The sequence below is a fragment of the Schistocerca cancellata genome, chromosome 8 (genome assembly GCF_023864275.1).
Source record: "Schistocerca cancellata isolate TAMUIC-IGC-003103 chromosome 8, iqSchCanc2.1, whole genome shotgun sequence".
Classification (NCBI taxonomy): domain Eukaryota; kingdom Metazoa; phylum Arthropoda; class Insecta; order Orthoptera; family Acrididae; genus Schistocerca; species Schistocerca cancellata.
In genome coordinates, this window is record NC_064633.1 from 70,568,922 (window position 1) to 70,713,100 (window position 144,179).

Genomic DNA, 144,179 nt, shown 5'->3' on the forward strand with positions numbered 1-144,179 from the left:
GTTGAAGGTATACGAAGTCATAAACACTGAAATGCGTGAAAAATGTCTCATTATATATAAAGTTTTAATACATTCGGTCTCTACTGCTAAGCCACTCCTTCAGTCGAGTCAGATTAAGGAAATCCCTGACACTTGGAAGAACTTTTGACAGGTTTCAACTGCAAAGTGCAAATGGCTGTAGACGAAAACAGTAATTGTCTACAGAGTTATGAAGAGGCGTTGCAATACAGAGTGTAGATAAAGTTCAGGAACACTTTCAATTATTTATTGCACAAGAACCAAACATTGTACAGATATCATACATATGTCATTTTGAAGAGAAACCCTGAAAGTCTTTTTAAATATATACTGTCACAGCGTAATTTGTTAATTTGCTGATAATCAGCGCTAGTCGCAAACATGGCGAGTGCAGGTGACGTGCTTCATGAAATGGCCTCCCCCATCCTTAGGTCTCACTCCATGTGACTTTTTTCTGTGGGGACGCATTAAAGATCTGATATATGTACCGCCTCTACCACGTGGTGTAGCAGAGCTCCGGTATAGAATACGGGAAGCGACTACCACAGTCGACGATGCCATGCTGGGACGGGTATGGCAAGAATTCTATTACCGTATTGACGTGTGCCGGGTCACTCATGGTTCGCATATCGAATGATTGCAAAAAATGTTTTCAGAGTTTCTCTTCAAAATGCAAAATGTATGACATCTGTACAATGTTTAGTTCTTGTGCAATAAATAATTGAAAGTATTCGTGAACTTTATGTACACCCTGTAGAAACGTCTACTAAAGCGTGCCAGTTCACGCAATTGATGATGTTGTCTCCATACCCGTACACGTCTATCCGTCCGATACAATTTGAAACGAGACTCATCCGACCAGGCAACATATTTCCAGTCATCAACAGTCCAATGTCGCTGTTGACGGGCTCAGGTGAGGCGTAAAGCTTTACGTCGTGCAGTCATCAAGGGTACACGATTGGGTCTTCGGCTCCGAAAGCCCATATCTTTGATGTTTCGTTGAATGGTTCGCACGCTGACACTTGTTGATGGCCCAGCATTGATATCTACAGTAATTTGCAGCATCTTTTTCCGGCCGCTAGGATGTCGGAAATTTGGTGTTTTACCGGATTCCTAATACTCACAGTACACTCGTGAAATGGTCGTACGGGAGAATCCACACTCCATCACTACCTTGGAGACGCTGTGTCCCATCGCTCGTGAGCCGACCAAAACACTATGTTCAAACACAATTAAAACTTGATAACCTGTTATCGTGGTCTCGCGGTAGCGTTCTCGCTTCCCGAGCACAGGGTTCCGGGTTCGATTCCCGGCGTCGTCAGGGATGTTTCTTGCATCGAGATGACTGGGTGTTGTTGTGTCGTCTTCATCATCAGCATTCATCCTCATTACGGTCGGAGGAAGGCAATGGCATACCACCTCCACTAGGACCTTGCCTAGTAAGGTGGCGCGGGTCTCCCGCGTCGCTCCCCTACGCTCTGTAAAGAACTTTGGGACTCATCATCATCAACAACCTGTTATTGTAGCAGCAGTAACTGATCTAACAACTGCGCCAGAGACTTGTCTTATATATGCGTTGCTGACCGCAGCGCCGTATTCTGCATATTTACATATCTCTGTATTTGAATATGCGTGCCTACACCAGTTTCTTTGGTGATTCAGTGTATCTTTACGGTGGCTCTCTTCAGCCTCCGTGCCGAGTGTCAATTAGTTTCAACGAATAGTACACACGTAAAGCAGATGCATCCATTGTACAAAAATAAAACAGTACAGAGAATTTGTATTTTGCATGCTATGGTTCTTAACCCTTTCACGGATAAAATTCATTTTTTACAGATTTTTAAAATATTAAGGTGATAACGGTTTCTTTTCATTCCCATTATTATATTTTCACCACCAAAATATTTATTAAGTTCTCCATTTTTTCACAACAGGAAGTGGGACACATATGTCCCATGAACCATGAAGAGCTGATAATAGCCAGATCAAGAAAGAAATAGAATAGTCGATGCCACCATTTTATGGATCGTCTGCCTACCATATATCTTTCACGTAGCAGATCAAATCGGTCAACGCCGCCCATTGTGTTATTGTAATGACTTACTACTTCAGGACAGGATACAGTTACCTTAGAGCCATCTTTCAGTTTTCTTTCAATAAATTTGACATCTTTTGGATTGTTGTATGTGGAAAGAAGGCAAACTGCTTTGTTGTCCTGCCATTTCACAGCAGCTACACCACACTTTACTGCAAACTGAAACTCTCCACGTTTGAGATCACTTTTTTTGTTTTCTAATATTCCTGGTAGTGCTTTCCTCTTTCCTCTTACAGTTCCACAACTATAGAGGCCTTTGTTCCTCAGTCCTTTCATCAACTTGTAAGTTGTGAAGAAATTATCGAAAACAATGATTCTGCCTGTGTAAAAAAATGGTTGACACAGTTCCAGAACTAATCGTTCACACATCTGATAATTCTTGAAGTCTTGTATTGGGGTGCTGTATTTACCAGTGTACACTTCAAAATTTGAAACAAAACCGTTTTTCGAGTCTGCAAGACGCCAAATTTTGTAGCCCCTCTTTGTTGTCTTCATGCGCATATACTGTTTGAGAGACGTACGTCCCTTGAAACCCACCATTGATTCGTCTACAGCTAATGTAGAGGTGGCTCATATACTGCAAAACAGTTTTTGTTTAGTGCTGCAATAATGGGTCTAATTTTATGAAGTTTGTCATAGTTTGGATCTGTTTTTGGAGGAAGAATAACACTGTTGTCATTGCAGTGCAGTCCCGATTTTTTCTCAGGTTCAGTACAGTCGTCCCTAGATGGCAGCACCATGCAGAGCTGGGTGACATGTATCCCGACACTCGAACTGGCGCTCAAAGTTAATGGGACATATATGACCCATCAACTACGAAAGGGTTAAGTTGGATACTGTACTTACACATTTGTACGTTATGCTTATTTCTTTGTATGACTGTTTCATAATTTCAAATACGGTTTCACGAAAACATGACAATGAAATTTTTTAGGTACTACACTACAAACGTAGCACAATTTTTGTTTTCGTTTCCAATAGAAAATTGACAAAATGAATACCTGGGCAATGCCGTATGTGTCAGCTAGTATTAAATAAATGAAAGGGGAATAAGCCTTTAGGATTAAGACGTACCCTACAAAAGAACGATGTTCAGTGTTGAATTCATTCAAATTAAAAGAAACTAGTTACGTGAAATCGTAGTCTAGGTAATCCTGATAATACACGAATCAGTGAGATAAGATCTGAAGCAGAATAGCGAGCAGAGCATACACAGACAACATTTACTCTGTGCCAGCAGCATTGTCCAGTTCGTTAATCTGAGCAAATTCCCACACCAAACCAGATGACTGGAACTTGCTTAATAATTGAATCTTAACACTTAAGTTCAGTACAGCTACTCATACTAACTCACTATAAGACACTGTAAGTAGACTGTTTAGATTTTTATGTTGGTAACGTCACGTAGCGCTCTGTATGAAAATCACTGGCTGCGCTGTGTGCAGTCTGTGGCTGGTTGGCATTGTTGGAATATTCGTTATTGTAGTGTTAGGCGGTTGGAGGTGAGCCACCAGCAGTGGTGGATGTGGGGAGTGAGATGGCGGAGTTTTGAGAGCGGATGATCTGGACGTGTGTCCATCAGAGAGAGTAAATTTGTAAGACTGGATGTCATGAACTGATGTATATATATTATAATTTTTGAACACTATTGAGGTAAATAAATTGTTTGTTCTCTATTAAAATCTTTCATTTGCTAACTATGCGTATCAGTGGTTAGTGCCTTCAGTAGTTAGAATCTTTTATTTAACTGGCATCATTGGCGCTCGCTGTATTGCAGTAGTTAGAGTAACGAAGATTTTTGTGAGGTAAGTGATTCATGAAAGGTATAGGTTACTGTTAGTCAGGGCCATTCTTTTGTAGGGATTATTGAAAGTCAGATTGCGTTGCGCTACAAATATTGTGTCAGTTTAGTGATGATCAGAATCAGTAAAGAGAGAAATGTCTGAGTACGTTCAGTTTTGCTCAGCTGTTTGAAAATCAAATAACGTAAGGGGTTTACCAACACAGTAATTCATTAATTTTTGTAAGGTGACGTTTCAACACACTTCCAGAAGCGCGAACCGTTCCAGTGAAATAACTGCGTCTAACTTCCTGTGCAGCGTGTTGTTATAAAACGCCCCGTAGGCCATTCAGAATCTTAGCCACCTGAAGGAGATCAGACGAAAAAAAGTCCCCCAAACCTGCTCTGCCCTCCATGCTCAACTATTACGTGTGACTACTGCTGCAGTTAACTTCTATGTCTCCATTGTGATTTACAAGATATAAACATACGTCATGTTAAAGACACAATATACTGTTCGATAATTCGTTTACAGTCCATTAATGCACAGATTAAATTTACATAAAGCTTTAATTATGTGTTTTAGATAACTACACTAGTGTCCAAAATATATAAAAAAAAAGAAATTTTGCAAGGTTGCGTTTCCTTTGCCACAAAAAAGTGTAAACAGGTGATAGTTAGGTAGAAACAATGTAAAGAACACAGAACGTAAACAACTGCAACATCCAAAACGGAAGACAAAAATATTCTTCTTTTTTCCAGCTTGGATTTGCATACAAAATCCGACAACTGGTTAATGTGCTCACTATGGGGTGTGACGACCTCTGTCAGCAATACAAGCCCGACAACAACGAGGCATGCTGTGAGTGATGTCATCAGTCTCATGTTGAGGTGATAACGCCCGTTCTTACCGCGAAGTTGCTCCCAGTTTTGGAGAGTGGTTGGTGGACGCTGACGTGATGCAGCCCGTCTCTCTGGCGCATCCCAGACGTGCTCTATGGGGTTCAAATCGGGAAAGCGAGCCGGCCACGCCAAAAAACGTCAACCGTCCGTGCTCTATGAGGGCGAGCGTTATCGTTCATCAATACGAAGTCTGGGCCAACAGCGCCTCGCAACAACCGCAGATGAGGCTCCAAGATCTCGTCACGATACCTGACAGCAGTTAAAAGTTGCCGATCCACCCCGAAAAAGTTCATGAAGCGGGATTCGTGTGGTCAACATAATCCCTCCCTCTACCGTTAAGGATCCTCCCCGATGTCAGTTCCTTTTCACGTTGTTTCGGTCCTGCAATCTTATTCCACGTTCCCTACATATGCGAATCCATCGAGAATCCCTTCCCAGACGAAATCGGGACTCCTCTGTGAAGACGTTCGACCACCCACGTGGCATGCTGATGACTCCACTCTAGACGTTCCCTTCTGTGAGGATGTGCAGCAGGTCTCCCACAATGAAGGCAGACATTCATACTGTGATTTAAGTGTTTCATGTGTGTGTGTGCTAAGCACAAAGACAGGTACCTGCGCAGGTTCTCTCTACATAAGAAAATTTGCTGTGATCCCTTCAACCGCCATAAACGATGTTTCATCTAGATTGCGTGAAATTGGTTTAAAAAAGGCAAAGAGCTTCAAAAAGAGAGGCTTTAGCCTACCTGTATCGAACTTATTAATAAAAAACAAGCAAGTGACGACTCGTCACCAGACTATATAAACGACAGTAAGATGAAGGTGCAGACTCCTGAAAAATCTGTGCTCAGTACTAGCTTAACTAGCTTAGCAGTATCTCCTGCAAAGCTGCACTCAGTTGCTCGGCATAGTCGGTATGCTGCAGCCAAACGAGAATTGGAATCAGCAGCTGGGGCTCTGAAAACTAAAATTTCACATACGTATCAAGTTGAGCTGACTATTGATGCAAGCACTATCCCTGACAATAATTTAACAGAACTGGAAGAAAAGGCAAAACATCATGATGAACTCATGGACAAAATCGAACAGGAAACTGAATATGCAAATAATCGTGAAAAAATTCAGTTACTTGCTCTTGTGCCGCCAACTTGGTCTCGGCAGAAAGTCAGGTTTCTGAATATCTGGTACGTCAAGCAAGAGCTCTTTTAATGGAGAAAGATGTTTTATAGATGGCTGAGCAGAGAAGAGGAAAGACAGTGCCACATGATACAGTACAAGAAGTAAAGAGTTTTTATCTGGACGACGAAAACAAAGAGTAATACCTGGGATAAAAGACAAAGTGAGCACCAGCAAAAATACCTATGAACAAAAGCGTCTTGTTTTAAGTAATTTAACTGAACAGTATTCTCTCTATAAAAAAGTGTCCTGAAGACAAAGTAGGACTCTCAAAATTTGCTTCTCTTCGACCAAAACAGTGTATACATGCAGGATCATCAGGAACACAAACCGTATGAGTGCGCATATACCACCAAAAAATTAAATTACTTCTAAATTCCATTTCTATTAAAGAAACATACCAAGATCTAATTAAAATAATAACATGTGATATAAATAACCGAGCCTGTATGCTTCGTCTGTGTGAAAAATGCCCCACCACTTCATTGCTTCAAACCTACTATTTCATTTTCTGAAACAGAGAACTATGATCCTGATGAGATGATTCAGTACAGTCAATGGGTATCAACTGATTGAATGACTAACTGTTCAAATCACTTCTCTATCAGAATTCTGTGACACACTAAGAAAATTAAAAAACTTATTCCACACTCTTATTTCTCAGTCACAATCAGATTTTCTGAAAATGAAGAATGAAACACTTGATGAAGGATAAGTGCTAATTTTAATGGATTTCAGTGAAAATCTCAATTTTGTTTTCAAGATGAAGTACAGGGGTACCATTGGAACAACGGCAGTAGCACACTTCACACTGTCCATATACGTATATTACAAAAAGGACAAACAGTTGCATGCAGAAAATATTTGTATTGTTTCTGATGATCTAGAACATGATGTTGCCTTGGTGTACCAGACTCGGAAGACTGTACTGAATTTTTTTAAGTATGAGTTTCCAGTAATTCATCTTGATTATGATGAATATTTCACTGATGGTTGTACTGCACATTATAAAAATTGTAAGAATTTCAGAAATATCTGCTACCATGAACACGACTTCAACAAAAAGTGTAGCTGGTCCTTTTCGCTACCAGCCATGGCAAATCTCCCTGTGATGGTATTTGTGGCGCTTTTAAAAGACTTGCCACAAAAACAAGATTGCAAAGAATTTATAAAGATCAAATACTTACCGCTTCACAGGTATTTGAATTCTGTCGCGAGAACCTGCAAGGCATTTCAGTTCTCTCTGTTTCAAAAGATGAAATGGTACAAGTCAGACATTATCTTTCTCAACGCTTCACAAGTGCAAAAACAATTCCTGGAACACGACCTATGCATCACATTGTATCAACATCACCAACCAACATTACAGCAAAAAGGTTGAGCTGTGATATGGATTTTAGTATCGTGCATGATTTCTCAGATGCACTTCCGCCACTAATGGCAGAATGCGCTGTGTAGCCCAACTGCTATGCTGCATGTGCATATGATTCTTTTTAGTATTTGGGAATTTTTGAGAAGGTGAAATGTGTAGAAACAGATGTTACAATAACGTCCATGCATCCTCATGGACCCATTCCTGGCCTGATAATGATGTTTGTGATGTTTCTTTCTTTCATATGCTGTGTGAAGTTGATATAACCACAGCAACAGGCCGTACTTATTCTCCGAGCAAAGAGTTTTCAAAGTTGGTGGAAGGAAAGTGGTTCTCATGCAAAAAAATATTATCTAAGCATCAAAGTGTCTCGTCACATGTGTAGTTCCGAATCAGCTTGAATGTAGATTGCAGTACAAGCATTTTGTGCAATCTTGACAGTATTGACTTTTGACAAAATGCTTAAATATTATAAACAAAATGCTATGTATTTTTACATTGAGTTAATTTGGTTAATGCACAGATAAGAAAATGTTCATATGTCATGAAATGTACAAGTTGCCCTATATTTTATAATGTGTAATTTTGTTTCATATACTGCAATTTTTTTCAGTTTGGATATTATTAAGTGTACGTATGTTGTTAATGTCTCAAAACTGATTTTTTGTGTGATGAAACTTTATTATTTGTAGATCACTTTCTAATTTTTTCAGTGTGTTCCAGAGGGGTGCAATTGTCCAAAATATTTTTTCTGATTTAACAATAAAATTAAATAAAATTAATTCAAGCAGTACACGAAATCTCAGCTCACAACTAGATAATGAGTGTCATGTCCTGGATGACTTGACTTGGAATGACCCAGTACCATTAGCCTGTCAAAGCGCAAATAGTGCCTGTGGCAGTTCTATAGTGCACAGCATCTTCGTTGTGGTAATTAGTGTGGGCTGTATTTATAGGATTTCAGCATACGAGTAAAAGTGTCTAAATTGTGATCTGTACAGACGATATTTCCAATACAGAAGTTTACGCCTGCTGGTTATCTTAGACATAGTCTTACCTGTGAAGTCGAGTGATGTACTTACACGATAGAGCTAACATAACAGATTCTTGAGTACAACTGAGAGAAACTAAGGTGTTGATTTCCGCCGTGCGGCGTTGCTCTCCCCTTACGTGTCACTGTGCCCCCGTAGTGTCTAATCGTTTTGTTATTTGTAGGAGGGTAGCGCAGTGTAACTAGTTAATTACAATTATTAGCTCTCCAGTGGTGTGTTACATACAAAATAAGTACAAAATTTTTTGTTTTTTACCGTACAAAGACAATTTTAGAGCTCAAAGTGTTATTGGAAAAGAAGTCATATGACTATGCACCAGTTAATTATTAAAACTCCAAGAGTATTTTATATAAAAATGAGTGGAGAGTCTTTTGCTTTAGACACTATTATTACAATCTAGGGAAGACCTAGCTTGGTTTTCCACAGTCACCCGGTATTCTTCTTCCGATTCCTCATTTTCTTCATTTGCTGCTTCAAAGTCTGGGTCTACATTACTGTCATTTGCACACACAAATTATCTTCTGCAAAAAAATTTTCCTCTTCCCTAAATTATCTATTACCTGTGTCTCTATCAGCTCCTTAAAGCAAATCACCCACTATGTTAGTGTCAAAATCAATCTCACCTGCATCCATATGGTGCCAACATCAGTAGCAAAAGATGAGGTTAGCATTGAAGCGGGCCTGTAACAATAACAACTGTACCTATGAAAATTTTTTTCTTCATGAATTTAGATAAAATTTTCTTTCTGAATTTATGTAAAGTAAAATAAGTAATGTTGTGAATTTCTTTTTCTTTTCGTGTCATGTTAAAGAAACTGTAAACAACTTTTGAAATGAATGTTATTCTTTATGTTAGATTTCAAGCAATTTGATAACCAAAGGGAAATGTATGTAATGTTAAAACTATTGTATGATGTGAAAATTGTAATTTATACACTTGGTCCATACGTAGGTAATGCATTAGGATATGTGTAGTAGAAAACCTGTGGTGAATACCCTATCTGTAGGGGAGCGGGAAAAGGTGGATGCAGGTGAGCGCGGGAAAACGCACACTGGCGCGGTTCGGCACAACGGGCTCAGTAACGCAGTCGGAGTTGGGCATCGGTCAGAGGAACATGTACTGTACTGAGGAGGCTATCTAGGAAAGGTGGATTCCATTGAACCTCGGATGGGCCGATTCCGACGACTACTCGGCATGGCTATATCCTTAGGCACAAAATTGGAAAGATTACGACGCTAAGAAGAAGGAAAGTGCCGATGCAGTGAGAGCCTTAGCCGTGCTTGTATGTGTGCTGTGCTGCCCGCTATCTCGCTGCCCGCCACCCGCCGTACCGACGTGCACAGGTCAAACATTTATTTCATCTTTAGAAGTGTATCTGTGTGGACCAGTGTCGAAACTGTGCTAACTGTTCAATAATAACGTGACTTTTACCAGAATTGCCTTAGCCATCACTTATCCTTATCATTGACCTAGATAGGGTCCTTACCACAAATTGTGCAACCCGAGTATCCCGAATTGAAAGTTTAAAGATAGTATTAAATTATCTGCAGACCAATCTGTGCTATAAAGAAATTCAAAGTTAGGTGTGTTAATGCAAATGTTAGTAAGGAACAACAGTGTAATTAAATTGAAAGATAAATTCTGAATTGAGCTAGCGATGTTATTTAAGTAATGTGTGACAGAAATAATGACAATTAATTAATTCAGATATAAAAGACAAAAGAGTAGTTATCCACAGATTGATAATTTTGAGTGTTATTTTATCTTCAGGACTTACTAGTTTCAGTATAACGACCATAACAGTTTCAGGCCCCCCCCCCCTTTCTCTTGCCCATTCTTGCACAGTTTGAAGTGTGCTGATCAGATTTGAACAGTAAAGTTAATTTCTATATCAAACCTAAGTGTATTAGTGTTTTTCCAATTTCAATAGTGACATTGTATGTATGCTTTCAAAATTGCTAATTCTAGGGTAATCTATGCCCGATTTCAGTCTGATCAATACACAAAATGCAGTTCGTAGTAATCATTGCTGTGTGGTGTTGTGTATTTATAGCTCGTCCAATCTAGTACAAAAAGGAAAGAACTTTAGTTCAGTGGATTTTGCCTACCTAAGACGCCGCACTAAGATAAGTTGTAAGTGGTAAAACAAATATGCAGGCTATTAGAGACCAAACACAATTAATTCAGCCATTAGCAGCAAGACTGTTTACCATGAAGGTACTCATGTGCATGTGTCGCTTATGAGTCCAGAGGCGTCGGAACCCCGAAGAGATACCAAATGCGATCGTAACTTTCACGACGGTTTAGTACTCTAGGATTAATTACAAACATACTTGAAACAGGACTGCGAGCAGTTTACTCAAGTGACAGTTCATTTACTCCGTGGCCGAGAGATTACGTTTTGACTTTAGTGAATTTTTCGTGTACTCCAGTTGTTACGAATTTTTCCCTCGACCTCTTCTGATTAATGAGATTTCAGTGATACAACTGATGGCTTATTAATGATTAGTAGAACCGCAGTAATTATGCCGACATCTACTAAAGCTACGTATTTTGTGGCTTCTCGGTGACACGGTACTACACCTAGAAATACTCGGGTTTCCTCAGGACAGTCGGTTGATGGAAAAGCTGCACCCATGGAACAAGAGCTTGTAGGAGAACCGCCACAGGATCGAAAACTGTACTAAAGAGTTTAGTATGGTCCGAGATGAAGCAGAAGAAGGAGCTAAGTTGGAAACGAAAATAACCGAGCAAAGCAGGGCGCGAAGATGAATGAAGAAAGAAGATTTTAAAAGGTCGGAAGCAGGGGAGCTGCGGTAAGGCGAGGAATACCACTGCTACGCGGCGGATAGCGGCATCTCGGGAAACAGAGAAACCCGGCGTGCTGAGCGCCGCCTGGGAAAGGAGACGCCGAGCAGAAAAGTGGGCGCTCAGCGCTTACAAGACATCCCCGCTATCAGTCGCACGCACTGCTTGGCAGAGTCGGCCAACACCAGAGGTGGCGCACGTGTAGCCGTCATAACGTAAACCGAAGGCCGGTTGCGTGTAAACTAGTTGTTGTCGATAGCAAAGGCCTCGGGCGGAACCTGACTGTCCTTGCAGAAGAGTTACAATTTCGTCGCAGTATAGAAACGACCTCGCTGTGTCGCGAGACTTTTCAACGAGGAAAGCATACAGTATTAATACTGGGTCAGGAAACATCAGTTTGTAACTGAGCGTGTAGAAAATTAAATGTTAAATGAGTCTCTTCTTCATGAAACTCGATCCAAGATGGTGAACATCGCTGAAGAATTCCGCAAAGTTGCAAAAAACTGTATTTCGTAAATAAGTAGAAGACTATACTCCAATCAAAAAATGTGAAATGAGAAAATTGTAGGGCTTTAAAAGATCTATTAATTGCCTTTTTATACGTATCGATTGCTTTCTTACAGTTCGGCATATATACAAAATAACGTTAAAAATCGGGTTCTCTATAACTCGTTTACATTCAAATTCTCACACTTGCTATTCAGAGTAAGTGTAGCTAATAGTAAGTACAAAAAAAAACTTGTTTGAAAAATTTTAAAAAATTATTTATTTTTATAGATGTGAAAATTTTTTGTAAAGAGTGCCTATTTTCTTCGCAAAGATTTGTGCTACCATGCTGTTAAATAATTTTTACGGCTTTGTTAACTGTAAGCGTCAAAAAATACCTGTTTTTGTTCGGCGTGTTTTTTAACTAACTATCTCAATTTCTATCTGATGAAAATAACTTCTAAAGAAAGATATAGCTAACATCGTCTCACCATTTTCTTAAAAAAAGGAATAACAAGAAAATCAATCAGAAGACTCTCTACGAAATAAAACAAGGATTACATTCCACAAATAATTTTATCAATATAGCACACGTGTATTACCTACTTTTCATCATAATGATTTTATACACATTTTATAGAAAGTTGTACTATGACATATTTGTGTAGATAAATAAAATTCCTTAAACGTATCCTGATATGTTACATTTATTTAATTTTGTATGAAAAATAATTAAGTGATGAAGTAAGCGTTAAAGAAACCAGCAACAGTTGTAACGGAAGTATCATTAATTAAACAAAACAATTAAGGTATGACATGAAAAATACTGTCGCAGTAATTCATAATTATAAAATGACGATTAACGTAAACAAAATGTTAGTCAAATGAAAATTAAATGTTTCAGGCGCTGTTTTGCTTCCAAAACGGAAATGACTATAACATTCGTGTTTGTCACGTCAAGCAACCCCCGAGTAAGCACAAAGTGCAAGTTTTTCGAAGTCATTTTTTGACCATCACAATTAACAAAATCGTAAAAATTATTTAATGGCGTTGTAGCACAGCTGTTCAAGAATAAAATAAGCTGAAAACCGTCACTGTGGCGCCATCCGCTGACAAGATCTAGCGTTATCGAGAGCGCCTTTTTTTGCAAAAAATCGCAATATCTTGAAAGACAGTTAATATTTTTTTCAATTTTCCAAACAAGCTATATATACAATAATAGAAAGTGTGGGAACGTGGATGTTAACAAGTTACAGAGAACCCGATTTTTAACGTTTTTTTTTTCATATAGTCTATCTCGAAACTTTAGAAAGCAATCAACACTTATAAAAAAACAATCGATCATTTTTTAAGCCCTACAACTTACTTATGTCAAATTTTTCGATCGGAGCTATACTTTTTACTTGTTTATGAAAAAACGTGTTCTGCAACTTCGCGTTTTTTTGTTTTTTGTTTTTTAGATGTGCGCTATCTTCAATCGAGTTTCATCAAAAAGAAACTGTATTCAGAACTGAATTTCCTATATGCTTATATTTTTTGTTTTTAGGTAATAATTTTTGCAACCATTTCTCCATAATACTTGGACCACTTTCTCAATGTCGCACTTGGCAATAGCACTTAGAAACCAGTGAGCAACCAGTTTATAAATAGTTCAAGTGAGACGACATTCTGTTCTTCGGTTCCGAGATATCAAGTGCGTTTTTGCGATATCGTGTGAGCAACTTTGGAAAACAAAATTCTACTACGCCATTCCAAGCCAAGTTCAATCGAATTTTTTCCTTTTCTTTACCTGTATAATATTAAAAGTAGGTATCATACACACTATACGTTAATATCGATTGCTAAAGCGCGAAATATTACTCCATTACTATTCCTTCCAGAGAAACCGATCATAGTAAATAATCCATCGAAATCATAATATACCATTAACGTAGTAGAGTTCTATGATTATGTTTCGAGTGTGTTGCACTACTACTACTACTACTACTTTCTCAGTTCCGTAATTGATCAAAATCTTAGGCAACATTTTTCTAGTCCCCTCAGTTTTGATGCGGACTTATTCTTTCACTAGGGCAATAACCAAAATATTTTTGTGCTCTCCGTTGCAGTGGACTGAATACTGGTTTCCCCTAGAGCAACGTACTAACAAGGTGAAAGACATGTGCACACCGCAGCCAATTATTTGTATACGAAGTACTTTGCACTAGTTTATACCATTGGGTCTTAGCAGTGTAGTTAAATTTAACAGCTTTCTTTGTTCGGAACATGAAAGGTTTACTTATTTCCTACATGTTTGTAAATTAACTCAACACTTTCTTACTTCAGTTTGATTAACGTCACTTCTCGGAGGTAAAGCGTTCTCTCACGTTCACACTACTCTGTGTCATGACGGGAAAACTCAGCTGTACTAAATTACTGGAACATCCTTGAGTTTCTCCCGGCGTATTTGATAATCAAAATATCCACGGGTGTGCTGCCGGTCTATAGTGTCCAACGGGCACAATATTTCGGCGATCATACATGTCGCCATCATCAGGTGAACTGACGGACTGAGCTCCTGTGAACGTGCCGGCACGGAGATCCGTACGCTATGGCTGCTCAGAGGGAACTGGGTTCGGTCGCGGCGGCGGCAGATTTAAATACCCTCCGCCCGCGGCGCGCTCCCTCCGCCGTCCGCGCCCCGCGCCACGGTCGCGCGGTGGAACAGATTGCGACGGCGTCTGAGATGACGTCGGTGTGATGGCTCTGTCCGCCGTGGTCGTCACAACTATACGTTTGCTAGATTTACTCTTGATTAACCCAATCGCTGGTTCCAAGCCTTGCTAAGATTATAGCCACAGTCACGGTTTATGAGGTCGTCATTGGTGCGAATTTCGATGGCCTCTCTAACAACGCTGTCCCAGTATCTTGACGTCTGTACCAGAATCCTCGTGCGGTCATACTCCATGGCGTGATTTTGCGACAAACAATGTTCAGCGACCGCCGACTTGCTCGGATACATCAGTCGAGTGTGCCTCTGGTGTTCACGGCATCGATCCTCGACGGTACGCATCGTCTGACCAATATACGACTTGCCATATTGACACGGAATCTGGTACACGCCGGCCTTCCTCAAACCGAGGTCATCTTTGGCGCTCCCCACCAGTGCACGAGTTTTATTTGGAGGACAAAACACAGTTCCGACCTGGTGTTTCTTCAGAATGCGGTCGATTTTCCCCGAGAGTGCGCCTGTGTATGGAATAAATGCAGTTCCTACCTCCTCCCTCGTGACTTCATCCATCTCAACAGGTTGTGCTGCAGTGGTTGGGCGGAGAGCACGTTGAATCTGCCACTCTGAGTACCCATTTTCTAAGAGAATCAAGAAACGAGCCAGCCTCGCATTGATACGTGAGAGAGTGCAATTCACCCGCCGGAGCCTTGAGTTTATCTCACAGGAATTACTCAAACTACATTTGCAACTGGCTAGTAAGTTCACTTCTTTTTCCTGGGATTGGATTGATGGTGTCACCTGGGTGTCAGCTGATTCCGCCCATAAGAAGGCTACGGGACGTCAAACAGCTAAGTTCTCACGTCTCCTTGACAAACCATCTCTGCAGGTTCCGTGCAAGACTGTCATCAATTTGAGTGGCATGGTGTTGAGTGATGATGCGGTCTCGGTTTTGCAGAAAGGTATCAACTTCGCTCCCACCCCCAAGTTCACTCCGGTCGCAGAAATTGTTAGTGCTGTTGAAGAGGTTGCAGCTCGACTTCCGCCAGAATCAGCCGAGGAAATACGTCGTGAAACTTGTCGTGCGTTGACGAAATCCAAGCCGATGAAGTCAAATATCAGCAGTAAAGAGAGGGCGGCCATTCGTGATCTGAGGGAGTGTTCTGAAATTGTTGTCTTACCGGCTGACAAAGGCAATGCTACAGTTGTTGTCTCCCATAAGGACTACACTGATAAGATGCAGAGCCTGCTAAATGACGATTCCTACCGGAAGATCAGCGTTGACCCTACAAAGAAGGTGGAGAACAAGACGAGGGCGCTTCTCAAGGACGCAGATTTACCGGAGGGTGACGCTAAGAAATTGTTACCCCAAGGTCCGGTACCGCCTAGACTATATGGACTCCCGAAGGTTCACAAAGAGAGGGTACCATTACGCCCTATTGTCAGCAACATCAGGGCACCTACATATTTGTTGGCCAAATACCTGACGGGAATATTAAGTCCTTATGTGGGTAAATGCCCTCATCACATCCGTAATTCCGTGGATTTTGTTAAACGCCTTGATAGCTTCAGGTTGGATGAGTCAGATATCATGGTGAGTTTTGACGTCGTTTCATTGTTCATCGTTTAGTTAATCTAGAATATGCTATAGATTTCGAATTCATCTGTTGCACCTCCTTCTCTGCTACAAATAGCCGGTTGTTTGTTACTTGGACGTGAGGGTGCAGCTCAAATAGTCCTGACGTTTTCATACGTGTTCGTCCGAGCTTGAATCTTCGCTCTGGATTCCGTAAAACGCTCATTTCGCCCGTGACTGGGGTCTCCCGTGGGGTCGCGTGAAATCACACCTGCAGCAACGGTTAGATTCTACTCCCTGTCAGCGATTAGTGTGGTTTCGTAGATTTACTCAGAAACGTTTACTGGTGGGTTCGGGTTAACTCTGAACACTGCCACACTTGACAAATCAGCATAAATAGGGGTCGACAACCTGCGTATGACCCGCGAGGTGGGTTAGACTTCCCACTGCTCCAATATTAACCACTAAACCTTGTAACTACACGGTGTATGTTTCACAGAGCCTGCAGCGTAGTGTAAGTCATCAAGTGACAAACTTATAAAGAGTGTCCAGACTCGCTGCTGTGTGATATCAGTTTTCATTTCTTTCACTTTTCCTACAGATATGTTTCGTATAACATTGCGATTATCGACTGGCCTGCGGCACAATATGAGTGACATTATTTTCATTATATTAGGTCTTCAACTTTGCTTCAGCCGTTTTGCAATAGACGGCAGTAGCGGCAAACGCGGTTCAGGTGGTTGGTCATAGGTGTAATACAATAAGCTTAGGCATCTGTAAACATAATGCCAAACGATTTGTGATTGCATCATAATGTTATTTTCGATTAAGTACGTCAACTTACGTACCCATTTCTCGCCATTTGCTGGATGTTTTAATTTTCTGCTTTAACGTGAAGATATCTGCGGCTGTGGCTCTTAAAATGCTGGGTAAGACCAATGGTGAGCGAACTATTACTGGAAGAGCGTGCAGAGAATGTTTTCAACGCCTTAAGAACTGTGATTTTGATGTCGCAGACCGTCATGGCGGTGGAAGACTGAACGTTTTCGCAGCTACTGAAACAGAGGAAGACAATCACAGGACATCATTATCGAAAGAAATTGATGCCTTCGAGCCCAGCACTGAAACACAAACGGCTACAATACAGCGATAGACACGCAAAAGGTTATTTTGCAGCAGGTCAGTGCTCGACCCCATGTCGCAAAACCCGTCAAAATATACATGTAAACGTTGAAATGAGAAGTCCCATCCCTCCCACAGTATTCTCCATACGTTTCTCTCTCTGACTACCACCTTTTCCGATCAGTCGCATACAGTCTGGCTGACTTCCGATCATATGAACAAGTGCAAAATTGGATACATTCATGGATCCCCACAAAAGACGCCCAGTTATTCATCACGGGATTCGTATGCTATCCGGAAGATGGGAGAATGTAGTGGATAGCGATGGGCGATACTATGAATCACAATTTTTTTGTAAATCTCACAATAAAGCATCGAACTTCGAGAAAAGCCGGAGGAAGCAAAGTTGTAGACCTAGCACGTATTTATGTTGTGGCAGAAATTAAGCATGGACTGCTCCTTACTTGTATATTGTTTAGATGAATCAACATAGATATAACATCGATGGTAACTGTGTTTTGAATGTCGTTCTATATTTGTTGAATTAAGTCAATAGTTAATTTGGTCTGAAACGGATCTGACTGTTTTGGAACTGTGATGTCATACGTTTTCAAAGTATAAGCGCCGCTATACAGGTGATACATGCATTATCTGGTTCCGCGTATGTCACTGGTTGCTGTATGTTTGTAGTAGTCTCATGTGGTTTGAAGAACACATGCGAATTAGCGATAACAACGAATCAAATTTTTGTATCTACCTGAAAGATCGTCAACACACGTAGATACAACTGTACACGCATTGCAGGTACTTCATAAAATTCCGAAATGCCCTATCATGAACATTCTCCAAGAAACTGAAATTTATTTACAAATAAGAAAACCACCAACAAGACATATTGCACGTACAAACGTATCTTAAACATCAGTACTATTTAAAAATTTTATTGAAATACTCGAAAAAGAATATGGATAAATTCGAAGAACAGTGCACAGCCAGCGATGATGCACACCAAAATAAAAGCTTGACATCGTTGCTCATACACATACTCTTTAAGCATATGCCAGATCGTCAGTACAGTACGTACGAGAGTGTCATGATTTACGAAAAATTATCGAAAATAGAAGTTAACATAAGCACACACGTCAGAGAAGAACACCTACTGCATAAACACCTGTAAAATAATGGTATCTACGATCCTTATAAATGTAAACTACTACGAACATACTGGAACCATAGATATACGGGCAAACAAATAATGTATATATCTTATGTATAACAGTGCTTATATTTTGTAAAAGTTGGTTGTAGTTGTTGGTTCAACACTGTTAAATTAGTGTCATAACAAATTAACTGCTAGTTTAATTCAACAAGTATAGAACGACAGTCAAAATAGAGTTGCCAATGACGTTATATGTATGTCGATTCATCTAGACAATAGAAACGTAAGAAGCAATCCATCTCAATGTTCTACCATAACATACACTACTGGCCATTAAAATTGCTACACCACGAAGATGACGTGCTACAGACGCGAAATTTAACTGACAGGAATAAGATGCTGTGATATGCAAATGATTAGCTTTTCAGAGCATTCACACAAGGTTGGCGCCGGTGGCGACACCTACAACGTGCTGACATGAGGAAAGTTTCCAACTGATTTCTCATACACTAACAGCAGTTGACCGGCGTTGCCTGGTGAAACGTTGTTGTGATGTCTCGTGTAAGGAGGAGAAAAGCGTACCATCACGTTTCCAACTTTGATAAAGGTCGGATTGTAGCCCATCGCGATTGCGGTTTATCGTATCGCGACATTGCTGGTCGCGTTGGTCGAGATCCAATGACTGTTAGCAGAATATGGAATCGGTGGGCTCACGAGGGTAATACGGAACGCCGTGCTGGATCCCAACGGCCTCTATCACTAGCACTCGAGATGACAGGCATCTTATCCACATGGCTGTAAGGGATCGTGCAGCCACGTCTCGATACCTGAGTCAACAGATGGGGATGTTTGCAAGACAACAACCACCTGCACGAACAGTTCGACGATGTTTGCAGCAGCATGGACTATCAGCTCGGAGATCATGGCTGCGGTTACCCTTGACGCTGCATCACAGACAGGAGCGCCTGGGATGGTGTACTCAACGACGAACCTGGGTACACGAATGGCACAATGTCTTTTCGTCGGATGAATCCGGTTTGGCGACATCGCGGTGAACGCACATTGGAAGCGTGTATTCGTCATCGCCATACTGGCGTATAACCCGGCGTGATGGTATGGGGTGCCATTGGTTATACGCTCGGTCACCTCTTGTTCGCATTGACGGCACTTTGAACAGTGGACGTTACACTTCAGATGTGTTACGACCCGTGGCTCTACCCTTCATTCGATCCCTGCGAAACCCTACATTTCAGCAGGATAATGCACGACCGCATGTTGCAGGTCCTGTACGGGCCTTTCTGGATACAGAAAATGTTCGACTGCTGCCCTGGCCAGCACATTCTCCAGATCTCTCATCAACTGAAAACGTCTGGTCAATGGTGGCCAAGCAACTGGCTCGTCACAATACGCCAGTCACTACTCTTGATGAACTGTGGTATCGTGTTGAAGCTGCATGGGCAGCCGTGCCTGTACACACCATCCAAGCTCTGTTTGACTCAATGCCAAGGCGTATCTAGGCCGTTATTACGGCCAGAGGTGGTTGTTCTGGGTACTGATTTCTCAGGCTCTATGCACCCAAATTGCGTGAAAATGTAATCACATGTCAGTTCTAGTATAATATATTTGTCCAATGAATACCCGTTTATCATCTGCATTTCTTCTTGGTGTAGCAATTTTAATGGCCAGTAGTGTATATATGTAGGGCCTGTAATGAAAATGATGTCACCCACATCGCACCTCATGTCATTCGACGATGGTAATATTAGCCGAAACGGATCTGTAGTGAAAGTGAAAGAAATAAAACCTAAGATAGCAGCGAGTCTGGTCACTTCTTATAAATCTCTACGTTACTGCTTTCGTGAAAATACCGAGATATGGCCACTGTGCTGGGATATACACACAGTTGACGGTTCACACACTGCCCCCGCCTGGTTCGCAGTGGCTCCACAGCAAAAAAAGTCCAAAATATAGCTTAAAGTCAACAGGAAAAAAGTCGCATATAAACATCATATTCAGATTTCCAGACGAAGCGAGGTGGCGCAGTGGTTAACACACCGGACTCGCAGTCGAGAGGATGACGGTTCAGATACGCGTCCGGCCATCCTGATTTAGGTTTTCCGTGATTTCCCTAAATCACTCCAGGCAAATGCCGGGATGGTTCCTTCAAAAGGACGCGGCCGATTTCCTTCCCCATCCTTCCCTTATCCGCTGGGACTGATGATTCGCTGCTTGGTCCCCTCCTCCCCCAAATCAACCAACCAAATTTTCACAAGAGCGGGTGGCATATATTGGCTTTAATTAAACCTCACCAAGTGCGTCATCCTCATCCGACACCACCACTTCCGAAAACGGCAACCACGTTAAAACCCAAACTCCGCCTCGGAAGGCCCACAGCTTGTCACCCCGACCCCACGACGGCCGTAGGCTGAACCCTCGAGTTTCACGAATTCCAACTGCTCCACGAATTAATAACATTTAGGCCTTGCAGTGAATGAGAAACAAGAACAAAATATATTTCCGTATTTCCTGCTTCCGCTTATAGCGATTCTGCAAGGTACGACTTCCTGCCAGGACTTTAGGAAGTTTTTCTGCAACGAGTGTTGGCAAGAGACGGCCGGCTTGGGTAAATTACTCGCCCTTTAAATCATCCTAGCCAATACCAGTCATCACCCATTTAGTCCTCCTAAACGGACTAGGGAAAGTCCAGCCGGTCATCTTCATGCCGGCTAAGAAAAGAAGTTCCTTCTGTAACAGAAAACTGGCCCTTGCAACCACGGTAGGGAACAGGACCTTCACACCGAGTGTAATAAAAAGCTGCTCGAGCGTAATTACAAGCAGTGTTCTCTGACCTCCAAGTTAGCAAGCGTCAGTTACAGTTTGCGTCTCTTCTTTTCGGATCAACGGTATCGTTTAAAAGTATTTTGTAGTTCAACTAGTAGGTTGGCAGGCGTGTTTATCAATATACGGTATATACGGAATCAAAACAAACCGGTTGTTCAGAAAAAATTCTGCCTGACCTCGCCACAGTGACTGCCGAGCGCGGGTAGGCATGGACTTTAGCCGTAAACAGTTTTTCCAAGGGGTTCGTAAGTATTTTGTAGACTGGGAAGACTGCAAAAAACCTTAACTATATAAAGCAAATCTATTTCTAATATTTTTATGTACTTACAATAATGCTTGAAACTGAAGAATAGTCAATAGATTTCAGACAAACTTTCTTAAAAAGCAATGATTCAAGGCCAAATTTAGTCCTCGCAGCTTGTGAGTGTCAGGTCCTGGCTTCAGAAAAACAGAGCGACAATACAGAACAATTCACGATTTGATCGGGCAAAAAACACCCAAAATTAAGATAGGGTCATCCAAAGGCAGTCTATGGCTGATCCCGAAAAATAAGCCCGAGCAGTAAGTGCTGATCTACAGGTAACACGCGAAATGCCCATGTTTCGACAGTTAAACGTCTGAATGGCAGACGACTTTCTCGAGAACCTGTGATAAGTGCGAAAAATAGGAAAGTCACACTACAGTTTGCTAAGAAATACGAGTCGTTGACCGCTGAAGATTGGTCAAAAATTCTAGGGACTGACGAAAGCAACTTTAATCTCTTCTCCTCACATTGGATACACGTACGGCAGACGAAAAAGAAGAGGAATGACAGAAAATACCAAGTAGCCACTATGAACCATCGAGGAGGAAGTACTAAGGTGTGGTGGTGTTTCTCACGAAGTAGTGTAGGTCCTCTCTTCGGAATTCACGGGTTAATGGATAGTCTGATGCATGTGGAATATTAACAGAGCTTATGACGTCTCTCGGAAGAAGTAATACTCCTCGTAATTGGCAATTCCAGCATGACAACGTTCTGAAGCACACTTCTGGCCATGTGAAGACAATTTTAAAGCAGTTCAAAGTAAAGGTATTCGAATGGGCAAGCCAGAGTCCAGGCTTAAACTGCATAGAACGTCTTTGGGGCGAGCGGAATGGACGTGTCCGCCTGCAAAACTGCACCAACAAGGAGGCTTTCTACAAAGAATTGTGTTAGCAATGGAAGAAGATTCATCAGGCGCGATCGTCCAATCGTGTGGATTGTCTACCATCCAGGCGGGCTGCAGTGATACACGCAAAGGGCTACGCAACAAAGTATTAAGCCAGTAACGTCGTGGGCCAATACTTAATTATTGTCTTTCTTCTGTTTAGGTTTAACAAAATACTTTTGCGTCTGTGTAATTTGCTAATTTATGTTTTATTAATTATTCAAAGTTTAGAATTGTACAATATTTGTCAAAAATAAATAAATTACACATTGTAAAAATTTGGTAATTAGGTTCTTGCATTTAAATCTTCTGCCAAGGAAATTGTTTTCCGAATTTATTATCTCAACAAAATACTTTTGAGCGATACTGTACGTTGCCATCCAGTCGGTGTAGAGCTCAAAGATTTCGATCACCCACTAGTTCCGTTCCCTTTTAGTGGCTCTGTGTGCAGACCGCCTGCCAGGTAATACCGCTATGCGTTACAATAATTTATTGTTAACATTGTATCACATGGAGTTTAGTTGGCTGTCGACGGTAATCAGACGAAAGCAGGCGAAATGTGTCAGAGCTGCGCGCGTTCGTAGCGGCTCATTGTGGGCATAGCTGGCCCGCCGGTGTGGCCGAGCGGTTCTAGGCGCTTTATCTCGGAACCGCGCTGCTGCTACGGTCGCAGGTTCGAATCCTGCCTCGGGCATGGATGTGTGTGATGTCCTTAGGTTAGTTAGGTTTAAATAGTTCTAAGTTCTAGGGGACTGATGGCTGCAGATATTGAGTCCCATATTGCTCAGACCCATATGAACCATTTTTTGGGCAGAGCTGCCGTGTACGTGAGTGACAGAATTGCTACGATACTCGACTTGATGATTCGATTAATGTACGAAATAGAACGGTACTGACTAATGGATGGTAAAATGAAGCTTTGCAACCGCGTCGAGCTGCAATTTCAGTGTGAAAACTCTTAACAGTACCTCGTGGCGCATCGTCTGTTGAGCTTTATTGAGAATCTTTTTGGGGCGTGTAAAAAAAGACGAATTATTTGAATTACGTCAATGATCCTAGACGTCAGTTATTTTAGTAGAATTATCACTGTGCAAGTCATTATGGGACAGTCACTGACTTGACGCAAAGCAGTAGGAGGAGAAAAACTGGGAACTGCAAGAAACATCTCAAGTTAGTGTAAGCTGTACGACGGCTGGCCTAAATGGAACAACGCGTACAGTGCTGCCTGTCCCTGGAATTTTAGTAAACTGAAGGCCTTACAAACGATTATTGATGTGGGAGGCATGTAATGTAGCTATGAAGTGTTTTTGTGTTGTTGAAGAAACGTTACAGATTGATTAACACTCTTGTTACTGTTAAGCCCTGAAGCGAGCATCCCGTTTGTGGTAAAATCATTGACAGTGTAAATCAACTTCATAAAAGCACATTTGACTATACGCAGTTCGCTACTACATTTCTGGGCGAGCTTCTTCAAACGCTACTTCTGTGGTGAAAATCCTTAAAAGTATTTTTTGGATTTTTATTCATCAGACTACTGACTGGTATGATGCGGCCAACAACGAATTCCTATCCTCTGCCAGCGTCTTGCTTACAGACTACCGCTTGCACCCACAGACTGCAATCACACTGGTGGATAAAACTGAACTTTTCTTCTTTCACAGATTCTAGAAGTATTAGTCATTCTGAATGCAAATATAATTTCGATTTTTTTCCTACCAAATTTTGTGGGATATTTGTCTGAATTTTTGTTAATTTGTAATAAAATCAGTAACTAGCTACCTAATTCTAAATGGCATACTCCTCAATCTGACTTATATAGAAATTGGTGGATAGTGATTTTAGGGCTTATTTTGCATCTGAAGCGTCTCTCTTCTTGGTCCAGCAGTCGTCAGCAACCATATTGGCACCTCTTTTCCGTTGTAGAAATTTGCTGATGAAAACGCTCACCGTGCTCATCGGTGACAGCCACAAGATTTTCCGTGAATGAGTCTAAGTGAGAGTGCGAGGAGTGAATTGTTAAGGACATGTTGCATCCCATAGCCTCATAAGAATGCGGAAGATGAGCCACTACGTCACGATAGTTTTATGCTTTATGGTTTCAAATAAAACTGCGACATAAACTTTTCAAAGACTGCCACGCTGCTTTTCCAGTGGATTTAACAGTCCTTCAAAATGTTCATGAACCATTAATGATGGTATTTATGGTCCTGTGAAAATTCCGTCCTTCATTTTGGTGTCACTGACTTTGGGTAATTTCAATTTCAAATACAAGAATCCATCAGAAGATTTATCTACAGTTTTGACAAACTTTTTCATTACTCCAAATTTAATATGCAATGGAGGTAAATATATTTTTTCAGGATTCTCTAAAGGGACATATGAGACATTTTGAGACATTTTTCTGGACAGGGATAAGAGATTCATGTTTAAGCCATGATTTTCTAACGTAGTGAAGCTTCTTATCTCTTCTGTCTCATTCGCACAAAAAATCGCAAAATTTGGTTAACCCAAGTTGCAAACCAAACAATAAAGCAATACTCTTTAAGTCAACACAGATATTCCACTTATATTTTTCATACTGGATTTTCTCTAAAACTACTTTCATATTGTCATATGTCTCTTTCATATCAGCGGCATGCGCTACAGGTATTGATGGAAGTTCATTGCCAATGTGTAGCAGCACAGGCTTCAAACTAACTGTAGAGTAGCCTATGAACAATCGCTGCTAATCTGGCCGGTGTTGATGCCCAGGAGTTTATATAATGGAACAAATATCATTGCAAAACACAAAACCACTTTCTTCATAGAAGCAGTCTTCGAAATCACTATGGTAGCAGCGATATTTTACATATCTGTACGTCTTGTTGGAGTAGGTTCCAGACTTTGAGTCTAGAATTAAAACTTCAGCTTGCTGTTTAGACAAGTTTTACATTCCGAATCAGGTCATTAAGGTCTTGTGGATTGGGAAAGTATGGTTCTATTGAACAGCTATTGCCATTATATGTAAGATCATTTTTAGTTCCATCTGAATCGTTTTCAGTTTGATGTAGTTCACAATCAGAGTTATAGATTAAGGTCGCATCTGCATAGAGTACTGGCTCGGAGACTCTTTACAGACAGCAGATTCGGATGCTTAGCTGTATGTTTTGATTTGAATGTGATTCCTTTAATATTTGTTAAACAAAAATAACAGTCCGCTAGATGATCCTTCGGTTCCCTCCGAATCATGCGAATTGCAAATGGGACATGATGTGTACCAATTTTTCTCCCAGCCAACATTCTAACGCACGAAACACACCATATATCTGCGACCCATCTCTTATCCAAATCACTCACGTGACAGCCAATGTAACGTTCATAACGCTCTTTCACAAGTCGCGTGAAATGTCGCATTTGAGACTTGAAGGTCAGCGTGAGCGGGAAATACCTGAATGATTTACACACTTTCTTCACATGATAAAACATCAAAACACTACAACACGACATACACAATACATTTTACACAGAAAGGAAGGAAATATTATTTCATTAGTGATATTCGTGCTAACAGGCTCACAGTCAGCTCAATACTGACACATTACAATGCCAGATAACAGGTCTGAGCATGTCTGCGCATTGAACATGCGCAGTCTTGTTGTTTGTTTCTTTGGCATAATATCATATATCGTTTTCCAAAATGTAGTGGGAATAAAATCGCTACATATGACGTACAGGTTCCTATGAGAGGATAAAGAGAATGCTAAAACGTTGTTGTTGTTGTTGTGGTCTTCAGTCCTGAGACTGGTTTGATGCAGCTCTCCATGCTACTCTATCTTGTGCAAGCTTCTTCATCTCCCAGTACTTACTGCAACATACATCCTTCTTAATCTGCTTAGTGTATTCATCTCTTGGTCTCCCTCTACGGTTTTTACCCTCCACACTGCCCTCCAATGCAAAATTTGTGATCCCCTGATGCCTCAGAACATGTCCCACCAACCGGTCCTTCTTCTTGTCAAGTTGTGCCACAAACTCCTCTTCTCCCAATTCTATTCAATACCTCCTCATTAGTTATGTGATCTACCCATCTAATCTTCAACATTCTTCTGTAGCACCACATTTCGAAAGCTTCTATTCTCTTCTTGTCCAAACTATTTATCGTCCATGTTTCACTTCCATACATGGCCACACTCCAAACAAATACTTTCAGAAATGACTTCCTGACACTTAAATCTATACTCGATGTTAACAAATTTCTCTTCTTCAGAAACGCTTTCCTTGCCATTGCCAGTCTACATTTTGTATCCTCTCTACTTCGACCATCATCAGTTATTTTGCTCCCCAAATAGCAAACTCCTTTACTACTTTAAGTGTCTCATTTCCTAATCTAATTTCCTCAGCATCACCTGACTTAATTCGACTACATTCCATTATCCTCGTTTTGCTTATGTTGATGTTCATCTTATATCCTCCTTTCAAGACACTGTCCATTCCGTTCAGCTGCTCTTCCAGATCCTTTGCTGTCTCTGACAGAATTACAATGTCATCGGCGAACCTCAAACTTTTTATTTCTTTTCCATAGATTTTAATTCCTACTCCGAATTTTTCTTTTGTTTCCTTTACTGCTTGCTCAATATACAGAACGCTAAAACGAAATTTTAAACATTAGCTGTCACAAATACGATGCCTTTTACATACCTGAATTCAGTGCAACAACGGGCACTACAATCACTAATGAGGTTTCTTGTAAAGAAAACCTTGTCGACCAATGTTATTTGCCGGATATATTCCAGTCTATGTCTACCTGCATACATTACACCATCTACAGCTCTCTCCAATACCATATTAACTTATTCGTTGATGTCTTAATAAATGTCCAGCTCCTTGTCCGTTTTTTAGTGATTTTATTCCTCGCCGATTTGGCGTAGAACCTCGTCATTTCTTATCACTTTAGCAAGTTTTCATCATCGTTCTACAGTACCGCATGTCAAACGCTTCGATTGTATTCTTTTCTGGGTTTGGTTGGTTGGTTGGCTTAAGGATTAAAGGGACCAAACTGCAGAGGTCATCGGTCCCTTTTTCCAAAATACTAATAATACCCACAGAGAATAAAAAATGTTCAACAGAATAGGAGACAGACGACACAGAACAAAAGAAACATAGACAAGGACCAGACAAAACGAAATAAATCACACGGAGTGTGACGGTGGTTGGCCGACCGTAGGAACAAAAAAAGGGAAAAGCCAACCACCAAAAACACATTAAAAACTTAGTTTAAAACCGTAGGCCAAAGGCCAGAATCAACACAAACAATAAAATAAAACAGAAACACTCCGATTAAAGAATAAAAACCCCCTGCCCGAATAAAACGTAAAACTAAGTCAGCCATAACAGGGTCATCAGATACAAGGGCAGGGAGCGTATCAGGCAGCGCAAATGGCTGCCTGACCACAGCTAAAAGGGGGCAGGCCAACTAAATGTGGGCCACTGTCAAAGCCGCCCCGCAGCGACATACAGGAGGGTCCTCCCGGCGCAGTAAATAACTGTGTGTCAGCCGGGAATGGCCAAGGCGGAGCCGACAAAGGACAACTGAGTCGTTGCGGTTGGCTCGCATGGATGACCGCCACACAGTCATCGTCTCCTTAATGGCATGGAGTTTATTGGCCGTGATCCGATCGCGCCATTCAGCATCCCAAAGTGCAAAAACTTCTCGGCGGAGTACTGCCCGCAAATTAGTCTTTGGGAGGCCAACATCCAGAGATGGTTGTCTCGTGGCCTCTTTCGCCAGGCGGTCAACATGTTCATTGCCCGGGATACCGACATGACCGGGGGTCCACACAAAGACCACAGACTGGCCGCAACGCGCAAGAGTATGCAGGGACTCATGGATAGCCATCACCAGACGATAATGAGGAAAACACTGGTCGAGAGCTCAGGGAATCGCTACGGATAACGACGGACTCACCTGAGCAGGAGCGGATGTACTCTAGGGCACGAAAGATGGCGACCAGCTCAGCAGTGTAAATGCTGCAGCCAGCCGGCAACGAACGTTGTTCGCAATGGTCCCCTAGAGTTAGTGCATAATCAACACGACCAGCAACCATCGAACCGTCAATGTAAACTATGCCAGAGCCCTGATACGTTGCGAGGATGGAAAGAAAGGGGCGGCGGAAAGCCTCCGGAGACACTGAGTGCTTCGGGCCCTGTGCCAATTCCAGCTGAAGGCGAGGGCAAGGTACACACCAGAGGGTGTGTGCAGAGGTGCCCGGAAAGGAGGCGGAGAGGGAAAGCCCCAAGCCTGGAGAGAAGCTTTCGGACGCGGACCGCGATCTTATATCCAGCCCTAGGCCTTCGTTCTGGAAGATGGACATGCGACTGTGGGAATAGTAGCTGATAATTAGGATGCCCGGGCAAGCTGAAAACATGGGCAGCATAAGAAGCCAGCAAACGTTGGCGGCGTAATCACAGTGGAGGGACACCCGCCTCCACAAGAATGCTGTCCACTGGGCTGGTATGGAAAGCACCAGTGGCAAGGCGTATCCCGCTATGGAGGATTGGGTCCAGTGCCCGCAGCGCAGATGGGGATGCTGAGCCATAAGCCAGGCTCCCATAATCCAGACGAGACTGGATTAACGCCTGGTAGAGCCGTAACAGGGTAGATCGGTCGGCGCCCCAGCATTGAGATGCCGCCAACACGCCTGTTTAAGCTGCCGAATGTGAGGCAGGGATCGAAAACTACACCCAAAAACCTGTGGGTCTCCACCACAGCAAGGCGTGCGTCCGCAAGATAAAGCCGCGGTTCAGGATGGACTGTTCGGCGCTGGCAGAAATGCATGACGCGTGTCTTGGCAGCCGAAAACCGAAAACCATGCGCTATAGCCCAAGACTGCGCATTGCGGATAGCGCCCTGTAGCTGACGTTCAACAGCGGCAATGCCAGTAGAGCTGTAGGAAAGCCAGAAGTCGTCAGCATACAGGGAAGTGGAGACAGAATTTCCCACCGCTGCAGCGAGCCCGTTTATGGCGATTAAAAACAGGCAGACACTGAGGACAGATCCCTGTGGTACCCCGTTCTCCTGGGCTCGCGAGGAACTATAAGAGGCCGGAACTTGCACGCGGAAGGTACGATACGACAGAAAATTTCTGATAAAGATCGGCAGAGGGCCCCGAAGACCCCAACCATGAAGCGTAGAAAGGATGTGATGACGCCATGTCGTATCGTACGTCGTCCGCATGTCGAAAAAGACAGCGACCAGGTGCTGACGGCGGGCAAAGGCAGTACGGATGGCCGACTCCTGGCTCACCAGATTGTCGGCGGCGGAGCGGCCTTTACGGAACCCACCCTTAGACGGAGCCAGAAGGCCCCTAGACTCCAGTACCCAATTCAACCGCCGGCTCACCATCCGTTCGAGAAGCTTGCAAAGAACGTTGGTGAGGCTAATGGGGCGGTAGCTGTCCACCTCCAAAGGGTTCTTGCCTGGTTTCAGAATGGGGATAACGATACTTTCCCGCCATTGCGACGGAAACTCACCCTCAAATCAAAGGTCGAGGAGCCGTCGCTGGCAAACCACTGAAAGGTGTTTCAGCATCTGGCAGTGGATGCTATCTGGTCCAGGAGCGGTATCAGGACAAGCGGCAAGGGCACTGCGGAATTCCCACTCACTGAATGGAACATTGTAGGATTCAGGATGGTGGGTGCGAAACGAAAGGCTCCGACGCTCCATCCGCTCTTTAATGGAGCGGAAGGCCAGGGGGTAATTCGCAGAAGCGGAACTCATAGCAAAATGCTCCGCCAAGCGGCTTGCAATGACGTCGGAGTCTGTACAAACTGCTCCATTCAGTGAGAGCGCAGGGACGTTGACTGGGGTCCGATGGCCGTAGAGGCGTCGGATCTTGGCCCACACCTGCGATGGAGAGACATGGAGGCCAATGGTGGACACATACCGCTCCCAGCACTCCTGCTTGCTTTGGCGGATAAGGCGGCGGGCCCGCGCACGCAGCCGTTGGAAGGTGATGAGGTGGGCAATGCAGGGATGTCGCTTGTGACGCTGGAGCGCCCGCCGGCTATCTTTAATCGCTGCAGCGATCTCAGGCCACCACCAAGGCACAGTCCGCGGCCGAGGGGACCCAGAAGAACGGGGAATGGCAGATTCGGCGGCAGTAACGATGCCGGTGGTCACCGATTGAACCACCGCATCAATGTCATCATTAGAGAGAGGCTCAATAGCGGCAATGGAGGAGAACAAGTCCCAGTCAGAATTATTCATAGCCCACCTGCTGGGGCGCCCAGAAGAGTGACGTTGCGACAGTGACAGAAGGATCGGAAAGTGGTCACTGCCACACAAGTCGACATGCACTCTCCATTCGACAGACGGTAAGAGGCTAGGGCTACAGATCGAAAGGTCGATGCTGGAGTACGTTCCATGAGCCACACTGAAGTGTGTGAAGGAACCATCATTTAAGAGTGAATGATCGAGCTGTGCCAATTAATGCTCGATGGTTGCGCCTCGACCTATTGCCACTGACCCACCCCACAGAGGGTTATGGGCGTTGAAGTCGCCCAGTAACAAGTAAGGTGACGGCAATTGGGCTAGCAGTGCAGCCAGCTCATGCTGCGCGACATCGCCATCCAGTGGAAGGTAAACACTGCAGACGGTAATAGCCTGTGGCGTCCACACCCTAACAGCGACAGCCTCTAAAGCTGTTTGTATTGGGACAGACTCGCTGTGAAGAGAGTTAAGAGCATAGATGCAGACGCCACCAGACACCCTTTCATAAGCTGCTCGGTTCTTATAATAACCCCGATAGCCACGGAGGGCGGGGGTTCGCATTGCTGGAAACCAAGTTTCCTGAAGAGCAATGCAGAAGAAAGGGTGAAGGCTGATAAGTTGTTGGAGCTCAGGTAGATGATGGAAGAAAACGCCGCAGTTCCACTGGAGGATGGTATTGGCCATGGCTGAGAAAGGCGTGACGGGACTGTTACGGCAGATTACGCCACTGGGTCACCTGCTGCCTCCGATTGAGCACCTGTGCTAGTGCTTTCCATGGAGTCAGAGGGACCGGTGAGATCGAGGTCTTCAGCGGACGCCAGAATCTCCACCTCGTCCTCAGACGCAGAGCTGGAAGGTTGCGGTGGGGTGGCTGCCACCGCGAGTTCCTTGTTCTTAGAGCTCTTCTTCTTGGATTTCTCACGCTGTTGGTTGGGTTTAACTGGCTGGGAGGGCTTCACCGATTCAGTCTCCGGGACTGAGGAGGATCGGGAAGCCCTTTGACCAGCTGATTGTGGGCACTGACGCCACTGTCGGTCGTCAGCCTTCCCACTGGTGGAAACCTGGGAAGGGAGGGACCCAAGGGACCCCTTGCGAGCGTGAGAAGCCGAAGAAGTTGGACACTTCTCCGGCTTAGAAGCAGGGACGGACGTCCCTGACGGGGGGGATGATGTTGCTGCTGAGGTAGGTGGCGCAGGAGCAACCCGGTGGGTAGAGCCCCCCATTGGCAAGGGGGCAGGAGGAGTTGTACCACTCATCGATCCGGCTGGAAGTTGCGAAACTGATGGGGCGAGCACAGGTGTTGTAGCAGCGGCGTAGGAAAATGTCATCCTCACTGGATATAATCGGTCATATTTCCTTTTGGCCTCAGTATAAGTCAGTCGGTCCAGGGTCTTATATTCCATGATTTTGCGTTCTTTCTGAAAGATTCTGCAGTCTGGCGAGCAAGATGAATGGTGCTCCCCACAGTTGACACTGATGAGATGGGCGTCCGCAATCTCGACATGTGAGGCTGGAAGTGCAACAGGAAGACATATGGCCGAACTTCCAGCACTTGAAGCACCGCATCTGGGGAGGAATATAGGGCATGACGTCACATCGGTAGACCACCACCTTGACCTTTTCCGGTAACGTATCACCCTCGAAGGCCAAGATGAAGGCACCGGTAGCTATCTGGTTTTCCTTCGGACCCCCATGAACGCGCCGGACGAAATGTACACCTCTGCGCTCTAAGTTGGTGCGCAGCTCGTCATCAGACTGCAAAAGAAGGTCCTTATGGTAAATAACGCTCTGGACCATATTTAAACTCTTATGCGGTGAGATCGTAACAGCAACATCCCCCAACTTGTCACAAGCAAGTAACCGTCGTGACTGGGCAGAGGATGCCGTTTGTATCAGGACCGATCCAGAGCGCATTTTGGACAAGCCCTCCACCTCCCCAAACTTGACCTCTAAATGCTCGACGAAGAACTGAGGCTTTGTGGAGAGAAAAGACGCCCCATCAGCTCTCGTACAAACTAAGAATCAGGGCGAATAACTGCTACTGCCATCCAGAGATTTACGTTCCTCCCACGGTGAGGCCAGGGAGGGGAACGTTTTTGGATCGTACTTCTGAGCGTTAAAGTGAGCCCGAGAATGCTTAGAGACTGCTGGCGGCTGGCCACCAGCGAGAGACGATGTACCACGCTTCATTGCGGGTCATCCGCCCTGATGCCACCTACTCCGACCAAGGGCCCTCCCCACGGGCGCCACCCAGCCACAGCAAAGGCCACCTGGCAGGATGGCTGTAGCCGGGAGTCCTGATACCCCAGGAGGATAGGCATCTACTACTTGGCATACGTGGGGAATTAACTGCGCAGGCATCAGTAGAGCGATCCCTGTGTTGTCAGGGGGCTACAACCAACAGGGTACATGGCGGCCCCACCACAACGGACTGGCTACCGTGCTGGATGTTAGGTAACATGTGGTCCATGGTCGCCGTCAGTGCAGAAAGAGGCACTGCACAGTGCAAGGTGTAATCTGCACGCAGGAATGTAGTCACGCCCAAGAGATGGAGAGCGGGCAGGACTGCAATTCAACAGCGAATAAGCTGGCGAAAGGTCTGATCGCAAGATGGACACAATGCACAAAGTAAGGCGCCCTTCCCCAATCGGCTCGCTCTTCGGAAAATTTTGAGACATGGAGGTCAAAGCCAACAGGGGACCATCACAGAAGGCCGAAAAGTTTGAGATTCCCTTTTAGTCGCCTCTTACGACAGGCAGGAATACCGCGGGCCTATTCTTACCCACGAACCTGCAGGGGGTTTTTCCGGGTGTGCATGGTTCGAGTTCATGCAGTGTAGTACTCCTAACGTACATTCTCAGACATTTCTTTCTCAAACTAAGGATCATGTTTGACACTACTGGAATTCTTTGGCCAGGAATACCCCCTCCTACTGTCTCAGTCTACTTTTGCCTCCTCCTTGCTTCGTCTGTGAAGCGTTATTTTTCTCTCAAGGTCGTAAAATTCCTTAACGTCATGTACTTCGTAGTCCCCATTTTTGATGTTAAGTTTATGGATAATCTCATTTTTCCTACTCTTCATTACCTTTCGTGTGCCTTCAGTTTCTTCTCAATTCACAGTATGTATTCACTGTTCGTGCCATTCAGCATCACCTGCACATCTTCGTCACTTCCACCAATGCCATCAGCGAATATTATCACTGACGCCCTTTCACCATGAATATCAATACCATTCCTGAATCATATTTGATTCCTAGCATCCTATCCAATTACCATGTTGGGAATGGGGGGACATTCGGAGAATGGGTTGGCCTTCCCCTTCTCCCATTGACAACGTGTGAGATGCACTGTGGACATGTGTAGGAGCACGTCCACATTGTAATGAAACTGCTCAGTACACCTCTTTTTTAACGAAGTTTAGTAGATTACAATACATCAAATGCTAAAGTATTTACCTTATTGATACATCATTTGTTGTTGTTGTGGTCTTCAGTCCTGAGACTGGTTTGATGCAGCTCTCCATGCTACTCTATCCTGTGCAAGCTTCTTCATCTCCCAGTACCTACTGCAACCTACATCCTTCTGAATCTGCTTAGTGTATTCATCTCTTCGTCTCCCCCTACGATTTTTACCCTCCACACTGCCCTCCAATACTAAATTGGTGATCCCTTGATGCCTCAGAACATGTCCTAAAAACTGATCCCTTCTTCTGGTCAAGTTGTGCCACAAACTTCTGTTCTCCCCAATCCTATTCAATACTTCCTCATTAGTTACGTGATCTACCCATCTAATCTTCAGCATTCTTCTGTAGCACCACATTTCGAAAGCTTCTATTCTCTTCTTGTCCAAACTATTTACCGTCCAGGTTTCACTTCCATACATGGCTACACTCCATACAAATACTTTCAGAAATGACTTCCTGACACTTAAATCTATACTCGATGTTAACAAATTTCTCTTCTTCAGAAACGCTTTCCTTGGCATTGCCAGTCTACATTTTATATCCTCTCTACTTCGACCATCATCAGTTATTTTGCTCCCCAAATAGCAAAACTCCTTTACTACTTTAAGTGTCTCATTTCCTAATCTAATACCCTCAACATCACACGACTTAATTCGACTACATTCCATTATCCTCGTTTTGCTTTTGTTGACGTTCATCTTATATCCTCCCTTCAAGACATCATACATTCCGTTCAACTGCTCTTCCAAGTCCTTTGCTGTCTCTGACAGAATTACAATGTCATCAGCGAACCTCAAAGTTTTTATTTCTTCTCCATGGATTTTAATACCTACTCCGAATTTTTCTTTTGTTTTCTTTACTGCTTGCTCAATATACAGATTGAATAACATCGGGGAGAGGCTACAACCCTGTCTTACTCCCTTCCCAACCACTGCTTCCCTTTCATGTCCCTCGACTCTTATAACTGCCATCTGGTTTCTGTACAAATTGTAAATAGCCTTACGCTCCCTGTATTTTACCCCTGCCACCTGTAGAATTTGAAAGAGAGTATTCCAGTCAACATTGTCAAAAGCTTTCTCTAAGTCTACAAATGCTAGAAACGTAGGTTTGCCTTTCCTTAATCTTTCTTCTAAGATAAGTCGTAAGGTCAGTATTGCCTCACGTGTTCCAGTATTTCTACGGAATCCAAACTGATCTTCCCCGAGGTCGGCTTCTACTAGTTTTTCCATTCGTCTGCAAAGTATTCGTGTTAGTATTTTGCAGCTGTGGCATATTAAACTGATTGTTCGGTAATTTTCACATCTGTCAACACCTGCTTTCTTTGGGATTGGAATTATTATATTCTTCTTGAAGTCTGAGGGTATTTCGCCTGTTTCATACATCTTGCTCACCAGATGGTAGAGTTTTGTCAGGACTGGCTCTCCCAAGGCCGTCAGTAGTTCCAATGGAATGTTGTCTACTCCGGGGGCCTTGTTTCGACTCAGGTATTTCAGTGCTCTGTCAAACTCTTCACGCAGTATCGTATCTCCCCTTTCATCTTCATCTACATCTTCTTCCATTTCCATAATATTGTCCTCAAGTACATCGCCCTTGTATAGACCCTCTATATACTCCTTCCACCTTTCTGCTTTCCCTTCTTTGCTTAGAACTGGGTTTCCATCTGAGCTCTTGATGTTCATACAAGTGGTTCTCTTATCTCCAAAGGTCTCTTTAATTTTCCTGTGGGCAGTATCTATCTTACCCCTAGTGAGATAAGCCTCTACATCTTTACATTTGTCCTCTAGCCATCCCTGCTTAGCCATTTTGCACTTCCTGTCTATCTCATTTTTGAGACGTTTGTATTCCTTTTTGCCTGCTTCATTTACTGTATTTTTATATTTTCTCCTTTCATCAATTAAATTCAATATTTCTTCTGTTACCCAAGGATTTCTACTAGCCCTCGTCTTTTTACCTACTTGATCCTCTGCTGCCTTCACTACTTCATCCCTCAGAGCTACCCATTCTTCTTCTACTGTATTTCTTTCCCCCATTCCTGTCAATTGTTCCCTTATGCTCTCCCTGAAACTCTGTACAACCTCTGGTTTAGTCAGTTTATCCAGGCCCCATCTCCTTAAATTCCCACCTTTTTGCAGTTTCTTCAGTTTTAATCTACAGGTCACAACCAATAGATTGTGGTCAGAGTCCACATCTGCCCCTGGAAATGTCTTACAATTTAAAACCTGGTTCCTAAACCTCTGTCTTAGCATTATATAATCTATCTGATACCTTTTAGTATCTCCAGGGTTCTTCCATGTATACAACCTTCTATCATGATTCTTAAACCAAGTGTTAGCTATGATTAAGTTGTGCTCTGTGCAAAATTATACCAGCCGGCTTCCTCTTTCATTTCTTAGCCCCAATCCATAATCACCTACTACGTTTCCTTCTCTCCCTTTTCCTACACTCGAATTCCAGGCACCCATGACTATTAAATTTTCGTCTCCCTTCACTATCTGAATAATTTCTTTTATTTCATCATACATTTCTTCAATTTCTTCGTCATCTGCAGGGCTAGTTGGCATATAAACTTGTACTACTGTAGTAGGTGTGGGCTTCGTATCTATCTTGGCCACAATAATGCGTTCACTATGCTGTTTGTAGTAGCTTACCCGCATTCCTATTTTCCTATTCATTATTAAACCTACTTCTGCATTACCCCTATTTGATTTTGTGTTTATAACCCTGTAGTCACCTGACCAGAAGTCTTGTTCCTCCTGCCACCGAACTTCACTAATTCCCACTATATCTAACTTTAACCTATCCATTTCCCTTTTTAAATTTTCTAACCTACCTGCCCGATTAAGGGATCTGACATTCCACGCTCCGATCCGTAGAATGACAGTTTTCTTTCTCCTGATAACGACGTCCTCTTGAGTAGTCTCCGCCCGGAGATCCGAATGGGGGACTATTTTACCTCCGGAATATTTTACGCAAGAGGACGCCATCATTATTTAATCATACAGTAAAGCTGCATGCCCTCGGGAAAAATAACGGCCGTAGTTTCCCCTTGCTTTCAGCCGTTCGCAGTACCAGCACAGCAAGACCGATTTGGTTATTGTTACAAAGCCAGATCAGTCAATCATCCAGACTGTTGCCCTTGCAACTACTGAAAAGGCTGCTGCCCCTCTTCAGGAACCACACGTTTGTCTGGCCTCTCAACAGATACCCCTCCGTTGTGGTTGTACCTACGGTACGGCTATCTGTATCGCTGAGGCACGCAAGCCTCCCCACCAACGGCAAGGTCTATGGTTCATACATCATTTGTATAACACTGGAAAGGAGAATTGATAATGATATGTTAAATGTACCTGTATCTCTTTGGAAGTAATATCAATCATATCTATACCGTTCACGTATATTTGTAACATGAAAGATCGATGTATTCAAATATATCCGAACTGTGACTACAGGCATCGTTGTACTTGTTGACTTGTGGGTAGAACAAGTCGAGTCTTGAGTCTGGAGTAATGCAGAGAAGAGATGTAAGCAACCATTATGAGCTGTATTGAATATTGGTTTTTGTAATTTACTCCTTGAAATTATGGAAAGGCTTTTGGGTGATGTTAAGAAATTTACATACATTAAAAATTTTAAGTGAAGCAGGTTTCGTGCTTCATTTCATTTCGCCGTACATATACGAAAGCAGCAACCCGTCACTCTCGTAGGGAGCGAGATCATCGAACTAGACAACCTGCCAAAAAAGAATTCTACATCGACGACAACATAGTTAAGTATCTTTTATTGTTTTTAACAGTCACGTGCTGATTTTATATTATCAAGAAAATTGTCGCATTGTTCATGAATGGTTAATTTCGTAAATTGTTTGTTGTTGTACGACAACTGAAGGCAATAGGCCGAGGAGGCTCGTAAAAGATGCACCAATGACGATACAGCGGTTGTCAGCCGCGCTGGTGGAACGCCCTACAGCAAGAACTCCTCACCAGCCTTGTGGCCTGCACGGTAGCACATCGCAGAGCGTGCGCTGCCATTCGTCGTAAACGCACACGCTACTACGAACCATGTCTCGTCTTTGGTAATGTGCAGAGGACCAACATGAACCGTGGTGGCTTCGGTGTACTTATGTATTGTCTTCGAATAAAAGTGTGGTTTCTCTTTTTCTCATGGCGCATTTCTTTCGGTTACCTTCTGTGCTATACCGTAGTAGTTCTTTCTACGAATGGTTCAAGTTTCATCGAGCTGTGTTACTTGGCAGTAACATGTCGTGTGGAAGTTACTTTCGTCCTTAAGTTTCGCACACAACTGTATGTTGCAGTAAATCTGAAGAAAATTTAGCTGAAATAAAACGTGACTCGCACGATAGTGATAGTGCGTTTTCCATTTTCTATTAAAATTTTAGTAAAAGAGTATTTTTCGCCCCTTAATGTGCCACAGTATTCAGAGAATTAAGCTTAATTCTCTACTTTCTTAAAAAGCAAACTGCATAGCGTCTAAAAGTCTGTATGAGCTCTGACTGTTGACGGGGTTGATTTTTCACCGTTGATACAAAATTTCTCATTGAGTCGCCTGGCACGCCGCTTCTCCAGTCCAGATTTGAAGCGCCCACAATTGACGCCGAACGGCTACCTCTGACCGACACCGTTCGTAGAAAAAGCTGGGACCCGTTGGCGGCTGGGCAGTACACCCCTCGGACAGCCAGTAAAGATAGCTCAGCACGATTCTCCACAGACAGCACGTGGATGACTTTCCTGCACTTATTCGACTGACCTGTATACATGGTCCTAGGGATATCAGTTGGTCACGCAGAGCTACTTTCAACAACATGACAGCTATGGTCGGCGCTGGAACGGAGGTTTCTTTAATGAGGTTGGCAGTCGAGTCGAGTTTCACAGTTTGATTGAGCGTCCACACTGTTAACCAGCAGCAGTGTCGTTGATGGCGACAGAATAAGTGTGTCTTCAATAGTGGTCAATCGTCCAGAGCAATATTATTGTGTCATCAATTTCTAAGAGTTTTTTCCTCAATGTGGAACTCAAATCATTCTCAATCTATGACTGCTGATCGTGTCTACAAAAAGTTCCATTCAAGGATAACATTATGGTTGCACTCTGGTAATTAGATAAATTCGAAGGGCTTTGATCTGTTACTAGTCATTCTCACAACACAGGTTTCTGTTGACTGGATGTATTTTCCGTTTGCAGTCTCCAGCACAATGGCCTTTGAATCTCGGAACATAAAGTTCTTCAAATCAGGACAATACGTATCCGACGGCAAAAAAAAGTGACGCTCCAGATTTGACTAGCATCTGATCAGGCTACTTGTCAGTGATGACGTCGATGTAGTTTCCCGACATCTTTGCAACTATCCCCCGTGGTTGATTTTCATCTGCGACGATTCCAACTCCATAGATTTTCGTCTTGTTTGCATTGCCGATTTCTGTGATTGGAAGCTCTGTAAGCAAAACAGGGAATAATTATAGCGCTTTGAAGAGCAGTCGATGTCATCTACAGTCGGTTGGAGTGGAATTCATTGTCATCTTGTTTGACGTCTTGCAGCGTAATAATCATCAAACATTCTTCTTCTTTCTTTGCGGCAGCGTACGATGGTCCCAGAAGAGACGAGAAAATCTCGTCATCCTTGGGAGTCAGTTTACTGGACCCGTTCATATCTCCTAGTTCATTGTTCCTTTTTTATCTACTACCTTGTCTGTATCAAGTTTTAAATTCATTCAAACGATCAGTACTAACAAATATTCTTTTTACGGAAAGTGTAATTCCATATTTATTAATTAAAATTTGCAATGTGTAATTTAAATAAAAGTAAAAAGAAAGTATTGTTGCTAGTGAGATTCGAAGCAGCTACTTCACATTACGAAAGTGCTACAGACTCAGCTACCAGCGAATACGCCGAGTGACAGGATCTGTTTCGTACGTAACAGTGCTTAGAACACTTCCAATCTTCAAAGCCGATTTTTGGAATTTTTAGTGAACTGTGTCGTTCTGGTATAGATAACTGATGTCTGGACACTTACCATCAGAGCCTACAAGTACAAAATGTGATCAAAAGTAACCGGACACCTGGCAGGAAAAACGTACAAGTTCGTGGCGCTCTCCATCGGTAATGCTGGAACTCAATATGGTGTTGGCCCACCCTTAGCCTTGATCACAGCTTCCACTCTCGTAGCATACGTTCAATCAGGCGCTGGAAGGTTTCTCGGGGGATGGCAGCACATTCTTCACGGAGTTCTGCAGTGAGGAGAAGTATCGATGTCGGTCGATGAGGCCTGGCGCGAAGTCGGCGTTCCAAAACATACGAAAGGTCTTCTACAGGATTCAGATCTATGCAGGCTAGGCCATTACAGAGATGTTACTGTCGTGTAACCACTCCGCCACAGGCCGTGCATTATGAACAGGTGCCCGATCGTGTTGAAAGATGCAGTCAGCATCCCCGAATAGCTCTTCAACAGTGGGAAGCAAGAAGGTACTTAAAATATCAGTGTAGGCCTGTGGTGTGATAGCGCAACGGAAAACAACATGAAAAACACGACCACACCCTAACACCACCGCCTCCAAATTTTACTGCTGGCACTGCATACGCTGTCAAATGATGTTCACCGGGCATTCGCCATACCCACACCAAAAACGTTCAAATGTGTGTGAAATCTGATGGGACTTAACAGCTAAGGTCATCAGTCCCTAAGCTTACACACTACTTAACCTAAATTATCCTAAGGACAAACACAAACACACCCATGCCCGAGGGAGGACTCGAACCTCAGCCGGGATCAGCCGCACAGTCCATGACTGCAGCGCCTAACACCGCTCGGCTAATCCCGCGCGGCATTCCCACACCCTGCCATCGGATCGCCACATTGTGTACTGCGATTCGTCATACCACACAACGTTTTTCCACTGTTCAATCGTCCAGTGGTTACGCCCCTTACACCAAGCAAGGCGTCGTTTGGCATTTGCCGGCGTGATGTGTGGCTTATGAGCAGCCGCTCGACCATGAAATCCAAGTTTTCTCACCTCTCGCCTAACTGTCATAGTACTTGCACTGGATCCTGATGCAGTTTGGAATTCCCGTGTGATTTTCTGGATAGATGTCTGCCTATTACACATTACGACCCTCCTCAACTGACGGCGGTCTCTGTCAGTCAACAGACGAGGTCGGCCTGTACGCTTTTGAGCTATACGTGTCCTTTCGTGTTTCCACTTCACTATCACGTCGGAAACAGTCGATCTAAGGATGTTTAGGAGTGTGGAAATCTCGCATACAGACGTTTGACACAAGTGACACCCAATCACCTGACCACGTTCGAAGTCTGTTAGTTCTGCAGAGCGCCCCGTTCTGCTTTCTCACAATGTCTAATGACTACTGAGGTCGCTCATATGAAGTACCTGACAGTAGGTGGCAGCACAATGCAACTAATATGAAAAACGTATGTTTTTGGGAGTATCCGGATACTTTTGATCACATAGTGTGTATATAAAGCTGTACATCTATCAGCTTCCTGCGCCTTATGTACAAGACAGTCGTTATAAAGATCATAAACAGCACAGAGAAGATCCTGTTGCTACATTAACGCTAGATAAATATCAAGCTCAAGTGGGATCAGAAATTTTCATAATTGTAACTAAAAAAGGTTGGTGACTTGAGCGGACGATTAAGATTAGAATGGACTTCAGTTGACGCATTTGCCATTTAATACCTTCAAAGAATTATCACCTGTGCCTCAGAACCGGAAACGTGAAAACAGTACAAAAAACGTTTTTGAAAAATTAATTAAATTTCACTCTAAAATTTTGCTTCTTAACTACTTGTAGAAATTATGTAGAAACAAACTTTTATATTACCATTGATGAGTATTATTTGTAAATGCTTAAGTGGAAATTATGGACAATCTGATTTCAAAAACCCGCTCTAGCATATCAAAAACCTACTCGTAGTTCCATCGAATCGAAATTGCTTGTTAATGTGAATATATAAAGAAGTTATAAATTGCCGGTCGCGGACATTGAATGGCGTATGCAAAGAATTAGAAGTCGAGGTTTAACGGTTTCACATAAACGAGAATGAGGAAACACGATGAATGAAGTGAACTACATATGAAGGAAGTACAGAGGAACTACAACAATGGTGCAGTGATTACATGTAACAAAACGAGACCGAAGAAAAGAGAAAGAGGCAGAACACGATGATGAAGTGAACACCTGAAGGAAGAACTGCGGAATTACAACAAGGGAGGAGTGATCACATGGAACAAAACGAAATCGAAGTAAAGAGAAAGAGGCAGGAACGTGGTATTGAGGAAATGAAATATCAGTGAGACGGAAATGGGAACTAGGTACAGTGGAAAAGGAACTAGACAAGACAGAAACAAGGTACGGTGGAAATGAAACTGGAAATGAGACCAAAGCGGGAAAGAGGTACCAAAGCAAGGCTGGGCCAACGAATGGCGCAATTAGAACCAGTAGTGAGACCGAATAGACAAAGATGGGCTTGACGTATGGCTGATCTTGAACCAACAACAAGACCAAGGTGGGCAAAAGGTATGCAAAAATAGAACTTGACCAATGTGGTAAAGACTAATGAGAGAACTGGATCTAGCAACGAGTCTGAGGAGGGAATGAGGTAAGGTGAAAGTGGAACTATGCTGAGGCAGGAAAGAGGAATGGTGGAGCTCGAATTAGTAGTGAGACTGAAGCACGAATGAGGTGTGGGGGAAACGGAACTAGATTGAGGCGGGAACTGGAACTTGACCAAGAAAGGATAAAAAAACCTAGGAACTGGAACTAGCAATATGACCTAAGTGGGAACAACTGGCAGAAATGTAACTAGACCGAGATGGCAATAAGGAACGGCAGAAGTGTAACTGGCAATGAGACTGACACAGGAATGAGGTACAGTATAAATGGAGCCAGAGAGGAGTGGCAACGAATAATGGCAGAATTGGAGCTAGCTTTGAGGCTGAAGCAGATATAAGAACAGAAAGAATGGAACTAGACTGAGATGGAAATGAGGAATGACAGAACTACAAGTAGCAAGAGACTGAGGCAGAAATCAGGTACGGCGCAAATGGAACTAAAACGAGGAAGGAACGAGAAATGACAATAGCAGATCTGGCTATTAGACTTATGTAGAACGAGCAATGGCGTAAATGGAATTAGACCAACACAGGAACATAGTATATCAGAACAGGAAATATCAGTGAGACAAAGGCAGGAACGACATACGGCATAACTGAACTAGACTGAAGCAGGAATTAGAAATGGCAAAACTGAAACTTGTAGTGAGACCAAGGCAGGACCAACGTACAGTGGAAATAGAACTAGCAATGATACAAAGGCGAGAATGAGGCATGACAGGAATGAAACTAGAAAGAGGCGAGAGGGAGGAATGGTAGAATGGATGAGATCGAGGTGTAAATGTGATACAGCAGTAATGGAACTGAACTGAGGTTGGTACAGGGTATGGTGGACATGGAACTAGAAACGGGACAAAGTTGAGAAAGAGGTACAGTGAATGTGGAACCACTCCATGGCAGATACCAGTATTGGTTGAAATGTAACTGGCAGTGAGACTCGGATGGGAATGAAGAACAGTGAAAACAGAACCAGCAATTATACCTTATTCGCTATGATGTAGGTTGGAACTGGAATTAGCAACTAGACTGAGATGAGAACAAGGAAAGCCGAAACTGGAACTAGCAAGGGGGAAAGAGGAATGGCTGAAGAATTTTCAGCAACAAAACTGAGGATGGAATAAGATACAGCAGAAATGGAACTAGACTGAAGCAGGAATGAGGATGGAGGAATTGAACTAGACCAAGATGTAAATATCAAACAGAAGAACTAGGACTCGCAATGAGACTGAAGCAGGAATTAGGATCAGCAGAAATGGAACTAGACCTAGGCAGGAATGAGAAATGACAGAACTTCACCTAGGAGTGAAACAGTGGCGGGAACGATTCACAGCAGAAATGTAACTGGACCCAGGTAGCACCGAGGAACCGCAGATCTGGATTTACCAATGAGAATGAGGTGGAAAGAAGTATGGCTTACATGGAACTAAAATGGGGCAGGAATTAGGAACAGCAGAGGTAGAACTAGCAATGTGACCCAGGTTGGAGTGAGGAATTGTGAAACTGGAACTAGCAACAAGGACGAGACAGAAATAGGGTGTGGCAGAAATGGACCTAGACTGGAGCTGGAATGAGAAATGGCAGAATTGTGACAAACACTAAAACCAAGACAGAACTGAGGTTTGGCAGAGAAGGAACTAGATTGAGGCTGGAGTAAGTAATGATGGAACTGGTACTAGGATTAAAACTGAGGTGACAATGTGGCGCAACGGGAATGGAAATAGATCAAGGTGGGAAGAAGGAATGGCAGAAGTGGAACTAACAATGAGAGTCAGAAACGAAAACAGCAGAAAATGTGGTACACCAAGGCGGAAACAAAGAATAGCTGAACTTGAACTGGCAAGGAAACTTATATGGGACTGAGCTATGGCAGGAGCTGTAATAAGTCTGGAACTGGAAATGATTGAACTGCAACCACCAATGAGACCATGGTGGGAACGAGGTATGGCGAAAATGGAGCTGTATCCTGGCGGGAATTACATTTGGTGGTACTGGATTTAGTAACGAGACTGAGAGAATCGAGATAGAGCAGTAATGGAGCTAGACCAAGGCTGGCACAAGGCGTAGCGGACGTGGAACCATAAATGCGACAAAGGAGGGAAAGAGGTACGGTACCTACCTTTCTCTCGTTGCTAATTCCCTGTTGTTCTGTCTCATCTCAGAGTCATTACTAGTTCCACTTCACCTGTCCTAGTTCCTGCGTTGATATACAGGGTGTTACTAAAAGGTACGGCCAAACTTTCAGGAAACATTCCTCACACACAAAGAAAGAAAATATGTTATGTGGACATGTGTCCGGAAACGCTTACTTTCCATGTTAGAGCTCATTCTATTACTTCTCTTCAAATCACATTAATCATGGAATGGAAACACAAAGCAACACAACGTACCAGCGTGACTTCAGACTGTTACAGTAAATGTTCAAAATGTCCTCCGTTAGCGAGGAAACATCCATCCACCCTCCGTCGCATGGAAACCCTGATGCGCTGATGCGGCCCTGGAGAATGGCGTATTGTATCACAGCCGTCCACAATGCTAGCACGAAGAGTCTCTACATTTGGTACCGGGGTTGCGTAGACAAGAGCTTTCAAATGCCCCCATAAATGAAAGTCAAGAGGGCTGAGGTCAGGAGAGTGTGGAGGCCATGGAATTGGTCCGCCTCTACCAATCCATCAGTCACCAAATCTGTTGAGAAGCGTACGATCACTTCGACTGAAACGTGCAGGAGCTCCATCGTGCATGAACCACATGTGTCGTACTTGTAAAGGCACATGTTCTAGCAGCACAGGTAGAGTATCCCGTATGAAATCATGGCGGTGAATCGAGGAAGTACAGTATATACTGACGAAACTAAAATGAGCTCTAAAATGGAAATTAAACGTTTCCGGACACATGTCCACATAACATCTTTTCTTTATTTGTGTGTGAGGAATATTTCCTGCAAGTTTGGCCGTACCTTTTTGTAACACCCTGTGGTTCCATGGTGAGTATGAGGATAGGTGGTAATGAACTAGTTATGAGACAGGAACAAACCATGGCAAAAGTGGAAGTAGACTGAATTGGGAACTACCAAAGGTGAATTGGTAGTAGCAATGAGACCAAGGCGGAACTGAACTACAGTGGAAGTGGAACTAGCAATGAGACCAAGATGAGTATGAGATATAGCTGATATGGAACTATATCAAGGCAAGAACAAGGAATGGCATAACTGGGACTAACAACAAGAACAACATGGGAATGAGAAACAATAGAAGTAGAACTAGACCACAATGGAACTGAGGAAAACAAGACCTTGTTAGTAACGATGTAGGGATGATCTGTGAAGCACATTGAGGTGGGGACAATGAAAAGAGAAAATGGGACTAGTAAAAAGGCCGAGGGGACAACGAGGAACAACTGAACTGGAACTATCAACAGAACTCAGGTGTTAACAAGACACAGCAGAAATAGAACTAGATCAAAGTGGGAACGAGGAATGGTGGAAACTGGATTAGACAAAGGTAGGAAAGTGGAATGGCAGAATTGAAACTAGTAACCAGGCCAAGGCGTAAATTAGGTACAGGAGAAATGTAACTAACAATAAAATAATGGCGGGAATAATGTATAGCAGAATGGAACTAGACGTAGGCTGGAAGGAGGAACAGCGGAATGGGAACCAGCAACGGGTTCGAGGTGGCCAAGAGGTGCAACAGAACTGGAACTAGGTGGGAATGAGGAATGACAGAATGAGAAGTGTCAGTGAGACAGCAGCCAGAATGACAAATGGCAAAAATGAAACTACACATAGGTGACGCTAAGGAACAGTGGAACCATATTTAGTAATGAGAATGAGATGGAATGAAGTACAGCTGTCATAACAGTAGAACAAGTTTGGTATGAGAAATGGAAGAAGTGAATTAGCAATGAGGAGCAAGTGGAAATGAGGAGTGGTGAAGCTGAAACTAGCAACAAAATCGAGACAGGAGTGAGAGAGATATGGCAGAAATGGAGCTAGATCAAGTATAGAATAAGGAATAGCAGAGCTGGAACTAGCAACAAGACTGAGGTGATAATGCGACATGGTGGAAATGGAATTAAACCAAGAAGGGAGTGAAAAATGGCTGCAAACTAACCTGCAATGAGACTGAGGTGGGAACCAGGTGTCACAGAATAGAACTAGAATGAGGCTGGAACTAGGAATAATGGAACCCAAACTAGCAATGAGACTGAGCAGGCATGAGGTATGGTGAAAATGGACCTGTATCCTGGTAGAACAAGGTTTGATGGAACTGGAACTAGCAATGAGACTGAGGTGAGAACAAGGTATGGCAGAAATGGTTTTCACAGGTACATTGTAAATGAAACTAGACTGAGGGAACAAGGAATGGACGGACTGGTACAAGCAGACAGACTAAGGCAGGTGAAGGGGCTAGCAGAAACTGACCTAGACAGAAGCGCGAACGCAATACTGGAGCATGGGAACTTGGAAATTTACTGAGATAAAAACAACGTATGATGGAAATGGAACTATACCGAGGTGAGAACTACGATTTATGGAACTGGAACTAACAACAAGACCAAGGTGCTATTTATGTAAGGCAGAACTGGATTTAGAACACGGTCGGAACCAGGCAGGAACAGCAGGACACGAGCTAGCAATCAGATTGAGGCTGAAGTGAGTGTAGTAGGAATGGAACTGCAACAAGGCAGAATGAGGAATGGCTGAAGTGCATCTAGCAACAACACTACAGCAGGAATGAGGTAGGGCAGAAATGGAACTAGACTAAGGTGGGAACAAATAATGGCGTTACTGGTTGGTTGGTTGGTTTGTGGGGGTTAAAGGTTGGTTGGTTGGTTTGTGGGATTAAAGGGACCAGACTGCGACGGTCATCGGACCCTTTTTCCAAAAAAAAAAAAAAAAAATTAAAACCACCCAAAGAGAATAAAAACGAACAACAGGAAAGACGGCAGACGGCACAGGACAAGAAATACTCCGACGAAAGACAGACAAAACAAATTAAAATCACACCGAGTGTGACGGTGGTTGGCCGACCATAGAAAAAAAAGGGAAAAGTCAACCACCGGGAAACGCATTAAAAAAGCAGACTAAAATCGTAGGCCATAGGCCAGAATCAACACAAAAATCACACACATTTACATTAAGCGATAAAATCCCCCTGCCCAAATAAAACGCAAAACTAAGCCAGCCACACCAAGGTCATCAGTCAAAGGCAGGGAGCGTATCAGGCAGCGCAAATGTCTGCCTGAGCATAGCTAAAAGGCGACACTCCAGCAAAATGTGGACCTCAGTCAAAACGGAGCCGCAGCGACATGGAGGTGGGTCCTCACGGCGCAATAAGTGGCCGTGCGTCAGCCGAGTGTGCCCAATGCACAGCCGGCAGAGGACAACAGACTCCTTGCGAGAGACCCGCATGGATGACCGCCACACAGTCGTTGTCTCCTTGATAGGGCGGAGTTTGTTTGACATGGGCAGGTTGCGCCATTCAGTGTCCCATAGGTCGAAAAGTTTGTGGCGTAAGAGTACCCGCAAATCAGTCTCCGGGAGGCCAATGTCCAGGGATGGTTTACTGGTGGTCGCTTTCGCCAGGCGGTCGACATGTTCATTGCTGGGTATCCCAACATGGCCTGGGGTCGAAAAAAAGACCACAGAGCGGCCGCAACGGGCAAGAGTATGCAGGGACTCATGGATAGCCATCACCAGACGAGAACGGAGGAAACACTGGTCGATTGCTCGTAAACTGCTCAGGGAGTCGCTACAGATAACGAAGGACTCACCTGAGCAGGAGTGGATAAACTCGAGTGCACGAAAGATGGCGACCAGCTCAGCAGTGAAACTGCTGCAGCCAGCTGGCAACGAATGTTGTTCATAGTGGTCCCCTAGAGTCACAGCATAACCGACACGACCAGCAACCATCGAACCGTCGGTGTATACAACGCCACAGCCCTGATACGTGGCTAGCATGGAATAAAAGCGGCTTTGGATGGCCTCCGGAGGGACTGAGTCCTTTGGGCCCTGTGCCAAGTCGAGCCGAAAGCAAGGGCGAGGAACATACCATGGAGGTGTATGCAAAGGGGCCCAGAAAGGAGGTGGAACAGGGAAAACCCCAAGCCCGGGAGAAGCTCTTTGACACGGACGGCGATCGTACAACCTGACCAGGGACGATGTTCTGACAGATGGACGACCGATTGCGGGAACAGAAGACGATAATTTGGATAACCGGGCAAGTTAAAAACATGGGCAGCATAAGCGGCCAGTAAATGTTGGCGCCACAACCGCAGTGGAGGGACACCTGCCTCCACAAGTATGCTGTCCACAGGGCTGGCCCGGAAGGCACCAGTGGCAAGTCATATTCCACTGTGTAGTATTGGGTCCAACACCCGCAACGCAGATGGGGATGCTGAGCCATAAGCCAGGCTCCCATAATCCAGACGGGACTGGATTAACGCCTGGTAGAGTCGTAATGGGGTAGATCGATCGGCGGCCCAACTGGTGTGGCTCAAGCATCGCAGAGCATTTAGATAACGACAACACATCTGTTTAAGCTGCCGAATATGAGGCAGCCAAGTCAACTGGGCATCAAAAACAACTCCCAAAAACCTATGTGTCTCTACCACAGCAAGAAGTTCTCCAGCAAGATAAAGCCGCGGCTCAGTATGGACTGTTCGGCGCCGGCAGAAATGCATAACGCAGGTCTTGGCAGCCGAAAATTGGAAGTCATGCGCTACAGCCCAAGAGTGCGCCTTGCAGACAGCGCTCTGCAGCTGACGTTCAGCACCTGCAATGCAATAGTAGAGGCAGAATTCGTCAGCATACAGGGAAGCGGAGACAGAATTTCCCACCGCTGCAGCGAGCCCGTTTATTGCAATTAAAAACAGGCACACACTGAGAACAGACCCTATGCTACCCCGTTCTGGACTCGGGAGAAACTATGGGATGCCGCGACTTGCACGCGGAAGGTACAATACGACAGAAAATTTCGGATAAAGATCGGCAGAGGGCCCCGAAGACCCCATCCATGAAGCGTAGAAAGGATGTGATAACGCCATGTCGTATCGTACGCCTTCCACATGTCGAAAAAGACAGCGACCAGGTGCTGACGGCGGTCAAAGGCAGTACGGACGGCTGACTCCATGCTCACCAGATTGTCGGCGGCGGAGCGGCCTTTACGGAATCCACTCTGAGATGGAGTCAGAAGGCCCTGAAACTCCAGTACCCAATTCAACCGCCGGCTCACCATCCGTTCAAGCAACTAGCAAAGAACGTTGGTGAGGCTAATTTACGGTAGCTGTCCACCTCCAAAGGGTACTTGCCAGGTTTCAGAACGGGGATAACAAGACTTCCCTGCCATTGCAACGGAAACTCACCCTCAACCCAGAGACGGTTGTAGAGGTCGAGGAGGCGTCGCTGGCAGTCCACTGAAAGGTGTTTCAGCATCTGACAGTGGACGCGATCTATCCCAGGAGCGGTATCACGACAAGCGTCGAGGGCACTGTGAAATTCCCACTCACTGAATGGAACATTGTAGGATTCAGGATGGTGGGTGCGAAAAGAAAGGCGCCGACGTTCTTTAATAGAGCGGAAGGCCAGTGGGTAATTGCAAGAAGCGGAACGCAGAGCAAAATGCTCTGCCAAGCGGTTGGCAATTTCGTCGGAGTCTGTACAAACTGCTCCATTCAGTGAGAGTGCAGGGACCCTGGCAGGGGTCCAATAGCCATAGAGGCGTCGGATCTTGACCCAGACGTGCGATGGAGAGACTTGGAGGCCAATGGTGGACACATACCGCTCCCAGCACTCCTGCTTGCGTTGGCAGATAAGGCGGCGGGCCCGTGCACGCAGCCGTATGAAGGTGATGAGGTGTTCAATGGAGGGATGTCGCTTGTGACGCTGTAGCGCCCGCCGGCGATCTTTAATCGCCTCAGCGATCTCAGGCGACCACCAAGGCACAGTCCTCCGCCGAGGGGACCCAGAAGAACGGGGAATGGAACATTGTGCGGCAGTAACGATGCCGGTGGTGACCGAGTGAACCACCGCATCAATGGCGTGATTAGAGAGAGGCTCAATAGCGGCAAAGGAGGAGAACAAGTGCCAGTCAGCCGTATTCATAGCCCATCTGCTAGGGCGCCCAGAAGAGTGACGCTGTGGCAGTGACAGAAAGATCGGAAAGTGGTCACTACCACGCAGGTCGTCATGTAGACTCCATTGGACAGATCGAAAGGTCGATGGCGGAGTACGTGCCATGCGCCAAGCTGAAGTGTGTGATGGCACCTTCATTTAAAATGGAAAGATCGAGCTGTGCCAATAAATGCTCAATGTGGCGCCTCGACCTGTTGCAACTGACCCACCCCACAGAGAGTTATGTGCGTTGAAGTCGCCCAGTAACAAGAAAGGTGGAGGCAAGTGGGCTATCAGGACAGCAAGGACATGCTGCGCGACGTCACCATCCGATGGAAGGTAAAGACTGCTGACGGTAACAGCCTGTGGCATCCACACCCGAACAGCGACAGCCTCTAAAAGTGTTTGTAGAGGGACAGACTCGCTGTGAAGAGAGTTAAGGACATAGATGCAGACGCCACCAGACACCCTTTCATAAGCTGCCCGGTTCTTATAATAACCCCGATAGCCACAGAGAGTGGGGGTTCGCATTGCTGGAAACCAAGTTTCCTGAAGAGCAATGCAGAAGAAAGGGTGAAGGCTGGTAAGTTGTCGGAGCTCAGCTACATGTTGGAAAAAACCGCTGCATGTCCACTGGAGTATGATATTGCCCATGGCTGAGAAAGGCGTGAAGGGACTGGGAAGGCAATTTACGCCACTTGTTCACTCACTGCCACCGAATCTGTACCCGCGCGAGTGACATCCATGGCGTCTGAGGGACCGGTGAGATCCAGGTGTCCAGCAGACGCCAGAATCTCGACCTTGTCCTCAGACGCTGCGCTTGTAGGAAGCGGTGGGACGGTTGCCACCGCAATGCTAGGATTCTTGGGTACCTTTTTCTTTTTCAGCTTATCTCGCTGTGCCTTCGGTGGTTCAGGCTGGGAGGGCTTCACTGGGTGAGTCTCAGGGACGGACGACGACTGTGAGGCCCTACGACCAGGGACTGGTGGTTGTTGGAACCATTTACAGGTGTCCACTTTTGTACTGGTCGGAACTTGTGAATTCTCCGGCTGAGAAGGGGGAACTGATGTCCCCAATGGTTGGTGGGGCATTGCTCCTGAAGTAGATGGAGCAGGAGCAACAGGGAGTGAAGTGCCCCCCACCATCAAGCGGGCAGGTGTGGTTCTCTGGCTCTGAGAGCTAACAGTGTGTTGGGCAGCTATGGGAACTGTAACAAGAGTGACAGTGACGGCATAAGTGGACGTCATGCGTACTGGCTGCAGTCGTTCAAACTTACGGTTAGCCCCAGTGTAGGTCAGCCTATCCAGGGTCTTGTATTCCATTATTTTCCGCTCCTTCTGGAGAATCTTACAGTCTGGCGAGCAAGGGGCTGGTGCTCCCTGCAGTTGACACACATGGGAGGCGGGGCACGTGGAGTATCAGGATGGAATGGTCGACCACAATCTCGATAGATGAGGGTGGAAGCACAGCAAGAAGACATATGGCCGAACTTCCAATACTTGAAGCACCGCATCGAGGAAGGAATATAGGGTTTGACATCACAACGGTAGACCATCACCTTGACCTTTTCAGGTAATGTGTCACCCTTGAAAGCCAAGATGAAGGCACTGGTGGCAACTTGATGATCCCTTGGACCCCGGTGGACGCTCCTGATGAAATGGACACCTCGACGCTCTAAATTGGCGCGCATCTCGTCAACGGACTGTAAAAGGATTTCCCTGTGGTTGGTTGGTTGTTTTGGGGAAGACCAGACAGCGAGGTCATCGGTCTCATCGCATGAGGGAAGGACAGGTAGGGAAGTCGGCCGTGCCCTTTGAAAGGAACCATCCCGGCATTTGCCTGGAGCGATTTAGGGAAATCACGGAAAACCTAAATCAGGATGGCCGGACGCGGGATTGAACCGTCGTCCTCCCGAATGCGAGTCCAGTGTCGAACCACTGCGCCACCTCGCTCGGTGATTTCCCTGTGGAAAATAATGCCCTGGACCATATTAAAACTTTTATGGGGCGTGACAGTAACGGAAACAGCCCCCAGCTTATTACAAGTGGGGAAGGCCCGTGACTGGGTGGAGAATGCGCTTTTTATCAATACCGAACCAGACCGCATTCTGGACAAACCCTCCACCTATTCGAACTTGTCCTCTAAATGCTCTACAAAGAACTGAGGCTTCACGGATAGAAAGGATTCCCCATCAGCTCTGATACAGACGAGATACCTCGGTGAATACGACTCACGGTCATTCATTGCCTTTCATTCCTCCCATGGTGTGGCCAGGGATGAGAACGATTTGGGGTCATAAACGTTACCTTTAAAATGAGCCCTCGAATGCTTAGAGACTGCTGGTGGCTGGCCACCAGCAAGAGATGATGTGCCACGCTTCATTGCGTGTCATCCACCCTGATGCCACCTACTCCGACCAAGGGCCCTCCCCATGGGCGCCACCCAGCCACAGCACGGGTCACCTGGCAGAATGGCCATTGCCGGGAGTCCTGATGCCCCAGGGAGATGGGCATCTACTCCTTGGCATACATGGGGAATAAACGGCGCAGGCATCAGCAGAGCTATCCCTGTGTGGTCAGGGGGCTACAACCAATGGGGTACATGGCGGCCCACCACAACGGACTGGCTACCATGCATCCTAACTATCGTCTACTATTCCCACAGTCGCACGTCCATCTTCCAGAACGTCGGCCCAGGGCAGGATGTACGATCGCAGTCTGCGTCCAAGAGCTTCTCTCCAGGCTTGGGGCTTTACATCTTCCGCCTCCTTTCTGGGCACCTCTGCATACACACCCGTGGTGTGTGTCTCGCTCTCGCCTTCAGCTGGAATTGGCACAGTCCCTCCGGAGGAATTCCGTCGCCGCTTTCTGTCCATCCTCGCAACGTATCAGGGCTCTGGCATCGTTTACGCTGACGGCTCGATGGTTGCTGGTCGTGTCAGTTATGTGCTAACTCTAGGGGACCATTCCGAACAACGTTCATCGCCGGCTGGTTGCAGCGTTTACACTGCTGAGCTGTTCGCCATCTTGCGTACCCTAGAGTATATCTGCTCCTGCTCAGGTGTGTCCTTCGTGATCTGTAGCGATTCTCTGAGCGGTTTACGAGCTCTCGACCAGTGTTTCCCTCGTTCTCGTCAGGTGATGGCTATCCAGTAGTCCCTGCATACTCTTGCCCGTTGCGGCCACTTTGTGGTCTTTGTGTTGACCCAAGGCCATGTTGGGATACCCGGCAATGAAAATGTTGACCGCCTGGCGAAGGAGGCCGCCAGTAAACCATCTCTGGACATTGGCCTTCCGGAGACTGATTTGAGGGCAGTGTTACGCCGCAAAGTTATCCCGGTTTGTGATGCTGAATGGCGCGGTCTGACCATCCCTAACAAACTCCGTGCCGTCAAGGAGACGACGACTGTGTGTCACTCCTCTTTGCGAGTCTCTCGCAAGGAGTCTGTCGTCCTCTGCTGACTGCGCATTGGGCACACACGGATGATCCACGGCCACTTATTGCGCCGTGAGGTCCCTCCTCTCTGTCGCTGCGGCTCCGTTTTGACAGTGGTCCACATTTTATTGGACTGTCGACTTTTAGCTGTGCTCAGGCAGTCGTTCGCACTGCCTGACACGCTCCCTGCCCTTTTAACAGATGACTCTGCTATGGCTGACTTAGTGTTAGGTTTTATTCGGGCAGGGGGTTTTTATCATTTAATCTGAGTGTTTCTGTTTTATTTTATTGTTTTGTGTTGATTCTGGCCTTTGGCCTACGATTTTAAACTGATTTTTTAATGTGTTTCTAGGTGGTTGGCTTTTCCTTTTTTATCTCTATGGTCGGCCAACCACTCTGTGTGATTTTCGTTCGTTTTGTCTTGTCTTTGTCTAAGTTTCTCTTGTTCTGTGTCGTCTGTGATCTATTCTGTTAATCGTTTTTATTCTCTGTCGGTGTTCTTAGCATTTGGAAAAAGGGACCGATGACCGTAGCAGTCTGGTCCCTTTAATCCCACAAACCAACCAACCAACCAACTACTCAATTTATGAAACTCTTACACTTGAATAAAACATGCAGTTTTTATGAAACTGTAAATATCTGTTTGTCTGTACATGTGCGTCATATCTACCGATTTCCATCGCATTCATATAAGTCTTCCATAGTGTGCCGTTTTTTATCTTACAGCATATTAAAGGAATCACAATACATGAAGTCACATGGCTCATTAAGCAAACAGCAGCCATCGAAGCTCCTGCCACGACATACCAAAACCGGTGCGCTAAAAACTCTCATAGCTAAGGCCATAGAACGTGTTTCGCATAGCTGATGCCGCCCTGTAATATCAGTACTACCCACTGAGGCTACTATTTAGTCGGTCAAAAACCATCACTCCTACACAATTATAGTCTCAGTCCTGCTTTGAGAAGTTGAAAAGATCTCTAAATACTGCAGCGAGAATGCAACGCTGAGACCCGTAAAACTCTTATACAGGAATTATTATTTTTGGAAACTGTAACTTCTGTGCACGATGAAAAACACAAACTTTTGCAAACCCTCAAATCAACGGAGGATATGCGCTACAGAGAGGTCTGCATGATTCAGAGTAACTCGATCTCGTCTGCCAGATATTAGTAATTATCCACCATCGATAGTAGCTGATTAAATTCTTCGGAGGTATGCCCGAAAAAATGAACGTGCAGTACGCTGCGAAATATTTGATTTTTAATACCGAAATATTAAAATGTAAAACAGGAGAATGTAATCAAGCTGACTGGAGTCGCAGGAGTGTGACGTGTGTATGACACAGAGCGGGTACAATCTCTCAAAAGTTTACGTATGTGTCTTTCAGACAGCTCGTATCACGCATTTTTTCTGTCGACATGTTTCCAATGACACCTAGTTTTATTTCGCTATCAGAAAGACAAACACATTATCAAAAACCTCTCGGGAAAAATTTCTTGCTCGTTTTTCGTGAATGCGGCTTTCGTGCGGTCAAGGAGAAATTTTCATAGTAATTAGGACACTATTTTCTTGAAATTCATATTCCATTAGGTTTTGTCTCTGTTCGGTCTATGATGTTATATGGCAATGCAGTGCACTGAAAAGTGATTAAATGCTGCAGCATGCCCTGATTCCTCGGGTATAAAATGGCGAAAAGTGAAACTGCGAAATAAAAAAACACTCACGGAATACCAAGGGACGGGCCTTGACAGCTCAGTCAGTGGGAGTAACTGCCGATTTTCGGTCCTTGTCAGCGACGGCATTTCTGTTCTTTTCAGGCAGTTATGCAAAATGACGAGTAATTTCTGGCAAAAGTAAACCACTAATGTCTCATATAGTGCATTATACAAACAGCTAGCTAATAATTATTTTTGCCGTTCACTCATTAAAACAGTATTTTTATGGCATCAAGAATAATGGGGTGCTAACGAAAGCACCTACTGTAACTCAATTTTTTTTCTCCCGTTTTCACTTTTGCTGTTTTGGATTGAATGTAAGGCCCACGGTATTGTTGGTGGCAGGTTTCATTCTTCAACAATGATCTCACCTTAGCCTCTCGAAGTGTGATTGTTGTGTCACAAGTCACTACGTTTACGTGCAACACAGCTTCCGAACGACGAAAACCGAATTTCGGAAACCGTTGTTCACTGTCGTGTTTACATGGTAAGGTCCAAAGCAGATTTCCTAGCCTAGTTAAATATGGCGTCTGGAAATACAGCTGATCCAGTTTCTGATTCAGTCAACACAATCGTTATCTCTCTTCACTTAAATATTACAGGTAGACATTTTCATGGTTTGTCTAATATTTCTGCTTCTACTTCACTGCAAAAAAAATGGCTCTGAGCACTATGGGACTTAACATCTGTGGTCATCAGTCCCCTGGAACTTAGAACTACTTAAACCTAACTAACCTAAGGACATCACACACATCCATGCCCGAGGCAGGATTCGAACCTGCGACCGTAGCAGTCGCGCAGTTCCGGACTGAGCGCCTAGAACCGCGAGACCACCGCGGCCGGCACTTCACTGCACAAGAAGTCCATACTAACAGAATATTCTGAAAACAAGACCTAACTTGACAACCCAAGCACGTTTCAAAACCGGTTGCTTTTACATGGGAGCGATAATGGATCATGATACTGGAAAACCGGCAACTATAAGCGGATTTCCAGAATCGAATTTGAAGTGTTTACATGAGCACCAAGAAACGGTATTGGGAAGTCGGTTTACGAAATACGGTTTTGGAAGCATCATGTAAACGGGGTGCGTGTAGCTATCTCGAGTGTAGGTAGTGCTTGTAAGGGTAGAGTACGCTTGCATATTTTGAATTTAATGTAATCGTTCACCTCAACAGAGGTTAATAATAGACTCGGCAAACAACGAGCAACTTTGTCGACTCCGGCGAGCCACGGGCGGGCTCGGATGAAAAAGACTGTTTTAACCTTTGATTTAGTGGCATATGGTGTTAGCAACGATTGTATATTTTGAAATGTTTATACGATGGAGAGTTTATTGTTGCCGTATTAATAAACAGTGTTCGAACAGAATTTTAAGTGTGAAATATGTAATACTGTATAGTAGTGGAAGAAACCTCATTCACACTAGCCGTAAACATACGCCACGCCACAGTAGCAGTAAACAGATGTTTAGGAGTCAACATATCTGATCAAACAGGAAGAGTAACATCGTTACAGTCATCTGGGGGTAAAATCGTTACGAATGGCGACCGTAACAGGACCTGAACGTGCAATCTTTGGGCAAGTCTGGGAAGTGAGTGCACCAACAAGATAAATGCAACAGCTATCTGCAATAGTGACTCTTCGTACAGAACTGCGTAGCAGTGAACAGGAAAGAAATCGTAAACTAAGTAAGAATTATTAATTCATGATGGCGGAACAGCACATGCAAAGAGTGTCTGTCACAGTAAGAAAGAGATGATAACTAAGTTAATTGTTGGCGTTCAGGTGCAGTGCAACGAGTTGGGCAGTGAAATAGACAGAATTCACTGGAAGATCTTAGAGTATGATAAAGAATGGGGTGATGTAAATAGAAATTTTTTCGGGAAGAGATTAATGTAGCGTTATGTGCAGCTGACTGTAGCACCATCGATGTGCCTCGTGTAATTGTAGACAATAGGATGTACGCACAAAATTTCCAAGATTATGAACTCTGCAAGCTATCCATGCAGTAACTTTAATTAAACAGTTCAATCAGGCATTTTTGGTACATTATACCTCAGAGGTTGATCGAGTGAAAACCAAGAAATGGTTAGTGCACTCACTGTAGAAGACAGAGCTGAGATTACCACCAGGTATGAAGTTTGTCGGTCAGTGGTGCAAATTCAGAGATGGTGGAGGCAAGTGTAAGGTAGGAATGCAATGCTTAGCCCTAAGTGAATTAAAAGTTAACATAATAAATTAATTAGAACTGTCTGTGTGAAAGACGCAAGTCAGTCCTGTAGAGCCTTAAGATCCAAATCGGAAGAGGAGGAGGAGGGTATTAGTGGTTAACGTCCCATCGACAACGAGGTCATTAGGTCATTAGAGACGGAGAGCAAGCTCGGGTGAGGGAAGGGTGGGGAAGGAAATCGGCCGTGCCCTTTCAAAGGAACCATCCCGGCATTTGCCTGAAGCGATTTAGGGAAATCACGGAAAACCTAAATCAGGATGGCCGGAGACGGGATTGAACCGTCGTCCTCCCGAATGCGAGTCCAGTGTGCTAACCACTGCGCCACCTCGCTCGGTTAAATCGGAAGACAATGTGAATGTTGTTCAAGACATCTTCCAACAGAGCTCTTGAAAGTCCCCAAAACAAGCTGCTACGTGTAATGTTAAGTGTATGGGGGAGAGCGATTTGGCCACCTAAATGGTTCAAATGGCTCTGAGCACTATGGGACTTAACATCTAAGGTCATCAGTCCCCTAGAACTTAGAACTACTTAAACCTAACTAACCTAAGGACATCACACACATCCATGCCGGAGGTAGGATTCGAACCTGCGACCGTAGCGGTCGCGCGGTTCCAAACTGAAGCGCCTAGAACCGCTCTGCCACACCGGCCGGCATTTGGCCACCTGGTTGTGGTAAGAAGGGAGGTGAAATTACCGGAGATCTGAACGCTAGCGGCCCGAGGGATCAGGGGGCGACGCAGCATGTCCGGCTACGTGGCCGCTACAGGCAAGTCCAGGCACGAAGACGAGCAGCGCCACTGGAAATGGTGAAGCCCAAGGCTGGGAATTTAAACCGCTGCTGCTCGCATGGCCTTTGTGTACAGACAATGCTCCACTGGAGTGTCAGACAAGCTGAAAGATGGCTTCTTGCAGCCCTTCAGTAATCTATAACAGTTCACAATCAAAAATTAATGTAAATCTGAATACATCAGCGATCTCAGAAAAATGAGGTGTATCCAGTGACGTAACAATATTTCACAATCTTTAAAACTACAGAAGTTAATATTTCACAGCGAATACACATTTTCACGATCAGCTTCTGAACTGACAACTTTTAAATGCTTCATGTTCTTTTGACATACGATATCTCAGCTGATAGCATTGCACTATCACTCATTTCTGAAAGCTACATATCTGTATCTATTTATGTCTTGATTTATTCTTTATATCTTTTCATTATGAAAAACCCCCCAGGGGCTGAGCATTCATTTGCTGGGTACGGGCATGGCGACCCCGGGGTCCTGAGCTGGGGACTGGTCAGCGCCGCCAGTCTCCTGTCACCGTAACCCCCGGACATGCTTCAGCGACCACCGTATGGCGCGGCGGTGGAATGTTGTGTGCTGCGGGGAATGGTAATCTTGGCTTGACCGCCTGGATTGCGAGGAAGGACAACCTCTATAAAAACCCCTCAATCTTCCGGTGTGCTCTGCGCCTATGAGATGCATGGCTGTTGGGGTGGAACAGTCCCAAGCGGGCAACTTCTGGGGCACCTGCCGCACCCCAGTTGTATCAGGCTTACTCAGGCACGCGGGGCTCTGTCTGAGCGGACCTTTAGTTCCCTAGCTGCTCGTGGGACCGCAATGGACACTTCGGCCTCTACATTTCCCCCTCCCAGTGGCTTGGGTGGGCCACTGGTAGGAAAACACACCCCATCGAAGAAGCGACTTCGTGCTGCGAGTCCTCCAGAGCCTAGTGTTGATCGAGATTTATCAGACTGTCGTAACAGAGCACATGCGGATAATCAGAATGTGTTTTTGATTATTAAACGGAAGGAGGGTAGCTTTGAGAGGGTTTCTCCCTTTTACACCCACAAGGGTCTTGAGGGAATTGCAGGAACACTTAAATCTGTGAAGCGACTGCGCAATGGGACTCTGTTAGTTGAGACATCTAGTTCCCGTCAAGTCACTTCTCTTCGGAAAGCAACCTGTCTCGGAGAAGACGCTATCGAGACCGAGCTCCACTCCACTCTGACCTACAGTAAGGGTGTTGTGACATGTAGGCACTTGGTGGATATCCCCACAGACGAGTTAAAATCTGAATGGGCTGATGAAGGTATTGTTGACGTGCAGCATACACTCCTGGAAATGGAAAAAAGAACACATTGACACCGGTGTGTCAGACCCACCATACTTGCTCCGGACACTGCGAGAGGGCTGTACAAGCAATGATCACACGCACGGCACAGCGGACACACCAGGAACCGCGGTGTTGGCCGTCGAATGGCGCTAGCTGCGCAGCATTTGTGCACCGCCGCCGTCAGTGTCAGCCAGTTTGCCGTGGCATACGGAGCTCCATCGCAGTCTTTAACACTGGTAGCATGCCGCGACAGCGTGGACGTGAACCGTATGTGCAGTTGACGGACTTTGAGCGAGGGCGTATAGTGGGCATGCGGGAGGCCGGGTGGACGTACCGCCGAATTGCTCAACACGTGGGGCGTGAGGTCTCCACAGTACATCGATGTTGTCGCCAGTGGTCGGCGGAAGGTGCACGTGCCCGTCGACCTGGGACCGGACCGCAGCGACGCACGGATGCACACCAAGACCGTAGGATCCTACGCAGTGGCGTAGGGGACCGCACCGACACTTCCCAGCAAATTAAGGACACTGTTGCTCCTGGGGTATCGGCGACGACCATTCGCAACCGTCTCCATGAAGCTGGGCTACGGTCCCGCACACCGTTAGGCCGTCTTCCGCTCACGCCCCAACATCGTGCAGCCCGCCTCCAGTGGTGTCGCGACAGGCGTGAATGGAGGGACGAATGGAGACGTGTCGTCTTCAGCGATGAGAGTCGCTTCTGCCTTGGTGCCAATGATGGTCGTATGCGTGTTTGGCGCCGTGCAGGTGAGCGCCACAATCAGGACTGCATACGACCGAGGCACACAGGGCCAACACCCGGCATCATGGTGTGGGGAGCGATCTCCTACACTGGCCGTACACCACTGGTGATCGTCGAGGGGACACTGAATAGTGCACGGTACATCCAAACCGTCATCGAACCCATCGTTCTACCATTCCTAGACCGGCAAGGGAACTTGCTGTTCCAACAGGACAATGCACGTCCGCATGTATCCCGTGCCACCCAACGTGCTCTAGAAGGTGTAAGTCAACTACCCTGGCCAGCAAGATCTCCGGATCTGTCCCCCATTGAGCATGTTTGGGACTGGATGAAGCGTCGTCTCACGCGGTCTGCACGTCCAGCACGAACGCTGGTCCAACTGAGGCGCCAGGTGGAAATGGCATGGCAAGCCGTTCCACAGGACTACATCCAGCATCTCTACGATCGTCTCCATGGGAGAATAGCAGCCTGCATTGCTGCGAAAGGTGGATATACACTGTACTAGTGCCGACATTGTGCATGCTCTGTTGCCTGTGTCTATGTGCCTGTGGTTCTGTCAGTGTGATCATGTGATGTATCTGACCCCAGGAATGTGTCAATAAAGTTTCCCCTTCCTGGGACAATGAATTCACGGTGTTCTTATTTCAATTTCCAGGAGTGTATTATGAAACGAGTCGATGGGAACCTAGTCAAATCCGACTCGTTTATTCTCACGTTCAGTTGCCGACGACTCCCAGAGCATGTTAAAGCGGGGTTCTTACGTTTGCCAGTAAGGCCATATTTCCCCAACCCAATGCGCTGTTTTAAATGTCAGCGCTTTGCGCATACTACGTTGGGGTGCAATGGGATAGCCACTTGTGGTAAATGTGGTCAGCCTGCCCGTGAAGGAGCCGATTGTTCATCGCCTGTGAAGTGCGTGAATTGCTCTGGGAGTCATCCTGTCTGGAGCCGGGTCTGCCCCATCTATCTCGACGAACGGAAGATCCAGGAGATCAAAACATCTAAGCGCATCCCCTATTGTGAGGCCAGGAAGCTCTTTAAGGCTCTGCAACCTCCTGTGTTTACGACATCTTTCACTTCCGCTCTGAAAAAACCGGTACAAATGGCCACCGTTGCTACGCAAACGGAGGTTGCTAGTGTTAGCACGTACACCTGCGTTTGCCAGTGCACTTGTGCTGCTGCGGTTGTTTTGAAACCTGCGGCTCTCCCCGCAACGTCGGACAAGGCCGTGGTTGCTGACATTGGGGTACTTCCTGCCTCTTCCCATATGGCGCCTTCTGCCCAGGCGGGTACAGCTCCACCTGCTGCCAAGGCTCTGCCTTCTAAGCCCCCCAAGACAAAGATGCCGAAGGTGAAGGTTTTGCCACCTGAGGAGACTGGTCAGGGTCGGTCCGATGACGAGGCCATCGTACTGTCTGACATCTCCCGTGGGTCGTCATCGGAGCTGATGGACATTGATGTCGACCGGGGGCGATCTTCTCGCCCCAGGAATAAATCTCCGGCCAGTACGGGCTCTCCTCCAAAACACAGAGGCTGGGTGAAAGTTCAGCCACCCTGATCACTGGCTCCCATTTTACAGTGAAACCTGAATGGGTTCAGGACGCATGTGGCCGAATTACTACTCCTTGTACGAGATTGCCCTTTGTGCTTATGTCTCCAAGAGACACATTTTCAGGCCACTGATGCTCCTTCTTTACGGGGCTGTACCGTATATCGGAAAGATGATCTGACGGGGGAAAGGGCAAAGGGTGGTGTTGCGGTTTTTGTCCGTGACATGCACCCCTCATCTGAGCTCCCTCTCGTTACAGACTTGCAAGCAGTTGCAGTTGACCTTCTTGTGGGTCGGAGGCTCACAGTCTGTTCACTTTACTTACCACCTCAGGATGCGATAGACTCTGAGGCTCTCACAGACCTTATTAGCCAACTCCCCCGCCCATTTCTTCTTCTGGGGGACTTCAATGCTCATAATGTCTTATGGGGCTCTTCGACTACTTGCCCCAGGGGTCGCATTCTGTAAAACCTCATGATGTCTGAAGAACTGTGCATCCTCAACTCTGGTGCTCCCACTCATTTCTGTACTGCTTCTGGGTCGTCATCAGCTATTTACCTTTCCTTTTGCTCTCCAGCACTCGTGGATTCTGCTCTGTGGGAGGTTGCTGCAGACCTCCATTCTAGTGACCACTTCCCCCTTTGGATTCGCCTCCTGGCTGAGGCTGTGGCATTACCAGTGCCGCCTCAGTGGCACCTCTGCAGAGCTGACTGGACACTTTTCAGCCAACTGGCTGTTTTGGAACACTGTGCCAGCGTCCACGAATGGATAGACCATGTTACAGCCGTGATCTCCCATGCTGCTGAATTGTCAATCCCACGGTCATCCGGTCATCCCAAGAGGCGTCCTGTCCCTTGGTGGACCACTGAGTGCCGCTCAGCCATCCGAGCCCGCCGTGCAGCTCTGCGCCGCTTCAAGTGCCGTCCCTCAGCTGACAATCTTGCGGCCTTTCGGGTGGCAAGGGCCAAAGCGCGGCGAGTGATTATAGAGAGCAAACGACGGTCATGGCAATCGTTCTTGAACTCCATCTCCCGTTCCACTAATTCTATGAAAGTATGGGAAGCCATCAGGAGGATTTCCGGGAAACTCGGCCAGCTCCCTGTCACGGCATTGCTGCATCAGGGAAGTCTCCTCACGGCGCCGAGAGACATTGCCCAGACACTGGCCATGCATTTTGCGGAATCTACCGCTACTGTTAACTGTGATCCAGTTTTGTGCCGCTACCGCACTGCCATCGAGAGGGGTCACTTGGACTTCCGGTCTCCAAATTCTGAACCCTACAACTGCCTCTTCAGAATATGGGAACTGGATTCGGCGCTGTCTGTGGCTCATGATACTGCGCCTGGCCATGATCGAATCCGGTACAGCATGCTGCAGCACTTGTTACTGCCTTCCAAGGAAGTTCTCCTGAATTTTTTTAATATGATATGGTTATCTGGCACGTACCCTGACTCGTGGAGGGAGGCGATTTTGATCCCCCTCCTCAAACGGGGGAAGGACCGAACGCATCCCAGTAGTTATCGAAGTATTGCTTTGAAGTATTGCTTGGGAAGACGTTAGAACGCATGGTCAACCGTCGCCTGATTTGGCTGCTGGAAACCAGGCAGCTCCTTAGCCCCTCGCAGTGTGGCTTTCGGAGATGTCGTTCAACTATAGACAACTTGACCCTGCTTGAGGCGGCCAACCAGCAGGCCTTCCTACGTAACCAGCATTGTCTCGGTGTCTTCTTCGACATTCATAAGGCGTATGACACTACTTGGCGCCGCCATATCCTCAATCAACTCCATGAGTGGGGTTTTCGTGGCCGTCTCCCCATCTTCATTCGGTCCTTTCTTTCTCACCGCCTCTTTCGATATAGGGTTGGTAATGTGCTATCTGATTTGTATGTGCAGGAGAATGGTGTTTCTCAGGGAAGCGTTTTAACTGTCACCCTCTTTGCCGTCGCCATTAATAGTATCACGTCCACTATCCGGACTCCTGCCCAATGCTCCTTGTTTGTGGACGATTTTGTTGTTTTCTGTTCTTCCTCCAGTCTTGTCACTGCTAGTCGGCAGTTGCAGCTTACGATACAGCGATTAGAGGCATGGACTGCGAAGACAGGTTTTACCTTTTCTGCAGACAAATGTGTGTGTGTTCATTTTAATCGTTCTCGACGTCTTTTTACCTCCCCTGAATTGCGTCTGAGGGACACCATTCTTCCTTTTAGAGACACTGTGAGGTTTCTGGGCCTCACTTTTGATTCCAAGTTGTCGTGGTTGCCTCACCTTAAAGACCTCAAGGTGCGGGCCCTGAAGGCACTGAATATTTTGAAGTGTCTGAGCCATCGGTCCTGGGGAGCAGATCGGGCGCGTCTGCTGCAGTTTTATAGGGCTTCCGTCCGATCGCGTCTTGACTATGGTTGCACCGTGTATGGGTCCGCACGGCCTTCGTATCTGAAGATTCTTGATGCAATACACCATGAGGGTATCAGGCTGGCCACTGGTGCCTTCCGTACCAGTCCCGTCCCCAGCCTGTGTGCTGAGGCAGGGGAACCGCCGCTCGCCATCCGGCGGAAACTCCTCATGGTGCGACGGGTGTGTCAATTCCTTGCCTGTCCTACCTCCCCTGCGTCCCCTTCCGTTGCCCGACCGCCTATGGAACGTCTCTTTTCCAGTCGTCCCAGGGCAACGAGACCATTTGGGATTCGTGCCAAGCATTTGCTTGAGTCCCTTGGTGTGGAGAGTGTGGCCCCCCAACGCCAAGGTTTTACTCGCCTGCCTCCCTGGTTGCTCCAGAGGCCCAGCGTCCTTTTAGACTTGTCGGCGTACCGGAGAGCTGCACTCCTGCGTTTGTTTTTACCTCCTTATTTTATGATATTTTAAACCAGCATCCCGACCATGTACCAGTCTTTACGGATGGCTCTAAACAGGGGGACTCTGTTGGTTGTGCTGTTGTTTTCCCTGATCGAGTCGTCAAGTTACGGTTTCCTGCGGCGTTTACCATCTTTGATGCCGAATTGTTTGCGATCTTGCGGGCATTGGAGCAGATGAGATGTGTTCCCAGTCTTAAGTTCCTCATCTGTTCTGACTCCCTGAGTGCCCTTCAGACCATGCAACACTTGTACCCAGCAGATACGGTCGTCCAGAACATCCATGATGCCCTCCTCCACCTTCAACGGCAAGGGAAGGAGGTTTCCTTCTGCTGGGTGCCGGGGCACGTGGGTATTAGGGGAAACGAACTGGCGGATGTGGCTGCCAAAGATGCATGTTCCCTCCCTCACGTTGTTGAATGTGCCGTCCCCCTCCATGCTGTTACCTCCCTCCTGCGTTTTCGCGTTATGCGTCAGTGGGAAGAGGAGTGGCTGGCAGTCGGTGAAAACAAGCTGCGTCTGGTCAAGGCTACCACGCGGCCATTTCGTACGTCCTACCAATCATGCAGGCGGGATGAGGTTCTCCTCACTCGCCTCCGCATCGGGCACAGTCCCTTAACGCATGGTTTTTTACTCCGGCGGGAGGACCCCCCAATCTTCAGTTCTTGTGGCGTCCAGATTACTGTCCGCCACATTTTACTTGACTGTCTTTTATTCTCTGACCAGAGGGCGGTGGTTTCTTTGCCACCGGATTTGCCCTCTATTTTACAAGATGACGCAACGACTGTAGTTAAGGTCTTACGGTTTTGTGTCCTGTCCAATTTGTTGCCTCGGATTTTAGGGAGAGGGTTTTAATGTCCTGCTGGGTGACTGGCTCACCCAGGTTTTAGGTAAGAGGTCAGCCAGTCACGATTACCTCCTTGTCTCCCTTCGGTTTCTGTTCTCTTTTCCTTGTGTTTCCTTTCCTTTTTAGTGTGTCCCTACTCCTCTTGTTTTGCCTCTGTATGTGAGGATTTGGAACTGCGTCGGGTCTGTGTCTTTTAGCCGTTCTCCTTGTTCGCTGTTTGTCTTAGTCCCTTCACTGCAAGTGTTCTTGTTTTTATGCGTTTGGGCGCTGATGACCCCGCTGTTTAGCGCCCGTAAACCTCAAACACACACACACACACACACACACACACACTCATTATGAAAATGTTTCTCATAATATCATATCCTCCACAATGACGCAGAAAATAAATGCAGCATGAACTTTTTCATACTTGTGTACTTATTTAATGAACAGTTTACTGTTTTGCTAGTAACTTTATTTAAACATTAATTATAGTCGTTAATAGAAAATCATGGCAATTTGAGAAGTGGTCAATTGCATGTGTTAGCTTTCACCCCATGGAAAAAAGAGAGCCAAAAGACTTTTCTGACAAGGAGGTCCAAACAACTTTTAAACCATATTTAATAACAATCTGTGGTCGTTTATTGTGAGTGCACTTGCACAAGAATACTGGCTTATCTATTTATGGACAAATTTCTATTTATATGGTTGTGAATGGTCTGAGTGTGACGAAATATGTTTCTTTATTTAAACATTGCTGTAATATATTAGTTCAGTCCGGAAAGTGGTCATGTTGAGTCAAATCATGTTTTTAGAGCTTAAGAACGATATATTTTTGGTGGGTCTGGTATTTTTGGTTGGAATGGCTTTCAGCCAGTGGGAAAGCTAGTAACAGATCACTACAGGAGTCAACTGCAGACTGTAACTTTTCGAATGAAGAGCTCAAGGGAAGCTCAAGGAAGCGATTTTGGACAGTTGGATGTTCGTTCTGGAAGAAGCTAGACCTGGCTGTGGTATCGTGCAGTTTTTGATGGAGTCAGTGATAGATTCTGGGCCGTGAAACGCCGCTACCACGCTTTAATTCCTCAAGGGACTTTATATTTTGAGATATCTGAACGTGCTCCGATGTAAGACTCCAGCTTCTTCCACTTGTATTCGGGAACTGAGGGCAGACAGACTATGAGTTTCTACTCGTCACTTCGGTTGTGTTAACTTGTAAATCATAATGTTGAACTCTGAGCTGTTTTGATCTGGTGAATATTTCGTGTATTTTGATTACGAAATGAACATAATTTTCGCTTATCTTTGATGACTATTTACTTTGCTACCATTCTCATAACTCTCTCAATACAACTTCACTGCATTTGATAAGGATATTTTCCGTCTATATTTAAGCTGTACATCATGGGACCTCTTCCCGTCTATTTGAGATGTCCTTTCTAGAATAAACATTATTCAACATAATTCTCTGTCGTCTATATCAGTTAAAGATTTTAAAATAGAACCCATGTTAATAAAACATTCATTTATAGTTTATTTTGTATTTATTCAACTCGCAATTCCAGCCAATGCATGGACTATTTTAGTGCAAGATCACAGCTACAGGTTACTGTTTGCAGCGAATTGCTTGTAGGGAGTGAAAGCAGACATGGCCCTATGACTACATCCAGCTATTCTTTTTAAACAGAGCCGTGCATAGCCCAAGTACCTAAAGTATGAGTAACCACAGGTAAACACGCATCTGGTTTGCTCATATGGGATACTGTTTGTAAGAGCGACTAAGCTAGCAGTATTCGTTAGGCACCGTCGCATATGAAGTTTTGTCGTCCGGGATATGAATTTAATCACCTTCGTATTACAACTGCAATTCTAACACTTTACCATACGCTCTGATCCATATCCCAAATCTATTGCATGACAGACAGTTCACGTGGTGGCTCTGAGCAGAAGATTTTGGAGCAGTTGCGTGCAAGAGAATCGGTAGCAAAAACTGCGTGTGGGGAAGTTAGGTGTTGAACTTCGAGAATGAGGAAGAAGAAGAAGACTAGGCAGAGGCGTGCTGAGTTCGAGTCTGCAGCGGCGCAACAGTGGGGGGATGAGGGGGGGGGGGGGGGTCGGCGAGGCGGTGTGGGAGTGGGGGACTGGGGCAGCGCGGCGACTTCGTTCATCAGCATAGACATCGGCAACATCTGCACATTCAGCAGCAGCAGCAGCAGCAACAGCAGTACAGCAGATGCAGCCAGCATGACCGACAAGTTAAGTACAGGGTGTACATAAAGTTCGGGTACACTTTCAATTATTTATTGCTCAAGAACTAAATATAGTAGAGATGTCTGTATATAGCATTTTGAATAGAAACTCTGGAAGTTTTTTTTACAAACATTCAATATACGAACCATGAGTGATCCGGCAGACATCAATAAGGTAATCGAATTCTTGCCATACCGTCCCAGCATGTCATCGTCGACTGTGGCAGTCGCTTCCCGTATTCTATACCGGAGCTCTGCTACATCACGTGGTAGAGGAGGTATATACACCAGATCTTTAATGTGTCCCCACGGAAAAAAGTCACACAGAGTGAGGTCTGGCGATCGGGGAGGCCATTGCATGAAACAGCACGGCCGATCCATCGATGCGGCAGCTCCGTCGTAACGAATTTATGCCACTGGTAACTGGCCTTCCTTGTTGGTGGCTTCTTCCCGTGCTTGGTTCGAAACATCTGTTGAACAGCTGTAGCACACTTGTTTTTCTCGAACTCCAACTCACAGAAAGCTCGCTCCGCATCTGAACTCGCCTTGTTTGCGATTAGCGCTGACTATCGGCAAACTACGGTGTGGCGCTATACATGAAAAAAAAAACTTTCAGGGCTTCTCTTCAAAATGACGTATGTTTGATATCTCCACAATATTTGGTTCTTGTGCAATAAATAATTGAAAATGTTCCCGGACTTTACGTACATCCTGTACTTGCGCCGACAGTGTTAACATGTGGGAACCCGTAGAGTTAGAATCAGCGATGGAATTTCCAACGGTTAAGCAATCACCCAGATTGTGTTAGTGGGCCAGTTAGGACAAACTCTGAACGTGGTGATCTTGGTAGGGACGATGTTAGTGGGGCAGATAGCCCAAAATCGGAGTCTCAATCAATGGAAATTTTGCTAGAAATGCAGTCTAGTATGGGAGCGGTGGGTGCAGAACTAAGTTCGGTATATTGATTTTGATCTTAATGAAATTGTGAGATCAGATACAGTAATGAAGTCAGATAAACCTGGGTCTTTTTTATCTTTAATAGGGCTAAATGAGAGTTTTACGTGGCACAAATTGTCGAATTTCTTTTTACTCATACAAGTGAATCCTTTTTTTTTTTTTTTTTTTTTAATTTCAAGTAACTGTCGAACGTGAGCGCGTTGCAGAGATAAAAATTACCAACAGAGTCAGAGACAAAAATTACTTGATTGACAGTACCGTATACAGCATCCATCAGTGGTGTCGCGGAAGGCACAACTTGAGAATCGTAATATGGTGGCGAGCAGTAAGCAACTGTGTACTGATAAGACAGTCATAAAAACAGGCTTCCAGTAATATATCTACGTTACCTGTAGAGTTTTGACATAATGGTCAATACACGTATCGTGTTGGGCTGTAATTCATTGTACAACAGACCAAAGATACAAAGAAAGGAATGTCTCTCTTTTCACGTGAAAGCGAAACGTCTTACGTATACTTGCATTTATACTGTGTGTAAGCATAAATATTTACATTAGCGTTTCCTGCCTGAAAAACCATTGGTGTTTAAATAGTTTATGTATATCTGAAGGGGCCTAACGAACCAAGTATTAACAAACATAGCTCAATGATGTGTTTTCAGCCAGTTTCGATCAACTTCGTCTTTAAGAAAGTACTGCTATAGGTAGAACGTACTATCTGTCGTTGACAACAAGTGTCTTTATTCATTTCAATGTTCTTACGAAAACTACAGTCAGCTTTACACATATGTATGTGTAACTTGAAATTCTTCTCAAAACTAGATTCTACAATGTGTATGTTAAATTCAATTAGCAAGCAAATATTAGCTCAGCTGCAGAATTTCTGTGAACAGAGTCTAATTAATCTCTATGGACGTCAACGTAACTATTGAGAACATTATGTTCAAGTGGGCCGTCATGCATAAAAATCGTATCAAAAATAAAGCAATGAGTGAGCGCTGAGTAAGATTACAGCAGCTAATATCTCCCTAATGAAAAAAATGGCTCTGAGCACTATGGGACGTAACATCTGAGGTTATCAGTCCCCTAGAACTTAGAACTACTTAAACCTAACTAACCTAAGGACATCACACACATCCATGCCCGAGGCGGGATTCGAACCTGCGACCGTAGCAGTCGCGCAGTTCCGGATTGAAACGCCTAGAACCGCTCGGCCAACGCGGCCGGCTTTCCCTAATGAAAAGCTGTAATTCTATAATTTTGTTTTTTATGCATTCTCTGATCCAGAAAAAAAAACTGTCAAACGTGTGTGAAATCTTATGGGACTTAACTGCCAAGGTCATCAGTCCCTAAGCTTACACACTACTTAACCTAAATTATCCTAAGGACAAACACACACACCCATGCCCCAGGGAGGACTCGAACCTTCGCCGGGACCAGCCGCACAGTCCATGACTGCGGCGCCTTGGACCGCTCGGCTAATCACGCGCGGCAGTTCCAGAAAAAGACTTTCAGGTTTTCTACTGCTACAATGTTCAACATTTAGAATTATTGATCAGTAGGTGCAGTAATATTTCTGATATTGACGAATTTTGTGGTGAATTGACTATCTCTGTGCCGGCCGAGGTGGTTGAGCGGTTCCAGGCGCTACAGTCTGGAACCATGCCACCACTACGGTCGCAGGTTCGAACCCTGCCTCGGGCATGAGTGTATGTGATGTCCTTAGGTTAGTTAGGTTTAAGTAGTTCTAAGTTCTAGGGGACTGATGACCTCAGATGTTAAGTCCCATAGTGCTCAAAGCCATTTGAACCATTTTTTACCATGTCTGAGACTCGTACAGAGCCCGTTTATTAGATCTTTTTCTTTGGGGTGCACTAAATTTGTAAGAGGTTTGTTAAATTTGATGTGATGCCTTGATAACCTCTTAGAAGAGGAGTGGGAGGTTGTAACGGTAACGGTCAAGGAAAATTTCATCGTTGATTCGGGATTAGCAGACCATCGTGGGACAGTGTTCCTTTTTATATCTGCACGTGTTGCACTAACCCTCGAGAAGGAGGTGTGACGTAGCTGGACAGCTGAAATGGGTGTGTCTCGTTTGGCACTGTTGGGTGTCTGTGGCAGAAGAACTGGTGCCGGTTGCGCAAATGTGTTTATTCGGCGGTGCTGGCGCCAGCGTAGTGCTGGCAAACAACGCGGCCTTTGGATGGCGCTGCACAGTTTCGGCCAGAGTTAATGCAAGAGGCCGGGGTGTCTCTGGGTTTTTTATAATCTGAAGTTAGCTGATTTTGAGCGCACTTCACGAAACGCGGTTCCGCTTTGCACTACACTGAGGAAAGATTAAATTTTTGACTCCCATGACAAAGCTTATGACCGTGTGATCTACACGTTTCAACAGCTGCACTCGAAATACGATCTCACTTTTGCAGTGAATATATGTCTGCAGATTTTGCATTACAAGTGAATAATATTAAGCACTACACTGAGGAAAGATTAAATTTTTGACTCCCATGACAAAGCTTATGACCGTGTGATCTACACGTTTCAACAGCTGCACTCGAAATACGATCTCACTTTTGCAGTGAATATATGTCTGCAGATTTTGCATTACAAGTGAATAATATTAAGTACAGCGCAAATGGTGTTTGTGTAAAATGGCGATTGCATTCGTATTACGGAACATATCTAATAGCCTCGGTTAATTAGTTAAACACCAGTTTCCTCCTCGGATGTCTAATGACCACTTTTAGTGATTTAGTTGTCTGATCAATTTCATAAGAGTGGAGTTCGACATGGTTCTCTTCCCAGTGAGTGACACATTCCCTGTTATTGTCAGGCGTGTCAATAGCAATGCTTATAACATCATTTCGTGCTCTACCCAAGTGCAGATGAATAAGTATCCTCTCTGGATTTTTTTTGGCTGTGTCTTTCCAAACTGTTAGTGTCGTACGTAAATATGGGAAGGATCTTGATTTTTGTAATTGGCAGGGAGGAGTTTACTAGAGGCTCACTTTCATTTGTGATAACTTGAAATCGATTCTGAACTAGTACATTACACTGTACACATCGATGCCACTGTTGTTGCGTATCTGTCGAATCGACAGCTGCTGCCTGCCGTGGTTGGTGGGGTAGTTGCTGGACCAGGTGGATGTCGTTGAAAGCTGACAGCTGACAGTGCATCTGCACGCGGTTGGTGGGTGGCGGATGATGGCTTAAACGCTGCTGTTTACACTGCACACTGTTCGTATCTTGAACACTATAATGCTGCTGTACAGTTCGTCGTTCTTGGTCGTTTTGTTGTTGCGAAAACAAGTACTGATCCTGATGCTGTAGAAATTGTGGACTGCGGTCTTGTGGTGCGCGACAACGAGGAATAAATCCGGAAAGTGCGCTGATTTTTTTATTTTTTTTATTTCAAAGCCGCCCTCTTCACTTTCTTCTACAATTTTTCTGTACTTTTTTACTGTGTAACAAATGCACCGACGCGTGATTGTTTACTGCGTAACACATACGCCGACGCGTGGCTGTTTACTGTGTAACAAATGCGCGGATACCTGATTGTTTAAACATCATGACGCCATACTACAAAATGCAGTGTCGTCTCGAGATTAAAAAAGGCCGCTGAAGGTGGAAATGCTATGCGAATGTATGTCGGTGGTCATAGACGGACCAACCACACCGCAGTAGGGCCGATACATACCGAAAAGGAACAGACATCTCACTCCTAGGCAGATTTCTGCAGATCTTGCAGCCACTACTGGTACATTAGTCTCTGCCAGAAAAATTTCGCGGCCATTAAAACAGTCTGGTTTCTATTCTCTGAAGCCTGTCAAAGTCCTCTCACTACAACTACGCCATCGAGAGAAAGATTTCATTGGCGTAGGGAGCGTATCGTTTAGCGTCAGGAACAGTCGTCCAGAGTGATGTTCTCTGACTGATCCCTCTTCACTGTAGCAAATTATTAAGGCCACCAGTTAATATGAAGAGAGGGTAGAACACGTTACACACCACAAAACGTTCATGACCGTCGTCTGGCCAAGGCGTTATGGTTTGGGTGGGCATTATGCAGAATGGCCGAACACTGCTGCACATCTTCGCCCGAGTTACCGTTACAGCACAGCGACATTGGAGGGAGATTATTCTGGATCATGTCCTTCTGTTTAGGGTGCGGCACACAGCACGGCTGAGACGTCGGACACGCCGGAAAGTAAAGATGAGACAGGACAATATGTATCATTTGATGCAAACTGTGCGATGACGAGAGATCTTTTTGTGACCTCATTTGAGTGGAGAGGACTTCAAGAGTTTGGATTCAGCAGGAAGGTGTCACCTGTCATATTTCCCATGAAACAATTGAGCTGCTCAATGAGCTGCCTCATATCGCACAATGGTAACCAACAATGGCCACCAAGGTCATGTGGCAACCTTTTGCGATTTTTTTCTTTGACGTTATCCTAGTTCACCGATGTGTGTCAATAAAACCGGCAACATCCAATTGAAATTTCTCATATCGAGTGATATAATGGAATAAGATTTATAATAACATGTTTTGAAGGTATGACAATGTGCAACTATCACTTCCTTATCTGTATTGTCAAACAAAGAATTTTCTTATAAATCATGATGTAGCTGTAGTCTGTTACAGATCAGACGACGACAGTTTTAACTGTAAAAACTGGTCGTCAATAATAAATATTAATTAATGCGACTTTGGCTATGAAAGTATTTTCAACCCAATACATCTGCAAGTTAAAGATGACAATTCGACGTGTTGTTGGTGAAATACAAGGAGAGTCTTGTCAGGTAGTCACAGAGAATTACACGGAGAGAGATCTTGCGTGCTAGCTCAGTAGAAGAGGTCATATATCTGATATTTTTCTGATCTAACATGGGAAAGACTGATTATGTTTTCAAAACACATGAACTTGATTATGTATTTTGTTAAAGTGCATATATCAAATGGGCGCGCTTCTGAAGGACCGTATTTTGTTCTGTATGAACTTAAAATCCCGACAGGACTTACCACATGAAGCCCAACTGTTTAGTGCAGTTATCAAATCACGTAAATATAGTCTTGTGGTAGGCACAATGGAGACTGAACAAAATACACTCCTGGAAATTGAAATAAGAACACCGTGAATTCATTGTCCCAGGAAGGGGAAACTTTATTGACACATTCCTGGTGTCAGATACATCACATGATCACACTGACAGAACCACAGGCACATAGACACAGGCAACAGAGCATGCACAATGTCGGCACTAGTACAGTGTATATCCACCTTTCGCAGCAATGCAGGCTGCTATTCTCCCATGGAGACGATCGTAGAGATGCTGGATGTAGTCCTGTGGAACGGCTTGCCATGCCATTTCCACCTGGCGCCTCAGTTGGACCAGCGTTCGTGCTGGACGTGCAGACCGCGTGAGACGACGCTTCATCCAGTCCCAAACATGCTCAATGGGGGACAGATCCGGAGATCTTGCTGGCCAGGGTAGTTGACTTACACCTTCTAGAGCACGTTGGGTGGCACGGGATACATGCGGACGTGCATTGTCCTGTTGGAACAGCAAGTTCCCTTGCCGGTCTAGGAATGGTAGAACGATGGGTTCGATGACGGTTTGGATGTACCGTGCACTATTCAGTGTCCCCTCGACGATCACCAGTGGTGTACGGCCAGTGTAGGAGATCGCTCCCCACACCATGATGCCGGGTGTTGGCCCTGTGTGCCTCGGTCGTATGCAGTCCTGATTGTGGCGCTCACCTGCACGGCGCCAAACACGCATACGACCATCATTGGCACCAAGGCAGAAGCGACTCTCATCGCTGAAGACGACACGTCTCCATTCGTCCCTCCATTCACGCCTGTCGCGACACCACTGGAGGCGGGCTGCACGATGTTGGGGCGTGAGCGGAAGACGGCCTAACGGTGTGCGGGACCGTAGCCCAGCTTCATGGAGACGGTTGCGAATGGTCGTCGCCGATACCCCAGGAGCAACAGTGTCCCTAATTTGCTGGGAAGTGTCGGTGCGGTCCCCTACGGCACTGCGTAGGATCCTACGGTCTTGGCGTGCATCCGTGCGTCGCTGCGGTCCGGTCCCAGGTCGACGGGCACGTGCACCTTCCGCCGACCACTGGCGACAACATCGATGTACTGTGGAGACCTCACGCCCCACGTGTTGAGCAATTCGGCGGTACGTCCACCCGGCCTCCCGCATGCCCACTATACGCCCTCGCTCAAAGTCCGTCAACTGCACATACGGTTCACGTCCACGCTGTCGCGGCATGCTACCAGTGTTAAAGACTGCGATGGAGCTCCGTATGCCACGGCAAACTGGCTGACACTGACGGCGGCGGTGCACAAATGCTGCGCAGCTAGCGCCATTCGACGGCCAACACCGCGGTTCCTGGTGTGTCCGCTGTGCCGTGCGTGTGATCATTGCTTGTACAGCCCTCTCGCAGTGTCCGGAGCAAGTATGGTGGGTCTGACACACCGGTGTCAATGTGTTCTTTTTTCCATTTCCAGGAGTATAGTTGATGGAAAAGGTTAAGCTTTGGAAGCATTTAATACACGACTATACTGTGGTGTGAATCGGCCATTCATTGCAGGAACAACCCATGCAAGATACATGTCTGTGCTGTCTACATTACGTCAATAACTACATGAGACGCTAACTGAGAAATCTGACTACGACAATAACAATCCACTGATTTGTGTAAAAGCACAGGGAAAACTTGATGCATTACTAGCTCCCCCACAGACCCCAATGGAATTCCATTCACGACTTCCACAAGGGTTTTTACTGCCTTGAGCCCAGCTCGCTGAATTCCTCTTAATGAAGCAGAAAAGTAATAAAAAAAAGCTATCCTGCTGCAGGAAATCGTAACACAGATAACGGAGCTCAATCAATTAAGTGCTTAGAATATTCGAGTGCTGGAATAGGCTTAAGACGGTTTCTTCTTTCGAATCATAGTAAAATCTTCTCACTACGCATTATCAGTCACTTGCGAGGCTGAAACAAATTCTTGTTGCAATATATTTTTACAAATTAAAGTATGTTGATACTGACGGTGCTCTCGCCAATCAGCAAAGGAAATGACATGACCTATAAAGGAGTCCACTGTTCAAAATCCGCATTGTATTCCAAATTGTTTCTCTCGCAGAGATATGACAAAGAAAATTATTAAGAAATTTTACCTCACCGATATGATAATACTTGCGAAGGTTGCCCAGAAAGTAAAGCACCCCATTCTTTCCTCAGCAAAAAAAAATTCTACGAATGTGAAACGTTACGTGTTATTTGAAGTCTCCTGAATCAGCACGCCAAGTTTCTGTCACTGTAAGACAGATAGCATAGCTGCAGGACAGTTTCAAAATGGCGTCTGTAGCTGATGTACGTTACAAGCAACTTGCCATCATTGAATTTCTCACTGCAGAGAAGGAAACTGTGCACAAGCGTTTGTGAATATTCCCCAAAGTCTACGGAGCATCAGCTGTCGACAGAAGTACAGTTACTCGCTATGCAGGGAGAGTGAGATCATCAGAAGGCGGTTCGGCGGAGCTCCACGATTTGTAGCGGTCGGGGAGACCATCTTCAGCTGTCACACCTGTCCTAGCCCCTCGGACTTCCACTTGTATGGGCCATTAAAGGATGCCATTCGTGGAAGACGTTTTGAGGACGGTGAGGAGGTGATTCACACAGTGAAGCACTGGCTCCGTCACCAGGACAAGGATTGGTACCGACAGGGAATACACGGCCTTGTTTCGCGCTGGAGGAAGGCCGTAGAATGGGATGGAGATTACGTGGAAAAACACAGTGTGTAGATAAAATATGATTCTTTCGTGTGTGTAATTCTCATTATGTTCAACAAAGGAGAGCAAACTTCGTAAGTAAATTTTGCGTGGTATATAAGGAGCATTCAAATGAAAACGACAGAGCTGGAAAAACAGTAGGTCAACTGTTTATTATTTCAAAAGTAATCGCCATAACTGTTAACATGTTTGTCCCACTGTGAGACAAGGCGGTCAACACCTTAACGTAAAAACGTTTCCGGTTGCCGATACAACCGTGACTGTACCCAGGCGCACCTCTTAGTCCGAAGTAAATCATCAGCCACGAATGTCTTCCTTCATGGTTCCAAAAATATGGAAATCACATGGGGACAGATAGGGGCTATACGGAGGATGTGTAAGGGCTTCCCACCTAAATGTCTCCAGCGTAGTAGAAACTACCTTGACAACATACGAGCGGGCATTATTCTGCAACAGAACAATGCCATCCGTCAGCTCGCTGCTCGTTGAATTTTTAGAAGATGGCGCCACAGTTCATGCACATCAGTACGTGGACTCTTTGAGTTTAACACTGCGCTTCAGTTTTTCTAAACGCCCAGGTAAGTTGACGGACGGCATCATTCTATTCCTGGATAATGCATGTCCATATTTTGCCAAGGTTGTTTCGAATACGATGCAGACGTTTCGCTGAGAGGCCCTCACATGTCCTCCATACACTCCGATATCTCCCATATTTTTGAAATTCTGAAGAAAGACAATCGATTTGATTCGGACGAAGATGTGCACGCCTGTGTACAATCATGGTTACGTAGGCAAACGCGAACATTTTTTCATGTAGGCTTTGAATGTCCTGTCTCACAATGGGATAAATGTATTCACAGTTATGGCGATTACTTTTGAAATAATACAGTTTACTTACTTTTTCGCATCCGTCTCATTTTCATCTGACTGCCCGTTATACAAAAAAGACACAAAACCTTAATACGTATGACCTCCGACTAACCTGACAAAGGAATGTCACAGGACAACCTCGCAAAAATATCCCCAAAGCATTCTCATAAAATACCGCCTGCAAGCGGGAATTTACTCACCTTTTCATTTGCAAGAAAGAGGCTAGTTAAACTAGATCCAGGTATTGATCAGAAAACATCGACTGGACGCATTGGTCCATGTGACCGTTTCGTGCATGACCATTCAAAGAATCTGCAAGAGTTATGGTTAAGTTTATTTTTCGTCATGACTGCAATTTTATATGGGATACGGACTTGTCAAGTCACTAGAATAATGAAGTCACTTAACAGTGATAGCAAAAATTAACTGCAGTAACGCGTTTTACACACGTAGCATGGCTAGGTTTAACCTAAGAAAACACTTTAGGAAGTCATCAAGCTTTGCATCCTTCCTCCACAGACATCGGAACAGAGCGCTACCATCCAAAACGTTTGTGCTCTGCAGTCATCTAAAGAACTCGCTAGCAAAAGCGTTCGCCGAACAGTTGTATTGTAATAATGAAAGAAGACGAACGTCCACGTTCCACTTAAAGTTTTGTTTGTACGATTATGTCGATGTAAATACAATTAAACAATGTGACTTAATACTCCATTGTAGATTTGTGCTACATGAAATTTAACAGTTCAACACTACAAATCCTGTCCTAAGCCCACAGCGAAATCCAGAGTCCAAGCTGTGCACGCTTTCTAGCTGAACAGTTGGTACTTAACAAAAGATAACTTTGCGAAAGTGATATGAACCGCCTATATTGTATTGTATTGTATGTTAACCAGGAACCTAGAAACGATGGAGAGGCTCCGTCCCCGCCGCAGCCGCAGTGGTCCACAACCCCACGACGACTACTGTAGTTCACTTCACTCCTCTGCCGCCCCACACCGAACCCAGGGTTATTGTGCGGTTCGGCCCCCGGTGGACCCCCCCCCCCCCCCCCAAGGGAACGTCTCACACCAGACGAGTGTAACCCCTATGTTTGCGTGGTAGAGTAATGGTGGTGTTCGGGTATGTGGAGAACTTGTTTGCCCAGCAATCACTGACATAGTGTAACTGAGGCGGAATAAGGGGAACCAGCCTACATTCACCGAGGCAGATGGAAAACCGCCTAAAAACCTTCCACAGACTGGCTGGCTCACCGGACCTCGACACAAGTCCGTCAGACGAATTCGTGCCAGGGACCAGGCGCTCCTTCCCACTCCGGAAAGCCGTGCGTTAAACCGCTCGGCTAACCGGGCGGGTCACCGCTTATATTACTATGACATGAATCATACGACAGAAACAGACGACCCTCGCCGTATCCCCACACTTGCCCTAGGACAGTTACTACACGGCAATACAACCAAGGTGGACCGGTTGCCGTACCAACAGGCGTTCGGTGCTGGCCTCCCAACACCGGCCGGCACAGCCCGCTTGTAAATAAATACAGTGGTCGGTGTACACACGCCAGCACGACAAACTGTTTACAGGATAGCCTTCCGGTAGCTCCAAGGAACTCATGGTGCCAGCATCACCATCTGCGACGACTACATCACCACCAGCAGCGCTACAGTTGCGGAACTATTTTGCCTACGCCAGGTGCAGTTCTTGCTTAGAGTGCGCTTTTATTAAAGTGTTGTTGTTCTTTGATAACCATGCATATTACTTAAAATGTGTTCCTTCCTGTGTTCACAAGAACCCTAAATCCTGTAGTGTTGATGCACATGACTCTCTCCTCCTCTTGCCATATGTGGCCCTCATCATCTACATGCAGTATGTAGTACGATTTTACAACGTAGGAAATTGTCCAACATTAAGAAATGCAAGAAGAAAACGATGTATAGACAGATACTCAGCATAAAACATCGTTGTTGTAAAACACAACTGGCTCTTAATTCACTCAAAATATCGAGTGAAAGATCTACCAATGGAAAGTTTAGGATGCAATAACAGCAATCTCAAAAGTACAAATTGCTACTCACAATATAAAGGAGGCGTTAAGGCACAGACATGTACAATGGACGAAAACTTTAATATTTTAGTAGCCTCTTTCAAAGTCCTTCTTATGCAGTAGAAAACAAACACACATCCACACAAGCACGACTCACACACCCATGGCCATTGTCTCAGTATGCTAGAACCTGTCTGTGACTGCACCTCAGAGACCTATAAGCAGGGTTGGGTGTTGGGGGTAAACAGGACGCATCATGTGGGGAAGGAAGGGCAGCAGGGTACAGACGGGTGAAGATCGTAGTGCTTCGTGGCTAGACGAAAAGTGGAAAGGGCTTGAATGTGCGTTGTCAGGATAGACGACACGTGCAGCACTGGAGAAGGAGCAGGAAATGGGATAGATAGGTGGCAGCCAAGGATTAGCGAAGGTTTGAGCCTGTGGGGTTACAAGAATAAAGGATATGTTGCAGTTCCCACATGTACAATTCAAAAATGCTGCCATCTGGAATCTTGCTACCAGCACCACAGTCTATGAAGCAATCATTAAATAAAGCACATATTGTTGGGCAGCATATTCAGCAACTTGGTTTTCCATTTTGAATCTTGGCCATAGTTTGGTGGTGACAATTCATGCACACAGCTTATTAGTTATCATGCCCACATAGAAAGTAGCAGTGCAGTTGCAGCTTAGCCAGTAGATCACATGCATACTTTCACAGGAGGTGCCTGTGACAGGACTGGGGTACAGAGTAGTGGGAGGGTGTATGGAACACATCTAGCATCAAGGTGTATGACAGGAATAAGAAATTAGTACTAGAGATTGAGTAAGGATGGTAAATGACATTATGAAGGTTCGGTGGGTGGCGAAATACCACTATACGAGGACTGGGGTGGATGGTGTGGAGGATATTACTGATTTCATGGCTCGGTGACTCGTAGTCAAAACACTGTCGGAGAATGTGATTCGGTTGCTCCAGTCCTGGATGATACTAAATCGTGAAAGAAGTGCTCCTTTGTGGCTAGACAGTGGGTATGTGGGATTTGGGAGCTTATTGGAGAGACAGGACAAGGTCTGTAGGTCAATTTCGGCCCGTGATGGATTCTGTGAGACCCTTCGCATATTTGGAGAGCGACTGCTCGTCACATGACAACCATGGATAGCTAGACTGTATGAAAGGGACTTCTTGGTATGGAGCGAATGGCAGATGTCGAAGTGGCGGTATTGTTGATGGCTGGCAGGTTTCATGTGGATAAAACTACTGGGTACCCATGTTTGACGTGGAGATCAACATCAAGGAAAGTGGCTTCTTGGGTTGAAAAGGACCAAGTAAAGCAAATGGGGAGAAGCTGTTGAGGGTATGGAGGAATGGGTGTGGGGCATCCTCACCCTCACCCTCAGTCCAGATCACGAAGATGTCATCAGTGAATCTGAACTAAGTAAACGGTTCAGGATTCTAGAGGTTACAACCATAAATGGTTGACAATAGGAAGATCCCAGTGGTGCCAATTGCTCTACCACAGATTTGTTTGCAGGTGATGCCTATCATGGTAACCAGGAAGGAGGTTGTAAGTCTGAATGGAGGTGGGCATTGGGAAAGGTAGTGTTCAATAGAGGAAAGGCCATGGGCATTTGAAATGTTAATGTATCTACATCTACATCCATACTCCGCTAGCCACCTGACGGTGTGTGGAGGAGGGTACCTTGAGTACCTCTATCGGTTCTCCCTTCTATTCCAGTCTCGTATTGTTCGTGCAAAGAAAGATTGTCGGTATGCCTCTGTGTGGGCTCTAATCTCTCTGATTTTATCCTCATGGTCTCTTCGCGAGATATACGTAGTAGGGAGCAATATACTGCTTGACTCCTCGGTGATGGTATGTTCTCGAAACTTCAACAAAAGCCCATACCGAGCTACAGAGCGTCTCTCTTGCAGAGTCTTCCACTGGAGTTTATCTATGATCTCCGTAAGGCTTTCGCGATTACTAAATGATCCTGTAACGAAGCGCGCTGCTCTCCGTTGGATCTGCTCTATCTCTTCTATCAACCCTATCTGGTACGGATCCCACACCGGTAAGCAGTATTCAAGCAGTGAGCGAACAAGTGTTCTGCAACCTACTTCCTTTGTTTCCGGATTGCATTTCTTTAGGATTCTTCCAATGAATCTCAGTCTGGCATCTGCTTTACCGACGATTAATTTTATATGGTCGTTCCATTTTAAATCACTCCTAATGCCTACTCCCAGATAATTTATGGAATTAACTGCTTCCATTTGCTGACCTGCTATATTGTACCTACATGATAAAGGATCTTTCTTTCTATGTGTTCGCAGCACATTACACTTGTCTACATTGAGATTCAATTGCCATTCCCTGCACCATGCGTCAATTCGTTGCAGATCCTCCTGCATTTCAGTACAATTTTCCATTGTTACAACCTCTCGATATACTACAGCATCAACCGAAAAAAACCTCAGTGAACTTCCGATGTTATCCACAAGGCCATTTGTATATATTGTGAATAGCAACGGTCCTACGACACGTCCCTGCGGCACACCTGAAATCACTCTTAATTCGGAAGACTTCTCTCCATTGAGAATGATATGCTGCGTTCTGTTATGTAGGAACTCTTCAATCCAATCACACAATTGGTCTGATAGTCCACAAGCGCTTACTTTGTTCATTAAACGACTGTGGGGAACTGTAACACATGCCTTGCGGAAGTCAAGAAACACGGCATCTACTTGGGAACCCGTGTCTATGGCCCTCTGAGTCTCGTGGACGAATAGCGCGAGCTGGGTTTCTGTTCGACGTCCCTTCTTGAAAACGGGGATGACTTGTGCCCTTTTCTAATCTTTTGGAACGCTACGCTCTTCTAGAGACCTACGGTACACCGCTGCAAGAAGGGGCGCAAGTTCCTTCGCGTACTCTGTGTAAAATCGAACTGGTACCCCATCAGGTCCAGCGGCCTTTCCTCTTTTGAGCGATTTTAATTGTTTTTCTATCCCTGTGTTATCTGTTTCGATATCTACCATTTTGTCATCTGTGCGACAATCTAGAGAAGGAACTACAGTGCAGTCTTCCTCTTTGAAACAGGTTTGGAAAAAGACATTTAGTATTTCGGCCTTTACTCTGTCATCCTCTGTTTCAGAATCATTTTGGTCACAGAGTGTCTGGACATTTTATTTTGATCAACCTACTGCTTTGACATAAGACCAACATTTCTTAGGATTTTCTGCCAAGTCAGTACATAGAACTTTACTTTCGAAGTCATTGAACGCCTCTCGCATAGCCCTCCTCACACTACATTTCGCTTCGTGTAATTTTTGTTTGTCTCCAAGGCTTTGGCTGTGTTATGTTTGCTGTGAAGTTCCCTTTGCTTCCAAGGCAGTTTTCTAACTCGGATGTTGTACCACGGTGGCTCTTTTCCATCTCTTACGATCTTTCTTGGCACATACTCATCTAACGCATATTGTACTATGGTTTTGAACTTTGTCCACTGATCCTCAACGCTACCTGTACTTGAGACAAAACTTTTGTGTTGAGCCGTCAGGTACTCTGAAATCTGCTTTTTGTCACTTTTGCTAAACAGAAAATTCTTCCTACCATTTTTAATATTTCTATTTACAGCTGAAATCATCGATGCAGTAACCGCTTTATGATCGCTGATTCCCTGTTCTGCATTAACTGTTTCAAATAGTTCGGGTCTGTTTGTCACCAGAAGGTCTAATATGTTATGGCCACGAGTCGGTTCTCTGTTTAACTGCTCAAGGTAGTTTTCAGATAATGCACTTAAAAAAATTTCACTGGATTCTTTGTCTCTGCCACCCGTTATAAACGTTTGAGTCTACTAGTCTATATCTGGTAAATTAAAATCTCCACCCAGAACTATAACATGGTCGGGAAATCTACTGGAAATATTTTCCAAATTTTCGTTCAGGTGCTCTGCCACAACAGCTGCTGTGCCGGGGAGCCTATAGCGACATCCGTTACCATGTTTGAGCCTGCTTTAACCGTGACCTTCACCCAAATTATTTCACATTTCGGATCTCCGTCAATTTCCTTCGATACTATTGTACTTCTTATCACTATAAACACGCCTCCCCCTTCACTGTCCGGCCTGTCTCTGCGGTATACATTCCAATCTGAGTTTAGAATTTCATTACTGTTTACATCTGGTTTCACCCAACTTTCCGTCCCCAGTAATATGTGGGCATTGTGACCGTTTATTAATGAGAGCAGTTCTGGGACCTTTCTATAGACGCTCCTGCAGTTTACTATTAGCACATTAATATTGTTATTCCCTGTTGCATTTTGCCTACTGCTACCTTGCCGCGTCTCAGGAGGCGTCTTGCCGGGCCTAGGGAGGGAATTCTCTAACCTAAAAAACCCCCATGTGCACTCCACACGTACTCCGCTACCCTTGTAGCCGCTTCCTGCGTGTAGTGCACGCCTGACCTATTCAGGGGGACCCTACATTTCTCCACCCGATAGCGGAGGTCGAGAAATTTGCACCCCAAACGTGGCATCGATAGCGATGAGCATGGTACAATATGGTAAAAGGAATAGTATCTATGGATAGTCGAGGGACAAATGGTTGGTGTCTTTTATATAGGAAGGGGGGATTATGGGTAATAGGCTAAAGTTGTTGGTCTATGAGTGCAGAGATTCTCCCTGTGTTGGGTATCCTGGGTGGTTTCGCGTATCTCGTAAATTACTCTTTTCTATTTATTTTGTTTTTGTTTTATTATTATTGTGATTATTATTATTTGCGTAACAACGCATATACGAAAAGAGCCGCGAAATACCTTTTAGTAATACTGTGCCAAGAATTTCTTTATAATCATTAATTTTCAACAAAACAGAATATATTGGGTTCTTATGGTTCTGTATCTGGCTTTCTATTGAAGGAACATTTCTGGTTACTGTAACTCACTATAAAAAATCAACATATCTTCCCTACTTTATAGTTATTGAAAAATGAAAATTACTTTGTTATGAAATACTGATGTTACAGTTCGCAAAGATTGTTCAACATTTTAATTTTGCAGTGGATTTTTGTTAATAGTAAGACAACAATAAGTATCACGGCTAACCCGAGAACATGAGACTATTATCGGAGAAAAATGATGTTTTTACTATAAGGTTGCCAGACCAGAACTACGCACAGCAAGATTTCTTTCATGTGATGAAAATAAATTATCTCTTTTCACTATTAGTACTATATTATCAGCAGCCCGCGTCAGCCTGTAAAACACATCATAAAATCTGCTGCTCTGCTCTGCAACTTCGAAAGCTGAAAGAAATAATTTTTCACTTCACTGTTACCTGACCGCTTCTTTGCGGTATGATAGGTTTCATGTACTGCAATTTAAATGAACCGCGGCAGCGGCTGGCTCGTTCGTAGCGCCGCTCTGCACCACGAATAATATTTAAACAACTGAAAATGTCTTAAAGGGATGGGATAAAATACCAGGCAAGCTTGACATGAATCATAATGCAAGGTTTCACTAAATAACTCTATTCAAACATTTAAACAATTTGAGTAGTACACACCTTTTTAACAATCTTGCCTAATGGCGTCCCTCTTACAAACTTGACAAAAGAATGCTACGCTAGCATACAATATCACGTCACAGGCTATCCTTCTCACGTAAATCCAAGAAGAAGACAAAGAAATTACTGTTCGTTCTGTATTATTTATACTAGGGATATTTTTCATCTCTGTATGATATTTATCGTCTGTGCGGTTTCAGTACTCGCCGACACAGATATTATCTAAAATAAATAATAATAAAAAAATACATAATTCCATACAATAACTGAATACGATGCATAATATTTTCTCTTTACTGCAAAATATGTCTTTTGCTAAGGGACGTTACAATGCCCCCTGGCAGCAATTGACTAACGTTAAGAATGTTCGGCAATATGCTGCCACTAACGTCCGTTTTGTCATTGTCTGTCACCTTGTTTGGAATATTCACTGTTCACTTCTTTGCTCTTTTACATTATAGTTTTAATTACACTTTTTATAGTTTTTTCACACTCTGCGAGGTGACCGTAAACCTAGTCCCAGGGTCATTACAGTTTTCTGGCTCCCCCATTTGGGCTACGTGCGATCAGAAAACCTGGGAAAACTGCGCCGGAGCCATGGTCATCTCGCCTGGTTTGTCTTAACGCACGGTTTTGTTTGTTCACAGATAACAATGATTATTTATGTCAAAATGTTAAACCTTTTAGCCTCTCTATTAAAAATGTACTTTCTACACTTTTTCACATTTGTTTTCTGTGTCACAATTAAGGTCAATCATTAAACAGTTCGATAGCAATGTAATGGATTGTCTCTACACTTACTCACGACAAATGTTCTACCGTTGTATGGCATTCGTGTCAGTTTGTGTCACTAATATGACGAAAACATATGACATATATCATCGAACAAGTGAATGTTTTGATTTATACTCAGCAAAAAAAATGTTTGTCACGTAATTTCGTGTTCAATAAATCATTTTCATATTAGTACATGAACAACGTAGTTGGTAATGTTCGGTTGAACGTCAACAATGTCGTACGGAGCGGGCGGCGCGAAGCAATTGTTGCGTAGCGTCGTCTGGAGCGCGGCGTGCCAACGACCGCTGAGGTCGACGACCTGCTAGCAGCAACATCGACGGCGTGCTGCGGTGGCGCCCGAGCAGTCGCGAACCGCGCCGAACCATTCACCAATGTCGGCGTGTTGCAGTGGTTTCCTGCGACCGGCTGGCTGGCGGCACGGCACCCATCTCTGCTTCTCCGCATGGCTCCCCGTCGTAACGCATGAAACAAATATTCCACAACGGTGTACTGTCTTTAAGGATACAACTTATTAGCTGTGGAAGAAAATGCACTTTGGTTAAAAGCGTTTATTGTTCATTACGCCATCGCTTCGCTGGTATGCACAGGACGTTTTGGCGTGATAACAGGTTTCTTGTGGCATTGTGACACTGGTATTCAGGGTTCGTCACACGCACATTGTACTACACACTTTCACTTGTTCTCACGGTTGATACACTGCCAGAGCGTCTTTCAACACGCGAAAATATTTCGGTACACACATACTAAATGTCTCCGTCGAGCGATGTTTTTTTGAATCGACTCCGAACGGATCACTAACTACCGTTTTTACTCACAGTGTACTGTTCGTTGAGCACTGCGCTATGACAGTTAGTCACTCAACACTTAACTTATACCGACGTATATACTGGTGCAGATACAACAGTCATTTTCTGTCCCTACTACACACAATATTCCGTCCTTTCCTAGATTGTTTATGCACACAGTTTATTTTTAATGCGTGACAACTGTTCTTAGCATAATCACTCTCATCTACATTGAGTCCATTGTGTTACCTTCTCCTTACACACTTTTAATACTATTACTAGGCATGTATTGCTTTTTTGTAATTATTTAAAGGTGTGTGATTCTCTTTTTTTACATAGCTTTCTTTTCCTCTTTTAGTGTAGCTTGCCAGGTTATCACCCATCTAGCAAACAGATTTTACCATGTGCATGACAGCTTGACTTGGGCATATTGTTCAATAAATACTTCATTTAGTACTAGTATTATTTCTAACGGTCCGTCCTACAGGACTGCAGTGTAGTTTCCGCGTAACTTGATTCGCGTACCGCGTAATTAATATTCAAGAACGTGTACCAAGTACACAGGCTTCAATTGAAGCATTAATACATACAAAGCATAGGTTACACGGAACGGTTTTATTTTTTATTGGATTCTGCTCCAGTGTCGTTCTCAGATCACTATTGGCATTAAACATTACATCACATAATTATTTCGTACTACAAAGTCAATTTTTGGCTAGTATAGACTCTCTCTCAGGGTTCCTTAATTCTAACACAATTACATCTGCTACATATTTATATGAGATTTCATCATTAATTGTACTTACTTACTACAAAATGATTCAAGAAATTAATCATTATTTTATCAACAAAAGATTATTCATTGCTTGAAGAGCATGTAGTATTTTAATGACACTAACTGTCTGTAAACAAAGTCTTCCATTTGCATATTATTGCTCAGTTTACTGATTCTACTTCCTCAAAATTGTAACTATACATAAATTCTTTCTTAAAACTAACATACTTATACTCTAAAACACAATTGAAATCTTCTTACTACTACTATTTACATCAGACATGTCACTGAATAAATAACTTTACTATTCCACTCTAACCTCTTTCAAATCTCTTTAGCTACTACTTCCCTCCTCGACCAAGGGATGGAGTAAGATGCGCGACAGTATGTTTTGTGAGGCATCACCTCTATGTGATAGTGGTACCCTTTGACTATTCCTGGTCGGTCGGTAAATACCATGTTATATTTTGATAACAGCTGCGTCAACTGTTGCTTTTGTATGTTGCTCAAACTTTCAGATTCCTGTACTTTGGTTCGAAATTCATCAACATTTGGTTCAAAATTTCTATCTCCTATATTCGGATAATAGAGATCCGTCACAGGTGAATAATCATTAAAGTGTAGTACTCAGGGGTTCCTACCTTTGATATTAATTCGATTGCAACATGGCACAAGTACCTCCTTCGATTTCATCATAGACAACTCAATCCTCCTACCTTTATTAACTATACTTAGTTTTCCCGAGGAGAGGTCGATCACTGCGTCCCTCTCACGGAGAAAATCTACTCCCAGAATGCAGGCCACCTTTAACCCTTTAGCAATGAGGAACGAGCTCACTATGGCTTCGCCCTCCTTACAAATCTCCACCTGCACCTGGTACTTAACTAACTGGCTCTGTGCACTTATACACTCCTGGAAATTGAAATAAGAACACGTGAATTCATTGTCCCAGGAAGGGGAAACTTTATTGACACATTCCTGGGGTCAGATACATCACATGATCACACTGACAGAACCACAGGCACATAGACACAGGCAACAGAGCATGCACAATGTCGGCACTAGTACAGTGTATATCCACTTTTCGCAGCAATGCAGGCTGCTATTCTCCCATGGAGACGATCGTAGAGATGCTGGATGTAGTCCTGTGGAACGGCTTGCCATGCCATTTCCACCTGGCGCCTCAGTTGGACCAGCGTTCGTGCTGGACGTGCAGACCGCGTGAGACGACGCTTCATCCAGTCCCAAACATGCTCAATGGGGGACAGATCCGGAGATCTTGCTGGCCAGGGTAGTTGACTTACACCTTCTAGAGCACGTTGGGTGGCACGGGATACATGCGGACGTGCATTGTCCTGTTGGAACAGCAAGTTCCCTTGCCGGTCTAGGAATGGTAGAACGATGGGTTCGATGACGGTTTGGATGTACCGTGCACTATTCAGTGTCCCCTCGACGATCACCAGTGGTGTACGGCCAGTGTAGGAGATCGCTCCCCACACCATGATGCCGGGTGTTGGCCCTGTGTGCCTCGGTCGTATGCAGTCCTGATTGTGGCGCTCACCTGCACGGCGCCAAACACGCATACGACCATCATTGGCACCAAGGCAGAAGCGACTCTCATCGCTGAAGACGACACGTCTCCATTCGTCCCTCCATTCACGCCTGTCGCGACACCACTGGAGGCGGGCTGCACGATGTTGGGGCGTGAGCGGAAGACGGCCTAACGGTGTGCGGGACCGTAGCCCAGCTTCATGGAGACGGTTGCGAATGGTCCTCGCCGATACCCCAGGAGCAACAGTGTCCCTAATTTGCTGGGAAGTGGCGGTGCGGTCCCCTACGGCACTGCGTAGGATCCTACGGTCTTGGCGTGCATCCGTGCGTCGCTGCGGTCCGGTCCCAGGTCGACGGGCACGTGCACCTTCCGCCGACCACTGGCGACAACATCGATGTACTGTGGAGACCTCACGCCCCACGTGTTGAGCAATTCGGCGGTACGTCCACCCGGCCTCCCGCATGCCCACTATACGCCCTCGCTCAAAGTCCGTCAACTGCACATACGGTTCACGTCCACGCTGTCGCGGCATGCTACCAGTGTTAAAGACTGCGATGGAGCTCCATATGCCACGGCAAACTGTCTGACACTGACGGCGGCGGTGCACAAATGCTGCGCAGCTAGCGCCATTCGACGGCCAACACCGCGGTTCCTGGTGTGTCCGCTGTGCCGTGCGTGTGATCATTGCTTGTGCAGCCCTCTCGCAGTGTCCGGAGCAAGTATGGTGGGTCTGACACACCCGTGTCAATGTGTTCTTTTTTCCATTTCCAGGAGTGTAGCTCCAGACACCTTGCAATTATTAACCGGGAAAGTCGGTATACTACGTCCTTTCCCTAGCGCTTTAAACAACTCTGTACTCATTACACTCACTGAGGCACCTGTGTCTATGATTATATTCACTGCAACATCATTGATTTTCGCTTCTATTATGGCTTGCACATTTTCGTTGCTATCATTCTTACATTCATGCGGTTCGGTCAGTAGATCTTTATCCATACTGATACCGTCGTTGTATCGCAGCATATGTATTCCAGGGATACTATTGTTATTCGTGTTGCTCTCGCTCCACCCCTCGGCCAGCGATGGAGAGCATATCGAGGCCGATTCTAGTTTGTCGGATGGCTTGCTTGCGAGGTACTTGGACGGCTATTATCCGCGACCTCTACTATGTTTACGCTTTGGTTTGTGGGCCGCCACGACTGCGCAATAGGCGCGTTCTGCAGTGGTGGTCTGTTGTTGTCGTACCGGTCATTACCCCGCCGCTCTGGGCTTGGTCGCTGATTCTGATTCCAATTACGATTACCGTCATTGAAATTGCTATGCCACTGACCTCGCGCATTTTTCCAGCGGTTGGTCCCTGGCAATCCGGAATCGTACCGGTCGTCAAATCGACGCTTTTTATTGTGGGACGGCTGCCCATACCCGTTCTGACTTCTCCCATTATTACAATTTTGCGAATGCTCTTGCCGCTTGTTACCACCCCCACCATTTCCATGGTTGTGGTTTTGTGCACTATTATTTCTGTCATGTTTACACCCTGATCCATTATTCCGCGAGTGATCACACGCTGCTTTTGCGTCTTCCTGGATTAAGTCTATTGAATCTAGAACAGACAGGAAATGTTCCATGTCGCTCTCTGGTACGTGTATTAATTTCTCTTTGATATGAATGGGTAAATGTGATTTTAGAAGTCTTATTATGTCTCTTGGTGAGATCGGCTCGTCCCAGTAACGCGTTTTGTTTATGTACTTCTCGAAATACCGTCTCAGATTCCCGAGACGGGGTGAGTACGGTTCGGGATTGTATACTTCTTTTCTTAGCCACTCTTGTATACAAGGCGACCAGTATTTCGACAAAAACGCCCTTTCGAACTGTTCATATGTCATGCAGCTGTCTGCTACTTCCGTAGCCCACAACGCTGCATCACCCTGAATGTATGACATTACGTATTGAATTTTCTGTGCTTCGTTCCACACACTAGGCAAGATATTTTTTAAGCTTTTTATGAATACTACTGGGTGTACTGACTTCCGTTCAGTAGTAAACGTTTGAAACTGCCTATTCTTTATCAAACTTTCTTCAACTAATATTTTTGGGCTATACTGGTTTGCTCCTGGGACATAGGCTGTGTGCTCCGAACCGAAGCTACAGCTCTTCGCATTATCGCCTAAAGATTCACCATTGTTGCGTCGCATATAAGTTTGTGCGTTGCCAAAAACATTGGCTGTTAGCGACATGGTTTCATGTTCAAGATGTTTGCTACTTTGTGTTAAACCCTTTTCTAAGTCGGATATCCGTTTGTTAATATTCACTTGCCACTACGTAATATCCTCACTGTGTATTTGTTTGATGGTTTGGACGTCGTTCTGTACCTGACTATTTACTGCGGTACTGAACGATTCGGAATCTCTATCCGCTATGGCTGCTTGTACCTTAGAATTAATATTTTTGTCAATCTCACTCTCCTTCGCTTCTAGCCATGAGTTGAATTCGGTTTCAATTTTAGTCGCTTGTTCGTTCCACTTCTGCTCTACAAGCTGTGTAGAATCTATTTCTAGCTTTTCTACTCGGTTGGCTAAGACACCTATTTCGTCTACCCTGTTAGTGTTTGCTACTTGCAGGTTGTTGACCTGTACCGTCAACTCCTGCACAGCCTTAGGTATCGACTCATAATTCTGTTTCATACAGGCAATCTCTTTTTTCATATTTTCTAACGATTGCACAAGTTGCTGCTCCCTCTCAGCTTGCTGGGCAAGTAAATTTTCTGCTAAATGGCGATCTCGCTCAGCTTGCTGTGCGAGAAACTTTTCCTCTAGCCGGCGATCTCGCTCAGCTTGCTGGGCAAGTAAATTTTCTGCTAACTGGCGATCTCGCTCAGCTTGCTGGCGATCTCGCTCAGCTTGCTGGCATTCTCGCTCGGCTTGCTGTTGCGCAAATTTTGTCTGGTAATCCAGCACGCGCTCTAATATCGCTCTAATATCTGCCACCAGGCAGATTACCACTCTCTGGTTCCTGCTCTTCTGGAGGTGGTGCAATTTCTTTATCTACCTCTCCTTGAGCACTGGTGGGCGGTGGCATCACTTCCTGTGCCCCTGCCCCCACATTTTCGCATGGTATATCCTCAAAGAGAGTACTTGTACTGCTTAATGCACCCGTTTCTACATTTCCTGCACTCACTAATGGCTGTTCCTCAGTATCCATATTGCTCGGACGTTGACTACGCAATTTAACCATATTCATAAATTACCTACTCGAACACAAGATCTGACAGTTTTTTCACTTGCACACAAAATATGTTAGTTTATCTACAATACACTGCACACTAAAAATTACTATCTACAATCAACTTTGTCCTGTCATAAACACTAACATCAAACTACACACCACTAACGATATGAGATCACTTCACTGGAGTTAAGCTTCTACAAACAGGACAACTACACTGTAGTCTTACCTTTAATTTATCTGATCTCGGGGATCGGCTGCCCCCGGATTATGTAGTCGTTACAGTTTCTCAGTACTATCAGGATCGTTTCCTCTAACTCGCTTGCAGTGGTGCGGTTTTTCATGAAAAAAAATTTTTTTTACATTCATTAATACATAGCATTAATCATGATACACATACATACATTTATCACTAAATACATACATATATATAACAATAAACACTGAAAGAAAGTACATAAAATATTCTTATTTTCGTGGCCACTGCAAATTCGGGCCCCACGCTGGGCGCCAATTTCGCGTATCTCGTAAATTACTCTTTTCTATTTATTTTGTTTTTGTTTTATTATTATTGTGATTATTATTATTTGCGTAACAACGCATATACGAAAAGAGCCGCGAAATACCTTTTAGTAATACTGTGCCAAGAATTTCTTTATAATCATTAATTTTCAACAAAACAGAATATATTGGGTTCTTATGGTTCTGTATCTGGCTTTCTATTGAAGGAACATTTCTGGTTACTGTAACTCACTATAAAAAATCAACATATCTTCCCTACTTTATAGTTATTGAAAAATGAAAATTACTTTGTTATGAAATACTGATGTTACAGTTCGCAAAGATTGTTCAACATTTTAATTTTGCAGTGGATTTTTGTTAATAGTAAGACAACAATAAGTATCACGGCTAACCCGAGAACATGAGACTATTATCGGAGAAAAATGATGTTTTTACTATAAGGTTGCCAGACCAGAACTACGCACAGCAAGATTTCTTTCATGTGATGAAAATAAATTATCTCTTTTCACTATTAGTACTATATTATCAGCAGCCCGCGTCAGCCTGTAAAACACATCATAAAATCTGCTGCTCTGCTCTGCAACTTCGAAAGCTGAAAGAAATAATTTTTCACTTCACTGTTACCTGACCGCTTCTTTGCGGTATGATAGGTTTCATGTACTGCAATTTAAATGAACCGCGGCAGCGGCTGGCTCGTTCGTAGCGCCGCTCTGCACCACGAATAATATTTAAACAACTGAAAATGTCTTAAAGGGATGGGATAAAATACCAGGCAAGCTTGACATGAATCATAATGCAAGGTTTCACTAAATAACTCTATTCAAACATTTAAACAATTTGAGTAGTACACACCTTTTTAACAATCTTACAAACTTGACAAAAGAATGCTACGCTAGCATACAATATCACGTCACAGGCTATCCTTCTCACGTAAATCCAAGAAGAAGACAAAGAAATTACTGTTCGTTCTGTATTATTTATACTAGGGATATTTTTCATCTCTGTATGATATTTATCGTCTGTGCGGTTTCAGTACTCGCCGACACAGATATTATCTAAAATAAATAATAATAAAAAAATACATAATTCCATACAATAACTGAATACGATGCATAATATTTTCTCTTTACTGCAAAATATGTCTTTTGCTAAGGGACGTTACAGTGGTTTGGGTTATAGTCTTTAGAAAGCAAGCAGAAAGGAAGTGTGCAGGGTTCGGTGCAGGTCAGAAGAAAGATGGGGAAGAGTTTCTAGAATGGACTTTAGGTTTTGAGGAGGGACTGGAGATCCTGTTGGATTTCTGAAATGGTATCAGTATGGCAGCATTAGTAGGTGGGCGAATTTGAGTCCCTCTGCCTGGTGGAGGCTTTGTCGGTGGTTAGGATTATTCACTCATGGTCAGATTTTAGGTAGCGGATTACTGCTGTTTCTGCAGATGTAAGAGTGGTTTCGAAGTTGAGGAATTTCTCACACCATCATTTCCCAAAGTTCGAGGTGATGAAATACTAAAAATTTAACAGGAGATGATCTGCAGTCAGTGGGGGGTGGATCACAGTTGGATGGAGGAGTGAAGTGAATCAGGCTGGGTTGTGTGCTCTGGTTTTGAGTTGAGTTTAATTGGTAGAGTTGGTGGCAAAAACGTGTAGACTGTGAGAAGAAGGGAAGGTCTTTAACCATCCCAGCATGGTTGAATTTTGGAGTGGGCAAAAAGGTAAGGCTTCTAAAATGGCTGATACTTCTGTGGGACTGGAGAGGAGATATTGCAATTTGATGGTAAGCCCATTTGGGGCCGGATTCCATGATTTAGGCAACGACGCAGTATTGAGATGTGAGACTGGATTATGGCTAGGGATAGGAAAATTTTTCTTTGCTGGTGCAGATAGGAGGAACAAGGATAGATGGTTGACGAATCAGATGAAGTATAGTGAAAAAAAAGTGAAACCTAGGTGAAGAAGGCCTGTAGTGAAAGATGAAAGCTAACTGATCTCTGTTTCTTGAAGTCCATTTCAAAGACAGCATTATTACATCGGCAGAAAGAACACGGAGCACGAGACGCTGCACTTAACACCGCAGTGGTCCCGTCCGCAGCTGGTGGTCTAGTGGCTAGCGTTGCTGCCTCTGGATCACGGGGTCCCGAGTCCGACTCATTGCCGGGTTGGGGATTTTCCCTGCTTGGGCACTGGGTGTTTGTGTTGTTCTCATCATTCCATCATCATTCGTCACAGTGGCTAGATTGGACTGTGTAAAAATTGGGACTTTCTACGGGCACTGATGAGCCCGCAGTGGAGCGCCCTACAAAACTCATCATCATCGCAATGGTCGCATAGCCAATGGTTGTGCGAGGACAATGCTGTTGATACGGGATGGCCCGGAAGTCGAGTTTGTGCGGTGTGGAAGTTTACAATAAAACACAGGGAAGAAGAGAAGGAAAACGATAGACACATAATAAGGTAAAGCGTTAGAGAATAGTAACGAAGGGAGATGGAACGGGGTTGTAGCAAAATCAAATAGTGGGAAGTCCAGGATGGAATAACAATGATGTGGAAAGGACTGATTGCTGCTCATCACAACAGGTGGCGTAATGAGAACTGTTGGCAGGGAATCTCAATTTGATATTATTTTTCTAGACTTGCAGAAGGCTTTTGACCCCGTTCCTCCAAAGCGGCTTCTAATAAAATTGTGTACCAATACGGTATTGTCTCAGCTGCACGACTGGATTCATTATTTCCTGCCGGTAAGATCACGGCTCTTCGTAAATTACGCGAAGTCATCGAGTGGAACAGAAGTGATATCGGAGGTTCCACAAGGAAGTGTTCTTGATCTATATAAAAACTGCTCAAATCATGTTCTAAACTTATCTTATATTGCTTCCAGATGACGCTGTCGTTACCTTCTAATAAACTCGCCAGGTGCCCAACACGAATTACAAAATGGTTTACACCAGATATCTGTATGGTGTGAGGAGCGGCAGTTCAGCCTGAAGAATAAAAATTGTGAAGCCCCTTAAGTATCTACGGATTAGAATTACCAATAATTTAAATTGAAACCATCACACAGAAAATGTTGTGGGGGACGGTGAACAAAAGATTGCTTTTTATTGGCAAAACACTTAGTCCTTTTAGCAGGCCTGTTGCATCTTCTGTGTACACTATGTTTGTCCGTCCTCTTGTGGAACATTATTGCGCGGGGGGCATCCTTTCCACATATGACTGATGCAGGGCATTGAAAAAGTTCGAAGAATAACAGCTCGGTTTGCATCATCGCGAAATAGGGCAGAAAGAGTCGCGGATATGATAAGTGATATGGGGTGGCAATCATTCGTGTTCTTTCCTAAAATTTCAGTGTTTTAATCACCAATTTGTTCCTCCGACTGCGAAAATATTTTGTTGAACCCCAGCTAAATAAGGAGTAATGGCCAGCAGAAAAACATGAGAATTCATAGCTCGCTCGCACAGATTTAAGTTTTCGTTTTTTCCACGTGCTCTTCGGGAGTGGAATGGTCGAAAAATAGTTTGAGATTGTTTTTATGAAACCTCCATCAAGCACATTTGCGTGAATTGCAGAGTAGTCACGTAGATGTAATGCCTCATTATTCGAGTTAGGAGAATTTAAAAAAAAAGTCGACTGGATAAACGTTACTGGACCTTATAACCAATCATGATTAACGAAATGAACAAAAAAGTGAGCTTCGAATACAATAATAGCAACTGTATAGCACTCTGTGGCGCTGCATGTCGGGCAGTGTGAAATTATCCACAGTCCAGAAATGAATAACAAACCACTAAGCTTTCCAGACCAAACTTTCCGTGAGGTTAAAGTATTTCTCACCTCAATCAAAGTGCATAGTGCGTCAGCGAGCCAATGATCATGTTGCCACAAACATAAGCCGCTCTCACATGGGACGAGTTACCCGACATTTACATGGAGCTGTACGAGTTTTGCGACATCACTTCCAGTTATCTTGTATTTCACGTGCGGCAGCGCCTCCTGAACGGGAAATAAGTTCTGTGATATTTCGGCAACGTGCTACGAGACGTTGAACCAATAACAGACAAGTGCGATCTTATGTGCAGAACTTGGGAAGCGCCGTATTGGATTTTGTCATTTTCAGTTGAAGCCTGTATTTGGTACGTTTTATAGTATAAATTACATTGTGTGAACATTTGCCGTTTCAAAGCACAAGAACATTGAGGATCTCTCGAAAATGTGTTGTCATTGGTACGTTGTGTTATAATAAAATGGCAGGGAACGCCATATTGCTGGTTAAAGAATTTTCGTATTTAGTTATTTTCGTATTATGCCTATAAAATGTGTGTTACGAAAGTATGCCGTTTTAAGGTCTGCACGTTGAATATTGATCAGAAACACCTTCATTCTAGTACTTGTTATAATTGACATATGACTTACAATCTCGTACTTTCTGTTAAGATATTGTGAAGGCTATAATCTCTCATACGTCTTTAACTAATTTTGGCGTACCTTAGTGGATAGAGGCGCCGAATTGCGAAGTAAAAGGTAGCAGATTCGCGTCTTCCTGTATCGACAATCTTAATTAATCACCTTCGTGTTTTCTGAAAGTTTGTAACAAATTCTTATTAATTTACTAGAAATATTTTATGTAACATTCATTATGTAAATATCAGTTCGTTATACACTACTGGCCATTAAAATTGCTGCACCAAGAAGAAATGCAGATTATAAACGGGTATTCATTGCACAAATATATTATACTAGAACTGACATGGGATTACATTTTCACGCAATTTGGGTGCATAGATCCTGAGAAAACAGTACCCAGAACAACCACCTCTGGCCGTAATAACGGCCTTGATACACTTGGGCATTGAGTCAAACAGAGCTTGGATAGCATGTACAGCTTCAACACGATACCACAGTTCATCAAGAGTAGTGACTGGCGTATTGTGACGAGCCAGTTGCTCGGCCACCATTGATCAGACGTTTTCAATTGGTGAGAGATCTGGAGAATGTGCTGGCCAGGGCAGCAGTCGAACATTTTCTGTATCCAGAAAGGCCGTACAGGACCTGCAACATGCGGTCGTGCATTATCCAGCTGAAATGTAGGGTTTCGCAGCGATCGAATGAATGGTAGAGTCACGGGTCGTAACACACCTGAAATGTAGCGTCAACTGTTCACAGTGCCGTCAATGCAAACAAGAGGTGACCGAGACGTGTAACCAATGGCATCCCATACCATCACGCCGGGTGATACGCCAGTATGGCGATGACGAATACACGCTTCCAATGTGCGTTCCCAGCGATGTCGCCAAACACGGATGCGACCATCATGATGCTGTAAACAGAACCTGGATTCATACGAAAAAATGACGTTTTACCATTCGTGCACCCAGGTTCGTCGTTGAGTACACCATCGCAGGCGCTCCTGTCTGTGATGCAGCGTCAAGGGTAACCACAGCCAGGGTCTCCAAGCTGATAGTCCATGCTGCTGCAAACGTCGTCGAACTGTTCGTGCAGATGGTTGTTGTCATGCAAACGTCCCAATCTGTTGACTCAGGGATCGAGCCGTGGCTGCACGATCCGTTACAGCTATGCGGATAAAATGCCTGCCATCTCGACTGCTAGTGATACGAGGCCGTTCGGATCCAGCACGGCGTTCCGCATTACCCACCGATTTCATATTCTGCTAACAGTCATTGGATCTCGACCAACGCGAGCAGCAGTGTCGCCATACGATAAACCGCAATCGCGATAGGCTACAATTCGATCTTTATCGAAGTCGGTTTCCTCCTGTCAGCACGTTGTAGGTGTCGCCACCGGCGCCAACCTTGTGTGAATGCTCTGAAAAGCTAATCATTTGCATATCATAGCATCTTCTTCCTGTCGGTTAAATTTCGCTTCTGTAGCACGTCATCTTCGTGGTTTAGCAGTTTTAATGGACAGTAGTGTAATTACAGTGCATACACTCGTGGAAGCCCATTGTGGTCTGTAACATTCTATGGTAGCAAAAGTTGGTTCCACACTGAAGCATTGGCATATTTAACTACTTACGCTAGAAAAACATGGCCATCAGGTGCGAATCTGATGCTGTACACTCTTCGTGTGATGATATGATATCCACGCTCTTATTTGACAAACCGTAACAAGAGTAACAGTATAGCTGTTAGTGAAAATTTTTGATGAGAGCGGCAGCAATCACAGTGCTGCATTCAGAGAGTACCTCCGACTGAAAGATCTGAGGAAAGGACAGATGTCGTTAAATGGTGTAAAGAAGACGATAATGAAACTCTAAAACACGGGTGAGCTTGGTTCGGGAAGAGGAAGTTATTGACGAGGTTGCTGTAGCTGTAACAGGCCGTACAGCACTTTCCCCGGATAGTGCTAGTGCTAGTGAAATATGAGGGTACCAATGTAAAACAGTCGGCAAAACGTTCTGTATTGTTGACCAAGGGGTGGACACGATGCAGGTGATGGAGCAACTGAAACTTTGAAGAGCAAAATCAAACCGTTGCTGCGGATCACACAACTTGATGACATGTGGCCGGGCACTATTCTGTGGAGTGACGAGGCTCAAGCTACACTATATTTATTTATTTATTGTTCCGTGGGACCACATTAAGGAGAAGTCTCCATGGTCATGGAACGAGTCAATACATGAAATTATACCACATTTGTAGAAACAGATAAAATTAAATATAAGAAACATGTTCAGGCGACAAGTCGTAAGTTTAAATAAAGAAAATCAACAATGTAACACTGGAATTTGCTAAATTTTTTAGCTCTTCCAGGAGCTCCTCGACAGAATAGAAGCAGTGAGCCACGAGGAAACTTTTCAGTTTACACTTAAAAGTGTTTGGGCTACTGCTAAGATTTTTGAGTTCTTGTGGTAGCTTATTGAAATTGGATGCAGCAGAATAGTGCACTCCTTTCTACACAAGAGTCAAGGAAGTGCATTCCACATGCAGATTTGATTTCTGCCTAGTATTAACTGAGTGAAAGCTGCTAACTCTTGGGAATAAGCTAATATTGCTAACAACAAACGACATTAAAGAAAATATATACTGCGAGGGCAATGTCAAAATTCCCAAACTATTGAATAGGGGTCGACAAGAGGTTTTCGAACTTACACCACACATAGCTCGAACAGCCCGTTTTTGAGCCAAAAATACCCTTTTTGAATCAGAAGAATTACCCCAAAAAATAATACCATATGACATAAGCGTATGAAAATATGCGAAGTAGACAACTTTTCGTGTTGAAATGTCACTTGTTTCAGATACTATTCTAATGGTAAATAAAGCAGCATTTAGTTTCTGAACAAGATCCTGAACATGGGCTTTCCGCAACAGCTTACTATCTATCCGAACGCCTAGGAACTTGAACTGTTCCGTCTCGCTTATAATATGCCCATTCTGTCTGATCAAAATATCGGTTCTTGTTGAATTGTGAGTTAGAAACTGTAAAAACTGAGTCTTACTGTGATTTAGCATTAAATTATTTTCCACAAACCACGAACTTACTTCATGAACTACATTATTTGATAATGTCTCGATATTACACACAAGATCCTTCACTACCAAGCTGGTGTCATCAGCAAACAGAAATACTTTTGAATCACCTGTAATACTAGAAGGCATATCATTTATATAAATAAGAAACAGCAGTGGCCCCAGCACCGACCCTTGGGGAACGCCCCACTTAACAGTGCCCCATTGGGACTGAACAACACTACCACTCTCAATATTGCGGAGAATTACCTTCTGCTTTCTGTTCTTAAAGTAAGAGGCGAACCAATTGTAAGCTACTCCCCTTACTCCATAGTGGTCCAACTTCTGCAGTAATATTTTGTGGTCAACACAGTCAAAAGCCTTCGTTAAATCAAAGAAAACACCTAACGCTCGCAACCTTTTATTTAATCCGTCCAAAACCTCACAGAGAAAAGAGAATATAGCATTTTCAGTTGTTAAGCTATTTCTAAAACCAAACTGTACATTTGACAGCAAATTATGTGAATTTAAATGCTCCAGTAACCTTGTATATACAACCCTCTCGATAACTTTAGCAAACACCGGTGGCATAGAAATAGGTCTATAATTGTCAAGATTATCCCTGTCTCCCTTTTTATAATGTGGCTTCACTACAGAGTACTTTAATCGGTCAGGAAACCGACCACTCCTAAAGGAAAAGTTACAGATATGGCTAAGTAGGGGGCTAACATACATAGAACAATACTTCAGTATTCTGCTAGATACCCTGTCATATCCATGAGAGTTCTTGTTCTTTAGTGATTTGATTATTAACTCAATCTCCCTCTTGGCAGTATCATGGAGGAGCATTTCAGGTAACAGTCTCGGAACACTTTTTTCTACAACCGCTATATGATTCCCTGTTGGGACTAGGTTTCTATTTAGTTCACCTGCTATATTCAGAAAGTGATTATTAAATACTGTACATATATGCGACTTATCAGTAACACGGACATTCCCACTACGCATTAATTCTATATCCTCGACCTGTCTCTGCAGACCAGCCACTTCCTTTACGACCGACCATATGGTTTTAATTTTATCCTGAGACTTAGCTATTCTATCTGCATACCACATACTTTTTGCCTTCCTAATAACTTTTTTAAGCACCTTACAATACTGTTTGTAATGGGCTGCTGCATTTAGATTGTGACTGTTTCTAACGTTTTGATATAATTGCCACTTTGTTCTACAAGATATTCTTATCCCTCTAGTCAGCCACCCAGGCGGCCTGTTTGTGCTAGTACCCTGTTTTGAACGTTCTAACGGAAAGCAACTTTCAAAGAGCACGAGAAAAGTCTTGAGGAAAGCATTATATTTATCGTCTACTGTATCAGCACTATTAACATCTTGCCACTCTTGTTCCTTGATAAGGTTTACAAAGGTCTCTACAGCAACTGGATCAGCTTTCCTAAAAAGTTGATAACTATATTTAACATGTGTTGCAGCACAAAAATCTTTTAGAGTTAAAATTTGTGCATCATGATCCGAAAGGCCATTCACCTTTTTGCTAACAGAATGCCCTTCTAGTAGTGAGGAATGAACAAAAATATTGTCTATGGTTGTTCTACTGTTCCCTTGCACTCTCGTTGGAAAGAATACGGTTTGCATAAGATTATATGAATTAAGGAGGTCTACCAGCAATCACTTATACAATTAATATTGAAGTCACCACATATAACTAACTTTTTGCATTTCCTATAAAGTGAACCAAGAACCTCCTCTAGCTTTTGCAAAAATGTTGTGAAATCGGAGTCTGGGGATCTATAAATAACAACAGTAAGAAGTTTCGCTCCACTAAATTTAACCACACCTGCACAACATTCAAACACCTTTTCAGTGCAGTACTTTGAAACATCAATTGACTCAAATGGGATACCGTTTTTCACATACATGGCTACTCCCCCACACCGCAAAGAGCTCCTAGAAAAGCTGCCAGCCAACCTGTATCCTGGTAGAGGAAGCCTCTGAATTATCTCCTTAGTTAAGAAGTGTTCAGATATACCAATAATTTCAGAGTCAACATCTATAAGCAGTTCACTAACTTTATGTCTAATACCTTGTATATTTTGATGAAGTATACTAATTCCTTCATTAATTGGATACCTAAGCTTTGTCGAAAGTGGTTTCTTTGTTAGAGAGACTTCCCTTAAGCAGGAATACCTATCAGCTGACTTCAATCTAAAAAAGGTGCAGCTCCAACACCCACAACTACCGGAATTTTCCCATGAGTGATCCCACCACCCCCACCTATGCTGTCACTTATAAGCTTTGCCAACCTCCCCTTTCCATACCTGTCGAGGTGCAGGCCATGTCTAGTGAAACCCATCCTGCTGATAGACTCCACCGACACCACTGAAATGTGTCTCATGCCTTCTGTCATCAGCGCACCCCCAAGTCTCATGTTGTTACGCTTGACAGCTGCATTAAGATGAGGCCGATCGTGACGCTGAAACAGTTCCACGAAATGCACATTCGTGTTGTCAGTCTGAGTGGCTATCTTTTCCAGGTCACCATCTATGTCATACTCCCCATCCCTGTCAATACTATTACCAGCCCCACCCACAATCACTACCTGATTCTCTTTAGTAAAATCCCTACATAACCCCCCTATGTTAACAGACACTTGAGCCAATCCTGCATTAGGCTTCACAATGCTGGTGACCTGATACTCACTCCCCAGCACTTCCTGCAACTGCTGGCCTACACCTCTGCCATGAGAACTACCTAACAGCAGAACCGTCTTCTTTCTCTTAGACTTTGCAACTGTCCTAGCCACCATAACTGCTGAGGTCTGCTGCATACTTCCTACATCTACAGCTACTAGAGATTCCTCTCCACTAGACTGACAGTTGGTCATATCTATTACAAACACCAATAGTAAAACTATCTGAAAATCTCCTTCTCCTAGCAGATCTCTTGCCAACAGCCAGCTCCCATTCCCCAGCCCCCTTCTCCCTCCTCATCCTATCTAGCTCCTCCTATGCGTTTTTCAACTGCACCTGAAGGGCACAGATCTTACGCTCCTGCTCCTCTATCAATTTACTCTTGCTACATAACCTGCAGTTCCAGGAGAGGATCTCACCAGAATGCCCACTGGCTTCCCCACTGCATTCCCCCCAGTGAAAATACTTCGAACAAGTCACACACCGCAATCCACTACTCACAAACCTACGGCAAAGCCCACACTTCTCACTCATGGTAAAATTTTACAGCTATTGAAACAAGAAAACAACTTTAAGTTCCGCTACTACAATAGGAAGATGTTAAAAACTGACTACAATAATCACAAACTTGCTCTACAAGGGAAGTAACTACTATTATTAACCGTATTAATCAACAACAAATGAGAATATAACAAAATACTAACACAGAAAGAAAATCAAACGTCTAAGGACACTGAAAGCACTTCGCAAAAATTTCTTCTGAAATTATTTCACCGAAAACACCAAGAACACCGGTTGAAGACTACTAAATTTCCTAAATAAACTACTATACACAAACAATTAATTAGTACTTAGCTTTCGATGCGCCGCTACAGCTGCAACTGGTCAGCGCGGAATGTAAACAAGGGGTAAGAGGTTAAGTTGCTCGATGCGAAACACTCCAAGTATGAGGTCACAACACAAGAAAGGCAGAGGTGAATGAAGAAACCACTAATAAGTCAGTTATATAGTAAATATTATCACAAAAACCGTTAAAATATATATCTGAAACCTAAAAATATATGAAAACTTAGAGAGCGATCTCACACGCAGTCACGCGCTTATGACGTCACACCAAAGAGTGCAGCGAAGATATAGAATTGCCAAATTTGGAGTACTGTTAAACCGCGTGCTGTGCAAGAAGAGCCAGTATGTGACAGTGTCGTGTGGGTTCACGAGCTCGTTTATTCTTGGTCTGTTCCTCTGTGAAGAATTCACACCCGGAGGGCCGGTCAGGAGTGCTGTGACGTCTGCACTTTATGGAGACCTCCTTGTTCAGCAAGTGATTCCTGTTTTGGAAGAGCAATTGTGTGGAAACCACTGTTTTCATAGAAGATGGGACAACACCTCCTGTCGTTCGCCCAGTGAAAAACTGCTTAATGGTACCTCCCATGAACGTGTTATCTCCATAGCTTCTCCAGATGCATGGCCTGCAAGATCACCTCATGTAATGAACGTGACTTTTGGCTCAGGAGATATCTAAAATAGTGCGTTTACCAGGTGCGCGTTCAGTCTGTACCCGATGCGAAAGTCAGTGCACAGGATCACATTGCTCAGATTGCATAGGAACTGTTGCGAGCACCTGTTAATCTTGTCGTTTTACGCATGCAACATCTCGTGATGTCTCCGGTGCACAAATTGAACAAACTGTGCAAGCGGCAGTTAAGAACGACATCAACTTAATGCCGTTCTCACTTGTTTGACCTTTTCTGCCCACGTCGCATTCCTAATCCGTTACATGCGGCACTGTCAACGCAAGAAACACGTGTAGAAATGTTTCCATATTTGCAGCTGGTGGTCAAAACTGGAAGTAATTTTTCCAGTGTAAATCTGTTCCGCATTAACGGATCAGAATATCTACAAAGTTCCGATGCCACACGACAATTACAGCCCACACCAGACCTCTACGAGTGGCTGCACTTTGAATGGGCGAGTGGGTGGATTTTTAGTTGGTTCCGAGAAGAGATTAAACTGCATGGACTGTTATGTCCCTTTTTCCCATATTCACACAGGCCTCAGATTAAAACTGTTGTGGTTGGCAGGAGAGCCAACACCGTGTTACTAGAAGAAGCCGAAAGGCACGTGTTTTAGCTCACGCAGGCTGGCGTGAGGTCTGGAACAGGACAAGGAAATTAGACTTTAGAAAAAACGGACGTAGCTGGTGGAATACTTAACTTTAATCCATTAATGGTGAACGTCGCTCTTGACGTGTTTTACAGTATCAAAAGTAACTGGTAATGGCCCCTTGCTAGGTCGTAGCAAATGACGTAGCTGAAGGCTATGCTAACTATCGTCTCGGCAAATGAGAGCATATTTTGTCAGTGAACCATCGCTAGCAAAGTCGGTTGTACAACTGGGGCGAGGGCTAGGAAGTCTCTCTAGACCTGCCGTGTGGCGGCGCTCGGCAATCACTGATAGTGGCGACACGCGGGTCCGACGTATACTAACGGACCGCGGCCGATTTAAAGGCTACCACCTAGCAAGTGTGGTGTCTGGCGGTGACACCACAAAAACCATACCCCGAAGGAATCCTATCGCTTGAAATCTGTAGTTTTACACATTTTTTTTCCTTCCCAAATGTAACCACACGAAAGTGGAAAACGAAAGTATCAAGCCAAAATTGAAAACATTGATGAAAAGGAAAAATGGGTAAAAGGTCTTAAAACAATATAGCAGATGGCCTCGGCTGGCTGATCGCAAGAATAAAGAAGGTAGGGTGAGGACCTGAAAGATGAGGGTAGGGTACCCACCCTTAAATAAAATGACAAAAAAATCCCTTCATGGATAAAACTTAAAACTATGTTAGCCGTTGACGCATTGTCATCTAAAAGCGAAGGAAGAGCGTCAGGGAGATTAAACGTCCGCCGCACGACGGCTAAAATGGACAGTCCAACAAATTGTGGACAACTGTCAATAGTGAACCACAGTGATACTGGGGTAGGTCCTCGCGATGTAGGAGGTGACCATGAGTCAGCCAAGTATGGCCGATGCAGAGCCGGCAAAGAACAATGGAGTCCTTCCGAGAGTCTCGCATGGACGACCTCCACACATTCGTTGTCTCCTTTTCCATATTTAACTTATTCGGCAAAGTCAGGGAGCGCCGGTCTGTATTTCAGAGTCCAAAAATTTTGCAGCTGAATAACAATAGATCAGATGCCGGTATGTCGATCTCCAGACTCTATTTACGAGCAGCCTCTTCGCCTAATCTGTCAGAAAGTTTGTTTCCCGGGTTTCTGACGTGTTGAAGAGAATACAACCAGAGGGCCTGTCAGGTGTACCGTGACGTCTGCACATTATCGAGACCACCTTGTACAGCATTTGGTTTCCACAAACGTACGCCATTCCAAGGCAGTAATAACCGTTTTCACACAAGATGGGACACCATCTCATGTTGCCCAGTGAACACACGAACACCACTGACCGTCCACATTGTTCGAGGACGTAAACGGTGTCTTCGGCGGCCATTACCAAAGGATGGCTAGGATAGCGCTGGTCGAGAGCTTGCAAGGCGCTCAAGGCGTCGCTAAAAAAGACGAAGTACTCCTCAGTGCTGGATTTCATATGCTCAAGAACGTGAGAGACGGCCACCAGCTCTGCAGCGAAAACGCTGCAGCCACCTGGCAGGGAGCGCTGTACAGTATGTCCCACATGTGCATAATTGAACCTAGCGACGGAGGGTTACAGGATGAACTGAGTCTTTTGCGACTTGTGATAGGGCCAGACGAAGCTGTGCTCGAGTTACACACTATGGAGGTGTATGTGAGTGGACCCGGAAGAGAGGTGGTAGAGGGAAAGACTCGAATTCAGTGAGAAGAGACTGGACACTGTAATGGACATCATCCTCTAGCATTACTTTTCCTCAACAGTAGTTGTCGATGCCAGTATTATTTCTCGAATTTTGGACAGGTCAGTATTATCTCAGCTGATTTTCTGAAAACTCTCATATAATTTTATACACTGTTTGTTAAATTTAAAGCTAAAATTATGAGAAGGAATTACTTTATAAAATATTTTAGTTTCGATGTCATAATCGATAAGTACTAGTTCTGAATGTACAGTTATAATTATTTTTTTAGAAACATTTGAAATTGCGAAGTATTTGCACGCTTAAAATTTCTATTATTAATTACGCAGTCCTGTACTGTTTATTATGTTTATTTCTGGATTCATTTATGAAATAATAATCGAAATTAAATCTAACAACAATATTCCAAATGGCTTTCAGTTTCTGTTAACAAATGAATTTCTATTTCTGCAGAATGTGGGCGTCGTAAGTATGCCTCTGATATTATCGGGCCTATTTTTATATTTATGTGCGAACAATGTAATTTAGTCTTTGTATAATATACTAAACAGTACTAAACTGTCTCGTGGGCCCCTACCACCACGGCACAGCGCGTCCCCAGGTTGCGGATAGGGGATACGGCCTTCATATATGAAGGGTAGCTGCGAATACAAAAAATAAGCAGCCGCGGACAGCCGGTGGGGAGCAGGTGATGGCGTGATGAACCATCCCTGCTTCTTCTTCTCTTCCTAGCAAATCTATTCATCAAGAATCAGCAACATTAATGGCCATGGGTCCCTTTGAAGTAAAATATTCCGGAGGTAAACTAGGTTCCCATTCGGATCTCCGGGCGGAGTCTACTTCGAAGAGATTCAGGCCGAAAGGAACTTTCAGGTTGGGAACATGGAACGTTAAAAGTTTGAACAGGCCAGGAACATTCCAGACATTATTAGACGAATTAGATAGATACGATGTAGACATTACAGCTATTCAAGAAACTCGATGGCAGGGGGATGGTAGCATAAAGAGGGGTAACTATACATTTTTCTATAGAGGTGCGGAAGCTCACAGTTTCGGAACAGGTTTCGCAGTACAGGGAAAAGTGCTTCACGCAATCGGACATATAAGGTTCATTAGTGACCGACTATCAGTTATAGTGTTGTCCGGCAGGTGGAATAGACTAGTAGTAATTAATGTACACGCACCAACTGAGGACACTGAAGAGGCTGTTAAAGACGGCTTTTATGAAGAACTAGATCAACTGTGGGATGAGTTCTCCTCGTATTATACAAAATTAATCATAGGTGATTTTAATGCGAAGATAGGGAAGGAGGAAGCATTCCGGCCTACAATTGGGAAAGAAAGTTTGCATAACATTTCGAATGATAATGGCACAAGGGTGGTTAATTTTGCTGTTTCAAAAGACATGATTGTTGAGAGCACATATTTCAAAAGGAAGGACATTCATAAAGCAACTTGGGTCTCTCCTGATGGACACACCCGAAACCAAATTGATCATGTTCTTGTAGATCGGAGATGGCACACTAGTATAGAAAATGTTAGGACTTTCAGGGGAGCAGACTGGGATTCTGATCATTTTCTTGTCGTTGCCAAAGTTCACCAACGGCTATCTACAGCAACATCAAGATGTCACAATGCAGAACTTGTTAGGTTCGACACTGACAAGCTAAATGATGAAAACTTTAGAAGAAGGTACATGATAGAAATTACAAATAGGTTTGATGCTCTCAGGACACACGAAGATCAAGACGAGGATGTAAATAAACAGTGGATCACTGTGAGGAATAAGATCAAAGAGGCAGCAAAGGTCACAATAGGTACAATTAAGAAGAACAGGAGGAAACCGTGGTTTGATGAGGAATGCAAGAAATTGGTAGAGGAAAGGAGAAAAGCGCGATTAGATTGGGATAGAATGGGAGACAGAAAACGAGAGGAGTTCTTGAACTTGAGAAGGGAAGTTGGTCGTATACGGGCAAAGAAGAGGGATTATTTGAACAATCAAGTTACAAAAATGGAAACAAACAGTAAAACAAAAAACATTAGGGAACATTACCTAGACATAAATGGGTATTGTTGTGTCTAGACAAGACAGTCTAGACACAAGGCGGAGTTACCGAAAGGGCACGCGGGCACGCGTCAACTCACGCCGACTGGTGTGAATTCTGGAACAGGATACGTAATTAATGCTATAAAGAAAAGTACGTAGCTGTATAATACTTATCTTTAATCCATCATTGTGGTACATCGCTCTTGACGATACAAATGAGACTTTAATTACAAGCACTGTAAGGCTAATGGCGCCTTGCTAGGTCGTAGTCATGGACTTAGCTGAAGGCTATTCTAACTGTCGCTCGGCAAATGAGAGGAAGGCTTCGGCAGTGTAGTCGCTAGCAAAGTCGTCGTACAACTGGGGCGAGTGCTAGTACGTCTCTCTAGACCTGCCGTGTGGTGGCGCTAGGTCTGCAATTACTGACAGTGGCGACACGCGGGTCCGACATGTACTAATGGACCGCGGCCGATTTAAAGTTACCACCTAGCAAGTGTGGTGTCTGGCGGTGACACCACAGGTATAGGAAGGGCTTCAAGGCTAGGACAAATGCACTTAGAGGGGATTCTTGGGGAATACTGACAGACCCCAGTGCTATATTAAGTAAATGGAGGGCGTATTTTGAGCATCTATTAAAGGTACACCAGGAAGCAGGAAATGAGCAGGCATACGAAATACATACAGCAGAACCCCAGATACCTGAGCCAACGTTAAAGGAAGTAAGAGATGCAATCAACAAATTGAAAAACCATAAAGCACCAGAATCAGATTGCATAACTGCAGAATTAGTTAAAAATGGGGGACAGAAATTGGTGGAAGTAGTTCACAAAGTGATAACTAATGGAACTGAGAGATGATACCTGAAGAGTGGCAGTAGTCGATTCTGATCCCAATTTTTAAGAAAGGTGACAAAATGGATTGTAGTAATTATAGAGGGATATCGCTATTACCAGTATGTACCAAAATTTTCTCGAATATTCTGCTAAGCAGGCTTACACCATATGCAGATGAAGTTGTGGGGGATTACCAAGCCGGCTTTCGGAGGAACAAAAATGGCTCTCAGCACTATGGGACTTAACATCTGTGGTCATCAGTCCCCTAGAACTTAGAACTACTTAAACCTAACTAACCTAAGGACATCACACACATCCATGCCCGAGGCAGCATTCGAACCTGCGACCGTAGCAGTCGCGGGGTCGGAGGAACAGATCAACTATAGACCAAATATTCACCCTGCGTCAAATTTTGGAAAAGAAATCGGAATACAATAAACCAGTTCATAATCTTTTCATAGATTTTACAAAAGCATATGATTCAGTATTGCAGTCAAAATTGTACCAAATTCTTCTGGAACTTGGAATACCAAAGAAGTATGTTAGACTTATAGAAGCGAGCTTGAAAAACACAAAAGATAGAGTACGCGTGGGGAAATTGGAGTCAGAAGAATTTGTAATAAAGAACGGACTTAAGCAGGGAGATGCCCTGTCTCCGCTACTTTTTAATTTAGTCCTAGAATATGGCAGCAGATAATTCAGAGGGTGTGGAGTTAAATGGAAATATTAAGATATTAGGGTATGCAGATGATCTAAACATCATTAGTGATAGGAAAGAATCTGTAACAGCAAATGCGAATGCATTAATCAAGGCTAGTGAAGATGTAGGTCTAAGGATAAGTGAAGACAAAACTAAATACCTGGTTACTACTAGAATGTCAACAGCAGCAGATCAGGAAATGTTAAGAGTTGGAGACATGCAGTTTGAAAAAGTGAACACATTTAAGCATCTAGGCGTGGACATCACTTCGAGGAATGAGATTGAATCCGAACTGAAGAAGAGACTACGGGCGGGAAATGCGTGCTACTTCTCACTGAATAGATTACTTTCATCACGGATATTGTCTAGGAATTTAAAGATTAGAATATACAAAACTATTATTCTACCAGTTACGCTCTATGGGTGTGAGACTTGGTCTCTCACTGTGCAAAATGAAAAGTCGTTTCGAGTATTTGAAAACAAAATTTTTAGGAAAATTTTTGGAGCAAAAAGGGATGACATTAGCGGAGAGTGGCGAAAACTGCATAACGAAGAGGTTCATGACAAGCCCTGACATAATCAGTATTATTAAATCACGTAGGCTGCGATTGGCGGGTCACGTAGCTCTAATGGATGAGGGCAGGGCAGCGCGCAGAGTACTGGTAGGGCACCTAGAGGGAAAACATCCTGTGGGGAGACCGAGGCGTAGATGGGAGGACAATGTGAAGGCTGATTTGAGGAGCCTAGGTATTGAAGGTGATTGGAAGGAAATAACCCAAGACAGGGACAGATGGCGAAAATACGTTGCTGCGGTAATGGACTCTCGAGTCCGGTACGACCAGTGAGTAAGTAAGTATAATATACTAAAATGTGAGAAAGATTTACGTAAAATCAAAAATTCTGCAACAACAGTCTCTTAATTTTTCACACAAACAATCTTCAAATTTATTTAGTTCAATCTAACCGTTAGTATCTAAAATGTGACATTTTCAACTTTGAGAATCAGACCCCTAAACAAGAAGAGCTGGAGCCATGTCAACATGACAAGCTAACTAAACATGAAAGTGTAATTTAATCTTCGTTCCTCTCAAATCTTCATAAAAGACATTGTGTAATGTGGAATATAGATGGAAGTAGGAAGGAGGGGGTAGCTTACAACACGGACTGCAATTATAATCCCCGATCCGGGTCGCTGTTGCTGGGGACGCGTCGCTGTATTAGGGAAAAGGAGACGCTAATTTGGATTTTAGGCGAGCTGCGAATATGTGTGGGGTTGCTCCACGACGGATCAGATGGCAACTGCTTGCCAGTTATACCAGCTTCCACGAGTAAACTGCTCACATGGCTCATTCGGAAAGCTCCTGTAGCAAATCGAACTCAACATTGCTGTATAGATTCCAGCGGCTGCAATGCTAAGGACAATGCTGAACCACACGCCAGGTTCCCATTGTCAATACGCAGCCGTACAAATCCCCTGGTACAGTCCCAACAGTGTAGGGCGATCTGCACCGCAGTCAGCGTGACTCCGTCGCCTTAAGCGAAAGTGTTGCAGGGCCTTAACTTTCTCATCTTAGGCATCGAAGAATGTTAAGTTGAGCAGGCGTCGAAAACCAGCTCTAAATAAGGAAAAGAGTTCACTGTATTAAGGAGATGCTCATCAAGGTAAAGTTGTGGGTGCGGGAGAACTGTCTGATGGGGGACAGAAGACCATGATGTAAGTATTGACGGCTGAAAACTGGAAGCTGTGGGTGAGGACCCATAACTGCGCCTTTCGTATGACTCCCTACTTTCGACAGTCAGCCACACCAATAGTAGAGTAGCAAAAGGAAACGCAGAAGTCGTCAGCATATAAGAAAGGTGATACTGGGGATCCCACAGCTACTGCAAGACCATTAATGGCCACTAAAGAGTGGGTCACTCGGTACAGAGCCCTGCGGGACTCCATTCTCTTGGACGTGGAAGCTCTGAATCAAACTCAGAAGGTTCTGTATAAAAATCGGGAATGGGCCCCAGCGCCCCACTCTTGTAATGTAGAGAGTATGTGGTGTCGCCAAGTGGTGTCGTAGGCTTGACATCTGGAAAAGGCCATCTGGACAGCAGACTCCAGGTATACCAACCTGTAAGTGGTGGAGCGACTTTGGTGGAAATCACCCTGGCAGGGGCCAGAAGGCTCTGAGACTCAAGGAGACAGCACAACCGCCGACTCATCACACATTCGAGCAGCCTGCACAGAACGTCGGTGAGGTTAATAGGACGATAGCTCTCCATACCTAGCGTGTTCTTACCAGGTTTTAGCGCTGGAAGGATGGTACTTTCTCGCCATTGCAGCAGGAATTCACAATCGGACCAGAGGCAGTTGAAGACCGCAAGGAGGTGGCACTGATAATCTACTGATAGATGATTAATCATTTGCTGATGGGTGTGGTCTGGCCCAAGGGTTGTGTTTGGACAATGTGCAAGGGCACTGAGAAATGCCCACTCACTATATGGCTCAGGGTGGCTTGTAGTAAAAGATAAATGTTGTCGTTTCAGCTGCTGTTTTAGAATACAAAAGGCAGGTTGGTAATTCTCAGATGCAGAGATTCAAGCGGAATGCTCGGCAAAACGCACTGCAATTGCGTCTGCGTCGGTATATACGGATACATGTGTGGAAATCCCACGTAGCCTGCAGGGGTCTGATATCTGTAAAGACATTTTCTGATATCTGTAAAGGCATATGAGTTCTAGTCCAAACCTGAGAACGAGAGGTTCATGTCCCAATGGTGGATATGTACCGTTCCCAGCACTCCTGCTTCCGTCACTTGATTAGTTGATGGAGCAGGGCATGGCGCCGCTTGAAGGCAATGAGGTGCTCCATTAATTGGTGCCGCTTTAACGTCGTATGGCCCACCTACGATCCCTGATGGTCGCAGCGATTTCCGTCGACCACCAAGGCACTGTCTTCCGCCCAGGGGCATCCCAAGGAATAAGAGATTGCCTATTCATCTGCAGAAACAATGGTCACAGTGATATTCTGTATCGCTACATAGACTTTGCCATACGATAGAGATCCGTCGGTGGTAGCAGAGATGAAAGCGTCCACTCAGCCTTGGTAATAGTACCTCTGGGCCAGCATCTAGGAGAGTGACGCTGGTGAATGAACAATAATAACAGAAAGTGGTCACTGCCATACAAGTCGTCATGAGCCAGTGGATAGATGATAGAAGGCCAGAAATGCAAACTGAGAGATTAATATATATAATAATCCATACCTCTGACACCTTGTTGCAGTTATTGTGAGTTTTGTAATATACCTGACAGCCGCAAAGGGTGGGGGTCCATATTCCTGGAAACCAGGTTTCCTGAAGGGCTAAGCAGACAGCAGGTGTAATGCTTAAGAGTTGTCGTAGTTCAAATAGGTGCACGAAAAAGTCTCTGCAGTTCCACCGGAGGATGAAGCATTCTGTAGCCTGGGAAGGCATAAATGGACTGTGGGGGCAGTTCACACCACAGGGTCACCTACCACCTGTTGAGGGTTTGTGGTCTATGTGTCAACTGGTTCTGAAGCACCGATGAGATCTAGGTCCTCAGGGGACACTAGGATCTCCACCTCATCCTCAGAATAGGAACGTAAAGGAAGCTGTGGTGTGGGAGCCAACGGGATCTCTCTCTTCTTTATTGTTTCCTTTTTCCTGTCGTCTCTTGATTGTTTCCTTTTTCCTGTCGTCTCACTTCTCTGTCGGTTTCTCTGGCTGGCAGAGCTTCTCTGAGTCTCAGGAACCGATGATGATTGTGAAGCCCTACGACCAACATCTTGTGGCTCCTTCAGCCACTGGCTGGTGTCTAGCTTCACAGCAGCAGGAGCCTCTCCCAAGAGACACCTTCCCTGCAAGAGGAACTGGAGGAGGCTGTTGCTTCTCCAGACAGTGGGTGGGGACACATGTCCCAATGGCTGGGAAAGCTTTACACCTGAAGTAGATGTTAGAGGAGCAACAGAAGGAGCATTCCCTCCAGCCATCAAGGGGGCAGGCGTAGGCTGGCGGCCTGTAGGGCCCACTTTAAGAGGCATAGCTGATGGGGATACCATTTTTGTAAAGGGCAATGTCGTCATAGCCATAGCATACGAGGACGTCATGTGTAGAGGGTTAAGTTATATATATATATTTTTTTTTTGCCTCTGTGTAGGTCAGTCTGTCCAGGGTCTTATATTCCATTATCTTCCTCTCTTTCTGATAAATGGTCAGTCCAGCAAACAAGGGGAATGGTGTTCTCTGTAGTTGATGCAAATGGGAGGAGGAGCACAAGGAATATTCCTGTGTGACGGATGTCCACATTCCCAATACGTGGGGCTGACGTTACATAGAGAGGACATGGGCCCAAATTTTCACCATCTGAAGCACTGAATAGGGCGAGGAACGTAGGGCTTAACGGTACACCGGCAATGAATGACTCCCAAAGGCCAAGATGAAGGCACCACTAGCAACTCTGTTGTCGTTAGGTCCACTAGGCACAAATCTGATGAAGTGTACACCTCAGCCGGCCACGGTGGCCGAGTGGTTCTAGGCGCTCCAGTCCGGAACCATGCAGCTGCTGTGGTCGCAGGTTCGAATCCTGCCTTGGGCATTGATGTTGTGATGTCCTTAGGTTTAAGTAGTTCTAAGTCTGGAGGAGTGATGGCATCAGATGTTGAGTACCATAGTGCTCAGAGCCATTTGCCATTTTGTACACCTCATCACCGTAGGCTGACGAGCAGCTTGTCAGCAGACTGCAAGAGGAGACCTGTATGGACCATGTTCACGCTCTTATGGGTGGTGATGGATATCATAACATCACCCAGCTTGGCCCAGATGAATATCGCACGTGAATGGGTAGGGGATGTGATATGCCTGCCACCTCCCCAAACTTGTCCACTAAGTTCTCAACGAGAAACAGAGACTTGGAGTGGCTTGTGCATGGTCTCATGGGGAATCGTTTATGCCAACCATCTTTAGCCCTAGTTTCCTCCCATAGTGTATCCAGGGAAGGGAATGATTTGGGGGTCATATCTCTCAGCATCATATTGCACCTTACCTCTCCTAGAGAGTACTGGGGCTGTTAGGCTTTCATCATCGGACAACTTCATTGTGTGTCATCCGCCCTGTTGCCACCCACTCCAGTCAGGCATTCTCCACATGTAATATATATTCACAGTCCGCGGATAGGAAAATCTCAGAGTGTGAGTTATAGCGTTTTTATTTAAACTTAAGTCTTTCTTCAAAATTTACAAAACAATATTCGTATGGTAGGACTGATCCTCCAAGCCTACCAATAACGAAATCAGAGATTCTTCCAAACATAAACTGTCTGTAGTAACCATTCAACTTCACCAAACCAAGCCACGGGCGTCTCGTGAACAGCGGCGCGTAGTCCACATTGCCGTCACCTGAGGACGAGTAGAGGCCCTGCGGGGATGGCTCCGGTACGCTGGCGGCGGTGGACGATGACGCGGCGGCTACGATGACACCAGTGGGCTCGCTCGGCGTGAACTGCCTCTCCAGGTTTTTTTTTATTTTTTTTTTTTTACTTTATTGTTATTTTAATACCTGTACAAATCAGGTAGGCTGGCAGCGGCACACTACGCCGCTCTTCAGCCATAGTGTTGACAATAGTATAAGTACGGAGAATGATAATGAACATAGTGGCGGGCAAAAGAGAGAGGTCACAGAGACACAAAAACACGGAGTCGTTCACACGTGGCGATAACAACACTGAAAACACGTTGGCACGGCGCACAGAACACTGATGAATCCGACGGCACAAGTGAACGTAGTATGCCTCTCCAGGCTCCTGCGCCAGCCTAAATACTGCTCGGCGCATGGATGTGGCTGGCTCTATTTGCAGTCACGTGTCGAGCGGAAGGAAAGGAGTTCGCGGCTGTAGAGACCTCTTGCGGCGCCGTGGACGCCTCCTGGTGGTCTCTGGGGAGCGCCTGTGTTTCCGGGACGACCGGCCAGGCTGACCCCTACTGGGTCCGGGGCCCGCTGTACCGGTCTGCTTCGCGGGAAGCGACAGTTGCAGGCGTTTAGTCTGGACACAGTAACATGGGCGCCACCCAGCCACAGCGAAGGCCATCTGATGTGATGGCCATTGCCAAGAATCGAATGCCCCAAGAATATGGGCATCTAGTTCTTGGCATACATGGGGATTTTTTAGATCAAGCATCAGCAGTGCGATTCCTGTGTTGTCAGTGAGTGGGCTACAACGAAGAGGCTAAATGAAGACGCCCCCCCCCCCCCCCACCGATGGTCTGGCTAATTCGCTGGATGCCGAAGATGCGTTAATATCGTGAGTGCTGGAGATGACAGCGCACAAAGGATGTGAAGTATACACACCATAAGGTGCCCTTGCCCAAAAAGCTGGATTACAGTGACAATTACATTTCCATTACAATAATAGGTCTCAGCACATGAGGGATGCATGACACACCACGTAAGGTGGCCTTCCCCTAATGGCCTGCACTTCTGTAGAACTTTGAAAGACGGTCAGACCCTAAAACGGGACCATAACTGATTAGACTGTAAAATAGGAGACTCTTTTAGTCGCCTCTTTCGCCAGGGAGGAATACCGCGAGTCTATTCTAGCCTCCGAACCCGGAGGGGGGAGGCCGCACTTTAATTACAGCCACATGGTGTAAGTGAAATTTCTCCCAGAAGTGAGATTCTGTGAACTACTATAAGCTGATGTCTTCTGTATGAAGTAAGTATACTTTCCTTTTTATCTTATAACATGTTTATGGAAATTGAAATTTTTGTTTATGCACACCACAGACAGAACAACATGACTAGCATGACTATTTTTATAGAGCTAACGTTAGAATTTTACACATGTCTATTTTCTTCAACAAAAGGAACTGCTTCGTTTGCGAGTTGGATGCCGCAGACAGCTGCCCCTGGCGAGCGCCGCATTCGCAAATCATTTTAACGTGCAAGTTTCATGTGACAGAGGAACTGTGCCTGGTACGGTTGGATTTCGCGCCAGTGTACACTTCGTCAGCGTCAGCTGCTCCTCCCATATGAGAACACTTTTAGTCTGGATAAACCTAACTGCGTCCCCATTTGTGTTTGATTGAAGATGAAAGTAGGGAAGGTATGATACACTCATACACTCAGAAATATTGTGTGTAGGCGGCGATAAACAGCTGTAATAAAGGTCACGAACTCCGTCACGCAACAAACAGCTGTACTTTTTTACAATCGATTTCTTTCACACTGTGAGCATCATTGGTCCATCTGTACCAAAGAACAGTTATATATGAACAGTTATATATGAAGTGCATACAGTACCTGTATACGTTATGAAGTGTGAGTTATGCGGTACTGTGTACACACACTACACCCAGAGTGTAAATTATCTACAGAATATACGTAAAAAGGCCTTTTTTGTTGTGCATTCCACAGTCGCAATTGCAGAAATGTAATTTGTGGCAGCACAATGATGTACAGAGTGGTAACATCTTTTTTTCATTAATACATTTTTGCTATTTCTTAACATCTAATGTAAATCTAAGCCTTAGGGAGTATTTTATGAAGGTATTTGTCTGGTATTTAGTCTTCTATGGAAGATAATAGAACCTTTTCAAATGTGATACTACAGAAGAATGCTGAACGTTAGATGGCCAAGTCGAAAAACTAATGAGAAGGTACTGAATGAAGTTGAGGAAAAAATTTATGGCCAAACCTCACCAGTACAGAAGGCCTCGATTGATGTGTCCCATCATGAAGCGTCAAGGAATTGTCAGTTCAGTGGTCGAGCGAAGTCAGAGTCTGTTCGCGCGCGCGCGCGCGCGTGTGTGTGTGTGTGTGTGTGTGTGTGTGTGTTTGAGAGAGAGAGAGAGAGAAAGAGAGAGAGAGAGAGAGAGAGAGGCATGGGTGTGTGTGATGTCTTTGGCCTGGGTGTGTGTGATGTCCTTATGTTAGTTAGGTTTAAGTAGTTCTGAGTTTTTGGGGACTGATGACCTCAGATGTGGAATTCCATAAGGCTCAGAGCCATTTGAACCATTTGCACTTACACAGGACAAACTAGCGTTTGGATGAATACCTCAACAACAAGACGTCGACGTGACAGTCGCTAACCTTCCATCACAAATTGTCAGCAGTCAGATTAACACCATTAGAGACTGTAGCTTCATAAGTTAAAAAACAAAGCTTAAAACCCTGTGGACGAACAGGTATTTGAGAATCTGTAACGGAATACTCTGTATCCGTTGGTTCAAATAGACTTACATAATACCACAACCCAAACTCAGACTTTCACGACTCCGAAGTTAGCCAATATACTTCTTTCCTATCCCGTAATCGGACCCAGCGCAATTGGTACCGTCAATCAGAAGAAACAACAATTATAAAAATTTAACTCGAACACTAAAACAGAAAACATACATTGAAATACAGGAAAGTACATCATAGAATGCTCCCAGTCTAGTGAAAAATATGTACTATCTCCGTGAAAATATTCAGTTATGTCACTAAACTACACAACAGCGCGTACAATACCCTGTACGCAGCGTGAACCGGAACTCCAGCGATATACCAAAATACTCTGAAGGTATCCCTGGCGAACCTCTGGAAGTCTAAGGGACTCTGATCTCTGGCGGTTCGGGGCAGATTTATTGCATTTCGTTTGGTCTCTTGCCCCAGTTTGCTTTGCATCTTTACTACATTGAAAATTGTGCACAACAGTGCAAATGTGAACTGTAGGCGCTGCGTGTCTTGCTCCCATTCACTCACTGCATATGCTGTTGATAACAGTCATGCCCTCATTAGCTCGTTGCCCTCAAGTCTACATTCATAACTGCTCGGTTCCATATAGTGCACTGGTTCTGGAAATTTAAGAAGACAGAACCCTTTTAAAAATTAAAGAATGAACATAGGATCATATTTTGCTTATTTTAGAGCTCCATAAAATATTTAATTATCATCATTTACGCCGGCCGCGGTGGTCTAGCGGTTCTAGGCGCTCAGTCTGGAACCGCGCGACTGCTACGGTCGCAGGTTCGAATCCTGCCTTGGGCATGGATGTGTGTGATGTCCTTAGGTTAGTTAGGTTTAAGTAGTTCTAAGTTCTAGGGGACTGATGACCACAGATGTTAAGTCCCATAGTGCTCAGAGCCATATCATCATTTACTGAATATCATACAAAAATATTCTCTTTTGACGTCTAGAGAAATATACAAAAAACATGCAGTAATACAATACGCAAAATGACGTTTTATTGATTCCACTGTAAACTGATAAAATTGTTTGCATTTATTGCGAAACACGTAGTTGTCTGTTATGTTTCATTGCCGGTTTAAAGTCATGCTTGATAGAAGAGAGTCGAAGACGCATGTCACGTACAGCAACCAGTCTATTGCAGTATTTTGTCTTTGTAGCTGGATATGGTGAGAATCCCGTTTCACACAAGTATGTTGTTGGGAACGGGAGAACACCACCAGACCATCTGTGGTAACTTCTAGATATTCATCACGAACCCTGCGAAAAAAATCTTGAAATGTCATTGTTTTGAACAATGATTCCATGCCTAAACCTGATGTCATTTTTAAAAGGAATTTATAACTTGCCATAATTTCTGGTTTCTGCAAATTTGCAACAAAAGGACTCAGAATACAGAACTGAAAATGAATTCATGTATTTAGTCATTCAGGAAAATATATTCAAAACTTGCGAGCGCATATCGTGGAGACAATGGATCAATTGTTCAAATATTTCATTTGGTAATATTGCTAACTCATCAACGAATAAATTGAGTGATATGACGCATTCTAGTTCTCTCTTGCCACACAATCAATAAATCTAATTTTTAACACGGTTATTTCGTTATTAGTCTTCTGGGATTGTGATGGCGTCATTCACGTGGATATGATGCCAAGAGGGTCAACTATCAATTCAGAGGCATACGTGAAGACTCGGAATAAACTCAAGAACCATTTCCGGCGTGTTCGATCGGACAAGAATCCAGCATAAATCTTGCTCCAGCCATTAAAATTGCTACACCAAGAAGAAATGCAGATGATAAACGGGTATTCATTGGGCAAATATATTATACCAGAACTGACATGTGATTACATTTTCACGCAATTTGGGTGCATAGATCCTGAGAAAACAGTACCCAGAACAACCACCTCTGGCCGTAATAACGGCCTTGATACGCCTGGGCATTGAGTCAAACGGAGCTTGGATGGCGTGTACAAGTATAGCTGCCCATGCAGCTTCAACACGATACCACAGTTCATCAAGAGTAGTGACTGGCGTATTGTGACGAGCCAGTTGCTCGGCCACCATTGACCAGGCGTTTTAAATTGGTGATCTGGAGAATGTGCTGTCCAGGGCAGCAGTCGAACATTTTCTGTATCCAGAAAGGCCAGTACACGCCCTATGACATGCGGTCGTGCATTATCCTGCTGAAATGTAGGGTTCCGCAGGAATCGAATGAAGGATAGAGCCACGGGTCGTAAAACATCTGAAATGTAACGTCCACTGTTCAAAGTGCCGTCAATGCGAACAAGAGGTGACCGAGACGTATAACCAATGACACCCCATACCATCACGCCGGGTGATACGCCAGTATGGCGATGACGAATACACGCCTCCAATGTGCGTTCACCGTGATATCGCCAAACACGGATGCGACCATCATGATGCTGTAAACAGAACCTGGATTCACCCGAAAAAATGACGTTTTGTCATTCGTGCAGCCAGGTTCGTCGTTGAGTACACCATCGCAGGCGCTCCTGTCTATGATGCAGCGTCAAGGGTAACCGCAGCCATGGTCTCTGAGTTGAGAGTCCATGCTGCTGCAAACGTCGTCGAACTGTTCGTGCAGATGGTTTTTGTCTTGCAAACATCCCCATCTGTTGACTCAGGGATAGAGACGTGGCTGCACGATCCGTTACAGCCATGCAGATTAGATGCTAGTGATACGAGGCCGTTGGGATCCAGCACGGCGTTCCGTATTACCCTCCTGAACCCACCGATTCCATATTCTGCTAACAGTCATTGGATCTCGACCAACGCGAGCAGCAATGTCGCGATACGATAAACCGCAATCGCGATAGGCTACAATCCGACCTTTATCAAAGTCGGAAACGGGATGGTACCCATTTCTCCCCTTTACACGAGGCATCACAACAACTTTTCACCAGGAAACGCCGGTCAACTGCTGTTTGTGTGTGAGAAATCGGTTGGAAACATTCCTCATGTCAGCACGTTGTAGGTGTCGCCACCGGCGCCAACTTTGTGTGAAAGCTCTGAAAAGCTAATTATTTGCATATCACAGCATCTTCTTCCTGTCGGTTAAATTTCGCGTCTGTAACACGTCATCTTCGTGGTGTAGCAATTTTAATGGCCTTAGTGTATTACGTAGCTTACCGTCTGTGTCTGTAAGTCGTGGGCTCAGTGGTGTTTATGATGGGTCGTAGTGATGTTTCCTTTCTATCAGCTTCGGGCAGGCCGTAAAACATAGGTAGTCCAGGTACGCGAGGGAGGAAATTTAAACGACGCTCTCTTCCTCTGATGACCACTTGAGAGGTTCGAATGTCTTCCTTATTATTCTGGACGTTTGGTCTTGTGATAATTTTTTGTATGTTTTTTTTTTCCCCGAATGAACCAGCTCCCATCATAGTCAGCTTGTTCAATTCTAGTGGCTGCAATACAGTGCACTTTTCGGCTGGCAGGATTACAGTGAGAGGATCGTTGCAGATAAGGTGAATGCCGCTGTACTCTGCTCTTTTCAGGTTCGGCTTTAGCAACTTTGATTTTGCAAGGATGTGGCTCGTTCTCGACAAATTTCTTGTGATGTTTCGCTGGATATCTTGCGAATTGCTTGTTCAACACCAAGGATTATGTCAGCAGAAGGGGTACTCCATGGCGAAGATGTAGAATAAAGTTCCTACAAGTGCCAACATGGCATCCATGCTTATGTTTATTACTGTCTTGTTGATAACAGTAGATTCTGTTATTTGACTATCTGCCCCGTGTTGTTCTTGTCTAATCCAGCTAAATTTCCTTTTCTGATTTTCGATGGTTTTCGTTTACGGTGATACCTATTATCCTAATGTGCCTGCGTCGATCCATTCCCAATCTGAAGCTGAAATCGACTCTGTCAGCTGCAGACTGGTGGCCAAAGCTCACCCCATTTGTAACCATTTGTTTTCTGTTAATCTATCCTCTCATGCACTATGGTTCACAGCCCGTGGTCTAATGGATCATGCACTGCCTCTAAATCACGGGTTTTTGCATTCGATTCCCAGCCGAGTAAGAGATTTTCTTCGCTCAGGCACTAGGTGTTGTCATAATCATTTCATCTTATCTACAATAACACTCAATTTAGCGAGGTGGTATTAAATATAAAGTTGTAGGACAGGGAGCTTAACAACCCCACATGGGTCTCCCAGCAAATAATGCCACAGAATAATTTACAGTTGTAGGACAAAGCTGGCGCGTGATATTTACCAGCTCCAGTAGTGTCAATATGATTGGTCATGATGGAAATACGTGGAATCCTCACCATGGCAGCACAGTAAGAAGGCTAGAGAGCTTAATAAATTAGCCTCATTAATGCGCAGTTTGCCTAGCCTTTTATGGGGAGAAATCGTAGTGCAGCATTAGAGGTATGGCATGTACGTTATGTACTCACCCTACCGACTGCAACCTCTCTTAACAGAATGCATGGTTTCATGGTGATATTACTGATAAAATTTTCTTGAGCTTCTAGCTTGTGGAAATATAACCACTTGATGTGCCTGGAACACCAGGAAAATGTTATTGGTATGCAGGGTGAAAAGTATTTAAACCGACAAACCCTGGGAGGTTGTAGGGGACAAAAAGAAATATTTTTCCCGTAATCTCCTTTTTTCTTATGAGGATTATTGAAACCGGTGGAGGTCGTATTACGAAAAAATGGTTCAAATGGCTCTGAGCACTATGGGACTTAACTTCTGTGGTCATCAGTCCCCTAGAACTTAGAACTACTTAAACCTAACTAACCTAAGGACATCACACACATCCATTCCCGAGGCAGGATTCGAACCTGCGACCGTAGCGGTCACGCGGTTCCAGACTGAAGCACCTAGAACCGCACGGCCACGCCGGCCGGCAGGTCGTATTACGCCCGTCAGTTGTTGAGGCCGTATTACGATCTTCAGTTGTTAGAGGCCGTATTACGCTCTTCAGTTGTAGGCAACTGCTGTCGACCAGGGTAGTAGTGCATTGTCTCTGTTCACTAATGGAGCGATACACCTGGAGTGAGTACACTGATATGGTAGCGCACCACAACAGACGAGCTACACAGCGGGTTTATGAACAACAATATCCTAATCGCCGTATCACGTATCATACGACCTTTGCTGCTGTGTACCAACGTCTGCGTGAGACCGGGTCATTTAGCAGATTACCTGGACAGGGACGCCGTCGCACTGTAACAACGCTGCAATTTGAGGAAGCTGTCTTGCAGCATATGGAGCGGGATCCTTCAATCAGCACTCGTGCATTTGCACGTCACGTGGGGACGAATCAGACGAATGTAAGAACAGTCCTTCGACAGCAATTGTTACGTCCATTTCACTTACAGCGTGTCCACAACCTGGAACCAGTTGATTATCCGCCCAGAGCACAGTGTGAAATGCACCCTACTTTCCATCCTCTGTGTTGTTTACCGATGAAGCAGCGTTTGGGCGTGATGGAGTCTACAACATGCACAATTCCTATGTTTGGAGTGAGGATTACCCACATGCCACAATTACTAGCGCTCATCGTGCGGTTCTTCGTTAATGTGTAGGTCGGTGTTGTTGGGGACTGTTTAATTGGGCCTTACCTGCTACCTAGGCCATTAAATGGCAGGCACTATTACTCGTACAATTTTCTCGCCAGAATTGCTGGAAGACGTCCCGCTCCCTACAAGACAACGCATGTGGTTCCAACATGACGGGGCGCTGGCACATTTCAGCCGTTGTGTGCATCGATTCCTAGACCGACGGTTGCCAGAAACGCAGATTGGTAGAGGTGGTCCTGTACCACGGCCTGCTCGATCCCCAGATATGTCCCCTCTGGACTTCTTTGTGTGGCGAGAGATGCGCAACCTTGTTTACGCAGCTCCTGTTGCATCAGAAGAGGATCTGATTGCCCGGATAGTAGCAGCAGCAGAAACAATTAAGGATACTCCTGGGGTTTTTACCCTTGTCAGACAGAACATGATCCGACGGTATAACCTTTGTTTACGCGTCAATGGAGGCATTTTTGAAAATCTACTGTAACTGATATTGGGTTGCGTTAATGTGTTGTCTCTTGGTCTTAATAAATGTAAAAGTGTTTGTTGGTTTAATTAATCTGCCACCAGACAAATCTTCCTCTACCGGTTTAAATACTCCTCATAGGGAAAAATATTTGTTTTGATGTCCCCTACAACCTACCAGAGTATGTCGGTTTAAATACTTTTCACCCTGTATATCATCATGAAACCATGCATTTTATTCTGTTGAGTGAGTGCACTCTGTAGCGTGAGTTGTTGTGGCAATGAGCCTCCCAGTCCAAGTGGAGACACTGCTGACCAAAACAAAGGTATTTAATCAACTTTAATTACACACTGCGTCATCAGCTTAGCGAGGCAGACATGCCTCGCTCCATTGACCCAGGGCGGCTTCCGCCGAGTAAGGAAATGCTGACGTAGGTGTCCTGTGACGCTGACGATAGACTGAGTGATGGCTGACAGCCTCAGTAGTCAATGGCTACGTCCGTGGCATCAGTGGTACCGTTGTTGTGCTGCAACAATGTCCCCCTGGGGAACGACCTGCCTCTTCTTGCGACTTAGCCCTACATGTGCTCACCAAGGAGGTTGATGACCGCTGACCCGCTACCCTCCGGCAGGAGTCAGATGGCAGCTTGTGAGGAAGCAGTTAGTCCCTCGAGGAACTTAGTGCTGGCGGCAACTGGTTCAAACCAGACTCAAACTCGTGGCTGCTGCTGGCGATGCCCAGTCGTCTCTTCATCTGGCACGGCCAGTGTAACATGGTGGTGTTGCTGCGCTCCAAAGAAGTACCTTTGCCTCAAAATTCAGAACTATTTATATGGCTCTGGCGCATTGGTTACTCCAAAGCGTGGCACCTAGTCACATAGCCCCATAACAAGAGTGTTTGCTTGGTGTGATGACAGTGACCCACCTGCAACGGCTACTACCACTACGTGGTGCAGTTTACCCCATCTCGTAACCCTTCCGTTTTCATGTCATTCTGACCCACATCTCGCCACACTGCAGCTACCAGCCCACGGCTGCCATTGTAGCACTTCAGTGGTTTTCTTACCGCTTCTTATTAATTTCACTAAATGTGGGCAGTGGCGCCACACTGCCGCCCACCATGGAAAAAACCCAGCCCCTTGGGTCTTGATAAATCCTGGTTCTCCACCGTAACTACTTCTACACTTAATCTAAAGAATAAGTACACACCACCCAAATGGCTATTCCTAAATTCTACACAATTACTTCATTAATTAGGAAAACTCCGTAAAATTATTTGTCGTCTCTTGCTTGGGGAAATCAGTCCATGGGAATAAGAACCACCCATGGGTCTGATTTCTGGAAGACTCAGCATCTCAGACAAATAAAAGCTATGCAGAGCAAAACCAGAGTCACCATGTCGTTAGGAATCGCTAAACTCAGGGTCACGGTTACCCAGTGTCAACTATCCCGATACTGTTTCACGTGCTGCATTAGCTGCTCCACAGCTATCATCTGACTTAGAGAATGGAACAGACTTCGTTCCCTGTTATTGTTCATAAAGGTTATGTTTTATTTAGGTAAGAGCTCTGAGGGCTCGGCTGCCCGGTACAGCTGTGGCTGTGTTACATTTAGCAGAGTAACTCCCGTCATTGCAGCTGGTTAACTGGAATGTTGGACCTCACATAGTGTCATTGATCAACAACCCACTACCTCTTAACTCTAAGCACCTCGTTCCCTTCAGTTTTCCTTGCTCATAGCAACTAGCAGGCACTACTTTGTCGTTGAATGTTAAGTACACTCACTGCAAACCCGTTATCTGGAATACAGTTTGAGTTCGGTCTCCACTTTCCAGCATTGAGAACCCCCTGCCTCGCCCCTGAACAACTGCATGACACATGTGCTTCCCTCATCTGAATCTCGTGAGTAAGGCATATGGTGACAACCCCACTTTCCATTGCTATACCTTAACCTCTGTCACTGCCCTGTTGATCCCGACATTTCACCACTAGTAACAACCCATTTTCTCAAATTTCCCAATTGCCTGTAGCTACGTGTGCACTATGTAAAACTTAAATAAAGTGTCCCTGTCTGCCATTGGTATCCTCACTGACACACACAGCTTTGACTATCTGTTGTTGCATACACAGTTACTCTATGGTATTAGAAAGGCAGGTTCTAGCTGCTCGACTCTGCCACTCTGTAGTCCTGGTAACAATTCTACCCACATCATTCTCATCTCCTTCAAGTATTGCTCAGGTAACAAAAGGACTGTTCATCATGCAGGAAACTGGACGTATTTGACCTTGCAATTCAAGTTCGTCAACTCAACACTTGCATTCCAGGTACTATCTCCTCCTAGTGACTGCAACAGTCTTTACAGCGTTATCCTAGCACCTGTACTTGAACCGCCTCTGATGCCCGTTTTAGAGATGCTCTGTCATAATTCGTCGCTTAGTTGGTAAACTGTTGAAGCACGCATATTCAATATTTCAGTTCCAGCATTCACACATATATATTTCTTTCTATCCTCTATGGCTCATGAGGCGCTACTCCTATCACTTACTGCATTTGCTCCATCGTGCATACACACCAATACCTCCGTAAGCATTCCATTACTACATGTAAATCTGAAAACAGCGCCTCCAATCTCCTTATCTCGTTCTGCACGCCCCTCACATTGAATACTAAACTTAATGACCATCTGTGTCACATCCTGCAGCCTGGAAAACAAGACTCCTCCATCCAAGTGATGGGCCAAGTAGTGACACTGTGAGATCAAGTCATCTGATGAACTTGTTCCACCCTCCCATTTGCCTGAGGATGAACTGGACGACCTCTTTAACTTCTTTACCTTCAACAACCGACACAATTCCTTTATCAGGTCTGACATGATATTTGTCCCTTGATCAGATAAAATTATTTCCGGCACTCCAAACGTCAGTACCCATGTATTTAGCAATGCTTGCACAACTGTTATTGCCTGCTGGTTCAGGTTCGGCACAATCTCGATATAAAAAAAGGAAATGGCAGCTGTTTCTGACTCAAATCCGCACAATCAGCACAATCCGCACACTACCCACAATTCCTGATTAACTGGTCGACCTTGTTTTCCCGTCCTCTCCATTGGCACTTCTCCGCCATCCTCTGACTTGTAGCCCATGTCTCCCATGGCCTGATAAGACATGATCATACATTCCCCTCAGTACTATTTCCCTTAGTTTTGCAGGCACAATTACGTACGGTCCTAACTTCGTCTCCCTACGCAATAATCAGTCATACATGCTAAAACTGACGTTGCTTGCTGTATGTAGTGTTGACGCTGCTCATCAGCTCTCACTGAGCTAGGTCTTCACGTAGTGCCTAGAGCTGCTATTTCCTTATTTCCAGGCTTGCTCCCTGGGTTGTGGATTAATTAGCACTCAGATTCACTACATTCTGATGCTCCCTTGTCAGTCTACTGGATTACCCTTCACACTTAGTAACGACTTCAAAGTGTAATGCGCTGTTTTAAATGTTCAGTTCAGAGAATTCAGGTGGCTCACACGGAAGGGTAGGGCGGTGACAAAAAACTGTCACAGACTCGGCAAAAAGAGCAGAATGCCCAAGTAATTTTCAATACGTACATCACACGAGTTCTAGCCATAAATCTCTAGAACCACCCTTAAACTATCCACCGTCTCTTGCGATCTCACAAAAGTAACCCTACAGCTATAATGCCTCCTAACTCTCAATTGCATAATTATTCTGTTCTCTAACGGTGATAGTCTCTCTCACTCCACCACAACTATATCACAAGCTGTGGTTCAGACGTCATGCTGTGGAGTGGTGCACCTTTTGCTGTCCACTGCAACGAGATAAAGTCCCCTGAAACTAATCTCTTGAGTGCAATTGCACTCGGTGTGTGGCTGGTGACAACAGTGGGCTGAGAAGCCCAGTGGAAGCACTGCTGACCAAAAGAAAGACGTTTGTAACTACACACTCTGTCGTTAGCTCGATGAGGCAAACACGCATCCCTCTGTTGGCCCTGTCCGGCCCTGGAACATAATTGGCTGCTTGCATCCAATGAAGAAATGCTGACGTGGGCACCCGCGGTGCTGATGGCAGGCCGGAGTATGGCCAACAGCCTCAGTAGGCAGGAGTCGGTGCCACAGCACTATCTGCCGTCCACGACCCTCAAGCAACTATCGAATGTACAGCTCGGCTTTACAAATCGTTTAACAACTGAAAATGCTAATTCTCTTTCCTCTGTGAGGTACTGGCTGGGCTAAACAAAAGGTTTCGAACGCTTGGTATATATTTTTTTTATTTAACTAAGGGAATTGATTGTGTTGATCATAAAATATTGCTCCAGAAGTTGGACCATTACGGAATACGGGGAGCAGCTCACAATTGGTTCACCTCTAACTTTAGCAACCGGCAGCAAAAGGTCATTATTCACAATGTTGATAACGGCTGGGATGTGAGGTGTGAGTGGGGTACAGTCAAGTTCGGGGTGCTCCACGGATCAGTATTAGGGCCACTCCTCTTCCGTATTTATATAAATGATATGCCCTCTAGTATTATGGGTAACTAAAATATTTCTGTTTGCTGATGACACTATCTTGGTAGTAAAGGATGTTGTGTGCAACATTGACTCGGTTTCAAATAGTGCAGTACGTGACCTCAGTTCATGGCTTGTAGAAAATAAACTAACGTTAAATCACAGTAAGAATCACTTTTTACAATTTCTAACACACAAAGAAAAGAGAACCACTTGTATGAATATCAAGAGCTCAGATGGAACAGTTCTAAGCAAAGAAGGGAAAGCAGAAAGGTGGAACGAGTATACAGACGGTCTATACAAGTGCGATGTTCTTGAGGACAATGTTATGTGAATGGAAGAGGCTGTAGATGAAGATGAAATGGGAGATACGATACTGCGTGAAGATCAAGATGTATGAGACAGGCGAAATACCCTCAGACTTCAAGAAGAATATAATAATTTCAATCCCAAAGAAAGCAGATGTTGACAGATGTGAAAATTACCGAACTATCAGTTTAATAAGTCACAGCTGCAAAATACTAACACCAATTCTTTACAGACGAATTGAAAAACTGGTAGAAGCCGACATCGGGGAAGATCACTTTGGATTCCGTAGAAATATTGGAACACGTGAGGAAATACTGACCTTACGACTTATCTTAGAAAATAGATTAAAGAAAGGCAAACCTACGTTTCTAGAATTTGTAGACTTAGAGAAAGCTTTTGACAATGTTGACTGGAATACTCTCTTTCAAATTCTAAAGGTGGCAGGGGTAAAATACAGGGAGCGAAAGGCTATTTACAATTTGTACAGAAACCAGATGGCAGTTACAAGAGTCGAGGGACATGAAAGGGAAGTAGTGGTTGGGAAGGGAGTGAGACAGGGTTGTAGCCTCTCCCCGATGTTATACAATCTGTATATTAAGCAATCAGTAGAGGAAACAAAAGAAAAATTCGGAGTAGGTATTAAAATCCATGGAGAAGAAATAAAAACTTTGAGGTTCGCCGATGACATTGTAATTCTGTCAGGGACACCAAAGGACTTAGAAGAGCCGTTGAACGGAATGAACAGTGTCTTGAAAGGAGGATATAAGATGAACATCAACAAAAGCAAAACGAGGGATAAATGAATGTAGTCGAATTAAGTCGGATGATGCTGAGGGAATTAGATTATGAAATGAAACACTTAAAGTAGTAAAGGAGTTTTGCTACTTGGGGAGTAAAATAACTGATGATGGCCGAAGGAGAGAAGATATAAAATGTAGACTGGCAACGGCAAGGAAAGCGTTTCTGAAGAAGAGAAATTTGTTAACATCGAGTATAGATTTAAGTGTCAGGAAGTCGTTTCTGAAAGTATTTGTATGGAGTGTAGCCATTTATGGAAGTGAAACATGGATGGTAAATAGTTTGGACAAGAATAGAATAGAAGCTTTCGAAATGTGGTGCTACAGAAGAATGCTGAAGATTAGATGGGTAGATCACATAACTAATGAGGAGATATTGAATAGAATTGGGGAGAAGAGGAGCTTGTGGCACAACTTGACAAGAAGAAGGGACCAGTTGGTACGACATGTTCTGACGCATCAAGGGATCACAAATTTAGCATTGGAGGGCAGCGTGGAGGGTAAAAGCCGTTGAGGGAGACCAATAGATGAATACACTAAGCAGATTCAGAAGGATGTAGGTTGCAGTTGGTACTGGGAGATGAAGAAGCTTGTACAGTATAGGGTAGCATTGGAGAGCTGCATCAAACGAGTCTCAGGACTGAAGACCACAACAACAACACACAATACAACAAAACCTGACGTTTTAACTTCACAGAACGGGCATGTGATTAGTGTAACTGAACAGTTCAAATTTCTAGGTGTTCAGATAGATTGTAAGCTGTCGTGGAAAGTCCACGTTAAGGATCTTGTTCAAAGACTTAATACTGCCATTTTTACTATTAGAACGGTATCAGAAGTGACACTAAAATTAGTCTACTTTGCTTATTTTCTTTCGCGTATGTCATATGGTATTATATTTTGGGGTAACTCTTCCCATTCTAAAAGGATATTTTTGGGTCAGAAACGGGCGGTTCGGGCAATAAGTGGTGTTAGTTCACTAACCTCTTGTCGACCCCTGTTCACGAGTCTGGGCATTTTGACACTGGCCTCTCAATATATGTATTCCTTACTGTCGTTTCTTGTTACCAATATTAGCTTATTCCCAAGAATAAGCAGCTTCCACTCGGTTAATACTCGGCAGAAATCAAACCTGCATTTGGATCGGACTTCCTTAACTCTTGTGCAAAAAGGTGTGCAGTATACTGCTGCATCCATTTTCAATAAGCTCCACTCGAATTCAAACATCTTAGCAGTAATTCACGCGCTTTCAAATCGAAACTGATGAGTTTCCTCATGGGTCACTCCTCCTATTCGTTCGAGGATTTCCTTGAAAAATTAAGCTGATTCTTACTGTATTGTTGATTGCGTTTGCTAAAACTTGTGGACTCACATTTTTGGGTTGATGAACATTTATTTTTATCTGTTATTACTTTTATTTGTAATTTCATGCACTGACACGTTCCATGACATTGGAGATTTGCTCCTCAATTTGGTCCTGTGGAACTTGGCCTGGAAATAAAAAAAATAAAATAAAAAGTCAGTGCTGGCAGCGTCTGGCTCAACCAGGACTCGAAGTCATGGCTGTTCACGGATTGCCTGGTTCCGACCACAATGGCTCGGATTACCAGCATCCAATCTTAATCTGACCTATATCGCATGCAAATGCGAAACTGGATGTTGTGGCTACTCTTACCATTGCCAAAAAACAGGTCTTAGCTGCTAAAAGCTCTGCATTAACCGCAGTATAACTTGTAAGAATATCGGCCACCTCAATTCGCACGACTTAGGAGAAGCCGTTTTGGAAGTAGAAAAGGAACCACAAACTGAAACTAGGAATCATGCATGTGAAGCTAAGCTACAGTTCACATTGTTGTTGTTATAATTTTGCCTTTGTGAAATCTCATAATAAATTAGAAATGAAACCAATGTACATTGTTTCTTAGAGTAATGAGATCATAATTACTTATAATTAGAATAGGTAAATAATTATTTTCCTGTTGTCTAGTATGAACTGAAAGTAGTCATCTACTACCTTACTTAGATGTAACGTACCCATATATACCCTTGTTTCGCAGACGTATCAAATGAAGACGAGGCCAGTTCAGCACAAAGTGCGAAGAGGATGAAACTCCTTTGAAATGTCTTTAAAATTATTATATTACTAATTACATACTGCTACAGATGAAGGTAAGCCATATTTCTCGTTTGAGATTACACAAGAGGAAATTATATCTAAAAACACTGTGCATTGGTTTCTACTCTACTTAATTCATATGCAAAATGAGAATATATGAGGGTGTTACTGATAATTAAGATAATACATGAATATTTCAGTTCATACTACATAATAAGTAAATAATTAAAGACGCAGGTAATGATACACAAAGCGCAAAGGGGATAAGACTCCTTTTAAATTTCTTTAAAATTATTATGTAAATATATGTTATGATGATAATTATGCTTTATTTGGAATTTGGTAACAATAGTCATTATGTCATTACTATAACATATTTTAACACTTCTTAATTGCAAGAGTGATAAAGGCTTTCATTTTTCCGTCTGAACGAACGTCATAGCACATAGAAGAATGAGGGGTTGGGTTGTGGTGGTGGCGTTCAAAATGACGCTACCTTCAAAGTGCGCTACACTCCATATTGTTGGTCTGACGAAAAACGTCACTCTGACCACTTTTGTGGGAAATTTTATCCTCTTTGTACATGAAAATAGTCAACTTTGCCGAAAATTGCGCCGTTTATGAGTTATAAGCGAAAAACCCCAGGAACGTGCGTTTCTTTTTACCCTTCTCCGGGCCGAAATTTTGCTGGGATTTTAAAAATTCGGATTCAGCACCCTCGAAAATATACCGAAGATTCGTCAAAATACTACTAAGAATCGCCATATTATTTAACTAAAAACACACAACACCGAACAGCACCACTTAGGATTTCAACCGGATCAGAACTTAAGATTTCACTAGCTTCATATGTTGCAAAACGTTTTTTAAAAAAGTTTCAAACTATGTAACGCACAAGTCGTTTACCACTGCCTAAATAGCTATACGTTATTTAATACGAAATCCTGTTGATGAATTACATCCTCGTAAAAGCCACACAATACCTTTTGTGCAAGTTACGTGCATACTAAATCATAGGCTCATTTTTTCCATATAAAGATAGATAGTGACCATCGAAGAGCAGGCTTCAACAAGTATGACTTTTCTTAAGCTATGGTCTATGAAATACCGGCAGTGGTCGCAAGGATCAAGTACTGACCTCCTCTGCAATGAATGTAGTAGTTTCGAAGACACGTGGGAGGCCATCCTCACTGGGACGTATAATGTCGAGGAAATCGGAATTCATTATCAGATCCACGATGCCTCTGTCCAGATCCGCCATGGCTCCCGTGGATCGTCCAGGACCCAGAAAACCCATCCCGGAGCCGTCAGACGGCGGCAACACGACAGGAGTAAAGTTGAGAGCCCTGTGAAGAAACCAGTTCATTGAAAGATTTTTCCGATGTTGTTTAGAACACACACAAGGCCAGCGCTATCAATAGCACTAATATTTAAAGTTTTCTAACAAATAAACCGCTCAGTAAAGTGAAATAATGGCACAACATTTAATATAATGGTAAAAATCTTTCAAAAAAGGACATAGTACTGGAAGGTGAACGAAAATGAATAAGGAGTTACAAAATATGAGACTTACAAATCTTGGCTTTTGTGATACAGCCTCAGAAGCTAATTATTCCGTATAAATTCTTTAGTCAGGAGGTGGGAAAACTACCTTAATCGTTTGAGATTTTTTGTTTCTTTCTTTGTTCTGATGGTATGATGCGGTCCGCCACGACTTCTTCTCCAGTGTCAGCCTCTTCATATCAGAGTAGCACTTCCACAGAAAGTCAACAATTATTTAATTAATTGTTGGATATACTCCAGTCTTCGTCTATCCCTACAGGTTTCACTTTCTACAGCTTTCTCTGTTCTCCAACTGTGTTCTGCGGATCACTAGTGTTTAATATGACATCTGTGGTATTAGCTACGATCTAATACTGAACTTTCCACTGAATAAAACAAGTTTTTCTCATTTTTAAAATGATATCAGTCTTACAAATAAACAAGATGTTTGAGAATCCTGGTACTCTGATGAAAGTGGGAGGGGGGCGTTAAGCTTGTCAAGTAATGTATACGGTATACGTTACCCGTATTGTCTGGGATGTTGTACTTACTTCCAATTACGTATCACTTTTAGCAGTTAGGAAAAACATTTTCCGGATATCACACGTAAGTGACCATTTGACCACCGCAAATGTAAGCAGCCTACTTATACAAGGGAAACCAAAACATCTAGAATTTAGGTTTTTGAGATTGACATTTGTGTTCTGTCAGCTCTTAAAGATCTTTCACAGTAGCAAAGTAAAATTATTTAACACGAAAAATAATAGCTTTCAAACGTCTTTCATTTTCACGCGGACTCTGTTAACATTACAGATTATTGCGCAATAATATGACTGTCTACGGATGTCTTATTCGGCAACAAACGATGTAAGCGAGTTGATATTTTTTTTTCTTTTTTAACGTGTACTTTGTTACGAAAGCAATAATAATGGAAGAAAATTTCGTGTTACGTGAAATTTGCATTGAACATTAAGAATGAATTTCTACTTGGATCATTACTTGGAACTACCTTCAGATGACAGAAAAGCATTACAGTCTGTAGACAAAAGCGTTATGGGGTATCTCACGTTAATTATTGCTATATTTAATAATTAATAACTGTGGTATTAGACGTATTTTCATGTTGCCTCTTTGCGCCGTTCTATAAATTCATCATTTACCATGTTTTCAGGCTATTATTAATGTCCCTCGATGTTTTGACGTCGATGATGAAATCTAAGACAGCGTTAGTAATTTGCCAACATCTACATAGGTGTTAATTTACAGTGCAGGGCTTGTCTGAGGTATTTTAGTGTGTCAGTTAATTGTACATGGCGGTAGCAGACTGATAGGAAATGTTCACGGAGACGGAAGTTGCAAGTGGTAGTCTCATAGAAGTGTGCAATCTCTTTTGAATGAAAATTTATTTAGGATTTCTGAAAGGGGGGTCACCTATTCCTGCAACTGGAATTCTCTCTCTCTATCTCTCTCTCTTTTATATATGTATACACTACAGATATTTAGAACAGTAAATTAGTTAATATTTGTGAGTTCCTGATGGGAAGAATCATTCGAATCATACGAAGCACTTATACTGTAAAACTCAGTATACGAGTACATCAACTCACAAAATTACTATTTTTCACCAAAAGAATTTGTATACGTTTGACAATTTCTATATTAAAGTGTACAAAACGTGGAAAATTGTTCTGACAATCCATTAATTTATAACAAATAAAAAACATGTTATGCTTTCTAATGCTACAGACTTTTCTGTACTGTAAAGTCCTTTCCGATCATCTGTGTTGTGACCCGACACTTTGGAGAGATCTTGATTGAACTGTAGGTCGGTTGCGCTTTTCCTCTTGGTTTACCGCTTGTAACTTATCTCTAGAGGATCCCTAGCAATAGTCGAGCAGTAGTCTGCCTAAATAGTATGAGCTTACTTTATAACATACCTCTTCTCTGTGACTGCAACATCCTCATGAAATAGCTCTCCAAGTTCATCAGAAACTACTCCTCAGCTTTCAGAGAAAAATTCGAAGTGGGCAACACCCAGTCCCCGGGCAGAGGAAATCCCCAACCCGGCCGGGAATCAAACCCAGAACCCAGTGATCAAGAGGCAGCAACACTAGCCACCACAAGACCACGAGCTGCGGACTCTCTCTGTCGGGATCTCCATTTCCACTCACTAGAACGTGCACCATGTATTTCCTCTCCCCCCCCCCCCCCCCCCCACCACCACCAACTTGGATGTTGCCTAGACTACGATTGGGACCGACCTATTCCAGGGTCCTAATATTTCTATCGCTCCTTTGGCTTTGCGGTGTCGTGTACATGCCATCCTTGTAGAGTTCCTCTGGATGCCACCGTCTTATACGCCAATAGATTAGGTGGGATACGCTTTCACGTCTCCTACTGTCTTAGAACATCATTTATTGCAGGGATCATGTAGTGTGTTCACAGAAGAGCTCCTAGCCATTCAGAGACCCTAAAATTTAGTTTCTCTGTCCTCCCTCCACAGTGTTTTAATTTGTTTCGACTCAGTCAGTAGCCTGCAGGCTATCACCCGATGCTACTCTCGCCACCCTTTGGTCTCTGCTATCCACGACCACCTCTCTGCCGTTGGCCGTGCTGCCTCCTCAGTTGTCTTCCTCTGGGTTCCAAGTCATGTGGGCATCCTGGGGAATGAATTGGTTGACCGTTTGGCTAGAGAAGCAGATACGTACCCCCTATTCCCTTTCAAGGTTCCAGCTGCGGATACGTGGACCTCCGTCAAATCTCTCTTTGCTTCTGCTCACAGTAATAAACTCCGTACACTCAAGGCGTCTACTGCAGTTTAGTGCTCTTCCTTCCCCTCCTCTCGGAAGGTTCCACTGTTTTATGCTGTCTACACATTAGTCATACCAGGCTCACCCATTGTTTCCTCCTACGAACGAACCACCCCCAGAATGCGATTGTAGAAACAAACTAACCGTATCCCTTATATTGGTGGAATGTCCCTTTCTTTTGGCCCTTCGTGTTAAGTACAGTCTTCCAGATTCATTAATTTTAATATTAGCAGACGATTCACGGATAGTTGAACTTGTCCTCAGTTTCCTGCGTGAAAGTGGTTTTTATTTTCAGATATAAGGTTATTCTTTCCTCCTGGAGCAGGGTGCTGGTGTCTTCTCGATCTGGGACCGTATCGCCACTCCCACATGGAAAGAAGGCTCCTTTTTACCGGTTTTTAATTTGGTCTCACTTTTTATGTCTTTTACTTTGTAATTTAATTCATTATTTTATAATTTGACTCTCCTGACTGGATCTGTCCACTTTTAGCAGACCATCTTTCTTCTGTGAATAGCTTCGGAATCGCGGGACGGATAACCTCGCCGCTTGGTCCCATAAACCCTTCAATTGATCAGTCAATCAATTTAATTAATATCTCATATTGTTTTGAAAGTGGAAATACTATCAACTGGAATACAGAAACTGATGAAAATAATGAAAGAGAAGAAGAAAACAGAAGGAAAGGACTACCAGTTCAACCACAATCCCCGTTGGCCAAAATATATGAAAGCGCTTTGCGGATTTCAGCAGCTGCTTCGGCAAAAAAAGAGCAGATGAAGGTGCATGCTACTGGTTTACTAAAGCCTGATAAATGGGAAGGGTTCTGCGTGGCTGTCGTTATTTTGGCTCACCTGAGACAGAAATAATATTTTGTAAACCAAGAAATTTCATAAAACAATTGTTGTCGTTGTGGTCTTCAGTCCTGAGACTGGTTTGATGCAGCTCTCCATGCTACTCTATCCTGTACAAGCTTCTTCATCTCCCGGTACCTACTGCAACCTACATCCTTCTGAATCTGCTTAGTGTATTCATCTCTTGGTCTCCCTCTACGATTTTTACCCTCCACGCTGCCCTCCAATACTAAATTGGTGATCACTTGATGCTTCATAACATGTCCTAACAACCAAACCGTTCTTCAAGTCAATTTGTGCCACAAACTAATCTTGTCCCCAATTCTATTCAATACCTCCTCATTAGCGATGTGATCTACCCATCTAATCTTCTTCTGTAGCACCACATTTCGAAAGATTCTATTCTCTTCTTGTCCAAACTGGTTATCGTCCATGTTTCACTTCCATACATGGCTACACTCCATACAAATACTTTCATAAACGACTTCCTGACACTTAAATCTATACTCGATGTTAACAAATTTCTCTTCTTCAGAAACGCTTTCCTCACCATTGCCAGTCTACATTTTATATCTTCTCTACTTCGACCATCATCAGTTTTTTTGCTCCCCAAACAGCAAAACTCCTTTACTACTTTAAGTGTCTCATTTCCGAAACTAATTCCCTCAGCATTCCGTTATCCTCGTTTTGCTTTTTTGATGTTCATCTTATATACTCCTTTCAAGACACTGTCCATTCCGTTCAACTGCTCTTCCAAATCCTTTGCTGTCTCTGACAGAATTACTGTGTCATCGGCGAACTTGAAAGTTTTTATTTCTTCTCCATAGATTTTGATACCTGCTCCGATTTTTTCTTTTGATTCCTTTACTGCTTGCTCAATATACAGATTGAATAACATCGGGGATAGCCTACAACCCTGTCTCACTCCCCAACCACTGCTTCCCTTTCATGCCCCTCGACTCTTATAACTGCCATCTGCTTTCTGTACAAATTGTAAATAGCCTTTCGCTCCCTGTATTTAACCCCTGCCGCCTTTACAATTTGAAAGAGAGTATTCCAGTCAACATTGTCAAAAGCTTTCTCTAAGTCTACAAATGCTAGGAACGTAGGTTTGCCTTTCCTTAATCCTTCTTCTAAGATAAGTCATAGGGTCAGTATTGCCTCACGTGTTCCAACATTTCTACGGAATCCAAACTGATCTTCCCCGAAGTCGGCTTCTACCAGTTTGTCCATTCGTCTGTAAAGAATTCGCGTTAGTATTTGCAGCTGTGACTTATTAAACTGACAGTTCGTTAATTTTCAATCTGTCAACACCTGCTTTCTTTGGGATTGGAATTATTATATTCTTCTTGAAATCTGAGTTTATTTCGCCTGGGCCGGCCGGAGTGGCCGAGCGGTTCTAGGCGCTACAGTTTGGAACCGCGCGACCGCTACGGTCGCAGGTTCGAATCCTGCCTCGGGCATGGATGTTTGTGATGTCCTTAGGTTAGTTAGGTTTAAGTAGTTCTATGTTCTAGGGGACTGATGACCTCAGAAATTAAGTCCCATAGTGCTCAGAACCATTTCGCCTGTCTCATTCATCTTGCTCACCAGATGGTAGAGTTTTGTCAGGACTGGCTCTCCCAACGCCGTCACTAGTTCTAAGGGAATGTTGTCTACTCCCGGGGCCTTGTTTCGACTCAGGTCTTTCAGTGCTTTGTCAAACTCTTCACACAGTATCATATCTCCCATTTCATCTTCATCTATATCCTCTTCCATTTGGCCGGCCGCGGTGGTCTAGCGGTTCTGGCGCTGCAGTCCGGAGCCGCGGGTCTGCTACGGTCGCAGGTTCGAATCCTGCCTCGGGCATGGGTGTGTGTGATGTCCTTAGGTTAGTTAGGTTTAAGTAGTTCTAAGTTCTAGGGGACTTATGACCTAAGATGTTGAGTCCCATAGTGCTCAGAGCCATTTGAACCATTTTTTTGAACCTCTTCCATTTCCATAATATTGTCCTCAAATACATTACCCTTGTATAGACCCTCTACATACTCCTTCCACCTTTCTGCTTTCCCTTCTTTGCTTAGAACTGGGTTTCCATCTGAGCTCTTGATATTCATACAAGTCGCTCTCTTTTCTCCAAAGGTCTCTTCAATTTTCCTATAGGCAGTATCTATCTTACCCCTAGTGAAACAAGCCTCTATATCCTTACATTTGTCCCCTAGTCATCCCTGCTTAGCCATTTTGCACTTCTTGCCGATCTCATTTTTGAGACGTTTGTATTCCTTTTTGTCCGCAGTTCGTGGTCGTGCGGTAGCGTTCTCGCTTCCCGCGCCCGGGTTCCCGGGTTCGATTCCCGGCGGGGTCAGGGATTTTCTCTGCCTCGTGATGACTGGGTGTTCTGTGCTGTCCTTAGGTTAGTTAGGTTTAAGTAGTTCTAAGTTCTAGGGGACTGATGACCATAGATGTTAAGTCCCATAGTGCTCAGAGCCATTTGGACCATTTTTTGCATTCCTTTTTGCCTGCTTCATTTACTGCATTTTTGTATTTTCTCCTTTCATCAATTAACTTCAGTATCTCTTCTGTTACCCAAGGACTTCTACTAGCCCTCGTCTTTTTACCTACTTGATCCTCTGCTGCCTTCACTACTTCATCCCTCAAAGCCACCCATTCTTCTTCTACTGTATTTCTTTCCCCCATTCCAGTCTATTGTTCCCTTATGCTCCCCCTGAAACTCTGTACAACCTCTGATTTAGTTAGTTTATCCAGATCCCTCTCCTTAAATTCCCACCTTTTTGCAGTTTCTTCAGTTTTAATCTACACTTCATAACCAATAGATTGTGGTCAGAGTCCACATCTGCCCCTGCAAATGTCCTACAATTTAAAACCTGGTTCCTGAATCTCTGTCTTACCATTCTATAATCTATCTGAAACTGTTAGCTATGATTAAGTTATGCTCTGTGCAAAATTCTACCAGGCAGCTTCCTCTTTTCTCCCCCCCCCCCCCCAGTCTATATTCAACTAGGTTTCCTTCTTTTCCTACTATCGAATTCCAGTCACCCATGACTATTAAATTTTCGTCTCCCTACCTGAATAATTTCTTTTATCTCATTATACATTTCATCAATTTCTTCGTCACCTGCAGAGCTAGTTGGCATATAAACTTGTACTACTGTAGCAGGCGTGGGCTTCGTGTCCATCTTGGCCACAATAATGCGTTCACTGTGCTGCTTGTAGTAGCTTACCCGCAGTCCTATTTTTTATTCATTATTAAACCTACTCCTGCATTACCCCTATTTGATTTTGTATTTATAACCCTGTATTCACCTGACCAAAAGTCTTGCCACCGAACTTCACTAATTCCCACTATATCTAACTTTAACCTATCCATTTCTCTTTTTAACTTTTCTAATCTACCTGCCCGTTTAAGGGGTATGGCATTCCACGCTCCGATCCTTAGAATGCCAGTTTCCTTTCTCCTGATAACGACGTCTCCCGGAGATCCGAATGGGGGACTATTTTACCTCCGGAATATTTTACCTAAGAGGACGCCATCATCATTTAATCATGCAGTAAAGGTGCATGCTCTCGGGAAAAATTACGACTGTAGTTTCCCCTTGCTTTCAGCCGTTCGCAGTACCAGCACAGCGAGGCCGTTTTGGTTAGTGTTACAAGGCCAGATCAGTCAATCATCCAGAGTGTTGCCCCTGCACCTACTGAAAAAGCTGCTGCCCCTCTTCAGGTACCACACGTTTGTCTGGCCTCTCTACAGATACCCCTCCGTTTTTGTTTCACCTACGGTACGGCTATCTGTGTCGCTGGGGCACGCAAGCCTCCCCATCAACGGCAAGGTCCATGGTTCATGGAGGGGTTATATAAAACAATTGTTTTTTTAAAAAATTATAATTGTTACGGTTTGCTAAGTTCGTTAATTGTTTACACCGATACATAACGGTCATGAGACAATATTAAACGATCTTGGGCACTTTACATGGTGAAAAGTAGTTTCTGTTATGTTGGTAACATTGACGTTTTACAGTTGTCACATTGTCTAGTCACAAAAGGGATACATCATACACTAACTGATCAGGGTAATGTGAAATTAACCACAGGCTATCCCAAGAAGCGGACCCGCCAGTGCAAGAGCAGGTGGAGAGTATTCTGTCGTCAGTAGACACGAGACATCAGAACGGGTCGGTCAGGACAGCTCACCGACTTGCAACGTGGACTGCCCACTGGTCGTCGCCTGAGTAACGAACCCAGCAGGAACATTTCAACTCTGACGGAGCTGCCTAAGCTGACTATTGGCGATGTGACTGTGAAGTGGGAAATCCGAGGAACAACCACAGTACACAGGGCCGGGCAACCTCGCTTGTTGATCGACAGAGACCATCGAGAATTCTGGAGTGTGTTAGTAAAAAAAATTGGGTGAAACAGCGGAATGAGTCACTTGTGAATTCCAAAGTTTTACTGGCAGTCCATCTAACACAATGAGAGTGCGTCGAGAATAAAAGAGTATGGGATACAATGGCCGAGAACGTCGTCATAAGTCACACGTTTCTATAGTCACTGCTAAAACATGCTAGAGTTGTGTAAAGAGTGACGCTATTGGGTACTGGATGACTGGAAAGGAGTGATTTGATATGATAAATTACACTGTACCCTGTGAAGGGTTTGAGTTTGTCGGCACTACATATGAAGGTAGTTTACATTCTCCGGGCATTCGCCAGTGAAGTACGGAATGTTAGGGTTGTAAATTTTTTGTAAAAAAAAAATTCGTCTATAAGTGAGAATACTGAATATTTTGATTCCCAAAAACTCTATCTTCGTGTATCGTGTACTTTAGATACCGTGTTCAGCTGGTGAGTAATACTGACTGCTGGTTGACACTGTGTTGCACACGTGAAACAAAATTTTAAACTTAACGAGACACTGACTTTGAAATGACGAGAACAAATCTAAATAAATGCCAAAAGTAGCTTACTGTGTACTCAGTGATAAGTGTATAACAGTTGCCGGCCGGTGTGGCCAAGCGGTTCTAGGCGCTACAGTCTGGAACCGCGCGACCGCTACGGTCGCAGGTTCGAATCCTGCCTCGGGCATGGATGTGTGTGATGTCCTTAGGTTAGTTAGCTTTAAGTAGTTCTAAGTTCTAGGGGACTGATGACCTCAGCAGTTAAGCCCCATAGTGCTCAGAGCCATTTGAACCATATATAACAGTTAAGTTGCGTAACATGATTTGAAATATTCATATTTTTTTCCGGGTCCTAAGCATTCTGTTACTGCGTATGTCGTAAGGAGCAATGCGCTTAAGACAAAATGTAAAAAAAACTTTACTAAGAGTGACGGACGTGGATTTTACTTTTATTTTTCAAGAACGATTTTCTTTAAAGTCTGAATATTGACATAAAAATGATGGTGCCGTCCTCTCCTTACAAAAATTACAGACATCTCTACCACCTGCGTAATTTGTGACTTAATAAAAGCAGAGAGATCAATTTAACACTAGTCATAAATATTATCAGTTATCTGAGGGACGAAGATACCCTTCAATTAATAGTTCTGAAAATAAGCATCTTATTCGTGCGCATGCATAGGTTACCTTTAAAATATTGTACAAAGATCTTCTCCATCAATACAAAGAATGAAATAGCTTAATAAAAATGTTTCCATCTCCATAATAAACTATTCCACATAGTTACACCCATATTCTCAAAAACAGATGTCATTCTCTGAATAACTCATCTGATCGCTATTATGCCGCAAATAAGAACGCCTCTGCGCTTCACGACAGACTGTTTAGTTTTATCCGTGGCTCACTTGCTGGTCACAGAGTCGAGAATCTTATTCACTAGTGAAGTGCGCTCATTCGTCTTTGTCCGGCTACTGTATAGGTGAAGTATTTACAGTAGCAGAATACTTACGAAAAACGTACGGGGTTTGGGGTCTGTTTTGTGGTTACTGTGTGGTCCTCGTACTGCACTTAAGAAAACGGCAGGTGTGAAAGGATATACAACATTGTGTACCATGGAAAGCAGAGGAACAGTTCGGAGGCGACAG